Source organism: Sturnira hondurensis, unplaced genomic scaffold (assembly GCF_014824575.4).
Source record: "Sturnira hondurensis isolate 20B ecotype Veracruz unplaced genomic scaffold, ASM1482457v3 Scaffold0001304, whole genome shotgun sequence".
NCBI classification, from domain to species: domain Eukaryota; kingdom Metazoa; phylum Chordata; class Mammalia; order Chiroptera; family Phyllostomidae; genus Sturnira; species Sturnira hondurensis.
In genome coordinates, this window is record NW_028073935.1 from 9,193,551 (window position 1) to 9,337,729 (window position 144,179).

Genomic DNA, 144,179 nt, shown 5'->3' on the forward strand with positions numbered 1-144,179 from the left:
TAGCTTGTCCCTTTTTGTTGTATGATGAACTACTTGTTTATGTGTTCATCAGATAATGGAATTTTGGTTGTTTCAAGTTTGGCAGGTTATAAAAAAACTTATAAATATTTAAGTACAGGTCCTTCTATGGACAAATAGTTTCATTTATCTTCAATGCACTTTTTAGGACTGAAATTGCTCAGTTGTATGGCATAATAGGCAGAACAATGTCTCCTTAAAGATTTTAAATTAAATTTATTGGGGTGACAACAGGATCATACAGATTTCAAGTGTACATTTCTATGATACTACTAGATCTGTGTATTGCACTGTATTGCACTACAGTCAAATCATCTTCCATCACCATATAAGGCCTCCTCCACCTCCCCCTATCATCTTCCCTCTGGCAACCACATTGCTGTATCCACGAGTTTGTTTTATATCCCACATGAGGAAAATATTATGGTTCTTAGTTTCTTCTGGCTTATTCCACTTAGCATAATATTCACAAGATCCACCTATGTTGTCACAGATGGCAATATTTAGTTTTTTCTTGTGGCTGAATAGTAACCTATTGTATATATGTACCACATCTTCTTTATCTAATCCTTTATGCAGAACATTTCGATGATCTCCATGTCTTGGCCACTGAATAATGCTGCGATGAACACAAAGGTGCATATATATTTGAAAACACATGTTTTCAAGTTTTCAGGTAGATACCTGTTGGGAACCACCCTGCCTGGTTTCAGAAGCCATAATCCCCCATGGCTAAGGCAGAGTAAAGGACGTTGGGGCCATAAGCCAATAAGGAGACAAAGTTTATCTTCCTGGTAGGGGAGCTGCCTCTGCCCCCTTTTACTTCACCCTTCTTGGCCCCAGGTGGATGACTGGTTAGCCGATGACAGGTAAGATTCCTCAAGGGAGGGACAACCTAAGACAGGCACAGTGACAATGGGAACATCAAGGAAGGATTTGGGGGGCTATAGAAAAAGGGAGTTATGGACCGCCACCCCTTGCCTTTGACATAGGCTGAGTCCTCATTCTGTCAAAAGTCTCCTAATCTCTAGGCTGCCTTACTTCCCCTGCTTGACTTAAGCCTGGAACAATGCTGGAGGGTGGTACAGCCCTGGAATGGAACAGGTGGTTACCCGGGGTGATCAGGCCTAAGAAAGAATGCATAAAACCCTGTGAAACCTGCTTTGATAAGAATGTCTTCAATTTTCTGATAAGGGTTCAAGCACGAAATGAGTTTGTTTCCCAAAGTTTTATGGCCCTTTAACTAACTGACCCTGACTCAGAATAAGCCCTCATAGTTCTTCTAATGCTACCTATTGTTTGACCATTACTGCCTGACAATGATGAATGAGGCCCTTCCTTGAGGTAATGCTCCTAGAAAAGCAATAAAGCCTGTCCAGGCAGGAATCAGAGCGTTCTCTCACTCAGAGTGGCCATGCCATCCCCTTTTCTCCACAGGGCTTCTGCAGTCTGTGTGAATTTGTTCATCACATCCACAACACACAGACCCCACTGGGCGGAGTCCGCATCAGATACCCAGGAGAGGGATGACTGGGTCATACTGTAACTCTATTCTTAATTTTTTGAGGAACCATCAGACTATTTTCCATAGTGGCTGTACCAATCTACATTCCTACCAGCAGTGAATGAGGGTTCCCTTTTCTTCCCATCCTCTTCAACACTTATTACTTGTCTTGTTGATAACAGCTATTCTAACAGGTATAAGGTGGTATCACATTATAGTTTTGATTTGTATCTCCCTAATAAATAGCTAGTGAGGTTGAACATCTTATGTATCTGTTTGCCATTTATATATCTTCTTGAGAAAAAATGTCTGGTCAGGTTATCTGCCCATTTTTCAATTGGATTGTTTGGTGTGAAGTTTTATGAGTTCTTTATATAAATTTTGGATATTAAACATTTGTTGGAGCTGTTGTTTGTAAATGTTGTTTTTTTTTTTCCCCCTGTGAAGAAGCCTTTTAGTTTGAGATAGTCCCATTCATTTATTTTTGCCTTTACTCCCTTTGCCTTTGGGGTCAAATTCATAAAATGTTCTCCACAACCAAGGTCCATAACTTTAGTATGTTTCCTTCTATGTAATATAGTGTTTCAGATCTTATATTTAGGCCCTTGATTCACTTTGAATTAATTATTGTCCACAAGGACAAACTGTAATCTAGTTTCATTCTTTTGCATATGGTTTTCCAATTTTCCTAGCACCATTGAAGAGGCTTTCTTTTCTCCATTGGCTGTTTCCAGCTTTTTTGTCATAAATTATCTGCCCCTGTACATGTGGTTTCATTTCTGGGCTCCCAATTCTGTTCTATTGATCTGTGTGCCTGTTTTTTTCTGCCAGAATCAAGCTGTTTTGGTTATTGTAGCTCTATAGTATAATTTGAAGTCAGGTAGTGTTGATACCTCCAGTTTGGTTTTTTTTTTTCAGAATTGCTTTTGTGGCTCCATATAAATCTAATATTTTTTGTTCTATTCTTTAAAAAATAACATTGGAATTTTGATGGGGATTACATTAAATCTGTATATTGCTTTGGGTAATATGGCCATTTTAATTACGTTGATTTTTCTAATCCATGAACAGTCTTTCCATCTCATTGTATCTTTTTCATTCTCTTTTAATAAGGCTTTGTAGGTTTCATTATATAGATCTTTCACATCCTTTGTTAAGTTTTTTCCCAGATATTTTATTCTTGTGGTTGCAGTCACAAAAGGAATCTTTAAAATATCTTTTTCAGAAGTTTTATTGGTAGTATATAGAAAAGCAGTGAATTCTCGTACATTTATTTCATATCTTGCAACTTTACTGTATTTGTTTATTGTTTCCAAGGGTTTTTTTCATGGAGCATTTAAAGTTTTTTTTCTTTTAGTTTTTTAAAATTATTTTATTTATTGTTCCATTGTAGTTGTCCCACTTTCTCCCCATTATTCTCCCTTGTCATGACCACCCCCCCACTCCCACAGTCAATTCCTACCCTGTTGTCCATGTCCATAGGTCATTTATACCTGTTTCTTGCCTAGATCCTTCCTCTTCTTTCCCCGCTTACCCCCTTCCTCCTACCCTCTGGTCATTTTCTATGTACAGAATCATGTCCTCTGCAAAAGTAACACTTTTACTTCTTCCTTCCAAAATGATATGCCTTTTATTTCCTTCTCTTGCCTTTTTGCTCTGACTAGCACTTCCAGAACTATGTTGAGTAAGAGTGGTGAGAATGGACATCCTTGTCTTGTTCCTGATTTTAAAGGAGAATCTTTCAGTTTTTTGCCATGGAGCATATTGGCTAAGGGCTTGTCATATATGGCCTTTATTATGTTGAGGTACTTTTCTTCTACTCCTTTGTTTTAATCATAAATGGAGATTGTATCTTATTAAATGCTTTTTCTACATATACTGATAAAATCATGACTTTTATCCTTTGTTTTGTTAATGTGGTGCATTACACTGACTGACTTGCATATGTTAAACCATCATTGTGCCCCACTTGATGATGATATATTATTTTTTAAATATATTATTCTGTTCGATTTGCTAGTATTTTGTTTAGGATTTTTGCATCTGTATTCAACAGACTGGTATTTAATTTTCTTTTTTTGTGTGGGTTATCCTTGCCAGATTTTGGTACTAGGGTTATGTTGGCTTCAAAAATGTGGTAAGGAAGTATTGCCTCTTCTTCAATTCCTTGGAAGAATTGAAAGAATAGGTTTTAGACTTTAAAATGTTTAGTAGAATTCACTGGTAAAGCAGTCTGGTCCTGGACTTTTAATTCTGGGGAGGTTTTTAATGGTTGCTCCAATTTCCTCATTGCTGATCAGTCTATTTAGATTTTCCAGTTCTTCATGATTTAGTCTAGGAAGGTTATACACTTCTAGTAACTTTTCCATTTCTTCTAGGTTACTGAATTTGGTGGCATTATAGCCTTTCACAGTATGATCCTTTGTGTCTCTGTGATGTCTGTGGTAACTTCTCTTTTGTTTCTGATTTTGCATATATGGGTTTTTTCTTTTTTCCTTAGTCAATCTAGCCAGAGGGGTGCTAATTTTATTAATTTTTCAAAGAACCAGCTCTTTGTTGTATCAATTTTTATAGTCTCTTTGTTCCCTATTTCATTCAATTCTGTTCTAATTATTATTTCCTTTTCCTTGCTGACTTTGGGTTGCATTTGTTCATTTTCTAAGTATTTAAGATGTAATCTTAGGGTGTTTACTTGTGATTTCTCATTTTTTGAAATAGGCATGTAATGATATAAACTTCTTTTATTACTGCTTTCACTGCATCCCAGAAGTTTTGGTATGTCATTTTCATTTGTCTCTATATATGTTTTGATCTCACCTTTTATGTCTTCCTTGTCCCAATCATTTTTTAGTAGTATGTTGTTTTAACCACTACATATTTATGAGATCCTTTACTTACTTTTTGCAGGTGACTTCTAATTTCAAGGCATTTTGATAAGAGAATGTGCTTGGTAAAATTTCAATGTTTTTGAGTTTTTTGAGGCTAGTTTTGTGACCCAACATATGGCCTATCCTTGAGAATGCTTCATGTGCACTGGAGAATGTACAATATGATGTTGTGAGATGAAAGGCTCTGTATATGCTAATTACATCCATTTTGTCTAATGGGTCATTTAAGGCTGATACTTCTTTCTTGATTTTATTTAAATGATCTATTTGGATCTGTCGATTGAGTATTAAGAACCCCAGCTATGACCTTTTCTGTGTGTTTCTTCCTTTACTTCTGTTAGTAGTTGCTTTACATATTTCAGTACTCCATGATTGGATGCATATATATTAAGATGTATTATGTCTTCTTGATGTAGTGCCCCCTTTATCATAAAATTTCCACCATTTTTCTCTCCTGTTACCCTTGCTATCTTTACATACGTTTGGCAGATATAAGTATGGCTACACCTATTTTTCTGTGGGTGTTATTTGTTTGGAGAATTACTTTCCCCCCTTTCACTTTAAATCTACCATTGTCTTTGCAGCTTAGATGTCTCCTGAAGCCAGAATATTGTTGGGTTTGTTCTTGGACCCAATCTGTTCTCTGTACCTATTTATTGCTGAATTCAGTCCATTTACATTTAGGGTAACTATTGATGAGGATTGCCTATAGCCATTTTATCCATTATTTTCTGGTATCTCTGCCCCAGAAAACTGGTTATTTTCCTGTGTGTCTGTCTGTTGATTTTGTTTAGTAGTATTCCATATGTCTATCCTGTTTCCTCTTAAGTCATGTGTCCCAGATTTGGTTTTTTTGTGTGTGGTTACCTTTAAATTTATGAAAAAAAAAAAGTTGAATATAAACCATAGTTTGTTGATTTTGAGTGCATCTATTTCCATCCTCCTTTGCCAGTTCAAGCCTTTGCCCCCTCCCCTTTTATGTTTTTGTTGTCACAAATTATCTGTTTATGCTGTTTCTTTGGTGATCTCATTCATAATGTTGTGACCTTTTGTTGTTTCAGATTTTCTGGTGATAAATTCCCTCAGCTTCTGTATGTCTGGCAAGGTCTTTATTCCTCCTTCATATTTAAAGGATAACTTTGCTGGGCATATTATTCTTGGCTGGTAATTTCTTTCAGTATTTTGAGTATTTGGTTCCCCTCTCTTCTGGCTTGTAGAGTTTCTACTGAAAAGTCCAATGATAACCTGATGGAATTTACTTTGTAGGTCACTATCTTTTTTTTTCCTGGATGCTCTGAGAATTGGTCATTATTTTTGAGTTTTAACAAAATGTGCCTTGGAGAGGACCTCTTTTGATTAAGGTAACTAGGTATTGTTTCTTTCTTGGATTTGAGGATCTAGTTCTTTCCATTGGTTGGGGAGTTCTCATCTACTATTTGTTTGAATAGGCTGTTTCCTTTCCCTGTTCTTCTGGTATGCCTATTATTCTTATATTGCTCTTTCTGATGGAGTCAGACAGTTCTTGCAGAGCTCTTTCTTTTTTTTTTTTTTTTTTATGCTCAGGTATCTCTCTTCTTCCCTCTGCAACATTTCTAGATTCCTCTCTTCAATATCACTATTTTTTTCCTCCATCTGGCTGGCTGTTTGCTATGCTCAGTAGTTCATTCCTCGAACTAATAAATGAATTTGGCAAAACAGTGGGATACAAAGTCAATATCCAGAAAACAAAGGCATTTTTGCATACCAACAATGAAACAGCAGAAGCAGAAATCAAGAAGAAAATCCCATTCGATATAGCAAAAACAAAAATAAAATATCTGGGAATAAACCTAACCAAGGAGGTTAAAGACCTGTATGCAGAAAACTACACAACATTGAAGAAAGAAATCAAGGAAGACACAAAGAAATGGAAACATATACTGTGTTCATGGATTGGAAGAATTAACATCATTCCTGATCTTCTTTATTGAATACTTCATTTCTAGGATTTGTTTGGTTCTTTTTTAAAGTTTCAATCTATTTGGTATTTTGTTCATTATTTTTTCTCAGTGGATCAAATTGCCTGTTTGCATATTCTCCCATCTCACTGAGTATTTTCAGAACTGCAAACTTGAATGCTCTGTCACATATATCACCAATTTCCATGTGTTCCAGTTCACTTGCTGGAGATTTTTCATTTTCTTTCTGAGCTGCCTTGCTACCTTGGTTATTCATGGTATATGATGGGCTCCATCTCTGTCTAGGCAACTATGTATTAACTGTACTGAAGTAGATTTCTACAAAGAGGTCTTTTTACTATTTTCCAGTAGGTGGCACTGAATCAAGAGTTTTAAAAAGCTTCGTAAAATCCCAAAGCTGACCTACATGGCTGTCATTAGTATAACTGTGATGCTTAGGGGTGGAATTTATTTAACCCTCTCAGTAATGGCAACTTCAGGCCTCCACTGGTTCCACTGCCATGAATCCCAACAAGGTAACAGTCACAGAGGGATATAGTAATTCTGATATAATAGTTCTCGGGTTTGGAGACAATGTGCTCTGGAACCTGATAACAAGGACCACAGGGGGTGAGTTTTGGTAGTCTAAAAGGCATCAGGGCTCCATGGCTCCATTTCTTTGTTTGTAACAATGACCACCTGACAGACAACAGTCATTGCAGAACCCCTGCACTGTGTCCTTGCTCAGGCCTCTCACCTACAGTTCATACAGCTCACTCCTGCAGAAAGGTCCACCAAGACGCTGCTACTTCCTGGTGGCCAAAGGAGGCATCAACACAGCCAGCTTCCTCCCTTCTTCAAGCTGAATCCACTGCAAACTCTGGGCTGTGGGGCTATGTCAGTGACTCATCTGGACTCTCCTCCCTTCTTGCCTCTTGTTTGTTCCCCTTAGCCCACCTTTAGATGCTTCAATGCATGGATCTCTTTGGCATGCCTGTATGTTGAACAGGAACTCCTTTGTTTAGTTATAGCTGATACACTTGTTGAAATTTCGGGGGGAGAGACTAAGGGGATCTCTCATACCACCATTCCTCTAACGTCACTCCCCTAAAGATCTTAATCCCTGATCCCTCTAAATGTTAGGTTACATGGCAAAGGGGAATTAAAGTCACTATTCAGCAAATAAGGAGATTATTAAGGTGGGTCCAGTTAAGTGGAAGAATGAGGAAGAGGACAAGGTCAGACTGATTCAGTGTGAAAACTCAACTCACTGTTGGTAACTTTAAAAAAGGTTGGATCATGGGACAAGGAATGTAGATTGTTTCTAGTTTCCAGAAGCTAGAAAAGGCCAAGAAAGGGATTCTTGCCTAGAACATAGCCCTATCCACACCTTGATTGCAGCCCTATGAGACCCATGTCAACTTTCTGACCCCTAAAACTGTAAGAATAGTGTTGCTTTAATCCACTAAATTTGTGATAACCTGTTAGAGTAGCCGTAGAAAACTAACACATATGGTAAAGAGAGAAGAAATTGCCATAGTACTTGAATCATGTTGCATTCCTTCCAGCAATGTAGAATGTTCTTTCTAGTCATTCCATGTCCCTTTCTTCTCTAGGTCATCCTTGTCATGATTTATCATTCTTAATATTATATAATGTAAGAACTTCCAATATTTTTCTATTTCCTTAATTCCTCATTTATGCTATTTTTCTTTGGGTTTAGTTATTCCTCTTTAATTACTTTTTGAGATGAATGTATTGAATATTGGTTTTAAGCCTTTTTTTCCCTGCTAATACTAACCCTAAGGATGATAAATTTTGACTCTGGGACTTCTGCCAAGATGGAGGCATAGGTGGAAACACTCTGCCTTCTCCCACAACTAAGTTTGAAAACAACAAAGGTTTAGTAAACAAAGACGCAGCTAAAGAACAGAAAACTGAACTATTTGGAAATCCGACAACAATGAACTGTTCAACCACACCAGTAAGAGGGGTGGAGCCAGCAGCAGGGCAGGGTCAGGCAGGAAAGATCCTTCAACCCCAGGCGCCCAGGCAGCTGGGATAGCATTGGGAGGACCCAGTGAGGGCGCAGGGTGGCAGGCTGACCACAGTCGCACATTTGCACGTAGTGAGACAGACCATGTAAGCCCCAGTGGTGGGAAGCAGCAAAAGGGACCGCCATGCCCCCCTTTGACCCCATCCCCACGTACAGCATCACAACCCAGTGACTGAGTTGCCCTGCCCTGGTGAACACCTAGGGCTCTGCTCCTCATACGTAACAGGCACGAACAGTCCAAAACATGGCTCAAGAAGAACTCAAAGCCCCAGAGCCAATAACTCTAAGTGAAAAAGAAATAGTGAACCTCTCAGATGCACAGTTCGAAACACTGGTCATCAGGATGCTCACAGAACTGGTTGATTTCAGTCACAAATTAGAGGAACATATGAAGGCTAAGCTGATCGAAATGAAGGGAAATGCACAGGAAACAAGTAGTGATGGAAAGGAAACTGGGACTCAGATCAATGGAGTGGATCAGAAGGAAGAACGAAACATCCAACCAGAAAAGAATGAAGAAACAAGAACTTGAAAAAATGAGGAGAGGCTTAGAAACCTCCAGGACATCTTTAAACATTCCAACATCCAAATTATAGGGGTACCAGAAGGGGAAGAGGAACAGCCATGAGTGGAAAACTTAGTTGAACAAATAATTAAGGAGAACTTCCCCAGTCTGGAAAAGGAAATAGATTTCCAGGAAATCCAGGAGTCTCAGAGAGTCCCAAAGAAGTTGGACCCAAGAAGGAACACATCAGGGCACATCATAATTACATTAGCCAAGGTTAAAATGAAGGAGAGAATCCTAGAAGCAGCAAGAGATAAAGGGACAGTCACCTACAAAGGAGTATCCATCAGACTGTCAGCAGATTTCTCAAAAGAGACCTTCCAGGCAAGAAGGGGCTGGAAAGAAGTATTCCAAGTCATGAAATCCAAAGACCTACAGCCAAGATTGCTTTATCCAGCAAAACTTTCATTTAGAATGGAAGGACAGATAAAGTGCTTCTCAGATAAGGTCAAGTTCAAGGAGTTCATCATCACCAAGCCCTTATTATATGAAATGTTAAAGGGACTTATATAAGAAAAAGAAGATGAAAAATATTAACAGTGAAAGGACAGCAAACTCACAGTTATTAACAACCACGCCTAAAACAAAAGCAAACCAAGAGGACAGCTAGATCAGGAGTGGAACCATAGAAATGAAGAACACATGGAAGGTTAGCAGCAGGGGAGTGGGAGGAGGAGAAGGGGGGAGAAGGTACAGAAAATAGCATAGACAGTAGGTAGAAAATAGATGGGGGGAGGGTAAGAATAGTAGGGGAAATATAGAATCTAAAGAACTTGAGACACGTGGTTATAAACTAAGGAGGGGAGAATGGTGGGGGAGGGGGTGTGCAGGATGGAGGGGAATGAAGGGGAGGAATAGAACAACTGTAATGGTATAATGAATAAAATATATATATTAAAAAAAAGAAAATATAGCTACTCATTATCTTTTGGTTAAAATTTGTATGATGTTCATTTTCCTTTCCCCTTCTTCTGTCTATAAAGACATAAAGTTTTAGACCTCTCTCTGGTGAAGTACACATAGCTGTTTTTAAAAACTTTTATGTAAAAAAAAGTAGAGCATAGTACATGTAATTACTGATTTATTTGGATCTAAATCTACCATATTACTAAATGCTTTCTGGTGTTATACCTATTTTATTTCCTTTATTTTCTTATTTTGGATTATCCTTTGTTAGACTAGTTTTCTTTCTACTGCTTGAAAATACTTACTTTACCATATTTACACACTTTACCATACTTATATGCACTCTTTTAAGTCTCACGTTACCTGGTGAACTGGGAGTTTTATCCTCATCCTAGTTAACAGAAGAACCTAGACCATTTGATCTGCCCTACTCTCCCAAAAGGTCACTGTTGTGTTGTATTAAAACTAGTGTTCTTTGTATATTTCTAACCATGAGACATATTGTTTTACAGTCACTTGTCAGTTAGATTTAACCTTTTAATGGCAAATTCCATTACTATATATTCCTTTATGCATGGATATTTTTTTAGCCTCATCCGAGGACATGCTTATTGATTTTAGAGAATAGGGAAGGGTGGGAGTAGGGAGAGAAACATCAATCAGTTGCCTGTTGTTCATGCCCTGACTGGAGACCGAACCTGCAATGCATGCATGTGCCCTGGCCAAGAGTCAAACTCACGATCTTTCAATTTGCAGGTCAATGCTCCAAGCAACTGAGCCACACTGGCCAGGGCTGCAACAGTTTTTTTTTAAAAAAACTCAACTTACATTATTTTATTGTATACTCAGGGTTAAGAACTACTGGCCTGACTACAGTCTAATGTGTTGGACTGCCCCTGCCTCCTCTAAGTTTATCTTTCCCATGAACTCTGTAGAAATATTTGACCATGTGAGATCAATCTTTCCATGGCTCCTACTGCCTGTGGGATTGGGCTTATAAACTTTCTCGACCTGCCTCTAAAACCTCACCCCAACTCATGACCCACATCTCCCCTACACTCTCTATTCATATTTAGCTACTTTTCAGAGTATACAGATTTTATTCAAAAACATGTTGTTCCTTATACCTGAATTGCCTTTCTCTATTCCTGCATTTGAAAAAGTATTTCTAATGTTTTAAGACCCAGTCACTTCCCTGCATGCTTTGTTGTGCTCTGTGAATAGGGACAGGAGCACCTTTGAGAGTACTCTATGAATAAATCTGCTCTGTCTTGTTACTATTGTTGCTCCGAAAGGACATGGATAGCCTTCTAGCCCAAGAAGAACACAGGACCTAAATTAATTTCATCTTCAAGATGGGGATATTAATAATACCTGTAATGCTTTTTCCTTTGTGTCATTTTGAAACTGAAATTAATAGTCTATGTGAAAGAGCTTTAAAATTCAGGATAGTATGTATAAAGATTAATAGTTGGTAGTGAGAGGAAATTCTGTTTCACATGCCTTATCGGAAAAAATATAAAGAAAACATATCTAGCTTTATTTTGTTCCCAGGAAGTTTATTAATTTAAGCATTAGTGTATAACAACTCACTTTGTAAGGAGAATTTGAATATTACCATGCAATTGTCTATAATTGTTTTGTTTGCAGCACAACTCTTTTAAAATAAAATCATACCTGGAATCCCAAATAGATGAAATAAATGAAAGAATCACATTGTGGATGAAGCACACATGGTGAGTCTTTCTCAAAGCAGAGTCACTAATAAAGTGATTACCCTTTTGTTAAGTGCAGAGTTCTAGGCAGCTTTCTACAATCTTTTCAATTAGAAATTTGTATAACTTTGTCTGAATATGCCAACAACCAATCTGACATTAAAAGTAACTTTATTAAAGTTTAGAACAGCTGTACAAACTCTGTAGAGTTTGAAGCCTACAAATAACCACAACTGCCATCACACCACTGAGCTTCCTGGATGACTCTGCTTGCTAATGCCCAGTGCTGTGGCATTGGCTGGGCTCTGTTCAATAGGCTACCTGCCCTCAGGGCTCACCAGCTCTCCTGTCCCCACCTTCTAGAACCTGGGCATTACTGATCCTGAGAAGAAAGTGCATAGCTTTCTCTGTGATCCTTATAACTTATTTTACTACAGTTTAAAAAGGCTAAGAGGCATTTCTGTATTTCAAATGTAAAGATGGAAAGTAAAATATTTGTTGAGGTAAATTGTACTAGAAAACGAAAGGTTTTATTAGCAACTTATATAGCTTCATAAAAAACAAAACAAAATGCTGTTCAGAATCTAACATAAACTAAGTTAAACACTGAAAAACACTGGCAATGTACCTGTTTTAAAATAATTCAAACATAATTAAATGAACTAATTTTGATAAAATATTCCTTAAGATGATAGCTTGTAAATTGAAAAGTTAATGTAATTTAAAACATATTTTAGTAAACATGTAGGTATATTTTGTCAAGAGTAAATGTCAGCTTTACTTAGAATATTTAAGTACAAAAACAAAAAACTGTATACCTATGACTATTAAAAAAAGTTAATTGTTCTGAGAATACTACTAAGGCACTGAATTCAATTATCCTTTTTGATATGAATTATTTAAATTTTTATATCTTTGTATTCAGATGTTCATAGCTATTTTTAAGCAATATTTTTAGTAAGAGAATTCAATCTTATTATTTTTCCCCTGGAAGACAGAGTTCTCAGCAACAATATTTAACATATCCCAAAGAAAACAGTGGCGTAACACCCAGATTCAAAAGTACTTATCCCTAGAAAAAGGGTTTATTTACTTGGATGCTTTTACTTTCAAACATATTTTTTTCCCAACAAAAATACATCAATCACAAGAAGGCATACTGAACCACAGAAGACTATCATGTTATATAAAATTTGATATAAAATCTTAGGATCATGTTACCAACTAGATAATTATATCAAAAATTAAAAAGTTCCATAAAACTATCAAGAGGCTAGACTTGCAGGCACATAATACATTTTAAAACATATTCCCAAATTTTACCTTTAGTACGTATAAGAAAAAGGTTCATCTTGGAACATGAATGCAATCATGTTCCATAATAACAGCCATAATAATATGGATGAGTTCGGTATTTTCAATGGTACTGAAACTGTTCTGTGGTAGTATGCGCTGCAAAGTGACCAAAAGTCAGTAGCAGGGGCCTAGATTTATCACAAACCAGCAACTTAACAACTTGTAACAGTGAATATGTAAGTTCTATCATCCACTGTGGCTTATATATTGACCTTATACTTAAAAGTATTTTTCCAGAAATGGCAGTAACTCTGGCCACATGCCAGATAGAACAAATAAAATAAGCAAGAAAAATCACAGCATACTTCTAACATTTTAATAACTTTGCTTGTGATGACCTTCTGTGATCTGGAACATTTGTTTTACATAAAATTGGAGCTGGAAAGAAAAAAAAAATTATTGGAACAATATAAAACCATATAAGAAATAAAAATTACTAGAATCATTAGTTTTACAAAGCTTTTCCAGAAAGAACAAATATACATCCAATATGCTGTAGAATATCTAACTATGGAACTTTGGAAAGAGAGGGAACCACATCCCCCACCCCCCCCGACCACCAAACTCTATTTTCTTGAGGATTAATTCTGGGCTCTCAAAAAGTTATGGGCTTGGCCCTAATTTTGTCAGCAACAGCTCATACCAATGGTTCTCAAGTGGAGCAGGATGATAATTTCCACAAGGTAAGTGTAAATTGTCTTTCATATATAAAATAAATATGAGGGAATCCAATTTTATTAATACTGGATTAAGATAAAAGAAGGTAATAAGTCCCATAGCTTTGTAATACAAAGCATAATAAAAAGCAATAATAAATTACATTTATTGTTTTATCTTTTGAAATTCAGTATTTGAATAAACGTCATATTATTCTCTTGACAAATAATGGATGCCCCACTATGTACCAGGCACTGATCTGGGCTCTGGGGATGGATATATCCATGAACAAAACTCAGAATCCATGCCCTTGTGGAGCTTATATTAAAAGATCATTCATGAGAATTCCTCTATCTTCCATCAAGACTTGTAAAATCCACAGGTCAATGAAATACACCAAAACCCTGTGGATTTACTTCTTCATAGTTCAAAACTGGTAAGTTACCATGGACCAACTGAATGTTTTCCTAACTATTACGAAACTGAGTTACAACATTCTGAACATGCTGGGATTAAAGTACCACACTTTTGTCGTGTATAATGTGCTCTTCTGTATAATGCACGCCCACGTTTTTGGCCAAAACTTTCAGGAAAAAAATCTTTCGTTTTACATTTTAAATTAAATTATATATATATATATTTATTTATTTATTTATTTATATTTAGATACTGTTTTTTTATATTATAAAGGAATTTTAGCATTTTTTAATATATTATGGCACAAGAAATTTTATGTAACAAGTAATTACAAAACTAGAGTTACACTTATAAGGCATAAACATAAATAAAATAATTAAAAACATTTATCTAGATATGGAATTAGTACTACCCATGTAAAACGCACATCCTTATTTTTCCCTAAAAAATTTTGGCAAAAAAGTGCACATTATACATGGAAAAATATTATATTTTATACCATGTATAAAATATTATACATGGTAAGGTGGGTGATAAAACTAAACCAGAAGTATTACTCTATGAGGAACATAAGGAGGACTTGATGCTGCTAGAGCAGAGATAGTTGGAGTAAAGTGAGGCAAAAACCCACAAAGAAACATTCCCAACATGACAAGTCAATGATGAATTATGAGAATAGTCAGATAGACAAACTGATGAGGACATTTTAAGTGGGAGAAATAAAATAGACACAAAGTACAAAAGAGCAAAAAAACTTATTTTCTAAAACTTTGGTTAAGTTCGATTGTAACACATACCCCAAACCTATAAGCCTTGAGAATATCATCCAAATGCTACTCATGGCCGCCCCATTGTACTGGTACCCTCTCTACCTTCCTCTGCATCTTTACGTCCACCATTGGTTTCACAAGCTCTGACATCAAAGCACAGGAGTTCGAATCGATAGCCTGGTTCCCTTATTAAAATAAAAATTCTCACAAAATCATTATCAGTAGAATTTGTTAAAAAAAAGTGAACCTAACAATTAGCTTTTTTAAAATCAAGTATTATTTTACACCTATGATTCCACAAGAAAGGATACAGCTTCCAATTAGACATAAAATTCAATGTAACTAATGGTAGGTCAGTAGCTATCAGATGTGTATTAGAGCCATAGGTTTGGCTATGAAACAAGAGCAGCTGACTTTTTCCCCAGGTAACTGACCCTTTTCACATTGAGATATATTTTTATATAGTTCATTCATTTATTCATTTTGCCAAATATTTAATGAGCACCTAAGGTGTGCCAGGTGCTGTTCTAGATGCTAGGGAAGCAGCAGTGAACAAGAAGGACAAGGTCGCTGCTCTCAAGGAGCTGACATTTAACCACAGAAGGCAGGAAAGAAATAGGAAATAGACAGTGAGAAACACTATAAAGATCAAACAGGGCAACGAGACAGCAAGTGATAGGGACAAGGCTACCAGATACAGGTCATTGGAGATGGCTTACTTCTTACGGTCTTTGTCCTTCTTTAAGTTGCTGCCCATTGTCATAAAGGTCTGGTTCTGGTATATCTCAGAGGTAGCTTTCTTTTTAGAGAAAGCGATTATTTCTTCTTCCAAAAGTCTTCTCTTTTCCTCAAGCTTCATTCTCTCTTCTTGGTGGACTCTTGTGAGGTGATCAAATTTGGCCTGTAACTATGAAACAAAGGTGCAGTTTTCACTACTGACAGAGAAGGGCAGCAGAAGCACAGGAATGCTCTCCCACTCTGAAGCACACTGTTCAAGTGACATATACAATAACCTTATGCCATCTTCTTGAAGCTTCAGGGGAAAATTTACATACGAGACTGATTCAAAAACTTTAATTTTAAATTAGTTCCCATGCAAAAAAATGGATGAACAAAATATAACAACAACAAAAAACCCCACAGTCTCATGAACAAACCTGTTTTTAAAACACTCGACCTTTTATTGAAGTTTTTATTTTTTTGCTCTACAGTTTCTCCAGAAAATTTCTTCAAATAAAGTTTCTAAAATCCATGCTCAATAAAAATAAGGTACCCAAATTATAGAAGCAAATTATCAAAAAAGAAACCCTCATTTTCCAAATAAAGTTATCATTTGTAATAAAACAGTTATTGAAAATTATACTGAAAATATGTTTGGAAAGCAAAACTGTTCATTAAAATCAAGAACTTTAAAAATCTATTCTATTTTTTCATCTATTTTTTCAGTCATTGACCTTCTTGAAATTTAAACTAAATCAAAAAACCCTAAATTCAGAGTAAAAATACTCACTGTAGAATCTACCCCATAATGAAAAAAAATAGCCTGTGTCTAACAGAAATACAGTTAAAAAATAATAAATTTATGCAGAACACACTTAATGTAGCCATTACAATGAGTTTTTACAAAAGTTTATAACATTGTAACACAAGATTTCCATGCTTTAATTGTTGATCTGAAAAAAAATCTACGGAATTCAGTGGACTTAACTCCATATGAACTAGCTGTGTGCCATAAATAAACATCCTAAATAAAAATTAAAAAAGATACTTTTTTTCCTCTGATCTTCTAGCCTGGTTAAAGAAACTTTAAATTAGTATTTTTTAGTTCTAGGTAGCAACCTAACATTCATACAAAATTAAAACTTCGTTTCTAGAAAAGATGGCATATAACAATTGAGGAACTACTTCACTAAAAATCAGAGGCTGACAGTAGGACCTGAGACAGCTGAACTCCATCTTAATAAAAATTAAATGTTCCAAATATAGAACATGTGTCTGCAAGCCAGTAAATCCCTGATAGAAGTATTTAAATAGAGACTGAATAAGGTTGAAGCAGATTAAGTGAGGCCCTTCTACCTGAAGATTCTTTTCATCTTGAGGATGTCTGAAGTATCAGTTCCTTAGTACTTGCTTATTTATGGTTCCTGCTTAGCCCTGGCTGGGTAGCTCAGTTGGTTAGAGTGTCATCCTGATACGTCAGGGCACATACAAGAATCAACGGAGATGAATGCGTAAGTGGAACAATAAATTGATGCTGCTCTCCCTTTCTCTCTCTCACTAAAAATCAATTTAAAAAATTAAAGAAAAAAGGATTTAAATGGTCCCTGCTTCTATAAAAAAGATAGGTGCGTGTATTGTGTATGTATATTTACAGAATGGAACTCATCTAGTTGTCATTCAAATCAGTAGTATAAATAAAGTCTATGGCTCTCGGAATGTGTATGCAGTCTCTGTAAATCTGAGAGAGGAGTGGCATGAAGAGTGAAACAGAAATTGAGAATACAGGGGCACATTTATATTTATGTGAATAGATACATATATCCCTGATTACTTAAGTGCATACTTCATATGCATGCATAGATATCTTGAAAGGTTAGAGAGTACTTCATATTGCACTCATGAGGTTGATAAAAATTCCAGAAAAACTGTAACAAGAAAAAATGTTTTAAAAATGGAGAGCACCAAAGGTGTAAATGTGACTATTATTTATACTATGTGGAACTCACAGCTTTTGATATTATATACACGAAGCACTCACTCATGATTCCACTATTCACTGCAACAGGCATTTTTTTCTAACATATTTTCAAATACTAACCAAAAAAGTTTTTAAAAAGTACACTTTTTGTGTTATTGTACTCTTAAGACTATCATCAGTATGGTACATTGCTGTATCTTTTGTAAACGCTACTTGTAAGGCATTCTTTCAGTCAATGACCCTTTTAAAGGCATCCATTTTTTACAAATAAATGCTAGAGAAAACATCATTCCTCTCTTATTGAACTAGATTATCTTTACTGTGAGCTCTGTACCTCACTGTGGTCCCTTTTCACCTTGAATGTGTAGAAGGCTCACTGTGTTCCCTGAGAAGTTAGTTACCTTGCACCTTGGCTCTTGGCTGTATGTGTGGGCAAACCTTCCTGTCCTGTATTATAAGGCTTCTTTCTGTACTCTCATGTTCAGGGCGATAAGGCACTGCATTTTATATTGAAAATCATCTAGAATACTTTTGGAAACAGGAGAGGCATCAATTAAATGAAAAATCAATGACAAAGTAAACTTATAAAATGGGAAAGTAGTAACAATTTAATGATGGTTATATGCTTTATTTGAAGAATAAATTGTTACTTTTTTTTGTAGTGAGGGAAGGGCAATGCTCACCAGTACATTTAAAATAATGTAAAAAAGATATTAAAAGATAATATTCAAATAGTATTTTGAGATAACATTTGTTCTGTGTATCTCTCTATCTAATGTTCACATTTTTAACTATATAATAAATTTCAGTTTTATACAAAAAATAAATTTAAGAGTATTTGTTTTATAACAATATTGGCAAGGGTATTTTAAATATCAAGGTCCCCTTTTATAGAATTAAATAATGTTCTGGGTTACCAAAATTATCTTTTTATTAATGACTGCAAGTATTTTACCAACATAACTAGCTTTAAAATGTTAGCAGCAAATATTGGGAGACCAACTGTCCTGGTTTACCCTGAAGAGATCTGGTTTACACCTACCTAGTATTCCAGTGTAATTATTAATAAGCCCTCTTTCCCTCTAAAATCATTCTAATTAAGGCAATACATTATACTGTCTTCTTCAGTCCTTTAGTAGACGACCCTGGTCTCATGGAGTGGTGATTATTGACTAGGTGCCTTTCTTCAGCTGACTGACACTGACTCTAAAGTATCACCAATGGTGGCTTCACAGCATGAAAACTGGTCATTAGGTATTTTGTAACATCAATGAAACCAGCCAGTAATCTACCCCCCACTAAAGCTATATAATTAAAAGTTTAGAACTCTTTTGACAATGTTGGTTGTTGATAACTTAGTTTTAAATTAACTTGTTAGTTTAATATATACTCAATGCAAAATAGCACTTGAATCACAAAAACAAAACTCTACAAAGGACCTACTGACAAACAGTTTTTCTCCTTTTTTTTAATCATTTGGTCACCCTGACTTTTTAATTTCCTTTTAAATAATATACATTTAAGCAAAATATTATTATGTGAGATTTTAAAAATTAAAACTCATCTATTGATCACTTCTCTAACTTCTCTTTCATTAGAGAAACTAAGAATCATGATATATGAGAAACTCTTGAAAGAATTTTACACTTACTACCACTTCAAAGATAGAATATCAGCATCCTTATTTCTTACTCATCACAACTCCTTCCTCAATATTTGTATTTAAAAACAATTACAAACTAGAGACTAGTTTAAAAGAGACTAAAGAAACAGAATACCCAAATGCAATAAGAGACATGCGATTTAATTCGGGTTCAAAAACAAAAATAAAAAATTAACATACAAAAAGAAACAATAATAGACAGTCTTGAGACACCTGGGGAAATTTTAATACAGACTGGAAATTAGGTGAGATTATGGCATTCCTACTAATTTTCTAAAGCATGATATTGTTACTATGGTTATGAGGAAAGATACACCTAAGCTTCAGAGATGCACACGGATACCCCCAGAGATAAAGTGCCATGATGTCTGCAACCAGCTTTGGATGACCAAGGAAAACTACACATGTATGTACCCACACAGATACACACATACACACTAAAATAAAGATGACAAAATGTCCACTGCTAAATCTAGGTGTGGGAAAGGACACAGGGTTACTCTGTACTTTCGCTTTCCTATTATTTCAAATTTTTCAAAAGAAAAGACCAAAATTCAAATTATAAATAGGATATATTAGTAGAGTATTAATTTTACAAAACCATTTACTATTTAAATATCAAGTAGTGTAAGTATACTTGAAATAATAAGTTTATTGTTATTTGAAGTACAAGTTAATGTAAAATTAAATTACAAATGACTCTTCAGGAACTCTCGTGTTATAAAGCTTATTTGTATTAACATTTCTGTCTTCTCCTAGAAATCCTTTTTTTAAGCTCATCCTTTTTGAGCCTCACCTGAATGGCTTAAAAGTAGACATTGCAGTTAGGTCCATAGATTTAGAGAAAATAGCTTAACATAAATACAACTAAAATTGTTGCTTGAAGAATGAGAAGCAAACAAAACTGCAGGAATTCACTGCTGATGTCTACTTGTACCAAGGCTATATCCAAAGGTCATCTACACCATGAAACTTACTCAGAAAGCCTGAGTTCAAACTCAAAAAGTTTCTTAAATGGCCTTTATAATTATCTTTCTCACAGCAAATCTCAACAACTCTTAAAAACTCTCTTAAAAAAAAAAAAAGGCTTCATCAAGCCAGAGCTAAAACATTTCTGGCTCATGGTTAAGATATTTAAAACACTTCTCAGTAAACTGGTCTACTACAAGTCCTTGGTAACCCACTTGTAAAGGACAACCATTTGCTCATAAAGTCCAAAAATTTTATTTCATTGCAGTCTATGATTTTTTAAAAGACTATGTGTTAAAATAGCTAGTTTTTAAAAGACTAACAACTAGTCTCCAAATACATCTCAACTAAATTCTTGAGATAAATCCCGCAAATTAATAGGACACCTAAAAATGCAAATCCCATTAAACTAGTGTACTTGCCTCTCTTTCAGCTTCTTTTAGTATGGCTTCTTTCTCTTTCACTCGCTGCACAAAAATCTGCTTCATCTCTTCTTCCTTCCTGTGGAGTTCCCCATAAAACTCGTGTCTTTTGGCTTCGTAGGTCTCTTGAAGACTAAACAGTTTTTGTGGTATTCTCATGTTAAAAAGATGGTGTGACAAATTTGCAAATATTCAAATATCTCAGGTTAAGCTTCATAACTATACCATGTATCAACATCTTCTTATACCATGTATCAGCAACTGAAACACGAGATTTCCTATAGTGGGAATCACACAAAGCCACCAGTGCTACAGCTATCAGAGAGCACTAGAATTTTGAAAATTCTGCTTTGTCAAGTCCTTCACTGTAAATACTCTCATTTTATGTCAGAGGAAGTCCTCTTTAAATCTTTGTTAATTTGGTGTCATTGTGTCTGGAAACTGACCTCAAGGTTCTGAAGTCACATTTGACATTTCCCTTATCCTTGTACCTGATCACCAAGGTCTGTGAGTTCAGCCGGTGACCCTGACACATCATTTAAATCCAGCCTTAGGATGGCTACAGCAATCCTGTTACAGCCCAACTTGATGTTTGCGATTTTCTATCTCCACTACTGCAATAATCTCATAATTGATCTCTGGGCTTTTAGTTATTTCTTTCACTTTGTTCCTTGTCACTCCTAAAATTTTTCACCAAGACCACAGAGCTCACTATCTTTTTTCTCTGCATTAGAGTTATGTTATCTGCAGAACAAGGTTCCACATCTTTTAAAGAACACTGAAGAAACTTAACAATAAAGCCTAATTCCACCTTTCCACATTCATTTCTTACCAAACAAAAAAAAATCCAAACCACCTTAGGTCCCAGCCACAGCAACCTACTCATTCTTTCTAAAATGCCACTCACTTCATGCTTTATTGTGTTGCATCTCCTCTGCTTCCAATGTCATTGCCCTCTTCCGAGCCCACCCTGCATTCTACCCAGCTCTTCCTAAAGCCAAATTCAAATGCAATTTCCACTACAGAGTCTTTTCCAGCCTTTCCCACTAGAGCTAACTGTTCTTCCAAGCACTTGCACAGCACTTTGTTTACATCTCTCTCCTGACATTTATATCCCACCTGCCTCTCTTGTAATAGATCATAATCTTAGCAACCCACTTCTACAGCAGAGCTCTCCAGATATTTCCATTTCTTCATAAATATTCATTTAATGACATCCATTCATTCATTTCAAATGAATGTTCATTCATTTAATGACAGAAATTGTCAGGATGTAGTATAAAGCAGAATTTAACCAAGCAGAATAAAGGCTGTCCAATTTGAAATATGATAAATTAGGAAATTTTACTAGTTTTAAATATTATAACAGGAGAAATAAATCTTTTCAGTATAGAATTCTATAAGTTCAAGGAAAAATAGTGTTAAGAATAATGCTGCACAAGTCATCACAGCTACTATTGAGTGTAGTATACATAGCAGGTATTCAGAGGAGGAACGGATATTAAATACTGTCTTTAAGAACATGGATAGACCTAGATGGAACATTATGCTAAGTGAAATAAGCCAATCAGAGAAAGACAAGTACCATATGATTGCACTCATATGTGAAATCTAATGAACAAAACAAACTAGCAAACAAAATAGAAACAGACTCACAGATCCAGAGAACAGAATGACAGCTGTCAGAGGGGAGGGGGGTTGGGAGGCTGGGTGAAAAAGGTGAATGGATTAAGCAAATGAAAATAAAACTCACAGACACAGACAACAGTATGGTGATTACCAGAGGGAGAGAGAGGTGGGGGGAGATAGAAGAGGGCAACAGGAGATAAATGGTTATAGAAGATCTGACTTGGGATGGTGAACACAAAATACAAAATACAGATGACCTGGACCCCTGAAACCTACATAATTTTATTAACCAATGTCACCCCAATAAGTTCAGTAAGAAGTTAAAAAAGGGTAAAGCTTACAAATATATAAAATATTCTAGATAACCACATAAATGCTTCAAATCTCAAGAGGCCATTTTAGTCTTCACCAGGTTTCTTGTTTTTCAGTATTTGTTTTGGTCTTACTTTAAAGATGTCTCTAAAGTCTAAATCTATATGGCTACTTTCATCATTTTCAGAAACTTTACCACAACTGGCTGGTCCTACACAGGGTTGGTAGTCTTTAATGACAAACTTTGTTTAAACAACATCTTGAATTCATATCAAATGTAAGTTTTAAAAAGTTCTCATTAATGTATTTATATTAGCACTTGAGTTGCTTAGGAGCAAAATAAATCTATCCAGCAAAAAGACCTAACATTTATTGAATAGTTGCTACAAGCATGGCAATTTTCTGGACTCTTATACTACCTAATTCATGGCAACTAATGGCAACCATGAAGAACAAGTGTCAATACTCTTCTTTACAGTTAAGAAAACTAAAGCTCCGAGAGGTAATCTGTCCAAAGTAACACAGCTGGTAAGTTAAAAGGTGAGGTACAAACCAGATCAGACCAGCCCCAAAGCCATCTTCCTAACTACCATAAACAGACTACACTGAAGGGAAGCCTCAGCAAAAGATCAAAAGAATGACTACGCTGCACATTTCCCATCTCACCACAGTGGTTTCTAACTTGGACAATGTAAATTATAAATCTAACTGCAAGTACAGAAACCTATACTACATTTCAAAAGACGGTAAAGAAACCCTTAGATCTGAAAGGAAATGGTTTATACAGTGTTGTAAAACTAATCAACTATTGTTTACTATAATGGGTTTATTTATCAAACAAAAATGAAAAATAGTTTTTTGTTATACTATTCCCCTTTCTAGTATAAAAGTAGCTAGTTGTCATGAATGTTTAATGTATATAACATAGTAGTATAGTTGCAAATATCACCAATTAAAAGCAAATTTGAAAACCAAAAAGGAAGAAAAATAATTCTCAGATGCTCAAGTTAATCAAGAAAACCACTCCAGTCCTTTCACTTTGTTTCAAGTTATTTTAATAAACCTGATGGACTTTTTCCATTTCTCCTGTAGACTAAATGCTTAGAAATTAACTATGAATTTATTGAGAGTTCCAAAGACACAAATTTTTGTGACACAAACAGTTATGTTTCAGGGAACAAGGGCTTGACACTAGAAACCAACCTCAAGGAAAAAACTCAAAAACATTCAAACTCACGGAGACTGAATAGCATGCCATTAAACAATGCATGTGTCAATGATGAGATCAAGGAAGAAATCAAAAAGTTTCTGGAAACAAATGAAAATGAACACAAAATAGTCCAAAACTAATGGGACACAGAGAAGGCAGTCCTGAGAGGGAAGTTCATAACGATACAGGCCTACCTAAAAACACAGAAAAATTTCAAACAAACAACCCCACCCTACGTCTGTTAAGAACTGGAGGAACAACAAACAAAGCCCAGAGCAAGTAGAAGGTAAGAAATGACCAAGATCAGAGCAAAATTAAATGACATTGAGACTAAAAGCACAATTCTAAGGATCAATAAATCCAGGAGCTGATTCTCTGTAAAGATAAACAAAATCAACAAGCCTTTAAGCAGACTCATCAACAAAAAAAGAGACAGGACCCAAATAAATAAAATCAGAAATGAAAAAGAGATTACAGCTGATACTAGAGAAATACAAAGGACTGTAAGAAATTACTAGGAACAACTATATTCCAAGAAATTTGAAAACCAGGTTGAAATGGAAAAATTTCTAGAAAAATATAATCTTCCAAAACTGAATCAAGAAAAAGCAGAAAGCCCGAACAGACCTATAATAGCTGGTGACATCAAAGCAGTATCAAAAAAACTCCTGGCACATAAAAGCCTTAGATTAGATGGTTTCGCAGGAGAATTCTATAAAACATTTCAGGAAGAGGAGTGGGAGAAGATGGCAGAGGACTGAATGGAACTTACAGTAACATCCTCCTAGGGCCAATGTGGAATTAGAACTCAATTGTGGAAAAACCACCCGGAAAAAACAACTGAACAACAGCAAGAGAGAAGCTGTATAACCTCAGACAGACAGAAGGATGACCTTTGGCACAACCTGTTTGGCAAGGAGTATGGTGGAGATTTGAAAGGGCTGGCTGGGCACCCCCAGGTGGCGGCAGTGGAGGGATAACTGAGAGACCTATTGGATACCCCTAAGAAGAATGGAGTCTAAACTCTAAGCTAGGATTCCCAGCCCAGAGCACCAGAGCCCCAAAAGTATACCAATAACAATCCGCAGTGAAAAGCAGCAGGGTTGCTCTCTGTGAGAGACAGATGCTGGAGATGCAAGAGCGATTTAAAGGGCCAATGCAAATTTTATTTGCAGCCACTTACCCCGGATTCTGGCAAAGGTTGGGGTGGAATGGACTGGTGATGCCTGAGGAGAAACTAAGGACTGAGGCTTTGGGGAGAGAACTGAAGAGTGTAGACCCCTGGATCCCAATGCTGAGTCATCCCACAAACAGCAAGGAGCCCTTATCCTCAATCAGACAACTCCCCTCTGAGCAGCATAAGCCTGAGGGACAACAATAGACTGGACCCCAGGAGGGTCTCTGCCCTGGCCATGTGGTGCTTAAGCCTGACTGCCAAGTGCAGAGTGACTAGATTAACAACTGAAGGAGTCAGCCACATTAGATCCCCGGCAAGGAGGAGCATATTGGACTAAAGAGACTTGAAGAGAGACTGTGGACAGAGGTCTTGGGGACAGAACTGAGAGAGCAGCTGCTGGGTTCCTATTCCAGTGGTTCCAGCCACTGGGTCCCCACACAGCAACAACCATCCTACTCAGACAGACCACTCCCTTCTCAGCAGCAATAGCCTGAGGGGAACCAATGAATCCTTCCTCACCACACGAAGGATTCAGCCCCACCAAACAGTGCTTAAACCTGACTATAAAGTGCAGACTGACCAGATTAACAACTGAAGGAGACACACAGGGACAACAGATTCCTGGAAGTATCAAACAGGCTGCCTAAGGTCTGACTGGGACATCATCTGACATCACCAGAAGCGGATCCAGAAAGAAAAAAAACATGGTAAATACAAGAGGTTACCAAGACAAAAGACACTGTGGTCTTGTCCAAGATTTGTACTATTTTCTGTCCTGCATAGCTTTTTAACATTCATTTCTTGTCCAGCAAGTCTGTATATATAAAATCACTAGATTTTATACTAGATCGTATTTCAATTCACATATTTTGCCCCAACCTCTTCTTAGCCCATTTTATCTTCATCTTTCCTCACATTATTTTCATTTCGAATTTTGTTTTCTCTCTTGCTACATCATGTTTCCATTCTGCACTTTCTATTTCTCCTCCGTCAAGACACACAAACCCAATTTTCTTGTCAAGAGTCATTTCACATTCTTTTAACCTGCTCTTAAAATACCCACATTCTCTCTCCGCCTTTAACAATCCTTGCTAGTTGGTTGTGGGAAGGGTAATTGCTGTTGCATTGTTTTTCAATTTTATCTCAAGAGCTTCACTAATTTGCTGTTTCAAGTATCAAATTTTCTGGTCCCCTCTCCTACTCTTTTTCAGTCTCAAACATTAATTTTGTCATTTTAACCTTTTTTTTCTTTTTTGTCTTTCTTCTATTTCTCTTTCATCTTGCCCCTTTATTTTTCTTTATTCTCCCTTTTTTCCTTCATATCCCAATATTTAATTTTTCCCTCACTTAGTCTAGTTTTTGTCCCTCACTCTTAGTATTCCCTCTCCCCCATCATTAGAAAATTTGTCCCAATACTCTAAACATCTCTTAGACTTTTCTTTGTTTCTTTTTTCCCTCTTATTCCCATACCACCTATACCAATTTCAGCTTGTTGTTGTTGATAGCCCTCCAGTGGATCTTTCTTTCCAATTTGGCTCCTATTACTTTCATTAATTATTTAATATTTTTCCTTCCTTTTTCTCTTTCCCCCTTTTACTTTATGTTATTTTCATTTCTATTTAAACGTAACACTACACGCTTCCCTTCTTGTACTCGACGCCAGAATCTTCATTCCCTTTTTTTATTTATGATGTCAATTTAGCCTTCTCACCTTCTCCTGCTCCAACTCCAAACTCTTATTAGTGCTCCTCCCTCTACACTGTTAGAATCACTTTTCTTTTTTATTTAAAGATTCTATTTATTTATCTTTAGAGGGGAAGGGAAGGAGAGAGGGAGAGAAATGTCAATGTATGGTTGCCTCTCACACATCCCATGCTGGGAACTGGCCTGCAACCCAGGCATGTGCCCTGACTGGGAATCGAACCACGATCCTTTGGTTCACAGGCCTGCACTCAATCCACTGAGCTACACCAGCCAGAGCAAAATCATTTTTCTTTCAGCAGGTTATCTCATATCCACTCTCCTTTCTTATGAGTCTTAATCTCTTTATACTCTTGTTAATATTGGTTCATTTACTGCTGATACTGGGATTGTTGGGGGCAGTAATTTTTGTGTGTGGGAGTTTGTTTGCTGGGCTTTGTGGTTTTCTTCTGGTAGCACGAGACAACAGCACACAAGACTTGGTGGGTGGAGTGACCCTCAGTCAATCAGCTGGAGGTTAGAATCCACCAAAGGACGGCCCAACAACAAACAAAACCCAATTATATCCACAGAACCAGCATAAAAGGCATAAAGGGCATCCCAAGAGCATCAAGTTCAGGAGATCAAAAAGACTGCACCACTGAATCTCACAGGTCTCCTACCATAGACGTTCACATCACAAAGTCAGAAAGTCAAAACAGAAAAATTTAAGGAGCAGAGACAAACAAGAAGAGTCTTACAAATAAGGGGAAGACAAATAAGCAACCCCAATGAAAAGGAAAGGAGGAATCCTAAGAAAGAATGCTAAATGAATCAGAGGCAAGTCAACTATCAGATACTGACTTCAAAACAATGGTTATCAGGAAGCTCAAAGAGCTCAGTGCAAATCACCAGAAACTACAGGGAACCTATTAGGAACTCAATGCAAATAATATCAGCATAAAAAAGGATATAGAAACAATCAACAAGGGCCAAGAGGAAATGAAGAATACAATTCTTAACTGCAGAGCACAGTAAAAGGAATCAAAATCAGGCTGGATGAAGCAGAAGATTGAATCAGTGAAATGGATGACAGGTGAAAAAATTCTCACAAAGAGCAAGAAAAGGAAAAGAGACTCAAAAAGAATGAAGAGGGGTTAAGGGAAAGGCAGGGTAACATGAAACAGAAAAATAACTGTATAATAGGGATACCAGAAGGAGAAGAAGAGAAGCAAGGAATAGAAAAACTGTTTGGAAAAGTAATGATGGAAAACTTCCCTAATCTGATGAGAGAAAAAGCCATACAAGTCCAGGAAGCAGAGGTGGTCCCAATCAAGAGGAACCCAAAGAGGCCCACCTCAAGACACATCTTAAATAAAATGGTAAACTTCCAAGACAAAGAGAGAATCTTAAAGGTGGCAAGAGAGAAACAGGAAGTAACACACAAGGGAGCCCCAATAAGGCTAGCAGCTGACTTCTCAGCCAAAATATTATAAGCCAGAAGGGAATGGCAAGAAATATTCCAAGTAATGAAAAGCAAGGCCTGCAACCAAGACTCCTCTATCCAGCAAGGTGCTCAATTAAAATGGAAGGTGAAATAAGGAAATTCCCAGACCAAAGAGGGCTAAAAGAACACACCTCCACTAAACCACCATTGCAACATATTCTAAAGGACTGCTTTAGGAAGAGGAAGAAAAACAGTGAGAGGGAGAAACAAGGGTACAAAAGGAGGAAACTGGTGATGAATAAGAACCTATCAATACTAACCTTAAATGTAAATGGGTTAAAAGCTCCAACCTAAAGATATAGGGTAGCTGAATGGATAAGATAACATGACCCACACATATGCAGCCTACAAGAGACCCACCTCTGAAAAAGAGACCTACATAGACTCAAAGTGATGGATTGGAAAAAAAATATTCCAAACTAATGGACAGGAAAAAAAAGCCGGGGTAGCAATGCTTGTATATGACAAAATAGACTTGAAAACAAAGACCATAAAAAGAAACCCAGAATGACACTTCACAATACTCAAGTTAGGAATCCCGAAAGGAGACATAAAAATTATAAACATATAAGCAACCAACAAAGGAGCACCCAAATGTATAAGGAACTTCTTGGAGGACTTCAAGAAAGATATAGTAACACAATTATAGTAGGGGATTTTATCACCGCACTGTCAACAATGGATGGATCTTCCAAACAATATATCAACAAGGATTTTGTTGAACTGAATATATCAAAGATGCATTACATCAAATGGACTTAACTGATATATATATATATAGAACCTTTCATTGCAAATAAGCAAAATACAGATTCTTTTCAAATGCACATTATTTTCAAAGACACACCACATGATAGTACACAAAAAAGCCTTAACAAATTCAAGAATATTGAAAACGTTCAAGCATTTTCTCAGACCTGGGGCTAGACATACAAGGGCTAGAAACAAAAAAACAATCTCAAGGAAAAAATTCAAAAATATTAAAACTCATGGAGACTGAATAACATACTCTTAAACAATGAATGGGTTAATAATGAGATTAAGGAAGAAATGAAAAAGTTTCTGGAAACAAACAAAAATGAATACACAACAGTCCAAAACCTATGGAACACAACAAAGGCTGTCTTGAGAGGGAAGTTTATAGCAAGACCTACCTAAAAATGGATGGAAACACCTGAAATGAACCACCTAACCCTACATCTAGAAGAACTGGAGGAACAACAACAACAAGGGCAGCCCAGAGCAAGTAGAAGTAAGAAAATAATCACAAATCAGTGATTATTCACACCTCCCAATATTCACAAATCAGTAAATGTAATACATCACATAAACAAGAGCAAAGACAAAAACCACATGATCATATTAATAGATACGGAAAAAGCTTTTGATAAGGCACAACGCCTATTTATGATAAAGGCACTCAGAAAAGTGAGAATAGAGGGAGCATTCCTCAACATAATAAAGGCCATATATGAGAGACATACAGGCAACATCATATTCAATGGGCAAGAACTAAAATCTTTTCCACTAAGATCAGGAGCAAGACAAGATTGTCCACTTGCACCACTTCTATTCAATATATTATTGGAAGTTTTAGCCACAGCGATCAGACAAGAAAAGGAAATAAAAGGCATCCAAATCAGAAAGTAGGAAAGAAAACTGTGACTGTTTGCAGATGACATACATGACTGTATATGCAGAAAACCCTATAGACTCGGCCAAAAAACTATTCAACATAACAAATAAATTTGGCAGAACACTGGGATACAAAGTCAATATCCAGAAACAAAGGCATTTTTGTATACCAACAATGAAACAGCAGAAGCAGAAATCAAGAACAAAAATCCCATTCGATATAGCAAAAAAAAAAGAAAGAAAAGAAAAAACCCTGGCAATAAACCTAACCAAAGAGGTAAAAGATGTGTACTCAGAAAATGTTACAACGCTGAAGAAAGAAATCAAGGAAGACACAAATAAATGGAAACATATACCGCGTTCATGGATTGGAAGAATTAACATCATCAAAATGTCCATACTACCCAAAGCAATTTACAGATTCAATGCAATACCTATTAGAGTGCCAATGGCATATTTCACAGACATTGACCAAAGACTTCAAAAATTTACATGGAACCATGACGACTACGAATAGGCTGCTGCAATTATGAGAAAAAAGAGCAAAGTAGGAGGGATCACAATACCTCATACCAAACTGTATTACAAGGGCACTGTAATGAAAATAACCTGTTACTGGCATAAAAACAGGCATATGGACCAATGGAATAGAACAGAGAGCCCAGAAACAAACCCAAGTCTCTATGGTGAATTCATATTTGACAAAGTGGGCAGCAAAATAAAATGGAATAAAATAGCCTCTTCAACAAACGGTGTTGGGAGAACTGGACAGCTACATGCAAAAAAATGAAACTCGAGCACCAACTTACACAAAAATAAATTCAAGGTGGATAAAAGATTTAAATATAAGCAGTGACACCATTAAAGTTCTAGAGGAGAACTTGCAGGAAAGTCTAAGATATTTCATGCAGGAGTATTTTTACTGATATGCCCCCTAGAGCAAGGGACATGAAGGAAAGAATAAGCAAATGGGATCTCATCAAAATAAAAAGCTTCTGCATGGCTAAAGAAAACAGTATTAAAATATATGGAGAACTAACTGTATGGGAAAACATATTTACCAAGATACCTCAGACAAGGGTTTAATCACCAAAATATATAAAGAACTTATCACAACTGCACTTTAAGAAGACAAGCAACCCAATGAAAAGGTGGGCAAAGGACTTGAAGAGACACTTCTCCAACGAGGACATACAGACGATCCAGAGACACATGAAAAGATGCTCAATGTCACTAGCTATTAGAGAGATGCAAATTAAAACCACAATGATATACCACTTGACACCGGTCAAATGGCCATCATAAACAAAGCAATAAGCAACAAATGTTGGAGAAGTTGTGGAGAAGAGGGAACCCTAGTGCACTGTTGGTGGGATTGCAGACTGGTACAACCACTATGGAAAACAGTATGGAATTTTCTAAGAAAACTAAAAATGAATCTTCCTTGTGATGCAGCAATTCCACTGCTAGGATTATACCCTAAGAATCCAGAAACACCAATCCAAAAGAACCTATGCACCCCGATGTTCATAGCAGCATGACTGACAATTACCAAGTGCTGAAGCAACCTAGGTGCCCATCAGTAAGTGAATGGATCAAACGACTTTGGTACATTTATACAACGGAATTCTACACAGCAGAAAGAAAGAAGGCACTCCTACCTTTTGTGACAGCATGGATAGAACTGAAATGCATTATGCTAAGTGAAATAAGCCAGATGGTGAAAGACAAATACCACATGATCTCACTATTTACGGGAACCTAAACAACAAAACAAACAAGCAAAATATAACCAAAGACACTAAAATAGAGAACAGGCTGACAGCGGCCAGAGGGGAGAGGGGAGGGAATTTCAGGGGAAAAGGGGGAAGGATTTACAGGAACTAGTATAAAGGACACATGGACAACAACTAAGGGGTGTGTAAATGGGAGGGAGGTGGGGAGGGCTGGATGGGTGGGCTGGGATGGGAGTAAAAGACAGAAAACTGTACTTGGACAACAATTAAAATAAAATTAAAAGAAAAAAAAAGGAAGAAAAACAACATTCCTCAACAGGTGAGGAGGTATTAAGTACACATAATTCTTAATTTATTATGCTTCCAGAGCTAAAACACTAATTAAATCCACAGATTGAAAAAAAAATAAACCTCATTATTGAATCAGGTCATATGCAATAGCAGCATCAATTTAATGCTGTCCTCCTCCTTTTGTGTTTACTATGGTGCAAACACAAAGACAAAGGAAAATTACTGAATTGCAAATGATTAAATGTAAAGAAAACCTTTAGTTTCATAAGAGTTTAAAGTAGTTTAAGGATCTCATGCTTTTCTCCATGCAAAAACTGTTCTGTAATGCTATGTGAATGTGACTTAGTATATTAAAGTGTCATGCTTACGTGTCCTAATTAAAAAAAAAAAGAATGTAGCGGCATAAAAAATTACCAGGCAATTTTATAGCATTTAATGCTCATAAAAAGGTCATCAGGTTCCAAACTTCTTGTAACTATAATGTAATATTTAAGAAACAGTCTAATTTCTGACTCCCTATAAATATGTTCATTCTTCCTTTATAGTTTCCTAAATTTAAGTCATTCTAAAACATTCATCAGGATAAAATCGAACAGTTTTAAATTTATTTAATATGATTCACATTTCAACTTTCTTTTATGTTAATAAGTAAATATGCTTTTATCTTTTTCAGATAAATTTAAAAAAACAAATTAAAAGAGTTTACCTTTAGTCACCAGTAATCATTTTAGCATTTACTGAAATAGCAGCCTTTTTACATATGTTCTTCATTCTATATAACTCCTTGAGTCATGTGAGGACTTAGAGACCCTTAAAAACAAGAAGCCTTCAAGTGATCTGAGAAGCACAATAATCAATCAAATAGTTCTACATCATATTGGGAGACTTCTGAAAAACACATATATCATTCTGGATATATAAAAAGGTACAATATCCTCTAACTTCATCTTTGGTTCATTTGTCAGAGAAATCCCTTACCTGAGTGGCTTACTCTCTGAGCCCACATCAGTGAAGCCCATCTCCTCCAGTTTGCAGCGCCTGTATAATTCGTAGTGCCTCGAGTGGGTCTGTTCTCGCAGGTCCTCCATATTTGTGCAAATGAGCATTTCCCGGAGCTTTACAAAGTCACAGTGGTTTTCATTCTCCACTAGCCAGAAAAATAAAAAATAATAAATATTAAGAAACAAGTTTTTAATTCCTGACACAAAATTACTATTTGTTGAATGAATTAAGTGAAAATATTTGAAATAACAAACAATGAAATGATAAATTTGCTTAAGAGCTACAATTATTCTACATACATAACCAAGGAAGACTCTTGTATAATACACACTGAATTATAGGCAACAATAATTATCAGTCTGGAAGACTTGCTTTAAATTTAGTAGCAAATGGATAACAAAAAATTTGAAAGAAATGCACTGTATAATGTTACTATGTTCTCCAGTTATTTCACTAATACAGTGTTAGAAGTTTACAAACCATATTCAGGATACTTAATATAGTGCTGAAAATATATCTAACATTGTTCTACTTCAAAATAAAACTTCAAAGTAATAAATTCTGCATACTCAAGAATCCCATCTGTGTAGACTATAACTATCAAGTTATTTTTATACAATGCCACATTTACAATCCTGTGTTAGTTAGTGAATAAAATTACGTGGTCCTCCTACATGTACGGTGACTATAAGACTACAAATAAATATAATACTGTTTAAGCACAGTTATTTTTTAATATTTTATATATTAAAATGTTAAATTTTTAAATATTTTTCATGCATTATAAAATCTGTCAATTTAAAAAGCAGCATTGGGAAACCAGTATTATCAAGGGCAATCCATTCCCCATTCATTACCATCACAAGTAAATAAGATGGTTAATTGTACCAGAATTTCTTAGTATTTAGTTTATGTATCATGTTTAAACACTACTATTTACACTCAAATTTTATTCAAAGTGCCTGATCAGTCTGTTCCACCTTCTGAATGTCTTCGTACACCTGAGCAGGTAATGGGGAGGCTCTGCCTGGACTCTACAGACTAGATAAAATTGAACATGGTCCACTTTTCTGACAATGAATCATAATAAAATATAAGCATCACTTCAAAGAATGCATTGAGTGCAACTTTGAGCCTATTGGGTGACAAAAACAGTTCTTGTCATTGTTTATCTCATTTACCTTGTACAATACCCCAAGGGTACTGGCGAGCTTTGACCATTTTATTTCCAACTTTTACCTCATCCATACTTCCTACAACAGCAAATGGCAAGTGTCCCTAGAAAGAAACCACAATATAACAGAAAAAAATTAATTAAATAGCAAATTTATTAAAAATTTAATAATCTGCTCTGCCTGGAATTTTCAAACCTGACGGTGAATATGTGCCAATTCTGCTACAAAAGTCATTTTCAGACGCTATAAAGAAAAAATATTATTGAATATCCCCCCACATGAAAACTATTATGCTATAGAAATAAAACAGAAAACACATTCCAGACTTCCAAACATATCTACCCCAAAGATGGAGGCGTGGGTAGATATGCTGTGCCTCCCTGCAAAACCAAAAGAAGGACAAACAACAAACTTAAAAACAAAAAACAAGCAGAACTGCCAGAAAATCAAATTGTATGAAAGTCTGACAACCAAGTAGTTAAAAAAGAAACACTCATCCAGATTGGCAGGAAGGGCAGAGACAGGGAGCTGGGGCAGAGAGGACTTGCAGCAAGGCAGTGGCTATAGGACCCAGGTGGGAGAGTTGACAGCTGGTGGACGGGGCGGTCCCATATTTGTGTGCAGATAAACTGGGAGGAAAAACCAGGGAGCAAGACAGACCACCAAACTGAACCAAGAGTTCTAGAGCAGGGAAAGAAAGGCCCAAAATCTCTGACTGAAAAAAACCTGTGGGGGTTGCAGTTGTGGGAGAAACTCCCAACCTCACAAGAATTTGTTGAAGAGACCCATAGGGTCCTAGAATGTACACAAACCCACCCACCCAGGAATCAGCACCAGAAGGCCCATTTGCTTGTGGGGAGTAGAGGAAGTGACTGAAAGCGGACCAAGAGCCGAGCAAGTGCATTGTTCCCTCTAGGACACCACCCCCACATACAGCGCCACAAAGCAGTGATGTGCATTGACCTCCACTGGCAAATACTGAGGGCTCCACCTGTGACTACATAACAGATACGGGGAGACAAAAAAATATGGCTTAAATGAAAGAACAGATGAAAGCTCCAGAAAAAAATACAACTAAGCAATGAAGAGATACCCAACCTATCAGATGCAGAGTTCAAAACACTGGTAATAAGGATGCTCACAGAATTGTTTGTGTATGGTCTCAAAATAGAGGATAAAGTGAAGGCTATGAAAAGTGAAATAAAACAAAATATACAGGGAACTAACAATGACAGGGAGGAAACTGGGACTCAAATCAAAGATTTGGAACAGAAAGAAGAAATAAAGTCAACCGGAACAGAATGAAGAAACAAGAACTCAGAAAATTGAGGAGAGGCTTAGGAACCTCTGGGACAACTTCAAATGTTCCAACATCTGAACCATAGGGGTGCCAGAAGGAAAAGAACATTAGCAAAAAAATGAAAACTCATTTGAAAACATAATGAAGGAGAACTTCCCCAATCTGGCGAATAAAATAGACTTCCAGGAAGTCCAGGAAGCTCAGAGAATCCCAAAGAAGGTGGACCCAAAAAAGCACACACCAAAGCCCATCATCACTATTTTACCCAAGGTTAAAGATAAGGAGAGAATCTTAAAAGCAACAACAGAAGAGGACTTCCGCCAAGATGGAGGCATAGGTGGAAAAACTGTGCCTTCTCCCACAACCAAGTTTGACTACAACAAAAGTTTTGGAGAACTAGAACACACCCAGAGACCAGAAAACGGAATTATACGGAAGTCCGACAACTACGAACCGTTCAACGGGGACAGTAAGAGAGGTGGAACCAGCAACGGAGCTGGGTTGGGCAGGACAGATCCCCCGACCTAGGCGCTAGGCGCGCGGGCAGCCCAAAGCCAGTCAGGGTGCGAGGCAGACTGACCAAGGTCGCACATTTGCGCACAGTGAGACGGACCACGCAGGCCCCAGGGGACGAACCCAGTGGTGGAGGGCCGACAGCGGTGGCACACTCGAGTGCAGTGGAATGAAACGCGTGGGCCCGGTGACAGTGGTGGCTGTGGTGCCGGTGGGGGTCGCAGCAGCAGGCGGCGGAGGGAAGCCATTGTCCCTCTTTGACCCCGCCCCCACATACAACATCACAACCCAGCGACTTAGTTGCCCTGCTCCGGTGAAAAGCTAGGGCTCCGATCCTGCTACTTAACAAGCACGACCAGCCCAAAAGATGGCACAAGAGGAACTCAAAGTCCCAGAGCCAATAACCCTAAGCGACCGGGAAATTGCCAGCCTCTCAGAAGCCCAATTTAAGACACTATTTATCAGGATGCTCACAGAATTGGTAGACTACAGTCACAAGTTAGAGAAACATATGAAGGCTAAACTAATTGAAATGAAGGGAGATGTCCAGGAAACCAATAGCAATGGAAAGGAAACTGGGACTCAAATCAATGGAATGGACCAGAAGGAAGAACGAAACATCCGACCAGAAAGGAATGAAGAAATGAGAATTCAAAAAAATGAGGAGAGGCTTAGGAACCTCCAGGACATCTTTAAACGTTCCAACATCTGGATTATAGGGGTACCAGAAGGGGGAAAGAAACAGCCACGAGTGGAAAACTTATTTGAACAAATAATAAAGGAGAACTTCCCCAGTCTGGCAAAGGAAATAGACTTCCAGGAAATCCAGGAAGCTCAGAGAGTCCCAAAGAAGTTGGACCCAAGAAGGAACACACCAAGGCACATCATAATTACATTAGCCAAGACCAAAATGAAGGAGAGAATCCTAGAAGCAGCAAGGGATAAGGGGACAGTCACCTACAAAGGAGTACCCATCAGACTGTCAGCGGATTTCTCAAAAGAGACCTTCCAGGCAAGAAGGGGCTGGAAAGAAGTATTCCAAGTCATGAAATCCAAAGACCTACAGCCAAGATTGCTTTATCCAGCAAAACTTTCATTTAGAATGGAAGGACAGATAAAGTGCTTCTCAGATAAGGTCAAGTTCAAGGAGTTCATCATCACCAAGCCCTTATTATATGAAATGCTAAAGGGACTTATTTATAAAAAGAAGAAGATGAAAAATATTAACAGTGAAAGGACAGCAAACACACAGGTATTAACAACCACAAACACACAGGTATTAACAACCACACCTAAAACAAAAGCAAACCAAGAGGACAGCTAGATCAGGAGTGGAACCATAGAAATGAAGAACACATGGAGGGTTAGCAACAGGGGGGGGGTAGGAGGAGAAGGGGGGAGAAGGCACAGAAAATAGCATAGATGGTAGGTAGAAAATAGATAGGGGGAGGGCGAGAATAGCGGGGGAAATATAGAATCTAAAGAACTTGAGACACGTGGTTATAAACTAAGGGGGGGAGAATGGTGGGAGAGGGAGTGTGCGGGTGGAGGGGAATGAAGATGAAGGAGGGGAATAGAACAGCTGTAATGGTATAATCAATAAAATATATTAAAAAAAAAACACAACAGAAAAGGAGACAGTTACCTACAAAGGAGTTCCTATAAGACTATGAGCTGATTTCTGAAAAGAAACCTTACAGGCAAGAAGGGACTGCAAAGAAGTATTCAAAGTCATGAAAGTCAAAGATCTACATCCAAGATTACATTGCAGCTATCATTTAGAATGGAAGGGCAAATAAAGTGTTTCTCAGATAAGGTCAAGTTAAAGGAGTTCATTATCCCCAAGCCCTTATTAAATGAAATGTTAAAGGGACTTATCTAAAAAAAAGAAGATCAAATATATGAGCAGTAAAATGGCAACAAAGTCACAACAACAGAACCTAAAAAAAAAAAAAAAAAACTACTAAGCAAACAACTAGAACAGGAACAGATTCAGACCAATGGAGAGCACATGGAGGGTTATCAGTGGGATGTACAGTGGGGAGATGGGAGAAAAGTTACAGGAAATAAGTAGCATTAATGGTAGGTAGAAAATAGACAGGAGGAGGTTAACAGTATAGGAAACGTAGAAGCCAAAGACCTTATATATATGACCCATGGACATGAACTAAGGGGGGGGGGGGGGGGCGATGAAGGTAGGAGGGGGTGTGCAGTGCGGAGGGCAATAAAGGGGGGACATGGGACAACTGTAATAGCATAATCAATAAAATATATTTTTAAAAATTCCAGCTTAGGTAATACAGGTATTATTTCCCCCAATATTATCTCTGCCATAAAAGACAAAGATAATGGTGAGGAAATACAACACCCCTGCCCCCCACACACAGAGTCCAGAAAGTATGGAGCCATCTAATACGAAAAATGGAGATATTTATTGAAAAAGATAGAAGATACAAGAAACATCAGACAATGACACTTCAATCCCCTTCAGAACAGGCAACTAGGGACCTCACATAGTTCTCCAAATTCCCATCAGCTGCCCCACTGTATTTTCCTGAATTGCACCGATGGTCTCAAATTTCTTCCCTTTCAAAGGTGATTTTAGTTTTCAGAAAAGGTAGAAGCCACAGGCTGCCAAATCTGGGCTGTAGGGGTGCTGAGTCACCTGGGTGATTTCATGTTTTACTAAAACCACACAAGATGTGAGGAATGAGCGGGCTCATTGTTGTGATGAAGCTTCCAATCACCAGTTGCCAATAGCTGCATTCTGAATCATCTGAATAGTTTTCATGGAGGGATATTCAAGCTTAACACAAAAGCTGATGTAGATTCGTTGCTCTACTTGCTCAGTCATTTTAAATGCCAACAATTATACAGTACAGATGCTCACTCAATGACTGTCTACCTCCCCTACTGACTAGTACAGTGAAGTTGTCACTGTCCATGAAAGTGCACTCCAGTCCACTCTCTTGGGCTGCCAGGTTACACTAATGTCGCAGAAACTGTTCTGATTATATTAACAATGGTTGGACTTTTTCCAAACAAACTCATATAATATACATATTTTATGAGTTTATTACATAAACTCAAATATATATAATGCCTGCTTGAGTGTGGTTACTACAGTAATAATACAGGCGTAATTAATTTATATTTTTAATTTAAACATTTTACCTAGAGCCCTGGCTGGTGTAGCTCAGTGGATTGAGCACAGGCCTGTAAACCAGAGAATCACGGTTCGATTCCCAGTCAGGGCACATGCCTGGGTTGCAGGCTGGTTCCCTGCAGGCCAACTCCCAGCAGGGGACGCTCGAAAGGCAACCATACACTGATGTTTCTCTCCCTCTCCCCTTCCCCTCTGAAGGTAAATAAATAAATAAAATCTTTAAAAAAAAACAAAAACAAAAAAAAAACATTTTACCTAAAATGTTATAATGGTGTGCTTTAGTGTGATATTGTTATGTTACAGAATTACATGCTAAAGATTTCATAATTAAAAAGGGGGCATAGCCCTGGCTGGTGTTACTCAGTGAACTGAGTGCCAGCCCGCAAACCAAGGGGTCGCTCGCAGGTTTGATTCCCAGTCGAGGTACACACATGGGTGGCAGGCCAGGTCCCCAGCAGGGCCCACACAAGAGGCAGCCACACATTGATGTTTCCCTCCATCTCTCCCTTCCTTCTCTCTCTATAAAATCTTTAAAAGAACAAAAGGGAGGATGTTACTTGTGCCTGACCACAGTATGTATGTGTGTGTGTGTGTGTGTGTGTGTGTATAGATATATATACACACACACACACACAAATATAACACATATATGCAACTAGATTATGTATATATCTATACTTAGTTTGTACACAGACATGATATTAATATAAAATAAATTTAAGTCCCAAACTGATGCTAAATATAATAAATGTTACAGAAATTTAGAGACATGAAAGATCACTGTTTGCAGGAAGATACAACCCAGACTTAGGATGAATCAAGCAGAGAGGAAGAACTAGCTTAGGTAAGGAGAAAATTTTGAAAGAACATACCTCGATTCAGAGTCAATGAGAAAACTGTCTAAAGCTGAGGATTAATATAAGGGAAAAGTCTAATGTAAAAATATTAAGTATTGTGTTTAGTATTTAATAAGTGACATTATTAGTCTCTTAACTGTGCCTTTCTGAAACATTTTCCAGATGGACACAAAAACAAAATTAGCTGTAAAGACAATATGACACATAAGAATTAAGGTCACTTACATTTATAACTATAAAATTGCATTAATCAGATTTTTATATATCTAGTTTAAGTATCCTAAAATAAATGGGAGTATGAAAAGGAGAAATGGAATGAAGAGTTAATAAATGTCACCATGTTAAGCAGTACACAAAAGTTTCAGCCTCTGGCCCTGGCTTGTGTGCATTGACTGCCAAGCTGTGAGTCAAAAAGTCACTGGTTCAATTCCGGTCAGGGCACATGCCTGGGTTGTGGGGCTGGTCCCTGGTTGGGGACATGAGAGAGACAACATACTGATGTTTCTCTCATTCCTTGATGTTTCTCTCCCTCTCTTCTCCCTCTCTCTAAAAAATGAATAAAGTTTTTAAAATATTTATAAAAATGTGTATCTTTTCAACAAGCCTTCAGATAGGTATTATTATATTTTGTGGATGATTTTGTGGATGATTTAACAGGCTTAGGGGAGGGTAATAACTTTCACAAGAATATGGTTAAGTCTGTTTCTAAAACCCATGATCTTTCAAAATATCACAAGATATTTAACAAATTTGGTAGCCTGAAGAAATGAACACAAAGAACTTAGTCATCTTCAGTAGCAGTAAACTAAGTTTTATAAAAATTTAGTATGTACATGTGACACTGTAATGGAGAATGAATTTAAATAACAGATTAGAAAGATCTCCTTAAAGATTTTAAGATTCTATAGCATCTGAAGGAGGCCATAAAGTTTTCTCAAGCCTTCTCCTGTTCATAAAGAAAAGTATCTTTAAGGCAATGAAGTGTGGTTCCACAAAAGGAGTACTGCAGTATCACAATGTATCACTTATTTATGTTTGATTGTTTGTTTATTTAGAGATGGGAAGGAAGGGAGAAAGAGAGGGAGAAAAACATCAGTGTGAGAGAGAAACATCTATTGGTTGACTTCTGTACATGCCCTGATGGGGAAGGAACCACAACCTAGACATGTGCCTGGACCAAGAATTAAATCAGTGGCCTTTCAGTTTGCTGGACAATGCCCAAGCAACTCAGCCACACCTACATGAAAGTAGGGAGAAAAGAAAGTATATTCTCATTTTACTTTTTTTTAACTCGAGGAAACAGAACATTTCCTATACTGGACTTTTTTGAAAATTCACCTTGTTTAGAGTGTTTTTAGAAGGCCTAAGTGAAAATATATTAGTAGCAATGTTATCTACAAATTACTTATTTTCTACATGTAAAACAATTAATATTCAGTTAGGACTCACGTTCATTGAGGCATTGATTTTAGCAACAGTTTCATCATCTGTTGGGAACTGGTATATCTGGACGCCATTGCTGACCAGTTCACTCATGAGCTTGATCTTAAACTTCTGTAATTCAGTTTTAGAAATTGCATCTGATTTGGCAATCACTGGTATGATGTTCACCTATTAAGAATAAAGAAAAACAAAACCACATAATTGAAGATGTATTTTTTTTCATCCTGCAGTTTCTGCATTAGAAAACACTAAATCTCTGACAAATATCCTTAACCTAGATCATGAGATGGGCAAACTACAGTCTAGCTCATATAAGTAAATATTTATATAAATAAAGATTAATATAAATAAATAAAGATTTATTTATATAAATAGATTATTTGGGACACAGCTAGATCCATTCATCTAACATGTTGTCTATGGCCATTTTCATGATACAATAGCAGAGATGAGTAGTTACATCAGCGATCATGTGGCCTGAGAAGACTAGAGTTGTTTACGATTTGGCCCTTTAAAGAAAAACCTTGTCAACTCTTGCCCTAGATAATCATTAGTTGTCATTCTTACCATATACCCCACACAGTCACTCCTATAGATGCTGGCCCTGCATAATCATTCCTACAGATGCTGGCCTTACAATACGTGCTTTTAAAAAGTACAGCTTTTTAATTTCCAGCCAAGATGGAGATATAAATAGAATGCCTCACCTCCTCATACAACCAAAAGAATGAAAAACCAATTTAAAAACAAAAAACAACCAAAACTGACAGAAAATCAAACTGTATGGAAGTCCAACAACCAAACAGTTAAAGAAGAAATATTCATCCAGAGTGGCAGCAGGGGTGGAGACAGGAAGACCAAGCAAAGAGGACATGTGGCAAGGCAATGACTGGCAGACTGGGTGCTCCCACATTTGCGTGTGGATAATGGAGGAACAACCAGGGCATGAGATAGATAGTGCAACCCAGGGTCCCAGTGCAGGGAAAATAAAGCCACAGAACCTTTGGCTGTAAAAAGCTGTGGAGGTTGTTGTAGCAGAAGAAACGGTCAGTCTCTTGAAACCACAGTGAGAGCTGAGCAAGCGGCATTGTTCCCTCTTGGACCCCTCCTCCAAATACAGAACCACAACACAGCAAAGTGGGTTGTTCTGCCCTGATGAATTCTTAAGGCTCTACCCTTTAATGCTTAACCAGTGCTGAGACAAAAAAAAAAAAGGCCCAAATGAAAAAACAGATCAAAGTTCCAGAAAAAGAACTAAGCAGTGAGAAGATAGCCAACCTATCAGATGTAGAATTCAAAACATGGGTCATCACAATGCTCACAGAAATGGTTGAGTATGGCAGCAAAATAAAGAAAGAAGTGAAGGCTATGAAAAGTGAAATTAAAAAAATACAGAGAACCAGCAGTGAAGGAAAGGAAACCCAGACTCAAATCAACAATTTGGAGCAAAAGGAAGAAATAATGAACAGAATGAAGAAATATGAATTCAAAAATGAGGAGAATCTTAGGAACCTCTGGGACAACTTTAAATGTTCCAACATCTGAATCGTAGGGATGCCAGAAGGAAAATAGGAAGTGCAACAAAATGAAAACTTATTTGGAAAAATAATGAAAGAAAACTTCCCTAATTTAATGACTGAAATAGACATAGAAGTCCAGGAAGCTCAGAGTCCCAAAGAAGTTGGACCCAAGGAAGCACACACCAAGACAAATCATAATTAAATTGCCCAAGATTAAAGATAAGGAGTGAATCTTAAAAGCAGCAAGAGAAAAGAGAGTTACCTACAAAGGAGTTCCCATAAGACTATCCGATGACTCCTCAAATCTTGTAGGCAAGAAGGGGCTGGAAAGAAGTATTTCAAATCATGAAATCCAAAGACCTACATCCAAGATTATACTATCCAGCAAAGTTATCATTTAGAATGGAAGGGCAGATAAAATGATTCCCAGATAAGGTCAAGTTAAAGGAGTTCATCATCACCAAGCCCCTATTATATGAAATGTTAAAGGGACTTAATCTAAGAAAAAGATCAAAACTATGAAGAGTAAAATGATAACAAACTCACAACTATCAACAACTGAACCTAAAAAAACAGAAAAACTAAGCAAACAACTAGAACAGGAACAGAATCACAGAAATGGAGATCACATAGGAGTTTATCAGTGGGGAGGGGAAGTGTAGAATGGGGGTAAAGGTACAGGGAATAAGAAACATAAACGGCAGGTACAAAATGGACAGAGGGAGGTTAAGAACAGTACAGGAAAGGGAGAAGCCAAAGAACTTATATGTATGACCTATGGACATGAAGTAAGGTGGAGGAATGCTAAAGGGAATGGGGTAGAAGGTGGAGGTGGATAAAAGACAGAAAACAGAATGGGACAACTGTAATAGCATAATCAATAAAACATACTTAAAGATAAATTAAAAGTACACCTTTTATAATGTTAATCTTTCATCTGATTTTTGGTTTAGAAATCTCACATTTTCTTCTCTTAAGGTCTTGTAAAATCCTGTCATAGACAAATAAGTAAAATGTTGTTGAAAGTGCTTGCTTAAATTACTAACTTAATTTTTTAATAATTTAAGCACTAAGTAATTATGATGATTGATCCCTCACAAAACTATGAGACAGGTTATGTTTCCCCTTCTGCTTCATTTTAGCAGGTCCCCCTTTAACCAAAAAATCTACATTGTCAGTGACTCCTGCCTACATGTTAAAGAAAGGAAATTTTACGACCAATTTAAAGTGTTGTAACTCAAAAGAATAACATTCTCAATATTATTTAAAATACTATCACCATCCAGAGAGGAAAAGAATTAAAGTCATGAAGGCCAACTAACTTGAAAAGCTAATTCTCTAAGATTAATGTTCCCATAAAAGACTGATGCCTACACAAATCTAGGGGTTTGTAGGTTTTTGGTTTGGTTTATTTATTTATTCTGTTTTTGGAGAATATTTCAGGTTAACTAGTTCTATGTGTCAACAGAGTAAGATATGAATGCAACTTTCAGGGTAAAAGTGAAAAGTAAAAATCATAATTTCTATTCTTAAATTTCTTTCTCTTCTTCATCTTCACACTGATTCACTGGTGTATTTGGATTCTTAGTCTTAATATGCTCCAAAGGAAGTAAAGATTTTTATAACTACCCATGAAAAAAATGACACAAACTTTCCAAAAATTACGGGTATACAACTTTCATGTTAAATTTGTTAGAGTACAGTACATAAAAAGTTGATGCCAAGTTCAATATCATGTACTTGAATATTCAGTAAATTATGCCAAGTTAACAACTTATAATTGTGTCCACAACAAACAGCGGAAAGCAGGCAGTAGTGTAAGTGCCTAACATTAAACTTTCTGATTATAATAAAAGTGCCTGACATTAAGCTTTTTGACTGCCAAGGTACCCATTTTAAAGACATCAAGCTTGAATAAATGTATCGCCAGGTATATCTGCTTGTTTTGCCAAGCTACTAGCAAAACAACCAGATAAGGAACCAGGCTGCCCCACCCATGTAATTCCCCTTTTAGAAAGCCTGAGCCATCTAAAAAAAATTCATCTCCCTTCTTATGTTCTAATTGTCACTCTTCTGCTTTAAATTTGCCAACAAAGAGTAAATTAAGAACAAACTGACAGTAACCAGAGGGGAGGAGGGAGGGAATAATGGTGGGGGGAGGGTTTTTAGGAACATATATAAAGGACACAGGGGCAAAGCTTAAGAGCAGTAGGGAGGAAATGGAGATAACTGTACTTGAATAATAAAAAAAAAAAAGATTGGGGAAAAAAGAGTCAATCCATAAAACCCTAGACACCCCCTCCTTGAACACTAATAAACACTGAGCTCCAGGTTCATACTCCCTCCTTTCTCCTCCTATCCTCCCTGCAGGTCCTTGGGTGTACTGTGTACCCTCCAGGATCTACAAGTAACAAATCTTGTTCTTCAAAGTTTTCCGATAGTTTCTTGTTGAAGTGTATCCTGAGATCATAATAAGAACCACAAGGATTGTTGGTCCAGCCATGACATTCACCCTGGTGGTGGTGGCAGCAGGGAGGAGCGATATCTATGGGGTTCACAATATGAGTAAATACATTTGCAGGAATACCTCAGGTGTTCCTGGCCAAGAGCATCACTACCTATAGGCTGGAGGACACAACAGAACTCCTTAGTTTTATTTCAGACATGAGGAGACTGAGATTCAGAGGGCTAAAGAACTTGCCCAAGAACATATAGTTATAAAGTGACAGACTTAATATTTAAAACCTGCCTTTACTGACACCAAATGCTATGATATTTATACAAACTATATCATGTTGCTTCTGTCTTGCTAAGGCAAAGTTACACATTCTTATTTTTATGTTCCATTAATAAATATAAACTTCCATATAATCAGACCAAACATGGAAAATAACTGGCTAAATGGTTAGAAAATCTATCAAATGAACAGGCTATCATATAAGCTTCATCAGGTTACTGCTAAAGGAAGGGACTACAACTAGTAAAAGTAAATAAATCTATGTACCAAGACTTCACTAGTAGGCCTTCATGCTTTCCACAGTGATGTTTATATAAAAAGTGGTAATGGCCAGAATGCCCTTACTTTCTGAATATTATCTCATTAAATTATTAGCCAGGATAATGAAAGCTGAATTTCTCATACTCTCAGAGGTTACAGAAAAGCTCTGTATTTTTTTAGTATAAGAATGTGTCCTTTAGCCCTGGCTGGTGTAGCTCAGCGGATTGAGCACAGGCCTGCGAACTAGAGGACTGAGGGTTGATTCCCAGTCAGGGCACATGCCTGGGTTGCAGGCCAGTTCCCAGCAGGGGATGCAGGAGAGGCAACCATACATTGATATTTCTCTCCCTTTCTCCTTCCATTCCCCTCTAAAGATAAAACAAAATAAAATCTTAAAAAAAAAAAAGACAGTAGCCTTTAACCACCTTTTAGAGACAAAAATTCAAAGAGAGTTCATTTGTAGATAATATTTTTATAGCTCCCTGAATTTATATCTCTCTCCTTGGCTCAGAAATTTAAAAATAGGTTTTCTTGGTATGGTTCACATTAAAATATAGTTTGCAATAATGTGGTAAAACATTAGATATTAATCTTTGTCAACGAACTTCTCACTTAACAGTATCATAAAGTAAAATTAGTGTCAAATAAGTTCTACATTTAAAAAATGTAAATGGCCCTTTCACCATTTGAGGACACAGTGAGAAGTCTGCAATTAGGAAGAAGGCCCTCACACAACCAAGCTGGCACCGTGATCTCAAATTTCCAGTCTCCAAAACTAAATTCCACCAGGACTCTAGACTCTAGGATTTTTACTGTGTACAGAGTAACGGACAGTCCTAGTTGTACCCTGTCCATCTACATGCTGGCTATTATAAAACATCAGTGGTATAAAGATTCTAAAAAGAAGTTTCCAAGTGTTATTAACCAAGTGTGAAGAAAGGGATTTTCTGTTCTGCATGTGTGCACACCTGTTTTTCCACTCTCCCACTTTTTTTAACACAAGACCCTAGAAGTTATGTCATCAAAAGTAAACAATTTTAGCAAGAGCAAAATTAGTGTTTGTGGATGCATTTGCAAGTCAAGGAGAGAGGCCTCAGCAGAAACCAAACCTGCCGACACCTTGATTTTAGACTTCTAGGTTCCAGAACTGTGAGAAAATTAATGTTATTTAATCCTCTCTCTCAGTGTGTGTTATTTTGTTACAGCAGCTCTAGCAAACAAACTAATACCCTATGTGCCCCGGAAATTTCGCTCCTAGGTATATAGCCAAGAGAACTAAAAACATGTAATCATGCAGCATTATTTATGATAGCCAAAACCCCAAATGCCCATCAACTATTGAACAGATAAAATATGAAATATCCATAAAATGGAGTATTATTCAGTAATTAATTTAAAAGAATGTAGTACTGATAGATTTTTTTTAAGAATAGGTAAATGAATCCCCATATTCTGACAGGCAATTTAATCATTAAAAAAGAACTAAAATTTTATGTTAATGTTTTTTCTTTGCATCTCATCTTTTAAACTGAATTTCTCTGGAAAATAACCTAAGACTGAAACTTATCAAATGTTTTTAAAATGCAAAAAATAAAAGTTATACATATATTATCATAAAGATATTTTACTAATTCAAAGTCAATATTAAAGCAGGATAAGTTGATTCCTTTTCCAAACCCACCTTGCTGTCAAGGCTCTTCATGGTTAAGAGATCAAGTGTCTTCAGAGAGTGGCCTGTTGGTGAGATGAAGTAGAGGCATGCGTGGATACGAGAATCATGGTAGTTAAAGAGAGAACGCTTAATCTTCAGTTCTTCTTGGAGATAGGCCTCAAACTGAGCATCTATGTAGTCAACTATTGGTTGATAGCTAAAAAAATAATTATTTAAATATTGAATACAACATATTCATGCTACCTTAATAAGATATTTATGTAACTCTGAAGTTTGAGATCTATATTTTCATCACTAAATAACACAGTATCTATGCTGAACAGATAACTTTAAGTAATAAAACAAACTGTGCAAAATACGCATGTACAGAGGTAGTACTTTAAAACTATCGGGATAACCCGTGTTTTAAACTGTTTTATAGAAATGATATTGAATTTACATTGCTTCCTTTCTCACATTCATTCACATAACAGATCCCTTTCCAACAAGGCTCCCACATTTAACTGCATTTCTTATTTGATACTTTCATTTGATGTGTGCCTTTACTCCTTGAGATGTTAATGCTTTTTATGCTATACAAATCTAATGTGGGAAGCAAGAAGCTACGGAATTTGACTTAAATATCTTTTAAGTTATTGATACTCATGAATTTTCTCAGTTAAATAATATGCTATGTCCATAGTAATTTGCCTTAGGTTTCAGTTTCCAGGGCATAGCACCAAAGAGAGAATAGATCCTGGCCAGTTCTATGAGTTGAAGAGATATATATAGCAGTTCAGGGAGGCCAAAGCAACTCGAATTTGTAGACAAGAACACTGGAAAAAAGGAGCTGCACCAATAGAAAGCATTGGAGATCTAGAAAGGGGTCCCCTTTTGCCTTTGGTGAAGCACTGATGTGCACGTGCATATGCATGTGGGGAAAGTACCCAAGACTCTGGACTTTTCCCATATTCTAACCACAGTGTTGGTTTCAAAGCTATACATTTGTCAAAACTAACTGAATTATACACTTCAAAAAATTGGTGCATTTTTTATGTAAATTAGACATCAATAAAACATTTAAAAAGAATTAAAAAGGAAGACATATAAATGTCATTATTTGTTGATTATACTAGTACATGCATAGAAAATCTAAATAATATTAAAAATTAATTATTGAATTAATCAGAGAATTTATAGAAGTTACTACATTAAAATCAATATTTCTATAGAAAATGAAATACTTTTAAAAGATTCCATGTATGACAGCATCAAAAGTGCCAGATCTCAAAGTATAAATTTATAAAGCCATATAAGATTGCCATATAGAAAATTACTTTAAAAACTAGTATGACTTATAACAACATGTCACAGGTCTTTGCCTCTACCACTAATCTGCTTCTTCAATAAGTGCACACAAATCATTTCTTGAAATTTAATGCAGAACACACAAATACACTGAAAAGGCTGACATAAGTCACATAACTCTTTATGTAAAAACTCTATTATGCAAAATATTTTCTCTCTGAAGCAAACTTTAGAAAAGCAGAAAATTACCTCTAATAATGAAAATACATACTTTCTAAAAAAGGAATAGGAACAAAAGTTATTGCTTTACCCCAATCTGTTTCCCCTTTTCTTAGTTTAAATTTCACAGAATAATGACATAATATAAAAAAGAAACTTCATTATCAAAACTTTCCTGTAATGCATTATAATGTACCTAGTTAATTTGGTTAGAATTTCAAAAAAAAAAATCCATGGATTTGGCCATTAGATACTTGCCATTGTATGTCTTGTTTTTTTCCCTCATTGAATTTAGTCATGCCTGAAAATTAGTACAAATCCCTTAAAATACAATGAACTGCTATATCAGAAAATAATTAAAACTATTTTTGCTGAAATAGACATTTTAACGATGCATTTCAAATTATTCTAGGGAAATTAGGTAACTGAATATAAAAATGTCAATGTGTTAGAACAAAATATTGCTTAATGATTTAAAAAGTTAAAAGTCTGGGAGGAAAGGTATGGATTTCCACAGTAGAAAATCAAATCATAGCACATGGCAAGAGAATACCAGTGTCCTGAAGTAAAAAAAATTTGTTTTACTACAAGAAGAAAACGTACCTTTCTTGTTTGTTTATTTGGTCACCAAATCCCACTGTATTCACAATGGTCAATTTCAATCGAACATTACTTTCTTGGAGCTCATATGTCTGAGCTTTAAGTCTAACATGTGGGTAAAAATGTGAGGATTCATGGTCTTCAAAATTAGTATTAAACAATGTATCAATCAGCATTGATTTTCCAATTCCAGTCTCCCCTGAAAGAAACAAAGGAACATCTTCACAGATGCACAGGATGGATGAGGAAAAATAGAACTGTAAACTCTCAGAGTGGTTTCAAGGATCCCAAATATTTCTAGTATTTCAAAGGCTGAGTTGTCCATGGAAGAAATACACACTAAGGTCAGTCCACTAAGTCGTTAGCAGAGCATAAAATTTAGTAAGTATGCTAAGTTACTCAGAACTCTGAAGTACTGAAATGCTTAAAGAACAAACAAAAAGTTAAAGCAGTACAGGTGAAAAAACAAAACTCATAAAATATAAGTAACTAAACAAATTCTGTGATCATGATCTCTAATTTATAACATGAGCACCACACAGCTTACAAGAATGAAGTAAGCAAAAGGAACATGAAGGAATAACTTAGAGGAAGAATCTGGCACTGACCGACACAGAGAATATTGAAGCAGAAGCCTTGCTGAATGGATCTGTTGACCAGCTGATCAGGCAAACTCTCAAAACCAACGTGGCCACACATAGTCAAAGGACGAATATTTTCTCTTTTCTGCTAAAGGAAAAAAAAACAGCAACAACAAAAACAAAACCTTTATTAAGACAGGATATAAGGAAGTTTGAAAGAATAAATATATCAAAGAAACTTAAAATTTTATGATCATTTTTACCACCCCAAGATACAACTAAGTAAATTTGTGAGAAATGTGTCCGGACCCTCAAAACATGGATTTCTTCTCTTCATATAATGAGTTCAGCACCACTTATAACATTAAAATATTTGATTTTCAAAAGAATAAAATATCCAAGTAAACTGTGGCATTCATTTGTAAAACAAAATGTTTAAAGTCATTTTGTGGTACATTTTTAATAACATTTTAATTCAGGGTTGGTTTTTTTTTTTTGCCTTTGATCAGATTTTTATTCAAAATTAGCTGTCCACAGTGATTTGACCTTTATGGAATAAACAAATTTAAGTTTATGCTGCAGGTTTGTTTTCTTCTGTGGTAGTGCCATACAAATCATCTAACTTGCAGAAAGTACTTTTAATGCAAATGTAGTAACAGCCCACATGCCCATCAGGAGCAAGTTTCAAAGTGTTCAGTTTGTTTACATTATGCAGAGAAATACCAAGGATGTTTCTGAAGGCTTTGATGATACTGTTGTCCTCATTACATAAAGGGGGACCTCCCACCTATCCTCTGGTGGGTGAGCCCCTCGCATCATAGGCTTCCCCTGTTAGGTGAGTGTTCTGTATCAGTGTATCAGTTGGCATTGTTGTGACAGGCTGCATTACACTTCAGTGAATTTTTTAAAAGACTCTCTCAACACATTTGCCCATTTCATAATGGGTGATTTATGAGTGCACCAGTCCACACTGCAAGCTGAGTGTCCAGAAGTCAAAAAGAAGTTTTTGACCAAAGATGGTACAACCCCCATGCCCTACCCTATTTACTCTATCTTCATTCACCCCAAGATACTTTTTTTGTGTTTCCCCAGATGAAAAGAGTTCTCAAACAGAAATGGTTTGCCAATATGGAAGAGGAGAAACAAAAAATGGCAGAAACACTAAATGGCATCAAAATCACAAGTTCAAAAACTGTTCTAAGTAGTGGAAAAAACATCTCAATAGGTTTATTGCATCAAATAGAAAGTACTTTGAAGGTGACTGAAGTTTAAATAGTTTAAATTCTAATTTGGATAATGCAAAGTCCTCTGTGCTGGATACTACGATGTTTTCTCATTTTGCTCTTGCCATCTCTCATTTACTGAGAGGCAAGGACTTTTTTAATAACATTTCAGGCCTTAGGGTAAGTTTCTTAAGAAGCAAATCAGCCCCCTTAATCTTGTAGCCTTCAACTTTATCTTTAACCACAAAAGGAAGTTCAGGAACTTCCTCAATATGATGACCTTTAGATACAACCAGTGCAGCCAAGGCAGAACTTGATGGCACATCATGTTCACTCTGTGGAGCCAATGCCACCAGGTTTTGGTTGGTACAAACATGTGGATGATACATATTTCCAAAATCACCCTGATCAGACTGGTCAGTTTCATCACCTCAAACTCTGAGAATTGGAGTCATAGCTCTGGTAGTACCCCAAGACTGCTTTGATGGCCTGCCAATTCACTGACAGCATAGGGCTGTCTACTGGTTTTGCACAAGTTGGTGTGAACAAATTTCACAGTATCTGGTTGAATAGAAGCCTTAAACACAGTAGACAAAATGACATTTTTGCCAGATGATTCCCTTTTTTGGAATACTCTCATGTGTCAATGGATGAGCACTGGTTCTTATATGAACATATTATGTGAAAAAAGTACAATACAAAATTATAAGGTACAGTCCTAGCACCCAGTAATGGCAGAATAACAATGTCACCTAACCTTCCTATTAATAATAACTATAATCAATTTTTCAAATACTGGAGTATAACCAAAGGCTGGTGGACATTGAAGGGGAAACTCTTGAGACAAGAAGAATATATGGTGAGATATTAGTTTCTAGCTTTTCCCCTGAGGGTACTACCCAGTCATTGTTGAGCAAGGAAGATAGAGCTCAAAATGTAAGTGGCAGTCTTACTGGGTTGGTAAGTCAGTTGGAAAAAAGGCCATGTAAATCAGGTGAAAATTGAAGAAGAAAATTACAGAAAGGAGGGAATCCAAAACCTCTAAATAAACTTCCCTCGAATCCTTTGCTGACTGTTGAATTGCACATGTATCGGATGAACACAAAGAGCCTAGCAGGGTAAAAATAGGAACAGGACGAAGTTACACAGAGTGTTCAAGAGAGCCATCCTTGGAACCTTGAATTTTGAGTCTGTAAATTAAAGGTGCTTGGCAAACACTTTAAGCCTTCCCAATGAAAACCTACATGGGCTATATGTTAGGAATAAGAATCACATCCCATTTCTGAAGTGGTCAGAAATGCTCCCTAATATAGAAGGCACAACTGAAGTAGCTCTGCTCTAACAATGACTATAACAAAAGCTCAACATAATCAATGTGACCAGCCAATAACTTGCCTATTAGAACAAAGGTCAATACTCCAGAAGAAGAAAACAGAATCTAACACCTCCTCAATGTATCATTCATAGTATCTCCTATACAATCAAAAACTACCATATAGGAGGAAGCAGAAAAACTGAATTCATACTCAAGGAAAAAGAAGTCAACAGAAAGAGATCCACAAATGAACCAAAAGTTAAATTATCTCATAAGAACTTTAAAACAGCTACAGTAATCATAATAAGGAAGAAAAATACATACTCTTCTACAGGAAAGAGAGATGGATATAATAGGTGACATCAGAGGGAATCATGAGATATTAAAGAAAGCTCTCAACAACAAGAGGCAACAAATAGAATAGAAGATCAAACCATGGAACAGAGATTTGTTGCAAGTTATTATCCAAGCTAAAATTCTCTCACAGAAAAAAATAAAACTATAACAGAGACTCAAGAAACTACGGGACAATACCAAATAATCTACCTATAATTGAAACAGCAGGTGAAGAAAGAGGCAGGCAAGGGGATGGAAGAAGAAAATATCTGAGTAAGAGTGACCAAAGATTTTTCAATTTTCTAAACATGAATTCAGAGATCAAAGAATTTCAGCAAACTATAGTGGGAAAATCCAAAGGTACCCATAAGTAGGCATGTCAGAGCAAACTGTTTAAGAATAAAGATAAAGGAAAACCTTATAAGCAATCAGGTATGGGAGACAAACTATACACAAGTGAAACATAAAATGACCACAGGTTTCTCATAAGAAACAATGCTAACCAGGAAAACAACACAACAACATCAGTAAAATGCCCAAAGGAAAAAAAAAATGGCAATCAAGAATTCTATTATCAAGGGCAGGGCTGGGAATATAAGAAAGAAAACTGTACTTGAACAAGAGTTAAATAAAAAAAACATATATGCATACATAAAAAAAAGAATTCTATTATCAAGTGAAAAATATTCTTTACCAGTGAAGGCAAAATGAAGACATCCTTTGACAAAATCTGAGAAAAGTCATTGTAAGTAGATCTACACTATACGAGATGTTAAAAGTTCTTTGAGAGAAAGGAAATAACAAAAGATGGAAACTCAGATTGGCAGTTGACCCAGCAATTCCACAGCTGGGATTATACCCTAAGAACCCTAAAACACCAATGCAAAAGAACCTATGCACCCCAATGCTCGTAGCAGCACAATTTACAATAGCCAAGTACTTGAAGTGCCCATCAGTAAATGAGATAAAAAAAATGTGGTACATTTACACAATGGAATTCTATGCAGAAGAAAGGAGCTACCACCCTTCTCAATAGCATGGATGGAATTGGAGAGCATATCCTAAGTAAAGTGAGCCAGGCAGTAAAAGAAAAATACCATATGATCTCACCTGTAAGTGGAAGTTAATGAACAAAACAAACAAGCAAGCAAAATATAACCAGAAACACTGAAATAAAGAACAAACTGACAGTAACGGGGTGGGGAATAATAGGGGGAGGGCCATTAAGGAACATGTATAAAGGACACATGGACAAAACCAAAGAGGTTAGGTTCGAGGGTAGGAAGCAAGAATGGGTGGGGCGGGGAGATGTGGTGTGGTGGAAATGGAGGCAACTGTACTTGAACAACAAATTTCAAAAAAAAGAAACCTATGCAATATTATTAACCAATGTCACCCCAAAAAACTTAATAAAATTTTAGAAATAATAAAATGAGTAAATGTGAGAGCGCTCTTTCCTTGTTTAAATTTCTTGAAAATATAATTGAATGTTTAAAGCAACAACAAGTATTATAGGATTTATAATACATGGAGAACTAGAATGTATAATAACAGCACAAAGGATAGGAAGGGGAATGGAGATATACTGTTGCAATGTTTCTGTATTATTCATGAACTACTATAATATTGTTTGAAGGTGGTGTGTCAGTTGAATCCTGTATCAATTACTATTTAAAAATTTTGTTTTGAAAACCAGAAATATAGCTAATAAGCCAATAGGGAAGATAAAATGCAATAATAAAAACTCAATCTAAAAGAAGGTAGGAAAAGAAAAAAGAAAAAAACAGAGCAAAGAGCAAACTGATAGACTTAAATTCAGCAATATCTATAATTAAATTAAGGATAAATGATATACACTGGTGCTGTCCAATGGGACTTTCTACAATGATGGAAATTTTCTATATCTGAGCTGTGCAACAGATACTCACTAGTCACATGCAGATATTAAGCACTTGAAATATAACCAATGTAACTGAGGAATTTAATAAAATAAAATTTTATTTAATTTTTAACTAATTTAAATTTAAATGGCCACATGTGGCTAATGGCTACCATACCAGACAGTTCAGGGCAAACCATTTCAATTAAAAGAAGGAAACTGTCAAATTGGAAAAAATAACAAAATCCAACTATATACTGTCAAAATAGTTACTGACAAGCTGACCCTAAAATCTATATGGAGATGTAGAAGATTTAGAACAGTAAAACAATTCTGTAAAAGAACAAAATGGAAGGACAGTTTCTACTTACAGTTTCTACTCGAAGCTACAATCACAAAGTGTGGTACAGAAAGAGCTGAGCACTTCTAGAGAATCGGGTTTGAGGCAAGAAGGGGATTCAAGTGCTCCCTTGCTGTATGGATAAAAGGGAGCCACACGACAAGGACCTAAGAATGATGAGGGCCTGCGAGTACCTGGCCAGGAAGGAACTGAATTCTGTTCCTGAGTTTGGAAGGGGAGCCTCCAGGTAAGAGCCCAGCCAGCCAACATCCTGAGCGTGAGGCCTTGGGCAAAGAAGCCAGCTGTGCTGTGCCTGGCTTTCTGATCTATAGAAGTGAGAGCTAATAAACAGGTGCTGTTTTAAGCAGCTAAATTTGTGGCAATTTGTTATGGAGCAACAGAAAACCAGTACGCTGTATTTTCTTTTGTGGCCTTTAAATACTTTTTAGTCACATAAGCATATGATTTTATAATTAAAAAAGAGTAAGGAAACATTATTTTCCCCAGTCATGAAAGTATTCAAGATTAAAATAATACGCCCTGGCTGGTGTAGCTCAGTGGATTGAGCGTGGGCCTGCGAACCAAAGGATTGCAGTTCAATTCCCAGTCAGGGCACATGCCTGGGTTGCAGGCCAGTTCCCAGCAGGGGATGCACAAGAGGCAACCATACATTGATATTTCTCTCCCTCTCCCCTTCCCTTTCCCTCTAAAGATAAATAAAATTTTTAAAAAAGATTAAAATAATGCTTATTGTCTAATAAGCAAGTGCAAAAGTTGAACTAAACAACTGCAGAAATCCTTTTGGCTCTAAAGCTATATAATTTTTAAAGTATATTTTATTGATTATGCTATTATACTTTTCCTAATTTTCCCCCTCATCCCCCCTCTGCCCTACACACCCACAACTCTTCAGCATTCCTCCGCTTAGTTCATGTCCATGGGTTGTACATATAAGTTCTTTGATGTCTGTTTTCTATACCATTCTTAACCTTTCCCTATTATATTTATATTTATTACCTATACCTTCCCTCTACATTCTTCCTCTCCTCCTCCTCACTGAAAAACCTCCATGTGATGTCCATTTCTCTAATCTTGTTCCTATTCTAGTTGTTGCTTAGTTTTTGTTTTTGCTTTTTTAGGTTCAGTTGTTGATGGTTACGAGTTTGTTGCCATTTTACTGTTCATAATTTTTTATCTCCTCATATTCCTTTGATAAGTCCCTTTAATACTTCATGTAATAAGGGCTTGAGGATGATGGACTCCTTTAACTTGACCTTGTCTGGGAAGCACATTATCTGCCCTTCCATTCTAAATGATAGCTTTGTTGGAGAGAGTCATCTTGGATGTAGATCCTTGACTTTCATGACCTCGAGTACTTCTATCCAGCCCCTTCTGGCCTGCAAGGTCTCTTTTGAGAAATCAGCTGATAGTCTTATTGGAACTCCTTTGCAGATAACTCTCTCCTTTCATCTTGCTGCTTTAAGTTTCTCTCTTTATCTTTAATCTTGGGTACCTAAATGATGATGTGCCTTGGTATGTTCCTCTTTGGGTCCAATTTCTTTGGGACTCTTTGGGACTCTCTGGGCTTCCTGGACTTCCTGGAAGTTTATTTCTTTCACCAGATTTGGGAAGTTTTCCTTTATTACTTGTTCAAATAAGTTTTCAACTTCTTGCTTTTATTCTTTTCCTTCTGGCACCCCTATGATTCAAATGTTGGGACGTTTCAAGTTGTTCCAGAGTTTCCTAAGCCACTAATTTTTTTTGAATTCTTGTTTCTTTATTCTGTTTTGGTTGAATGTTTATTTCTTCCTTCAGTTCCAAATCATTGATTTCAGTTCTTCCCTTAACTGTTGGTTACTGTATATTTTGCTTTACTTCACTTTGGGTAGTTATGTTGTAAGGGGGCAGGACCTCAGGTATTGGCCAAAATGCGGCAACCCTCTTTGCTGCGTCGTGGCACTGTCTGTGGGGGAGGGGTCAGAGAGGGAACAATACGCTGGCTTGCTCTGCTGTAGCCCCACTTTCCAAAGAATTGTGTCACATGAGACTGGGAGTTCTTCCTGCCATGGCAACCCCCACAGTCATCTGCAGCTAGCTTTGAGTCTTTAGTTGCCTGTTCAGCCAGCCCTGCCTTACACACAGTCTGAAGCCTTGCTGTGTGACCTCTCTGCCCAGCTCTGCCTCTCCTACTAGTGTAGGCAAATGTTTCTTTAACTGCCTGGTTGCAGTACCATACAGTTTGATTTTCTAGCACTTCTGGGTTTTACTGTTTTTAGATTGGTTGCTTTCCTTCTTTTGGCTTCTTTTGGCTGAGGAAGAGAAGCGTTGCTTCCTATGCCGCCGTGTTGGCCGAAACTCTAAAGCTATATAATTTTAATGTCATGAAAACAAAAGAAACTTTTCAAAATTACAAGATTGGTTACCATTATTTATTTGAAGAGGGGTCAGAAAAAATGAGAAGTAAGCACTAAAAGATTACTAATAATTGTGATAGTAGTTTCATGAAAGTAACTTGTTAGAAGACAGATTATAAGTAATTCAAAAAGGCCCTGGCTGGTGTGGTATCATGGATTGAGTGCCAGCCTGCGAACCAAAAGGTTGCTGGTTCAATTCCCAGTCAGGGCACATGCCGGGGTTGTGGTCCAGCTCTCCAGTAGGGGGTGCATGAGAGGCAACTACACACTGATGTTTCTATCCCCTTCCTTTTCCTTTCTAAAAATAAATAAATAAAATCTTTTTTAAAAAGTAATTCAAAAAGACTTCAAGGGGATAAAATAAAAATGAAATATACTATTATTACCAATGAGAAAAAAATGAAAAGGATGGCATTGGTGGTCTAATTAGGATTTAGCGTGGGGACCTTAGCATGTGTGGGGGAAGAGAGAAAAATAGAGAAACTTAACTAAAAGAGAGACCATAAGAAAATTATTTAATCTTATTGAACCACCCATGTTTACATTCGTAACTTTCCTTTTTAAAAGAAAAAAAAACACCCCTCTTTCACCAAGTTAAATTTACTCTCTCTCTTTAAGTATAAATTACTAAAACACATCCCTCCTATCCAGGTGCATTTAGGACCCAGGAAACGTTAAGGTCTTATCTTGTACTCAAGAAGGCATCTAACAGGGCTTTTGAGCCAACTTCCTACACTCCAGAGAGTTAAAGGAGTTATCTACGTCAACCAAGTTCTGCACATATGCCCCTCAAAAGCAGTGCTAGTCTTCAGTCTGAATTTTAATTTCCTTAATGTTGAGTGAGATAGACAGTGGACACATGAAAATTATTCAATCCATCATTAATTTTTAACTTTAATCAACATAAAATTTAATTCACATTCAAGGTAAGTACAGACAAGAGTCTTTCCTCTCTCTAAATAGTTATCTTGAAAATAGGGGCATTTGGAGTACAACATACATCTATATACTCTCTTTTCATCATCACATACCTGGGAAGATATATAAGATTTTGTTGCCATGTGAGACTGAAAGAGCTGAAAAAATTTAAAAAAAATAGATATTGCTAAAAAAACTGCATCTAATTAATATATTTACAATGAAAAGGAATTCTAATATACTCATTATCACCAAATTTTCACTTGTAATCTACACAACTGACTCACATTTAAAACTTTCTCACTAGACAGCTATCTGCACAAATAATACTCATATATAATATTCAACATATAATATACATTAATACATTTAACCATATACACAAAAATTGTTTTAAAAATAGTAAATTCCTATTGACATACAGGAAGACAAAGAACATTTATTTGACTTTATGAGGTTAAAAAAGGAAAATAAGCTATTTCACTTAAAAAATACTCTAGGAGCTAAGAAGCACTCAAAATTCAGTGTATTGCAATATAGCATACCAGGGGAAATTTTCAGTATCGTTGAAAAAGTTAAGGATTTTAAAATGTGAACACAATCAGTTATCCAATTAAAATAGAAATGATTTTCATTCATAAAACTCCTATTATATTCCCTATTATTCACTATGCTAGCTCATTACATTTTCTTACTTAAACTTTACAACAAATCCAGCTATACATTTCCATGGCATGCATGAGAAAATTACGATTCAGAAAGGTTAAATAACTCATCCCAGTAAGTTGTGGATATATGTCTGATCTGACTGCAAAGCTCTTTCTTCTGCTGTCCCAAGTCATAAAGGACATACGTGTTCACTGTGCTTGCAACAACCAGGAACGGGGGAGGAGAAGTGTAAGAGAAACTGTGTGAATCTCCAATGCTGCCTCAGAAGGCACTATACTTCTGACTACAGCACAAGACACTGAGGAAATGTATACACTTTTAAAAAGTAGTATTAATGTGGATGTGCTCAGGAAACATGTAAACAGTGCCAATGTGAATACACTGCATAGTAAGTTCCCTCTGACCTTTGGCAGTTCTGCTCCCAAGAGGCCACCAGACTCATGTCCCCTTACAGGGACAGACCATACATGCAGAAACAAACACGAATATGCAGATCTCCTTCGTTTATGGGAATAGCCCATTGCTCTGTGATGTTTTTTGTTTGCTTGCTTGCTTGCTTTTGGGGTTTTTTGTTATGGTTTTTTTAAATATATATATATTTTATTGATTATACCATTACAGTTGTTCTATTCTCCCCCATCATTCCCCTCCACCCTGCACACCCCCTCCCCCACCATTCTCCCCCCCTTAGTTTATAACCACGTCTGAAGTTCTTTAGATTCTATATTTCTCCCACTATTCTTGCCCTCCCCCCTATTTTCTACCTACTGTCTATGCTATTTTCTGTACCTTCTCCCCCCTTCTCCTCCTCCCACTCCCCTGCTGCTAACCTTCCATGTGTTCTTCATTTCTATGGTTCCACTCCTGATCTAGCTGTCCTCTTGGTTTGCTTTTGTTTTAGATGTGGTTGTTAATAACTGTGAGTTTGCTGTCCTTTCACTGTTAATATTTTTCATCTTCTTCTTTTTATAAATAAGTCCCTTTAGCATTTCATATAATAAGAGCTTGGTGATGATGAACTCCTTGAACTTGACCTTATCTGAGAAGCACTTTATCTGTCCTTCCATTCTAAATGAAAGTTTTGCTGGATAAAGCAATCTTGGCTGTAGGTCTTTGGATTTCATGACTTGGAATACTTCTTTCTAGCCCCTTCTTGCCTGGAAGGTCTCTTTTGAGAAATCTGCTGACAGTCTGATGGGTACTCCTTTGTAGGTGACTGTCCCCTTATCCCTTGCTGCTTCTAGGATTCTCTCCTTCATTTTGGTCTTGGCTAATGTAATTATGATGTGCCTTGGTGTGTTCCTTCTTGGGTCCAACTTCTTTGGGACTCTCTGAGCTTCCTGGATTTCCTGGAAGTCTATTTCCTTTGCCAGACTGGGGAAGTTCTCCTTTATTATTTGTTCAAATAAGTTTTCCACTCGTGGCTGTTTCTTTCCCCCTTCTGGTACCCCTATAATTTGGATGTTGGAACGTTTAAAGATGTCCTGGAGGTTCCTAAGCCTCTCCTCATTTTTTTGAATTCTCATTTCTTCATTCTTTTCTGGTTGGATGTTTTGTTCTTTCTTCTGCTCCATTCCATTGATTTGATTCCCAGTTTCCTTTCCATCACTATTGGTTTCCTGTGCATCTCCCTTCATTTCAATTAGTTTAGCCTTCATATGTTCCTCTAATTTGTGACTATAATCAACCAGTTCTGTGAGCATCCTGATGACCAGTGTTTCGAACTGTGCATCTGAGAGGTTCGCTATTTCTTTTTCGCTTAGAGTTATTGGCTCTGGGGAGTTGAGTTCTTCTTGAGCCATGTTTTTGACTGTTCGTGCCTGTTACATATGAGGAGCAGAGCCCTAGGTGTTCACCAGGGCAGGGCAACTCAGTCACTGGGTTGTGACGCTATACGTGGGGGCGGGGTCAAAGAGGAGCCATGGTAGTCCCGTCTGCCGCCTCCCGCTGCTGCGGCTGCAGCTGCCACCATCACCGGAGCCCTCGCGTTTCATCCCACTGTACGCAAATGTGCCACCACCATCAGCCCTCCGCCACTGGGTTCGCCCACTGGGGCCTGCGTGGTCCGTCTCACTGTGCGCGAATGTGCGACCACGGTCAGTGTGTCCCGCACCCCGACTGGGTCCTTGCCTGGGTCAGGGGATCTTTCCTGCCCGACCCTGCTCCGATGCTGGCTCCGCCCCTCTTACCAGTCCCGGTTGAACAGTTCGTTGTTGTTGGACTTCCATATAATTCAATTTTCTGTTCTTTGGCTGTGTCTCTGTTCTCCAAACCTTTGTTGTATTCAAACTTGGTTGTGGGAGAAGGCACAGTGTTTCCACCTATGCCTCCATCTTGGCGGAAGTCCTCTTTTTTTTCTGCTTAATCTGTCCTTGAGACTGTTTCACCAGTACCCAGATGTACTTCACTGTCTATAGTATAGTGCTCTGTTCCAAATACGAAAGTATATATGGATGTCCCATCTTTATTTAAGCAGTCCCCTGGTCTTTGATTACAAAGACCTATGCTACAGTGATAAAAGGAAGAACCTTACTGCTGCAGTAAGGGAGATGTTTCTGCACCTCACTCCCCCATTCCACCCCCCCACCCCGCCCCTTCAGTATGAATGCAACCCCAAGCAGACACACAAGCACTTCATGACTGGATTTTACAGAATGCTAACAACCTTCCTCTGGTACATTTGGGTACTCTAGCCTTGTTAAGTAACCACTGCACATACAGTGTTTCCAAATCCTGAGTAGCTGACTGAACACACTGTTCCAACATGAAATGCTTTGTATCATTTGGAAGATGCCCCTATGCAAAAGGTATACACAATTTCAAAGGTAAGCAGTACATAATGATACAAAGTACATCAGACTGGCCTAAGGTTTTGTTTTCAACTGTACACATGTTTCCCTTTACTCCCTTTAGCCAGTGTCCAGCCATTATAATAAGTCCCTTCACTCTAGTCGCTGTGTGGCACACAAGCAGATCATATTACTCTCCTATTCCAGAACAGAAAGGTGAGAGTGACTATAACAGAGTAGTAGTTGTTACGGAGATTTGGAGAGGGAGGAGATAATTAAAGGCCAGAGCAGTTTCTAAGAAGAGAATGATATTGAGTCAGAAAGGTGATAAAGCATCAGATGAGGTCGCTCCTAAGGTAGAAAACACCCATGAGCATCAGAAGGGAGACAGTAGTTCATTTTTAGAGAAAGTAAATACTGGTTATAAGAATTTGGTAACAAAAAGAAATGTTCATTGGTCTCCTGCTACCAAGTTAGGAGGGAGGCTGTGAAACAGATCAGGGACACTACAGACTGGGATCTGACTGAGGAGCTTTGAAGTGTCTACCTAAAGGGTCTGGCATGTGTTAAAGGAAAAGAAGTGCCCTGAAAAGTATCTGTGTGGAGGCCCTGTGCAGAGCCTTGCCCTTATAAACATTCCATGCTCAGTTTTACTTTCTCATGTAACATGCTATTTGCTCACATCAGTGGTGAAAGTGACACACATCTAATTCACTGAAGGCTATATTATCTCCACTTATCAACTGTATAACTTTAACTAAAATTAAACTTTTAAAAATTACAGTAAGGAAGTAGTTGTCAGTTTTTAATATAGTGGATAACATATGACTAAATTTTTGTGAAATGCTGCTCAGTAAACAGTTTGATTTACTCAGTAAGTAAAATTTACTTAGAAAAAATAAAGATAGGTTTGGTAATCATTTGCCATTAACCTTTGACTAATAAAATTTGGATTACATTTCTGCCATTTATGTAAGTTCTTATCAAATATCTGCTTTTGTTTATTCATTTCCTGTGTTTCTGAATACGTGACAAAAAGCCTACTTAAAATCTCTGTGGATAAATGTTTTGATCAGGAAGTTAAGAATCAGTCATATAAAAGTATTATAAATAGTTGTTTTTAGTATTTTCCACTGGCATTAGTTGATTAATTAAATTTCCAAAACAAGTTTTAGGATGAAAACAATTTTTAATAAATTAACAGGACATACTGAATGTGAAATAGTAAGAGACAAGAGTTGACTTAGTCCCTCTAGTGGTAGACCCTGATTTTAAACAAACCTAGAAGTGGAATTCCAATCTGCTCTACCCCTGACTACCTACTTAATACGTGCAAATCACTATGCTGGATTCTGGGGTCTCAGGAGGAGTAAGAGATGACACTTGCCCTTAAAAACTTATCTCACAGAAACACAAACTCCTAACAAGCAATCATAATCTCATTCCGAGGCACAAAGAAGACTAACAAAATCACTACCTACACTTGACTACACAGTCACACAGCTTGCTTTTTTGTATTTTTATCTTAAATACATAAAAATGTACACTATACACATAGAAACACACATATACTTAAATCTAGTTACACTTACTACCTAAAGGAAAAAATATTTCCCTGGCAGGTGTAGCTCAGTGGATTGAGCGCGGGCCTGCGAACCAGACGATCGAGGTTCGATTCCCAGTCAGGGCACATGCCTGGGTTGCAGGCCAGTTCCCAGCAGGGGACACATGACAGGCAACCATACATTGATATTTCTCTCCCTCTATCCTTCCCTTCCCCTCTAAAGTTAAATAAATAAAATCTTTTAAAAAATAATAAAAAAATAAAAGGAAAAAATATTAAAAAGTGCTTTAACTCCTGGAAAAGTCTAATACAATATATATTTATTTCCTAAAGCTGTAGTATATAATGTATCATAGAAAAAAGTGCCATAACATTCTAGGGTAGCTGGAGGAAAATCAGGTTTTCTGCCTCCTTCAAAATTTCAGTTTGGGGAGTATGGGTAATACAACAGAGGTGGCACAGAATTTGTCCTGGGGTCCTTTGGGAGGTATGTATTAGATGACCTTTTTCCTTACCAGCCAATTAATAGGAAAACATTTGGTGATCCTTTCACAACAGGACCCTAGATAACTTTCCTTACCCTACTTGGAAGGAAACCTTCTCCAGAAACTGCCTTATAGGCTCAAGGTACAACAATGAACCTTGGAGGAACAGAATTCCAAGAATTCTAACTTGACTTTAAGGATAGCTTCATTTTAATTTCACTTTCACACAATTTTTATCTTTATAAAGTTAATCCAAGAAATAGGAGCAAATATGAGCCTATTTAATGGTTTTTGAGAGGGCAGCGTTTTTTGCCTTAAAACAACAATATGAAAGATTTCACAGGCTCATTCTTTAAAAATCATTTGATTAAATCTTCACTTTAAGGAAACTTTAAAATTAATAGTGCTCATCTAAAATTTTCCTAAACATAAGCAGTAATAGTAACTTCTTTAAATTATGTTGAGGATGATTCTACAAGTGGATGTTAACTGCAACCCAGAAAAAAAGAATCAATTAAAATCAGAAGACTTGGAAATATAAGGAAAAGCAACACACTGGCCTCAACACATTGGCTTTCTGTGTGCATGCCCTGCCGGGATCTTCCCCAGGACAGTCTCAGCCTAGAGCAATGTAGGATAGCCCAAGTCCCATTAATACATCAATTTTACCATCATCTCTACTAAATACAAAAGCTGAATGATAAACAAAAAGTCCAATATTCAGGGTCAAAATATCAAGACAAGGAAATTCTTGATAGTTGTTCATGTAAGAGTTTCCCGTTTCAAGCTTAACAAAACCTTACAGTATTACACTGCTGTTTAAAATACAAATGCAATCTTATTTTGAAATTACCTCCCACCCTGAATTACAACAGGAGTATTTCATGTTTATTATAGGAAAAAAATAATGTTTCTAATTGTGTTGTTTTAATACCACAATAAATATTGCCGCAGCCAAAGAGGTCCTCCACTCAGATCTACCTTTCAGCAAGAACTTGATCTTTGGCTGGGAGGAATGCAATTAGCTGATAGCCTTCAGCTGCAGAGCCTTTAGGGCCTGCAAGGTACACACTCTCCCAAGACCACCTTCTTCCCAGGTAGCTCCTAGTCAAAAACCCAGACTGATAAGGGTGTCAGGACCTGGCCCCTTCTGCCCTAAGGAGGCAAAACTAACAAGCAGTCAAAGCTCTCCACTGTGTTGGCCCAGACTTTTCCAGGTAAGCAAGAACTTGAAAGGCTTTCTCTGCCCAATTCTGCTTCCTAACATTTCCTTTCAAAGCAGGTCAAAATCTGCATCCTGGAGGCTCTTCCTCTTCAATCCTGCTTCCTCCCCCTTTCTCTCTCAGAAACATTACCTCTCCTCCCATCTTCCAACCTGAATCAGTCTCTATCTTACACTTCCAACTTTCTAGCATCTACTTCTCAGAGGATCCAAAGGAACACACCTGTATAAGCATCAGTTATTTTGTACTTCCTTATGTTAACTTCCTCATGATAAATTCTGAGAATGTAATACTGGTGAAAGATATAAACATATTGCCAAACTGCCCCTCACAAAGGCTGTTACATACCTGCTTACTTTTCCAAAATTAGTTATAAAAAAGTGTCTTTCATTATATAGTCATTAATACAGGGTATTAACAATTTTTAAGTGTTTGTCAATTTGATAGGCAAAAACTGACAAGTTAATTTGCCTTCTGGTATTTTGAAAATTTTATTCAGGTTACTGGCCTAAAAAGTATATATACATTTTCATAAATCACCAGCTCATGTTTTCCCCCCACTTGCCTATCAGGGTATTCCTTTTTAGTTTCTCTAAAAGTACTGTTGGATATAACTTTAAGTTTGTCATGGGTATTGCAAATCTTTTCTGTTTTGTCACTGATCTTTTCAATTTTCAGAGTCCAATCCATCAATCTTTTAATAAATGGTTTCTTTCTTAATATACAGAAAATCCTTCTACACACTGAGGTTTAAAAATGCATCTAAATCAGGGGCGTCAAACTCGTTTTCACCAGGGGCCACATCAGTCTCCCGGTTGCCTTCAAAGGGCCGAATGTAATTTCAACTCCTTAACAGTTAAGGAGTAGTTACATTTATACAGTCCTAAAATTATTTCAGCCCTTTGAAGGGTCAAAGAATGAGTCATGAAAATTACATGTACAGACAAGGTAGATTAAGGAGAAAGACAACAAAATTGCACCTGCCTGGTGTGGAAAGACTTCTTGGAACTAAATCTCAAGGTTTATTCAAATGAAAAGTAGATGGCTAGAATGCCTAGGAGAAAGACCATGTTCCATGCAGACTAGGTGATAAGAAAGCCAACTGTGCCCTGGCTGGTGTGACTCAGTGGTTGGAGCGTCCTCCCCAAACCAAAAGGTATCGGGTTTGATTTCAGGTCAGGGCACATACCTAGGTTACAGATTCACCCCAGCTTGGATGTGGGCGTGTACAGCCCCCTTAGTCCAGACACCAATAATCCCAGTCCCAGTGTGGCTCCCCAGTCTAGGTGCACTAGAGGCAACAGATCAACGCTTCTCTCCCAAAGATGTTTCTCTCTCCCCCTGCTTTCTCTCTCTCTCAGTCTAAAACAGCAAATGAAAATGTCCTTGCCTGAGGATTTTTTAAAGAGCCAATCATATTTGAGAAGTGGTTTATTTAACCCAGGAAAAGCAAATTGGACAGGAGCTGAAAAAGAAGAAGGCAAAAGAAACTCATTAAAAGGTTATAATATTGACAAGAAACATTTGGGGAAAAAATACTGAGAAACTAGTGTGAAGTCTATCAATACACACTACTTTTCATTTATTCTACAAATACATGCGGTATTTACTAAAAGGCCTTATATTTTCAGGACAGAATGACAGACCTCAGCCATTGAGGATCAAAGGTAATAAGTCAAAATTCCTGCAATTTAAATTTTAGTACAGATGGAAGACATAAATACAACTTATGGACAGGATGGAGCAGTAGTAGCTCAGGGTATAGTGAAACCTGCATGGTGAGAGAGAGCATTACCAACAAAAGACTTGAGCTGAGACTTGAAGGAGAAATAAGAGTTTCTAGTAAACAAGAAAAGAAAGTAAGGAAATCAATGTATGCAAAAAAAGTATACTTGGTAAGGCTGTAAAACTGCAGTGAGCTCATTATCATTTAAGCCTAAGAACAGCAGATGACATAAAGCTGGATTAGGCAACAAGGGGCTGGGCATGCACTCTGCCTTACAGTGAGGCCATTAGGTGCCTTTGAGTGTCTTAAAGTAACTTGACAGATGTTACAGACGTTAGATGTGAAGCAGGAAAAAAAAAAGAGAGATAAATCAGCACAGGTTTGATGCAATTTTGGAAATACTGAGTTTAAAGTTCCTATGAGCACCTTGAATCTCTCAAGGATTTTCTACCTAATCACCTGAACCTTTTGTCAAGTGTATGATTAATCTGGGTAATTTTTACATGATTATCAAACACAAATGTAGTGGTAATTTCCATTACTGTTGAAGTTTCCACCAATTCCATAGACTTGAATTCTTCCACATTGATAAGAGAACTAAAAATTGAGCCCAACTTGCGAAGCCTGTCAGGCTGTTTTTAGACTAAACATAGTTAATACTATAATACTGGCAATAGGCTGTAGTATAAAAGGTATCATTCTACTTTCAAAAGTGAGAATATACAATATGTCAGATAAATTTTCATTTTCATTTTATGTGCGATAAATTTTCAAAGGAAGAAAAAGTTGCATATACTAAGAGTCAATATGAAATATTGGCTATGGAGAATATGACTACTAAAACTATAAACAATAACTATGAAAATAAAGAGAACTGATATGCTGTGATATTAAGTGGCAAAAGAAGCATATAAGACTTTTGACTCCATGGTTACAGTAAAAATGACTTATGCACATGAGGGAGCATATACAAAATCTGATTCTGGGGGAGGGAGTAGAATGTTGCCTTTTCTTCTTGATATATGTTAATATTATATCACTTATGGGACTTTAACAAAGAGTAAATTAGAAAAAGAATATATCTCCTTCAAATATCTATACAAATGCATTTATTCAAAAGATGTGTATTGAATACTTATTATGTTTCAGGAAACTTTCCTGGGCACTGGGAACATATTTAACAAAATAGAACTTAACAAAATAGAAAAGCATTATGCCATTATGGAGCTTCCCCTCTGGTTAGGGAAAGAGAAGCAAAAAATCAAAGAGAAGCATATGTTATGATATGATAATAGGGAATAATAAGTGCAATTTTAAAAAAGAAGGAAGGAAAGGATAGAAAATATGGAAATGGCATGAGTGAGGGGTGCTTTTCCTCCTGCCATTTTGAACAGGGTGATTAGGGAAGTCTAACTGAAAAGACCTGAGGGGTTAAAGGTACAAAGCTGGTGAAAAGGATGTCGGGAGGAAAAGCATTCCAGGCAGAAAGAACTAAGAATGGCAGAGATCCTGAGGCAGATGTGTGCTATTATTGTATGTGAAGAATAGCAAGGACACCTAGCAGCTGGAGCAGAGAGAGGGAGAGGCAAGAGTGGCCAAAGAGAAACACAGTGCCAGAGAAATTTTTCAGGAGTTTCGGCCAAGGTGGAGGCAATAGGTAAAAGGATTTGCTTTCTTGCACAACCAAAAGAAGGTTTAACAACCAATGTAAAAACAATAAACAACCAGAACTGCCAGAAAATCAAACTGCATGGAACTCCAACAACTCAGTAGTTAAAAGAAACATCCATCTAGACTGATAAGAGGGGCAGAGACAGGAGACAGGCAGCCGAACAAAGAGGACGCGTGGCAATACAGATGAACACGTAGGCAAGGCAGGGCTGGGTGAGCAGGAAACTGAAGACTCAAAACCTCTAGCTATAAAATACTGAAGGGGTTGCCACAGCAGAGAAACTCCCAGTCCCACAGGAGAGTTCATTGGAAAGTGGGGCTAGGGCAGAGCAAGCCAGAGGCATCGTTCCCTCTCTGACCCCTTCCCTACAGACAGTGCCACAATGCAGAAATGTGGGCTGATCTGCCCTGGCAAATACCTAAGGCTCCGCCCCTTACTACATTACAGACCCACTGAGACCAAAAAAAAAAAAAAAAAAAATATGGACCAAATGAAAGAACAGATCACAGCTCCAGAAAAAAATACAACTGAGCAATCAAGAGTAAGCCAACATATCAGATGCACAGTTCAAAACACTGGTAATCAGGATGCTCACAGAATTGCTTGAATATGGTCGCAAAATAGAGGAAAAAAAGAAAGCTATGAAAAGTGAAATAAAGGAAAATGCACAGGGAACCAACAGTGAAGGGAAGTAACAGCCTCCGCCGTGCCCCATTTCTTCTCCGACCCAGCTACTGGTCTCTGACCCTCCTACCAGTTTGGAAGAATGTTTCTTAACTCCTTGGTTGTTGGACTTCCATACAGTTTGATTTTCTGGCAGTTCTAGTTATTTTTTGTTTTTAAATTTATTGTTGTCCTTCTTTTGGTTGTGTGAGTAGGCAAAGTATATCTACCTACACCTCCATCTTCACTGGAAGTTAGCACATTCTCTTTTTTTAAAAATGGTACCAGAACAACTGGACTCCCATGTACAAAAAAAAAAAGAAAGAAAAAAAGAAACTCGACTTATACCTTCATACCTTGTACCATATACAAAAATTATCTGAAAATGAATAATAGCCTTAAACTTCTAGAAGAAAAGTTACAAAAAATCTTTTTAGCCTTAGGCAAAGATTTCTTAGCTATAACACCAAAAGCCTGACTCATAAATAAAAAATGATAAATTGAACTAAAACTAAAAAAAACTTCTGTTCTTCAAAGAAAACTGTCAGGGGAAAAAAAAACATGACTCATTCTTGGATAAAACTCCTGTAAATCATTTATCTAATAAAGGACTTAAATGACTATGATATATACATATATTTGTATAACTCAACAGTAATTAGACAATAACTCAATTTTAAGAACTGAGAGAATTGGGATAAGAATCTGAACAGAAACTTCACAAGGATACAGGGATGGCAAATAGGCACATGAAAAGATGCTCAATAATATTAATCATTAGAGAAATAAAATTAAATTATGATATATCACTAAATATATATCAGAATTACTTTTTAAAAAAACTGACAATAGTGGCAAGTATGAAGACAACAGGAACTCTCAGTCATTACTGCTGGAAATGTGAATTGGTACAACAACATGTACAAAAGAATTTGGCATTTTCTTAAGTTAAACATATTCAGCAATCCTACTCCTAGATATCAACCTAAGTGAAATGAAAACATATTCACTTAAAAACCTGTATGTGAATCTATACAGTGACTTCATTCAAAACTCTTAAAAACAGCAGGCAGCCCAAATGTTGTTCAACTGGAGAAAGGATGTACAAAATAAATTGTGTCACATTCATACAATGGAATATTAGTCAACAATGAAAAGAAACATGCAGCAACATGGATGAATCTCAAAAGCATCACACTTAGCTCAGGAAACCAGCTCAAAGGCTGTAATAATTCCATACATATGAAATTCTGGTAAAGGCAAAACAATAGGAACCCAAAACTGATCAGTAATTGTCATGGATTAGGAGGAAGACTACAAAGAAGGTTGGGGAAGAGGGGTGATGGAACTGTTCTACATGTTTGCAATTGTGGCCATACAACCATACACACTTACCAAACTCATGAAACTTTATACTAAAAAAGAGTACATTTTACCCTGGCTGACTTGGCTCAGTGGATTGAGTGCTGGCCTGTGAACTAAAAGGTTGCTGGTTCAACCCTGTCAGGGCACATGTCTGGGTTGTGGGCCAGGTCCCCAGTTGGGGGCACATGGGAGGCAACTAATCGATATACCTATTGCACATCGACGTTTTTCTCCCTCTCTTTCACCCTCCCTTCCCTTCTCTCTAAAAACAAAATCTTTAAAAAAAAAGAGTAAATTTCAGTTTACATAAATACCTCATTATACCTCAATGAAAAAGTTAATTCATAAAGATATAACACAATTTTCAAACTAAAAGTAATTTTCAAACTAAAGTAAACTAAAAGTAATTTTCAAACTAAAATTTTCATAATAATGAAAATAATTAGCTACTACTGTAGCTAACAAAAACTTGGGCTATCTGAGGATAAACAAAATGATTAAGACAATTTTTTATAAACAGGAATAAAAAAGGAAATGTACAACAAAGTTTGCAAATGAAAAATGACTTTAAAATATTTTCTCCAATTGTTCAAATTACAATTCAGTATTGGGTTCTTTTGGCCGTCAGTGTTATGTGGAAACTGTAAATTATTATTCTTTTCTATACAACAGATTCTCTGTCAATATATGACCAGCAGCCTATCATCTCCTAAAAGAGACAGCCCCTAGAATTATCTCAATGACCTATGTCACAATAGAGAAGAGAACATGACACTGTTACTGGTAGACAGTCTGTCACTGGGTGTCATGGCATCTCCCCAAGTAGTGTTCCTTACAGGTTGGATGGTGGCAAGGGGAGCTTCTTAGACTGAGCATGCAAAAGCAAGATAACTGGGGAGAGGAAAAAGCCCTCCCTACCATTCCTATACCAGATTGGAGGTAGGACCAGGGGAAGGCAGGCACAGGCTCCTTAGATGGCACAGAAGGTGCTAAACTAAAGAGGCCTGTCAGTCTAGGCTAGAAAAAGAATTGATCAGTTGGAAGGAAGACCCACCCAAAGCATGTGAAAGTTTGGGAAGTTGATTGGTCATTTTTAAAAAAATTTTATTTATTTATCTTTACAGGAGAAGGGAAGGAGAAAGGGAGAAAAACATCAATGTATGGTTGCCTCTCCTGCATCCCCTGCTGGGAACTGGCCTGCAACCCAGGCATGTGCCCTGACTGGGAATCGAACCTCAATCTGGATCTTCTGGTTCACAGGCCTGCACTCAATCCACTGAGCTACAACAACCAGGGCTGATTGGTCATTTTGAGAATCCTCTGGGTCAGTCCCATACCCAGGCTAAGATAATCCCAAGGGAACAGAGAAATATGCTTTCGCTCTATCTTGCTCGCAGGCTCACCACCTCAAGACCTGCATTCTCAGGAAGCCCCTCTGTCTGTCTTTCTTTCTCTATCCCACCTGAGGGGTAGTGAGCTTGCTCATTGTCTTGCTTAGGATCATGTCACCTTGCAGTCCTAGCAGCTGCATGGCTCATAGCTTTGCGGGCTCTACTCAACAATCTCCCAGGAAGGAACCTGAAACAGACAGCAGTGGGAACAAGTTACACTACCTGGATGGAGACTGTGACTACTTAGCAACTGCCTGTAGACTTCGAAGAACTGTGCTTCAGAATGGAGCAGGAACTCAACACTGGCTTTTGTCTTGGTTCTGCTAAGGAGATGGTCTTTGAAATGAGTTCCACTATTCTCCCAGGTTGGGCAGCACCTGAATAAACCACCTTCTTTTTGCATCAGCACCTGCTTCACAAATTTGGCTTTTGAGGTGGCAGGTAACCAAACCTCTATTTTCACCAATATAAATGTATGGTTTAAGAAGCCTGTTAGAATTAATTGTTTATAGGTGGGAATAGATGCAAACTGTTGATGCACTAAGTAACTGCCAAAGCCATGAATGAGGGCCTGGGGGAAGGAGGTACAATGATAACATAAACAAAAGACAGGGTGTTCAACAAAGTTTGAAAAAGATAATCCTCATTCTCCCCAAAATGGAAATAGTACTCAGCTCATGGGTTTGGGAGGATATATGTAATAATGCAACCACCACAATCCTTGCCATAATAAATTCACTTTTACATTTGGTAGTATTCAATTACGAATCCACATATAACATATCTTGAATACTTAAATATTTGCAAAGATCTTTAGAGGTTACTAGACCACTAAAAAAGTAAAACTATGCCCCCCCAAAATAAAAATGCCTAAAGTTCCCTTTAGTTTTAAAAATATATAAGAAAATTTTAAAGTTCTTTTTTCATGATTGGTAAATACAATTGAAAGGCATTTCATGTTATTTTAAGATTGAGTGTATAGAGTTTACAATTGCTAAAAAGAAATGAAATAGGTGTACTGTAGTTTCCCCTTGTTCATGGTTTTGCTCCATAGTTTCAGTTCCCATGATCAACCAGTTTGAAAATATTAAATGGAAAATTTCAGAAAAATTCTTAAGTTTTTACGGCAGACTGTTTTGAGTAACATTATGAAATCTCACACCATCCTGTTCAGGATGCGAATCATGCCCTTGTCCAGTGTATCCACACTATGTACAAGCTACTCATTTATTATTCACTTAGTAACGTCTCAATTGTAAGATCAACAGTACCGCAGTGCTTGTGTTCAGTAATCCTTATTTTACACTGTAATAGTCCCAAAGCTTGAGTAGTGATGCTGGAAATTTGGATATGCTAAAAAGAAGCTGTAAAATGCTTCCTTTTAAAGTGGAGATGGTGTGGGGACAAGAAAAAAACATAACACATATAGGGTTTGGTAACTACCCATAGTTTCGGTAATCTAATTGGGATCTTGGAATGCACACTGGCAAAATGGGGGAATTATTGTGACTACAACAAAACATATGTAGGACTTGTATGATAAATAATGTTGATAAAAGAAATCAAAGAAAACATGAAGATATTGAGAGCAATAATTTGTCCATAAGTTGGAAGACTCAATGTAGGTATCAATTCTTTGTAAATTGACATAGAGATTTAAAATAATTCCTATAAAAATCCCAGCAAAATTATTTGATAAGACTAACTAAAATTTATAAATTTTGAAAAGAAAGTGAGAAGAATCAGTCTACTGTATTTCACGACTAGTTATTTAGTGACAGGAATCAAGGCTGTTCTAATAGAAAACCCAGAAACAGATCCACAAAAATATGTTCAACTGATTTTTGACAAAAGTGCAAAAGCAATTCAAAAGAGGACTGACAAATGGTGCTGTAGCATCACTAGGCCAAAAAAAAAAAAAAAAAAGACCCTTGACCTAAATTTCATAGCTTATCTAAAAATTAACTCAAAATGGATCAAAATATAGACTGTAGCCCTGGCTGGTGTGGCTAAGTGAACCAAAAGGTCACTGGTTTGATTCCAGTAGGGCACATGCCTGGGTTGCGGGCTCGGTCTTTAGTCTGGGTGGGGGCGGGGGGTAGGGGTGAGAGTCAACTGGTAGATGTACCTCTTGCACACTGATGTTTTTCTTACTTTCTCTCCGCCTCCCTTCCCTGTCTCTAAAAGTAAATAAATACATAAAATCTTTTAAAAAAACCACAGAGACTGGAAAACTTTTAGAAGAAAAACACAAGAGAATACTTTTGGGATCTATGGTTAGGCAAAGATTTTTTTACACTTAACAACAAAATACGATACATGGGAGGAAAAAATTGAAAATTTTTTTTATAAAATTAAAAACTTTTGCTCTGCAAAAGATTCTATTAAGAAGATGAGCCCTGACTGGTGTAGCTCAGTGGATTGAGCGTGGGCCTGCAAACCAAAGGATCACAGTTCAATCCCCAGTCAGGGCACATGCCTGGGTTGCAGGCCAGTTCCCAGCAGGGGACACACGAAAGGCAACCATACATTGATATTTCTCTCCCTCTCGCCTTCCCTTACCCTCTAAAGATAAATAAATAAAAATCTTTAAAAAAAAGAAGATGAAAAAACAAAAAAGAAAACATTTGCGAATCGCCTACCAAGGAAGGACTAGTATTTAGAATATATTTTTAAAAATAAAACCAACAATTTAAAAAAACCATTTGGAAAACAGGCAAAGACATTTCCTTGAAGAGCACATCCAGGTGGCAAATAAACTCATGAAAATATGTTTAACTAGCTATTAACTAGCTATCATTAGCTATTACAGAAACACAACCTAAACCACAATAAATCACTACATACCTATCAAAATGTAGTGATTTAAAATAAAAAATAGGAACTCCAAATGCTGGTGAGGATGTGGAGAACCTGATCTCTCATACATTGCTGGTGGGAATGGAAAATGTGCAAAATGCTGGGAAACAGTTTAGCAGTTTCTTAAAAATCTTCATCCAGCTACTACGTGACTGAGCAACTATACTGCTGGGAATTTATCCCAGAGAACTGAAGACTTATATTTTCGTTATGTTATATTATATTATAGACACTGTGCATGTGTCTACATCAGTTTCATTAGAATAGCCCAACAACCTAGATGCCCTTCAAACAAAGTGTGGTATATCCATACCATGGACAACTACTTAGCAATTAAAAGGAACAAACTAATGATTTCATGCAAAAACCTGGATGAAGCTCCAGAGAATACTGCTGAGAGAAAAAAATCCAATCCCCAAATGTTAAGTACTGTGTGATTCTGTTATATAACAGTCATGAAATGACAAAAGTACATAAATGAAGAACAAGTGGTTAGTGGTTAGTGGAGGTTAAGGAGAAAGAGAGATGGAAATGAAGTGGGAATGGGTATAAAAAGGATCCTTATGGCGATAGAAAGTTCTCTATCTTCACAATATCAATGTCAATGTCCTAGATGTGGTACTATATTGTACTGTTTATTTATATATATATATATTTTATTGATTATACCATTACAGTTGTTCTATTCCCCCCCTTCATTCCCCTCCACCCTGCACACCCCCTCCCTGACCATTCTCCCCCCTTAGTTTATAACCACGTGTCTCAAGTTCTTTAGATTCTATATTTCCCCTACTATTCTTGCCCTCCCCCTATCTATTTTCTACCTACTGTCTATGCTATTTTCTGTACCTTCTCCCTCCTTCTCTTCCTCCCACTCCCCTGTTGCTAACCCTCCATGTGTTCTTCATTTCTATGGTTCCGCTCCTGATCTAGCTGTCCTCTTGGTTTGCTTTTGTTTTAGGTGTGGTTGTTATTGTACTATGGTTTTGCAAATGCTATTATTGAAGAAAACTGAATAAAGGGTGCAGGGATCCTTACTGCATGTGAATCTACCATGATCTCAACATGAAAAGTTTAATTAGAAAATAAAGGTAGCCTTATTACTGTATTGAAAAATAAGTGCAGCAATTGACAAGAAATTCAACACCAATTAAATGAAGTGCTCCCTTCAGCCCAAGTTTAATTCTGAAGATAACTATTGTTATGGTAGGTAGTTACTGAGTTCTTAATAAAGGAAGGAAGCAAAGGAAATCAGACATTAGTAACCATAATCAACCAGGGAGTATAAGCCTGTTTGCTTCACCAGGAACCTACAGCATTTACAGACTCATTCACACACTCCAGGAAATTGTTACCAAGATGGAGCTGACAGAAAATCAACCCAACAGGAGCACTGCTATAATTGACTGGGGGTGGGAGTGTATCAGGGCAAGATAAGCACCTTGGCAACAGAGAAGATACTTGACCATAGAGTCCTGTCAATCTAACCTGGAAAAGGAATCAATTGGCTAGGGGCTGGGACCACTGGAAGTCCAGGAAAGCTTAGGAAATTGATTGGTTAGTTTTAAAAAGTGCCTGGTCAGTTCCAAGCCTGAGATAATATAACCCAGCTTAATAAGGACACATTCTGTCTCTCTCACCAGGGAACATACACCAGCCCCATGAGTTTGCACATGTGAGTCCAGTAGCTGCTCAGGCAAGCAGCCTTGAGGCCTCCAAATGCAAACTCCATGAAAGAGTCTAGGTGTCACAGGTGGGCACAAGTAACCAGGTTCTTGGTGATTGAAACAAAGAATTGAACCGAACACCCAGAGTTTATAGCAGAGAACATGGGAGCAAGCCAACTCCAGGCAGAGATTGACCTCCCAAGATAGAGGGACTCTATTCTTACAGAACAAATCCCTCCTGGCTAGTTTTGGCAGACTTTTACTGCGCATGTGCAAGTACTTGTATTACTTCAAAGCTACTGCACATGTGGTCTCCCATGATTTCCCCTGATTAGCCACCAGGGAAGGGGGTCCCACAATGTTACCAAATGGAGCCCCCTTCTCCTGGGGTCCCCCTGTACTAGGTTCACCTTGCCCATAGCCAGAGAATTATACCTCTCCACGTTAGAGATTGGTGACTAGGCAAGGAATTATTTCTTCAAGTTATACAGACTTAAGAGTAATGACTTAATGTCTTCATCAAAATCCCAAAGTTCGTTAAAACACCCACAAACACCCATACAGTCCTTCCTTCCCCTCTTTGCCTGGACTGGGATACTGTTGGGAACCACTCTGCATGGTTTCAGTAGTTGTAACTCCTATGGCTAAGGATGAGTGAGCAACCTCCAGAATGCAAGCCACAAGGAGACAAAGCTTGTCTCTGGTGGCAAATGCTGCTTTTGCTTCCTCCCCTGCCCCCAATGCATTGTCTGTTAGTCAGAGACAGGTAGGACCCCTCTCTCAGAGGAAGGGCAACCTAAGCCAGACACAATTACTTGGGAGGCCATCATGGAAGGACTGCGGGGGTGGAGGGTGGGGCTTCAACGAAGAGGGAGTGATGGACCCTGACCCCCCTGGGCTATTTTGACATAGCCCGAGTCCCCATGTCCTCTGGGAGAAGTGCTTCCTGGCTCTAATCCACTTAATCCTGAAAACCTGGGATGGGGGAGGTGGTACAGCCCCTTGCCTGGCTAGTGCAGGACCCAGGGTAATCCAGCATAAGAAAGACTTCCTCAAAGTCCTGTGAAGTCTGCTTTGCTAAGAGTGCTTTCATTCATATGTTAAGGGTCCGAGCAGGAAATGAGGATGTCTCCCAAAGTTTCTGCAACCCCCTTTCCTGACAGACACTGCCTCAGACCAAGCCCTCAGATTTCTTTGAAATGTTATCTACTGTTTGATCCTTGACACCTGTATTCCTGTGTATTACAACCCAATAAAAGCTACTGAGGAAGGGGCTCCTGGCTTTTCCCCTCTGAGAGATTGGCCACTTTCATCTGTGGTGGACAGGGGGGACTTGCTGGCAAAGTCGCTCCCACAGGGTACCATATCTCAGGAAAAGAAACAGAAGTTCCCATGGCTCAGGCAGTCCCCAGTTTTTCCCAGTAGTTAGTGGTCAGCTGGCAGGCCTCCCTCGGTTCCCAGCACCATCAGCTGTGTCGTTGGGATCTCCAGTTCTTATTCCAAAACCACATGGCACTTTTTCATGGCCCACCAGCAAAAGTCCTTTCACCCCTATCCTTCCTACAGTGTCTCTCCTGCATTCTTCCAAACTGCTAAGAGAGAGCTCTGCATCACTGCTACACCTTGTTTCCCAGCTTCCTAAGCTGAGAGGCAAAGGGAGACCCAAAGTTGCGTGATTCTCCCCTGCCAAAGCTATGTGGTGACTCTTGTCATGGCTGCTGTGCCTGGGTTTAAATCCCAGCGCTAATATTTCTCTGCAGCCCCATTTTCAACTCCTCCCACAATCAGCTACACTTGCCAGCACTCCTGTATTTTCCAGCTTTTCTGGGCTGCCATAATAAGTCTGGGCAGGCATGGTCCCGTGGTGTGGAGCCAATCATCTCCAAGCTCTCACGCAGGCTTGTAACCAGGGAGAGTTGCCTCCCAGTTACATCTTGGCTGGAAGTCACTCCCTTCTCCCTGGCTCAAAGCATGGCCACAGCTATTTAACATATCTATGAAATTAGTTAAAGGTTACAGATATGTTAAATGACTATTCTAGAGGTTATCTGCAAAACTGTCCCTATGTAAAACAACTCAAAGGCCCTGATTCATGTATCCCAACCCCCAGCTCAGACCTGTGGGGGTGAAGACATCCCACATTTTTAATATCTCCTGGACACCCTGAGCTCTGGATCCCATTACAAACCCTTCTTTTGGGGACCGCATGGCTACACCCTGTTACATAGGTACAGCAGTGCAGCCCTGAATAGCACTAAACTACCTAGACAGGGACTAAGATCGCTTAGCAGCTGCCTGTGCGCTCCGAAGGAATAAGCTGTAATACGAAACAGAAACTCTGGGCACTGGCTTTTGTTTTTGGTCTTGCTGAAGACACAGTTGGACTTTTCCCATGGCGGGACTGATGAAGATGGCAAACAGGGGACCTATTTTATTTTTTAAATTCTCACTAGAGGTTCATTGCTTTTTACAGAAATAGGAAGGAAGGGAGAGAGGGAAACATGCATGCAAGAGAAAAACATCAATCGGTTGCCTCCCAAACCCACTCAGATGGGGACTGTATGCACCCAGACCAGGATTGCACTCACAACCACGACATGTGCTCCAACTGGAAAGGAACCTTCAATCTTTCGGTTGGGGGAGATGCTCCAACCAACTGAGCCACATGGGTCAGGGCCAGGGGCAGTCTTCTATTTCCACCCAAAAAAATATTGCCACACCACAATCTCCAACGCATGGGTCTATGAAATGCTTTCCTCCAAGCCCTCTCAGGCTACAATCAGAAATCTGTTCCTACAGCAGAAAGTCAGGAGATTGCTTAGACAAGTTCTCAAACTTTTTGGTCTCAGGTTCCCAAAGAGGTTTTGTTTGCATGGATTACAATCACTGATATTTATAGTATAAGAAATTAAAATAAAAATTTAAAAGACAAGTATTCTCAGAGACACATTCCATAGGCCCTGCGGTGAAGCCCGTCAATCACTCCACATCCTGTAGCCCCTGAAAAATTCAACGTATACTCAAAAGAAAATGAATGTAAAAAAGGCAAATAACAGAATTGTGACATTTTCAGAAACGCTGGCTTACTATCAAACGATATATAAAACTGACTTGAAAGGTATCAACCACCGAACAAATCAGTCGCACGTGTTATTTTAATGCACGAGGATGCAAAGGTAAAAAAAGTGGGGGGAACCTAGGAGAAGAAGGAGGAGGCTCAAATCTTAACTGGAGGATATCTTGGACTAGAGCACAATTGAGTTAAACCAAACAGTGAACGAACCGGTGGCAGCTCAGCGAGTACAGTCAGGGAAAGATACACAACTGTAAAAGACCACTAGTTTCTTTAATTGGCTCTGTGCATCCAAAACCGTTATAAAAACGATGGACCCACGATCACAGTTTCAGATGTAACTTTTGCCCAAGATGGGAAGCCACGCAAGCCGCTTCCCGCCCGGCGCTACGAGGTGCCCGGCACCCTGAGCGCCAGGTGCGGGCTGCCCGCCAAAGCCATACGGACAGGAGAGAGTCCCTGTACCCCTTTGTCGTACCGGCCGGCCGCGAAGCCGAAAAGACCGTGGAAGGCAGGTCCCCACCAACGCCGCCGCCGCCGGGGCCGCACGCAGTCGGGACCAGCTGCCCGCCCGAGCTCCAGCGGGAGGAAGTTACGTTGGGACCCCGGGAACGGCAAGGTGGAGATCCTGGGAGTCAGGCCCTGGGAAAGGGTCCCCGGAACTCACCAGGTGCCGCGCCTCCTCAGACATCATGATTCCGGGCCGTAGCTGAGGGAAGCAGGCTGAGGGCCAGCAGAACAGTGGTCTCAGCCAAGCCCAGACCAGCGCGTCCCAACGCAAGGAGCCAGGGGACCAGGGAGGGCAGAACGCACCGGGCGCACATGGCGCGGGCCGTAGGCGGTGCAACGAGAAGGGCGGGCCTCCACCCTGCGGTGAAGGGGAGGGGCCAAGCTGGGGGCGGTCGCGTGCACGGCTGTTACAAGAGCATCCTTTATGTTTCTCGGGACAAGCAAGGGAAAGGTGACTGGAGGACACTGGGAACTTGCGGTAGACGACGCGTGGAAATGAAGCCCGGAACCCTTCAACCAGAGGCCGAGAGAGCAGCCAGTACGGCCGGCAAGAGAGCCGGAAATGGGCGGTGCCTGTGGGCCTGTCTTGGCGGGAGGCTGGCTGGAGCTGAGATTGCGGTCATCCCGGGACCGGAAAGGAGTGGGGCGGGGCCGGCGAAGGCGTGTTTGCGCTGGGTGCGGCGGGGTGAGTTGTAGCCGGTCTCTCCCGCGGCAGACTAGACATCTGCAGCCTGAGGAACCCTCACCTGCGAACCGGCAGCGATGGGGCCAGGTTGAACCGCCCGCCTGCCAGCTACTAAGCGAGCCGCGAGACCACGGATGGAGGGCGCAGCAGAACTCGGCCCCAATGCGGTGCTGCTCTTCCTCGAGGAGCGCGGGGGCCGAGTCCGGCGCTCCGAGCTGTTGCAGCACTTCGCGGGCGCCCTGAGCAACAAGCCGGAGCAGCGCGCCCGCTTCAAGGAGTTAGTCAACGCGGTGGCTACCGTGATCACCGACCCGGCCGACAACTCTAAGTATGTGCACCTCAAGAGGAGGTTCTACGGAGGCCCACCGTCGCCCAAGGCCATGCCCTCCCGGGACCTGCCCCACATCTCGGTGACAGCAGAGGCCGAGCCCCCCGGCGGCGCCCCCGAGAGGCCGTTCGGCGGAGCAAAGGGCCAAGAGCGTAGCCCGTGCCTCCAGGCGGCGGCGCCGGAGGCGCTCTGGAAGCCGCAGTTCGAGCCCGGCGGACGGGAGCCTTCCGCTGCCAGTCTTGGGCCGACCAGCTTGGCAGACGACGGCAGAAGCGGCGGAGCCCGCAGGAGAAACTCGCGGCGCGACGCGCAGCCTCCGGCCGGAGGACCGGCCCCCGCGACCGGTGAGAACCTGGAACCCAAGTCCCACGGCCGCGAGGAGGCGGAAGGGGAAAGCCCTCACGGGGGGACCACCACTCCGAGGTCTCCTCGCCAAAACCTCCGGGATCTTGTAATTGGCAGCTCCCCGCAGCTAAAGAGGAGCATCTATACTGGAGGCAGCAGCCCCGGGGGCTTCTCTGGGTTAGGACGCGGGAAAGGCGGGGCTGACTCGGACAACGCATCTGTTGCTTCGTCCTCCGCAGAGGAGGAGAGCAGCAGCGGAGGATCCGTGACGCTGGACCCTTTGGAACACGCCTGGATGCTCTCAGCCTCGGACGGCATGTGGGACAGCCTAGAAACGTTGCTCACTTGCGAGCCCGGCCTGCTGGCTAAGCGGGACTTCATCACCGGCTTCACCTGCTTGCACTGGGCCGCCAAGCACGGTCGGCAGGAGCTCCTAGCCATGCTGGTCAACTTCGCCAACAAACACCAGCTGCCAGTAAATATCAACGCTAGGACAAGTGGAGGCTACACAGCCCTTCACTTGGCAGCCATGCATGGGCACGTGGAGGTGGTGAAGTTGCTGGTGGGGGCCTATGACGCAGATGTAGACGTCAGAGACTACAGTGGGAAAAAGGCCTCGCAGTACCTGAGTCAGAGCGTCGCTGAAGAAATAAAAAACCTGGTAGGATCCGTGGATGAGGAAGACGGGGAGAGTGCAGCGGGCAGCGGGGGAGGGCGCTGGAGGTTTTCAAAGGTTCTCCCTTCGCACCTTATCACCTACAAATTCTCGCATGTCTTGGAGGATGGTGGGGATCACCACCACCACCACCATCACCTGGCTGAGGGATGGACTGGAAGCAAAGTAAAGGACCCAGGTCGCAAAGCTTCAGGCAGCTGTAGTGGGCGAGTAAAACCCAGACTCAACAAAATCCACTTCCGAACCCAGATCATACACACCACACCCTCTTTCAGAGGCCCCGAGCAGCCCCTGGAGGAAGGGGAGCAGGAAGAAGAGGATCGGTCTCTTAAAGTCCACTTATCCTCATTCAAATTGAGACCGAAGTCCAATGTATTCGGGTAAAAATATTTTTAATAAAATTCTAAGTTTAATTTGCGAAATAGAATACTGGGTGTAAGCAAGTAAGTGGCACTAGAAAAAACATAGGGTAAATTATGCATTCTTACTTGGTGGATTGGAATGGATCAGGGACATTTCCCTCTAGTATTCTGGGTGAAGTGGTTTTTCCAAGTGATTCATCAAACCTTTTTCTTATGCCAGCCCTCTACCCTGGTGTCCTTGTTTGTGAGGACGAGAAATGGATCTAAAATTGGGGGTACAGAATTGACGACTGGGGCTTTCTTTGATTTAACCATTATTGGATGCCATGCAAAGTAAAGAATATTGCGCTTTTATGTATATGTTTTTGAAAGTACTTAATATTCCAAAAACAACAAGAAATGCAAATTGTAGTGAAACTTAGTGTTTGTTAAGTGAGAACAAAACTACATACTCCCTGTCATTTTTACTAATTGCATTTGGTTTTTAAGATACTACAGAGGGTCAGGTAAGAGTTGAAATGCAAAAATACTAATTAGAGAATAATGTGAATAAAAATGGGAACTCTCTTGGTAACCTATTTGTATTATAAGCAGTGTCCAACTATTTCTTAGAAAGTAATTTCAGGTTTGATCACTGAACTGAAAAAACTAGACAACATTCACTTCTGAGTTAATCTTAACCTAAATATCTTATGTTAATATCCTCTTAAATATCTCATACCACTGCATTTAGTATTAAGATACATTATTATTAATAACTCTACAAATTTTCATTTAAAGAAAACATGTTTAATAATCTATGGTATTTTTTTAGTAAAATACTGCTTTGGTTCTGATTCTTATTATCTTGTTTTGCTATTCTAAAAATTTTAATTTGCTGAAGTTTTTATTCTAGAATTATGTAACCATTAGTTCTATTTGACATGACCCTACTTGTTGGTGCTTAGAGTTGAACTGAGTATAGAAACTGTTCTGGTTTAGATGATTAACAAAAATTGGCATGAATGTTAGTGAACCTGTGCTTCTGCGAAGTAATCATTAAATCAACGTAGTGACTCACTTGAGGCATTTTGTTTTACTAATAAAACTCTCATAGTCTCTATGATTTGTAGCAGTATTTTGCAAATATTTAAAATACTAAATTCCTTCAATTTTTTCATTGTTTCCTGGAATCTTACAAATCAGAGGTGTCAAACTCATTTTCACTGGGGGTCACATCAGCCTTGCAGTTGCCTTCAAAGGGCCAAATGTAATTTCAACTCCTTAACAGTTAAGGAGTAGTCAAAATTATACAGTCCTAAAATTATTTCTGCCGTTTGAAGGCAACCGTGAGGCTGATGTGGCCCCCGGTGAAAATGAGTTTGACATCCCTGTTATAGATGTACAGTAAAGTTATTGAAAAGCTGGATAGTAAATCTACCGAGTTAAAATAGCACTTTATAAAAGATAAGAGAGATAGTACTATTTCTGCATTTAAATACTGCTGGCTGTTGAATTAAATGACAAATACTGTTCATTAAAATTAGAGATTTACATGTGGTTCTTACTTACATTCCATTCAAATGTATTAGTGTGAATGTTTTATAATTATTGTAAAATTTAAGTCAACGGCATATTAAATCTTTTTGTAACAACAAGATTCAAAACTTTTGTGGGAGACTAATTTCAACAATTCCTTCTCCCTCTGTCTTTTTGATTTTACAAATAATGAAACAAGTACCTGCAGGCTTTAGAGGTTAAGGGCTAAGTTAGATTTGGGAGTGAATGAACTAATGTGTGACTTGCACACAACTGCAATCTTTATAGATGTCTTAGATTTTTAATTTCCTAAGTCATAGAAATTTGTAACAAGATTGTCATACCTCTCTAGATTGAATTTGTTTAAACATTAATGAAAAAATTTTACATAAAACATACAAACTATTAGCCATTTATGTGCCTTTATTTTTGTTTTAAGATTATGGAAATGGGCCATGTATATTTGAGAAGCACTTTGCAAATTAGATTGGAAAACAATCTAATTTTGTGTAAATTAAAAATAGGTTCCTTGAAGGTGAAAGCAAACTTTTGCTCTGAATTGTATCTAGTGCAGAATAAGCTATAATTTCACACTGAGGAATCTTACCTTTCATTGACGTGTAAAGCTAAAGTGAACTATAAAGAGTAGACACTTCTTAACCATCTAAACATTCTTTTAAAGTCAGTATTAATCTCTTAAATTGTATGTTAATTAATTGCATAAAATCTCTTGATTTGCTACATCTTTAGAGATTCAGCCAATACTTCATTTAACTTGCTGTTCACACTAAAGCTTTTAATTTACCTGATAAAATTTAAACTTTCAAAAATCATTCTTAAGGGAAACACTTGTAGAATTCCTTGTCATGATGCACTTATATAGCATTTTCTTAACTTAATGCTACATTCCTCTTATTTTTCAATTTCTAAATTGGGATTATAAAGAGCAAATGATTTGTGTAATTTGATATTTGTAGACTTGTATTTACCATTAATGGAAATTGTGTCAGTTATTTAGGTGTTTGCTGGTATGAAACTATGGTTGGAAATTCAGAATGTCCATGTGTTTCTATAGGTACATTTGAAACTGATGAATGTATGTCATGATTTTCTTCATGTTTATGGTATATGAAATGCAGCTATCTTATATAACTTGAAAATCTGGTACTATTTTATTCATGTCTGAAATCCTAGAGTCCAGGATGCCTTGTCTCTTATTTTTTAAATAAGGAAAAGTTTGGGAGTTTAGAATGTAAAGTTTGTAAGTTTGTTTTGTCAAAATAAATTGTTCACACGCACGAGATTTTTTTTCTCTGAGTTGTCTAAATCTCTCTAGTCCTTCATCGTGTTTTATGGTTCACACAATACTTTTTGAAGTTTCAGTTTATTTGATCTCTCTCCTATCCCTTAAAGTTACTTGCTGTATATTCCTAATTTACAGATAAGGAAATGAAAGTTGATGGTTGTTCAGGGTCATGAAATGGCAGTTAGTAAGATCCTAAAATTGAGTGTATTTTCACATTATCTTTTATATACTTCCAGTGGCCAAATTTTGACAGAACTACTGTAGTTAGGTACTAGTGATGGACGAATCAACTTATCAAGAAGGTAGTGCCTCCACCACTACCTTAAAAAAAAAAAATATATATATATATATATATATGGCTCTTGCACACACCATCTACCTATCATGAATCGTCCCTACTCAGACTGAATCTTCAGAAAGGTTTGGGGAATGCCTTTTTAAATTTTCTTTAGTATCCATCAAGCATTGGCTGTTAATGAACTCATTTCCTCATCAAGGCTACCTTTAATCTTTATTTTAACAAAATTGTACTTCTATCAAATGGCAGAGAGGTGGGACTTGATGTAAAGTTCCTCCATTGTTTTTTCTTGGGAAAATCCTGTTATCACTGCTGGGTTATTTTGTTACTGCTGTTGATTTCTGGCAATTTATAAAACACTTTTCACTAAAAGATAAGTCTAGTTTCTGTTTCTAAAATGAGTTTTTCCTTAGAACTGCATATCTTGAAAGGATTCATTGAGCAGTCCATTTGAAGATATCTTTGTAATTTTTCCTAGTAAAGTATTTTTTATTTTGCTAAATAAATGTCATTCTTTAGAGCTTCTTATAAGTTAATCTTAAACTTTGCAAACCATGCTCCTTCAATGATGAGTCAGATTTTTATGAAATAGTATTAGAGAACTGGAAGATGACACTTGTGAATTTGTTTTTCAAGATACAGCAGTAGACTTGTTTCACTATCCAGTTTTTCTTTTGAAGAACATCACTCTCATGTCACCATACTCTTTTCCCCTTAATCTTCTCTTTTATATGACAGTTTTATCTCAAGAAATGATTTCCTCCTTTGGTTAATAAATTGTCTATGTTTCTACATTTATTGATGAATGTGTGACAAGTGCTGCTACCCTTGCAAAATGCCTGGCTTATTGAAGGTATTCAATAAGTGTTTTTTTCTTTACATGGAAAACAGTAAAGAAACAGTCTAATGTTTTGCATCATATGGATAATTTCAACAATGTGTACTCATGCCAAGTGAATTGAGTTAGTCTTCATACAGTGTGGTTCCTAACTGCCAAACAGCCACTTTATTTTTTATTTTTTTCCATTGGTCTAAATATCTCTATGGAAAGGTTGAAGGAATTTTACAGATAGGTTTCAAATTCATCAGTTTCACATTGAAATTGTGTCTGGTGTCATGGTGATAGAAAATACACCCTAAATGAATGCATTGTATCTATGTATTCTTTTTTTAATTATATTCTTGTTGATCAACTACAGTTGTCTGCATTTTCCCCCACCATTCCCCACCACCCCAGCCAAACAATATATGTATTCTGATGGTCACAATTCATAATATTTTGATTAGTAAAAATGACAATTTTAAAATAAATAAATAATGTAACAATCACCTATATCTACTTTTCTTACAAAATGTTAAACAGAATGGTGAGATGAAGATCTTTTTCCATTCCTTGACATTTTTGTAGTTTAGATTTTTGACTTCATTTAAATGTTCATTTTTAGGTGGTTTTAGATTTACAGAAGGGTTACAAAAAATACTTAGAATCCCTATGTACCACTCATCTAAATATCCTAATATTAACCACTTACATCAACATAGTATCATTATCTAATTTTTTTACTATTTTTTCATTTTTTTAAATATTTTATTTATTTATCATTAGAGGGGAAGGGAAGGAGAGAGGGAGAGAAATATCAATGTATGGTTGCCTCTCTGAGTCCTCTGCTGGGAACTGGCCTGCAACCCAGGCATGTGCCCTGACTGGGAATCGAACCGCGATCGTGTGGTTCGCAGGCCCAAGCTCAATCCACTGAGCTACACCAGCCAGGGCTTATTTTTTCATTTTTTAATTTTTATTGTTTGAGTATAGTTGTCTCCATTTTCCCACCACCACCCACCCCTGCCTCCTACCCTAACCCTATCCTGTTTTGGCTTTGTCTATGGGTCCTTTATACATGTTCCTTGATAGTGCTTCTTCTTTCCCCATTATCCTTCTTTCCCCTTCCCTCTGGTTACTGTCAGTTTGTTCTTTATTTCAATGCCTCCTGTTATATTTTGCTTGCTTATTTGTTTTGTTCATTAAGTTCCACTTATAGGTGAGATCGTATGATATTTGTCTTTCACTGCCTGGCTTATTTCACTTACCATGATGTTCTCCAGATCCATCCATGCTGTCACGAAGAGTAAGACCTCCTTTTTTCTGCTGTGTAGTATTCCATTGTGTAAATGTACCATAGTTTTTTGATCCACTCATTTACTGATGGGCACTTAGATTGTTTCCAACACTTGACTATTGTAAATTGTGCTGCTATGAACATGGGGGGGGGACGGTGAATAGATTGTTTTGAATTGGTATTTCAGGATTCTTGGGGTATAAGCCCAGAGGTGGAATTGCAGGGTCAAAAAGAAGTCCATTTTCAGTTTTCTGAGGAAATTCCATACTGTTTTCCACAGTGGCTGCACCAGTCTGCATTATCAGCGGTGCACTAGGGTTCCCTTTTTCTCTGCATCCTTGCCAGCACTTGTTTGTTGATTTGTTTATGATGTCCATTCTGACTGGTGTGAAATGGTATCTTAGTGTGTTTTTAATTTGTATTTCTCTGATAGCTAGTGATGCTGAGCATTCTTTCATATGTCTGTGGACCCTCCCTCTTTGTGTCCTCCTTGAAGAAGTGTCTTTTCAGGTCCTTTGCTGGAGGTAAAATCAGCTCTATTGGTATTTACTTTGTGAGCAATGTAAGACATTTTCAAGAGTACACTTGACATAAAACACTTTTACCTTACCGGTTGACTCAAGTACATAAAACCTGGGAGAATCTTTTAACTATATTATAGTTTTCAATTTCCAAAGTAAGATTATAAAGAGCAAATAACTTGTTATTTTTGGAGTTGTATTTATCATTAATTGAAATTATGTCAGTTATTTAGATGACTGTTGATTTGAAACCCTGGTTAGAAAACTGAAGTTCTCTGCCTTTAAATATTCTTTATTTATCTTTAGAGAGGAAGGGAAGGAGAGAAGGAGAGAAATATCAACATATGGTTGCCTCTCATGAGGCCCCTGAGGGGAACTAGCCTGCAACCCAGGCATGTGCCCTGACTGGGAATTGAACCGCAATTGTGTGGTTCGCAGGCCCGAGCTCAATCCACTGAGCTACACCAGCCAGGGCTAAATATTCTAATACAATATTATCAGTATACAAATGACTATTTATTTTGTGAAACTCCACAAGGCAAAGTGAGATAAAGTTTATTTTAGCTTAGAGATGCTTCTAATTGTCATTTTAAACATGCTATGAATTATCTTATGAGGTAGAACACTCAGCCTTTGGAAATAATTGGTCAGAGATAACTATAACATGAGTTAAAAAGTTAACTTGAAAAGTTAAAATAGATTATTGAGAAGAGGCAAAAATGTCTTGGTAAGGTGTCATCTTGTTACTTGGCCAACACCCCAAAAAGGGTCCTTCAAAATTTACTTTCACTTGACTGCAGCCTTCTTTCTTATAGACACAAACTTAATTTTTCAAGGCCTTTCTTGATAAATGGCTTAGCCATTCCTACCCATAGATACATCTGAACAATAAATTAATTAAAACAAATGTTTGTTTGAAATCTTTCCCTGGTGAACAAATGTCATTTGTAATGTCATCAACCAGGCAACTGGTATACAATACAGAATTTTGTTTGATGGAATCAATGTTAACATTAATATGGGTAAAGCTAATATTTGGCACACTATCTCCTAAAACGGGGCTGGGCCACTTGCAGCCTAGGATGGTGGTGACTGTGGCCCAGCACAAAATTATAAATTTACTTAAAACATTATGAGTTTTCTTTTTTCCCTGATTACATGTTGCTATGTATTTAATGTGTGGCCCAAGACATCTCTTCTCCCAGTGTGGCCCAAAATACACCAAAAGTTTGGATACCCCTGTAAGGACTTGCTAAAGCCAATCCCTTTGAAAATTCTATACCATTTATGGTTTTTCTCCATAATTTCATTTAATTACATGTTTCCTATGATATAAGAACTGGGGATGAATTTTTTAAATGTGAACTAACAACCAAAAGAACAAGAAGAAAAAAGCCAAGCACAAAATTATATTCCTGTTGGTACCCGAATAGACGTATGATTAAAAATGCCAAGCAATGGAATAAGAACTTTATCTCCTGTATTTTTTTTATGTCCCTACCATATTGTTGTGAAGAAGTAAAACCTGCTGACAATTGCCCATACTTCCCAGAAATTCTTTATATTTGACAGTATTTACAAAAATCATTTTTTATTCCTGATAATATAAATGTTACTAAGCCTACCCATTCAGCATTATGTATTTTTCTCTTAGAATAACCTTAAGTGATCAAATGAACATCTCAAGCAAAATCCAGGGAAGAAGTACTCTAGGAAGCCACATTTAAGGGAGAAAATCTAATCAAAACCCCCAATGTTTTTTTTTGTTAAGATAAAAATGGAAATTGACATGCAGGTTAAGACTGAGATGTGACAGTATAGCCAATGATGATAATATCAAGTTTTGCAAAGGGTATATATAGATCTATGAAAATCTCTTATTAATCACAGGTGGAAGTATAAATAGGTATAAGTACTTTGGAAAACAGTTTGAAAAATGTAAGACAAACATTTGTATTATCTACATCCTAGCAATTTTGCCCAAGAGAAATTCCTTCAAGTGTCAAAGAAATCTTGTAGTCACTCACCAAGAGGAAAATACATTTAAAAAAGTGGTACACTCACCTTCTGAACTGTTACAAAGCAATCAAAAGAAATCCCCAGAAATCATATTGTGAAAAATACCCTTTTTAATGAAGTTAAAGACAGGTGATATGAAAAATATGTTAATTTTTAAATTGCCTGTAAGAGGAGATAAAACTAAATAAAAAAGAAAGAAAGGAGATGGTAACTAGAATTAGGGATGGTGGTCATCCTGGAGTGGGTGGGGCAGGTTAGAAGATGGGAGGAGGGAGGGAGTACAAGAAATATATGCCCACATTTTCTCCAAAAACCAAACCTCAGTTAAAAAAATAAAATTATAGAGTGGTCTTTCCAAAAGGGAACCCTGTAAGAGAAATGACTCATTCCTTCTCTACTAGCCACATCGCTCAAGAAGATAAACCTGACTCTACTTGTCCCCTAAGGAAAGATCATAAATAAAAATTCTTCCACTGTTTCACCTCACAAGCGTTGAATCTTGTCTCCATTGTAGCCACACACACTTGAGGTATTGTGAGTTGGAGGTCTGGGGAGGGTGGGAAGAGAACACATAGATGGTGCCTGGCAAAGATGGAGTCCTGCATAACCCACTCTGCTGCTGTTAAGTATAAGTACAGGCCTGGAGAGCACTCAGTCCTTGACCCTAGCAGGCAGGATAGCCATGCCTCATCTAGAAGCCAGGATTCAGACCAGAAGCAGGGACAAAATGGTGTCAAAGTGCTGAGAGGTATGAGGAGGGGCAGACCAGTGTTTTCCAGAAGGCGGAACTGGATCCATTCTTACCAAAGGTTTAGCCAAAAATGTCCTGACTTGAAGTTAACAAGAGAAGTAGGATCTTTTAATAAAAGTTTTGGTTTTTGTTTTATCTTTTTAAACACAACTTTATGCTGTCCTGACCAGAGAACCCAGAAATGCTCTCTTGTATACTCTTTTTGGGTATCTACGAAACTTTGAGTTTAATAGTCTACAAATGTATAATTGAGCACCCTTGAAATTTGTCCAGAATTTCCTGATATGATAAATATGATCATCAAGTTTTGTTTAGCCTGTTTGGGCCCTGACCACTATGACTCAGTTGGTTGGACATTGTCCCATAAAGCAAAAGTCCACTGGTTTGATTCCTGGTCAGAGCACGAGCCTGGGCTCTGAGTTTGGTCCTTTGACGGGGTGTGTGTGAGAGGCAACCAATCGATGCTTCTCTCTTATATCATTGTTTCTCTCCCTCTCCTTCCCTTCTCCTCTCTAAAAATAAATAAAATCCTTTAAAAAATTACAGTCCATCTGGGCTGACATAACAGAATGCCATAAACTGGGTGACTTATAATCATACAGTTAATAGAGGCTGGGAAGTCCAAGATCAAAAACCTGGCAGAATCAATGTCTGATGAAAGCTTGCTTCCCACTTCATAGGCATTTGTCCATTTGCTGTGTCCTCCCCTGGCAGAAGGAGCAAGGGAGCTCTCTGGGGTCTCTTTTATAAAGACACTAATCCCATTCATGAGGGCTCTCTCCACCCTTGTAATCTAAGCAACTCCAAAGGCCCTACCTCCTAACACCATCACATTGGGGATTAGGTTTCAACGTATGAATTTGGGGGTGACACATTGAGTCCATAACAAGTGTCAAGAGGCAATTATTTGGTTGTCAGCAGTTCTGTGCTAAGGCTGCATGATGAATTCTCTCTAAGGAGATTCTAAACCTCACTGATGGTTTTCTTGGCTGGTTGAAAACAGTTACTACTTCCAAGAAGCTTACTATGTATACCAGTCAAGGTTTAAAGCACTTTGTAAAAGGAAAGCTGTTTAATTCTCCCAACTCCCCTCCCTGTTTAATTCTGGTATCTCCACTTTATTGGTGGGGAAATGAAATGTAGAAACTGGTTATTTGACCAAATTCGCAAAGCTCATTGACAGGGCCTGACCTTGAACCCAGGGCCTAGCAGCTTGGCCCTAAGGTTTGTGGTAAACACTAGCCTATACCACTTCTCTGGGACCATAGGTAGGGTCAACTGACAGTAAGCTTACAAGACTACCACCTAGTTTTGTAGGAATGGTGTAGAACATTCATAGTCTTTGTGTAAGAAACCAAACAAAAAAGGCAAACAAGCACTAACAGTTGAGACAGATGTGTAAAAGGATGCAACCCGGGGCGGGGGGGAGGCAAAGAAGGATTTGTAATGAGGTCCAGAACTCAGAGTGTCCAGGAAATATTAAAAATATGAAATGTCCTCACACCCACAAGTCTGAACTGGGGGATGGGACACATGGAGCAGGGCCTTTGAGAGTTGTTCTGCATAGCAACAGTTTTGCAGATAACCTTCAGAATGGTTATTTAACATATCTAACTTTTGACCAGTTTCATGGATATGTCAAATAACTATGGGCATGCTTTGAGCCAGGGAGAAGGGAGTGACTTTCCCCCAAGATGTAACTGGGAGGCAACCCCCCATCCCCCCATTACAGAGCCTACATGAGAGCTTGCAGATGAATGGCTCCCCACAGGGCCATGCCTGCCTGGACTTTCTGGGCTGCACTTCTGGATGCAGCCCAGAAAAGCTGGAAGAAAACGGGTATGCTGGGAGGTGTAAATGATTGTAGGAGGAGTCAGAAATGGGGCTGCAGAAGAAGATTGGCACTGGGATTCACACCCAGGCACAGCAGCCATGACAAGAAGAACCATGCAGCTTTGGGTCTCCCTTTGCCACACAGTGTAGGAAGCTGGAAAGCAAGGTGTAGCAATGATTCAGAGCTCTCTCTTAGCAGTTTGGAAGAATGCAGGATAGATGCTGCAGGAAGGAAAGGGGTGGAAGGACTCTTGCTGGTGGGCCATGAGAAGGTGCCCTGTGGTTTTAGATTAAAAACTGGAAATCCCAGCAACACAGCTGATGGTGCTGGGAACCAAGGAAGGCCTGCCAGCTGAGCACGGATTACTGGGAAGAACCGGAGACTGCCTGAGCCATGGACCTCTACTACTTTTCCTGAGATATGGTACCCCAGACCAGGCAAAGAGGGGATGGAAGGACTGTGTGTGTTTGTGGGTGTATTAAGGGACTTTGGGATTTTAATGAAAACATTAAGTCATTACTCTGTCTGTATAACCTTTGAATAAATAATTCCTTTCCTATTCACCAATCTCTGACATTGAAAGCTATCATTTCCTGATGGCAGCAAGGTGAACCTAGTACAGGGGGACCCCCAGGAGAAGAAGGGTCAATTAGGTAACACTATGGGACCCCCGTCCCTGGAGGCCAATCAGGAAAATCATGGGAGACCACATGTGCAGTAGCTTTAAAGTAATACAACTACTTGTACATGGGCAGTAAAAGCCCGCCAAAACTAGCCAGGAAGGATCCGCCCTATAAGAATAGAGTCCCTCCAGCCTGTGAGGTCAGTCTCTGCTTGGAGTTGGCCTGCTCCCATGTTCTCTGCTATAAACTCTGGGTGTTCAGTTCAATTCTTTGTCCCAATTACCAAGAATCTGGTTACCTGTGCCCACCTGTGACAGTTGCAGTCAAAACATGTTCAAAGGAGGCCATGGGAGCATGGGTGGTGGTCTGAGAATGAGACAAAAATAAATGCCACAGTACAGCCCATCATACAAAACTGTTTTGAGGTAACCTCCACTCTAGGGATGCTCCAGAGAGGGTTAGTGGTAGATAAGCCTATGAGAGCACGTAGGGACCATCTCTCATCTTTTTCTGGTTTGGGGATTAGGATGGTGCTGGCCTCACCCATCAAACTTGTCTTAAGAATTTGAGAGTCCCCTCTTCTTGGATTTTTTAAGGTAGTCTGAGGAGTATAATAGGGGTTAGCCCTTTCAGAAATGTTTTATGAAATTCTGGTCCAAGGCTTTTGTGTGTTCAGAGTTTTTTTTATTGCTGCTTCAATGTCACCAGCTGTTATTGGTCCGTTCAGGCTTTCTGCTTCTTCTTGATTCATTTTGGAAGATTGTATTTTTCTAGAAATTTTTCCATTTCATGTTGGTTTTCACATTTCTTGGCATATAGTTGTTCCTAGTAATTTCTTACAGTCCTTTGTATATCTGTGGTATCAGTTGTAATCTCTCCTGTTTCTGACTATTTATTCGGTTCCTCTCTTTTTCTTGATGAGTATGCTTAAAGGCTTGTCAATTTTGTTTATCTTTTCAAAGAAACAGCTGCTGGATTTATTGATCCTTTGAATTGTTCTTTTGGTCTCTGTAATTATGTTCTTATCTTGGTTATTTCCTCCCTTCTACTTGTTCTGGGCTTTGTTTGAAGTTCATCCAGTTCTTGTAGATATAGGGTTAGGTTCTTTATTTTAGACTGGGAATTTTCATTCTTTTTCTGCCTTCTATTCTTTTCCAAGTGAGTGCATTAAGTATAGTGGAGGATTCACACAAATGCTTATGAATTTTATGATTCCTTTTGTTTTCAAGACCTGAATTTTTTTAAGTATTTAATCATTCCTTATGCTAGTTCTGAACATTAAGCATGTATTACAGGTTTTCTTTTCTTTTAAGAAAAAAACATAAGCCAGTGCAGAGGTGGTTACTCACTAATAGCCACAGCAATTCTTTACAACCAGAGTATGTCACCACAGCCTTCAACTCCAGGCTGCTGGCTTTCTGGTGCTCTTATAAATCATAGTCACATTCAGCTCTTTTTGATGGGAAGCTCAGATTCCTGAGTTCTGCTTTCATCCTGTCCGATTTCTGCTTACTGAATACTCATTCCAAATACTCAGACCTGTAGAATGAAGCATCTGTTAATCTATACCAGGCCCAGCAGTAGCAGGAAGGACTGGGTCAAATGGCTTACTGCCCATCCATATCCACTGGGCTCCTACTTCCAAATCAACTCTGACAATCTTCTGACACTTAGAGGCTGTTACTTTTATGTGGGGATTACCAAAGTCTAGAAATTGAGGGAAATCTTCCAGAATTACTTTAAAAAATAAATCAAGGGAGAAGAGAAATATTCAGGATACCTAAGAAATGCAACTGCAAATAATGGCTTTCAATAATGGGTTGCCTGTGTGTATATCCAAAAGAATTGAAAGTAAGAACTTAAACAGATATTTGTACACCAATGTTTTTAGCAGTATTATTTACAATCATTAAAAGCCTGTAAGAACCCAAATGACACTGATAGATGAATGGATAAGGAAGATGTGGTATATTTATACAATGGAATATTATTCATCCCCAAAATTAATGAAATCCTGATTTACACCACAACATGACTTAATCTTCAAGACATTATGCTAAGTGAAATAAGCCAAACCCAAAAGGACAAATACTATATGACTCTATTAACATGAGATATTTAGAAAAGTCAAATTCAGAGACAGAAAGTAGATGTTAGATGTCAGGGGATTGTTGGGTAGGGAATAGGGAGTTAGAGTTAGTTTTTATTGAATATAGAGTTTCAGTTTTGCAAGATGAAAACATTCTGGAGATGATGGTAGTGATTGTTGCCTAACGATGGAATATAGTTAATGCCACTTAACTTCTCACCTAAAAATGATTGAAACAGTAAATTTTATGTTATGTTCATTGACCACATTTTTAAAAAAGCATATTGATTGGGGGGAAAGAAGGACAATAACCTAGTCAATCATGTAAGGCAAAGATAGGCTTTCCATTTCTCAAAAAATCTTTATTTTCCTTTGACTATTTAACATGTATTTTTAAAAAGAAGTTTGAGTTTATAAAAGAACTGAGTAACGGCCACTTTAGTGAGTGGTTCTGGGTATTTCAGCCAGATGGTGTGTTCTGCATGCTGAACATTTGAGGCAGGAAGACATGTTAATGCTATAAGCACAAAGCAAAAGTCCTTTGCATGTATACAAAATGACAGTTTACTTAGAATCCAGGGAGAAATCTATTAATGGCTACTAAGGTCACGAGACAAAAATCTTTCAACACTAAGTACAAAGTATTCAGAAGACTGTCACCCAGTAACCTTTCTCTCTCCTTGGCAAATTACCTCAGCGTAGCTTTTCTTTTTCTTGACTTTGTTTTTAGATCATCATCTTTTTTCTTTCAAAGCTCTACTTCTAATATCCAAGTGATTACTGCCACTTAACTAAACTATACTTATTAACCACTGACTATGGACCATGGTGGTCAATCATCTGTGTGTACCAAAAAAATACAAGACAAGGCTTTTGGTTAGGGACTTATAACCTATACAGGAAGGAAAGTCACATGCACACTGAAAGGTAACTAGCAATATCAGTGTTGAAGGCAGGATACACATACTAATGTGTAATTGATGTTCAGAGATGAGAGGGAGTGATATCATAGAAAGGGAAGCATTAAAGGATCCAAATTTAAGAATCATACCTTGACAGTGATAACAGAAAGACTGGTTCCAGCAACAGAACAATGTAATGCATGTACTCAAAGTCTGGAATTTGCATTTCATATTGGGAGACAAAGAATAATCTACTTGGGCTAGAACAAATAGTGTTTACTGCTTAAAAGGAAGTAGAAGGTAAGGAAGGAAATAGTAATTTATTTCAAAGGACAAAATAAATTATCCTGTAGAAAATGGTTTTTAGTTGTTTTTGATGTTGTTAACTTTTCATTTTGGAAAATATAAAAAATATGGAAAAATGTATATGAACACCAATGTGCTTACAAAGCAAGTTTCAAAGTTATCAACATTCGGTCAAATCTTTAATCTATTTTCTTACCCACTTTCCTCCATGACATGTTATTTTGAAGCAAATCCCAGACATCATCAAAAGGGGAGTTCACAAGCATTGTTGAAATGCTTAAAACGGATGCTAGTGATTTTGTAATGCAAATTTTGAAATTTAAACGCCAGCTTTTTACAAGTAGTAAAAATAAAGAGCACTCACTGTATGCTGCCAAGTTCCATGTCATCAACGTGTGTGTGCGATGAGGTATTTGGTTGTATTTAAGTTGGAAATGCAGAAAGAGGTCATTACTAGGTAGTGTTTCTAGTCCTCTGTAAAACATATAAAATTCTAAATTCTTAATGACACTCGAGATTAAAAAAAGTTTGTCTCTGTAAAAAGTGTGTGCACATGTGCACACACACATGAGCACACACACAATCACAATATCATGATCACACCTAAAATATTGGCAATAAATCCTTATTATTATCAACTATTCAGAACATTCAAATTTCCTCAATTTTCTTATATTTCTTAATAGTTTGTTTTTCAAAATTAGAATTCAAATTAGGTTCATGCATTTCAATTGGTTAATATATCTCTTCAATTGCTTTTAAGAGTAATAGGTACCCTCTACCACCGCTGCTTACACCATGTAATGAAAAACTGAGTTCCATCTCCTTTTGTATAGGCAAAGATTCCAGTTATAAAATAAGGAAGTCATAGGGATGTAATGTACAACATGGTGACTAAATAAAACAATATCATATTGTATATTTGAAAATTACTAAGTAAAATTTAAAAGTCCTTACAAGAAAAAAAAATTTGTTACTATCTGTGCTGATGGATGCTAATACTAACTAGACTAATTGTGGTGATAATTTCACAATGTATACAAATATTGAATTATTATGTTGTATGCCTGAAATTAAATGTTATGTGTCAATTATACCTAAATAAAACATTATTAAGCTTTAATACATTTTATTAAATCCTAGTCTAATTTAACAATATCTTCATATATGTTATCCTACAGTGAACATGTCAGTGTTTTTTTTTAAGATTTTGTTTATTTTTAGATAGAGGGAAAGGGACAGAGGAAGAGGGGGAGAGGAACATTGATGTATATCAGAAATATTAATTTGTTGCCTCTCACATGCCCCCAAATGAGGACCTGGCCCACAACTCAGGCATGTGCCCTGATGGGAATTGAACCAGGGACCTTCACCTTGCAAGATGGCACCCAACTCACTGTGCCACATCGGCCAGCGCTGTGGTGAACATGTTTTAAAAAAATGAAAGCAAGTCAAACATCTAAGTCATTATTCTCTGCAGATTAAGCAATAACTACTATACAGAATATTGCAGGTGATGAGCTTACTTGTTCAGAGTTTTCAAATAAGCCATGTTTATCAAACTATATCTTCTAATATTTGATACAGTAAAATTAATTATTATATTTTATGTAATATTTTGATTGCAGGTACCTTATTGAGATAACGTTGTGACAATTTCACTGACTTTCCAGATTATCACAATATATTCAAAAACACTCAAAAAAGTGGAATAAAAAATAACAACTTATTATAGGAAAATTAAGTAAGGATAAAAAGGGTAAAGTGAAATATCACTGGGGTGAAAAATAAAAGTCTAGACATTGTTTAGAAGAAATAGATTAACTATGAATTTCACAAATCAAAAGTTTATAAATTCAGTACAAAACAAACCATTTTGAATGTAAAAGCCAATTTGAAATGAAAAGGTCTATAAACTGTTAACTTTTGGCCTTAAACAGTACCAACTGTAGCACAAGTTTTATATGGCTCTGATTTTATAGTTTTCTTACTACATCATCAAAGTCAGAAATCTGTTCCTTCAGCTTGCTCCATTGCTTGAGATTTAAAGAAATACCTTTCTTTCTGGTTTCCTTTCACTCTACAGATCCATCCAATATTCCCTAATATCAATGAGGAATTTTTCTTTAGATCCCTGAACACTGATGTACCTCATTTTCCCAAACTGAAACAGGCTATCATCTGTACTGCTGCTGCTCTGCTTAGAAGATGCTAGGGCTCTTGATGTTTCTCAAGTCTTTTGCTTCTCTACAGGCTTTTCTGGAGTAACTTTCTTTTTCCTCTTTAACATTTTTGTCAACTTCACTGTCAAAATCAGTGCCAGAAGCGTGTGAAGAAATGTTTCTTTGATAGAAGCATTTTTCCATTCCTGTTCCCTAACAGCTCTGTGCTTGCTTGCTCACAGTGGTGAGCTTACTGGGCAGTGGCCTAGTAAAATGTTTGTTATAAGTAATTTTCTAAAAAGACCAAACTAGTCCCTGGCTGGTGTGGCTCAGTTGGTTGGGGCATCATCTGGTAGATGGAGAGATCATGGGGTTCTATTCCCTTTCAGGGCACATACCCAGGTCATGGGTTTGATCCCCAGTTGGAGGGTAAGTGCAAACGAGAAGGTAAGAGACAGATGTTTCTCTCTTACATCAATGTTTCTTTCTCTCTCTCTCCCCCTTCCTCTGTCTCTGAAAAGTAAAGGGGAAAAAATGCCTTTGGATGATGATAAAAATGAAAAATCAAACTAGAGCCTACGAATGGAATTCCAACCTATTGTGTTGGATTCTTATAACAAGTCTATGAGACATTAGGTGTTGTATCTTTTGACCCCTTTACCTATTTTGCCCAAATCCTACCCCTCAAATCTGGCAACCACCATTCTGTGTTCTATATGTCTGAGCTTGATTTTTCTTTGTTTTTAAAAAAATATTTATTTTTAACTGAATTTATGGGGGTGACATTGGTTAATAAAATTATATAGGTTTCAAGTATACAGTTCTACTACACATTTGTATATTGTTTTGTGTGTTCACCACCCAAAGTCAAGTATCTTTCTGTAACCATTTATACCCTTTTACTCTTCTTCCTCTCCACACCCCCCTTTCCCTCTTGTAATCACTATGCTGTTGTCTGTGACAATGGGTTTTTCTCCCCCACTTAATTCCTTTACTGTTTTTACCAAGCCCCCAAACCCATCCCTTCTGACAGCTGTCAGTCTGTTTCTATTTGTTTCTTAGTTTATTTTGTTTATTAGATTCCACATATAAGTAAAATCATACAGTACTTATCTTTCTCTCACTGACTTATTTCACTTAGCATAATGCTCTCCAGGTCTATCCATGGTGTGGCACAAGGTAAGTGAATGGTTTTCTTAGGCTTCGCCAAGAAAGAAATGCCAATCAACCACAAAGTTAGGCAGTCTAGAGCTTTACTAGGATTTGTGCACCTGGGTGAGTTTCCCCGGTTCACAGAGTGGGGCCAGAGAACTAGCACCCCAGCAGGGAATATGGCAGGGGTTTATTTTGGTTGGCTCTCTTCATGGGAGCTGGGGATTGGTCCCCTTTGAACAAAGCAGCAATATATCATTGGTGGCTTTCCTCGGGCTCAGGTTGCTATATGGATATCTGTTTTGGCAAAGCCCGCCCTTTCGGCTCTCTGGTTTGATGTCAGCCGTCTTTTCTGGGTTGTAGTTCAGCTGCCATTTTTTCCTACCCCGCCCATCCTGACATTCTGACCTCTTTGATAGGATGAGGGGCATCAAGGTCGATCAGGCTACTTCCTGCTGTCAGGAGGTCATAGAGGGGAGGGGCTAGAGGTCAGCCTTTTCTGGTTCGTCAGGGAGGGGCGAGTAGGTTTTCTAACAGCGGGAGGATAAGGAAGGAGGAAGGGAGGAGGAAGGGGTCTGGTTTTGCGTGATCTGAAGAGTGGCACCTAATAATTGGAGAACATGTTGTCCTACAAGCGGAATAGGGCAGGAGGGTATGACAAGGAATGAATGGGAAAAGGGCAAGCCGTCCAGACTGCAGCTAAGCAGGGGAGTTCGCCACAGGCGAGATGGGGTCCCATCAACTCCCATGACCAAGATCTGGGAAGGAGTAAGAGGTCCTGAAAAAGATGGTAAAACAGAGTAGGGAGCCCCTGTGTCCACTAGGACCCCATGTCCACTAGGAAACAGATGGACTTACCGCTACCTGCAGTGTTACCCTGGGTTCAGCGAGAGTGGGGCCTTCGAGTCCCGGCTGCTTCCATTGCCTAGAAGTCTGAGAAGTTCCGGTGTGGCCAGGGAAGAGTCAACACCTTGATAAGCTGGTCCCCCACGTGGAGGTGCTGGGGACAAGCCTCTAAGGGTACAGGCATCCCTCCAGCGGCCAAGCTGTTGGCAATCCCTCCAGTGGCCTTGCTCTCAGCAAGGCTTTGCTGGTAGCCGAGGTTGAGGACACCGGCAGGCCCAGTGCCCTTCTTTGTCACGCTTGAAACAGGCCCCCGGTGGGGTGTTCTTTGGCTCAGACTTAGGCTTCGCCCCTGTGGAAGTGTTTGCTGCCCGCCGCAGGGCCGCTAGCATGGCCTGGGTTTGCAGGGCTGCCTTTTGCTGTAGGTGGGCCTGGAGGGCAGCCTCAGCCTCTGATTCTTGGTTATTGAAAACCTTAAATACCATATTTACCAGATCTCAGATGGGGGTTTGGGGGCCATCCTCGGCCTTTTTCAGTTTCCTTCTAATATCTGGGACCGACTGAGAGATAACGTGAGTAGCTAGGACAGCGGCCCCAGCGTTAGAAGCTGGGTCGAGGCAGATATGGAGCACCATTGCCTTGTATAATCTGTTGAGAAACAGCTCTGGATTTTTCTGGGGCCTTGGGTGACCTCTCTGAGCTTATCGTAATTGACTGCTTTCTGGGCAGATTGATGCATATCTGCTACCAGGCACTCGACCATTTGGTCACGGTGCCTCCAACCAGCCTATCCTACCTGGTAGTCCCAGTCTGGTTCCGCCTCTGGCATGGCTTCAGCCCCTACTGGTATGAGGGGATTGGTGGCCTAGGTTTGGTCTGCATGAACCCTAGCTGCAGTCCAGATGCGGTCGCGCTCATCCAGGGTCACAGTGGAAGTCAAAATGATGTGCAAGTCATGCCATGTGAGGTCATAAGCCTGGACTAGGTACTGGAATTCCCTGATAAAATTGGTAGGGTTAGTAGAGAACGAGCCTAGGCGTTTTTCAATTGAAGAGAGGTCAGTTAGTGAAAAAGGGACATGGACCCGAATGACACCTTCTGCTCCTGCCACTTCTCAGAGGGGGAAAATGCAGGAGTCTAGGGGCTCTAGATTCAGGCAGGAGCAAGTATGTGAGCTAACCCGGGGGAGAAAGGTCTTCAGAGGGAGGGGGAGAATCTGGCTGGGAGGGGAGGGCTAGGGCTGGAGTAGCCATTGAGCTGATAAGGAGGGAGAGAAGGAGGGGAAGCAAGATCTTCAGGGAAATCAGAAAAGGAGGAGGGAGGTTCTGGGGGCAGTAGGCTTAGGAGGCCAGACGGGTTCAGACATTCCCTTGGTCGAGAAGAGCTTGGGATGTGGAGCATTGGCACACAGATCCTGGCGGGAGCGCAAGGCCCAAAAGCCTTGAATGTAGAGGACCTCAGATCATTTACCAGTCCGTCTGCAAAAATTATCTAGGTCTGTAAGGGTAACGAAATCCAAAGTGCCTTTGGGAGGCCAGGTTTCACGATTATCAAGCTGATATAATGGCCAGGCTGTAGTTGGTAGAAAAATCAGCCATTTTCGCTTGAGGCCAGGGTCAATTGCTGGCAAATTTCTCAGAAGGCACCCTAGGGGTGACTTAGGATCTGGTTTGGACTCCTGCCCCCTCATTCCTGGTCCCATGAGGATCAGCAAATGGGAATCAACCCAATCTGCTGATCCGATCTGGTAAAAATGGGGGTCTGGGTCCAGGGACATCTCCCCTGCTGCCCAGAACCTCTCAGCTGGGGAGAGCAGCCTCTCCTAGAAGGGTCACCCTGACTCAGCACTGCAGTTTTGGTGTGAGAGCAGTCTCTCCCAGCAGACGGGGGCCCAGAATCAGCATTTGGGGACCAGAAACTTAAGGGCAATGGCACTTACCCTGGTTCTTTGTCTGGACTGGTGGGGTGGTCGCAAGGTCTCCTTGGGGAGTAGGGAGAGGAGCAGTCTTCAGCAGACAACAACTCCTCCCGGGTTGCAGCACCAAATGAAAGGTTTTCTTAGGCTCTGCCGAGGAAGAAATGCCAATCAGCCACAAAGTTAGGCAGTCTAGAGCTTTATTGAGGTTTGCACACCTGGGTGAGGTTCCCCGGTAAACAGAGTAGGGCCAGAGAAGTTGTGCCCAAGCAAGGAATGTGGTGGGATTTTATTTTGGTAGGCTCTCTTCATGGGAGCTGGGGATTGGTCCCCTTTGAACAAAGCAGCAATATGTCATTGGTGGTTCTCCTCAGGCTCAGGTTGATATTCGGATATCTGTTTTGGCAAAGCCCACCCTTTCGGCTCTCTGGTTTGATGTCAGCTGTCTTTTCCGGGTTGTAGTTCAGCAGCCTTTTGTCCTACCCTGCCCATCCTGACAGTAAGATTTCCTTCTTTCTTATGCCTGAGTAGTATGATTCCGTTGTGCAAATGTACCAGAGCTTTTTATCCACTCATCATCTGCTGGTGGACACAGGGGCTGCTTCAAAATCTTGGCTATTGGAAATAATGCTGCAATGAATATACAGGTGCATACATTCTCTCAAATTAGGGCTTTGGGTTTCTTCAGTTATGTTCTCAGAAGAGGAATCAATGGGTCATAAGACAGTTTTATTTTTAATTCTTAAAACATATTTATTTCTTTATTTACTTTTAGAGAGAGAGGAGGAGAAGGGAAGAAAAGAAACGAAGAGAAGAGAAGAGAAGAGAAGAGAAGAGAAGAGAAGAAAAGAAAAGAAAAGAAAAGAAAAGAAAAGAAAAGAAAAGAAAAGAAAAGAAAAGAAAAGAAACATTGATGTGAGAAACTCTCCTACGTGTCCTGACTGGGGACCAAACCTAAAACCCAGGTATGTGCCCAAACTGGGAATCAAGCTGATGACCTTTTGCTTTGTGAGGACAATTCACAACCCACTGAGCCACACCAGTCAGAGCTCATTTTTAATTTTTTGAAGAAACTCACTGCTGTTTTCCACAGAGACTGCACCAATCTGCACTCCCACCAACAGTGCACGAGACTTCCCTTTTCTTTATACTCTTGTAAACACTTGTTGTTTGTTAATTTATTGATGATAGACATTCTGAAAGGTGGGATATCTCATTGCACTTTTAATTTGCGTCTCTCTGATGATTAGTGATGTTCAGCATGTTTTCTTATGTCCACTAGCAATCTGTATGTCATCTTTGGAGAGATGTCTATTTAAGTCCTTTACCCATTTTTTTTAATTTGGATCATTCATTTGTTTGGTGTTGAGTTGTTTGAGTTATTTATAAATTTTGGATACTAACCTCTGATGTGGACACCAGCCCACAGTGTCTGCATCATTATGGATGAAATAAGACATTCACATGGACTACTGAGTTTGGTGGAGAAAAAGGGACAGCATGGCTTTTCTCTCAAGGGGAGCAAAAGCTGCAGCCCTTGCTGTTACCAGCCTCTATTGGGTTTCTCGGCACATTACATGATGGTCCTTGTTTACTATGCACAGGTTGCTTTAGGTGGTTACCTTTTACGGAAAACGAAGGAGCCAATGCCGATAATCACATCTCAGAAGAGGGATATTTGCAAATGAAAGGGCAAAAGTGGTTAAACCGGTTACACTGGACCTTGGAAGGTTTAGCATGGATCTTAGGAAGTTATTTTGCAGTAAATGTTTGCCTCTAGGGACTGGGCCCACTCCACACAGAATGGTCTCCTACAAACCTCATATCAGATGTATCACTGGCAAATATGGTCTATTCATTCACTGGGTTGTCTTTTCATTTTGTTGGAAATTTCCTTTTGCTGTGGGAAAACTTTTTATTTTGATGTACTCCCATTTGTTTATTTTTGTTATTGATTCCATAGTTTCCCTTGCCTGAAGAGACGTATCAGAAAAAAATATTGCTATGAGAAATGTTTGCAATTATACTGCCTATAGTTTCTTCTAGGATATTTTATTGTCCTTGACTGTTACCTTTAAGTTTTTAGTTCATTTTGAGTTTATTCTTTTGTATGTTGTAAAAAGGTAGTCCAGTTTCTTTTCTTTTTTTTTTTTTTTGCATGAATCTATCCAATTTTCTCAACACCTTTTATTGAATGGACTATTTTTACCTTATTGTATGTTATTGGTTCCTTTGTCAAATATTATATGACCATAAAGTGTGGCTTTGATCATGGTCTATGAACTTTTTAATGTATTGCTGGATCTAGTTTGCTAATATTTTGCTAATAATTTTAGCATCTATGTTGATCAAGGATATTGGCCTATAATTTTTTCCTTGTCATGTTTTTTATCTGGTTTTGGAATTAGGATAATGTGGACCATATGAAAATAAGATTAAGAGTCTTCTCTTCTCTTGAACTTTTTAGAATAATTGGAGAAGAATATGTGTTACCTTTTCTTTGAATGTTTGGTAAAATCCACGTGTGACCATACAGTCTAGGAATTTTGTATGTTGAGAGTTGCTTTTTTTAAAAGATTTTATTTATTTATTTATTTAAGTATAATGTATTTTATTGATTATGCTATTACAGTTGTCCCATTTTTCCCCCTTTATTCCCCTCCACCCTGCACACCCCCTTCCACCCACATTACCCCCCTTTAGTTCATGTACATAGGTCATACATATAAGTTCTTTGGCTTCTACATTTCCTATACCATTCTTAACACCCCCATCTGTTTTCTACCTATCATTTATGCTACTAATTCTCTGTACCTTTTCCCCTTCACCCCACTCCCACTCCCCTGCTAATAACCCTCCTTGTGATCTCCATTTCTGTGATTCTGTTCCTCTTATACTTATATGCTTAGTTTGTTTTTGTTTTAGGTTCAGTTGTTAATAACTGTGAGTTTGCTGTCATTTTACTGTTCATATGTTTGATCTTTTTTTTAGATAAGTCCCTTTAACATTTTGTATAATAAGGGCTTGGTGATGATGAACTCCTTTAACTTGACCTTATCTGAGAAGCATTTTATCTGCCCTTCCATTCTAATGATAGCTTTGCTGGATAGAGTAATACTGGATGCAGGTCTTTGCCTTTCATGACTTTGAATACTTCTTTCCAGCCCCTTCTTACTGGCAAGGTTTCTTTTGAAAAACCAGCTGACAGTCTGATGGAAACTCCTCTGTAAGTAACTGTCATCTTTTCTCTTGCTGCTTCTAAGATTCTCTCCTTATTTTTCATCTTGGCTGATGTAATTATGATGTGCCTTGGTGTGTTCCTATTTTCATCCAACTTCTTTGGAACTCTCTGAGCTTCCTGGACTTCCCAGAAGTCTATTTCCTTTGCCAGATTGGGGGAGTTCTCCATTATTTTTTCAAATAAGTGTTCAATGGATGCTGGAATGTCCAGTTGTCCCAGAGGTTCCTAAGCCTCTCCTCGTGTTTTTGAATTCTTGCTTCTTCATTCTGTTCTGGATGAATGTTTATTTCTTCCTTCTGGTCCAAACCGTTTATTTGCGTCTCTGTTTGAACCAACAGGAACTGTTGGTTCCCTGTACATTTTCCTTTATTTCACTTAGCATAGCCTTCACTTTTCCCCCTATTTTGTGATCCTACTCAACCAATTCTGTGAGCATCCTGATTACAGGTAGTTTGGACTTTGCATTTGATAGGTTGGCTATCTCTTCATTGCTTAGTTGTATTTTTTCCAGACTTTGATCTGTCCTTTCATTTGTGCCAGAACAAATGAAAGAACAGATCTCCACATGCCAGTTAGGTAGTAAGAGGCAGAGCCTTAGGTGTTTACCAAGGCAGGGCAACCCATGTGGCTGCCTTGTGGCTGCCGTATGTAGGGTAGGGGTCTGAAAGGGAACAATGCTGCTTGCTCCACTCTCTGCCAGTTTTCAGTTACTTCCCCTGCTACCCACAAGCAAATTGTGCCCTTCTGGTGCTGTATCCTGGGTGGGTGGGTTTGTATACCTTCTAGGACCCTATAGGTCTCTCCAATGAATTCTGTGAAGTTGGGAGTTTCTCTCACTGCTGCCTCAACCCCCACAGTTATTTTCAGTCAGAAGCTTTGAAGCTTTATTTCTCAGAGCTGTAGCCCTGGGTTGTGCAGTCTATCTCACTCCCTAGTTGCTTCTCCCAGCTTATCTTCATGCAAATGTGAGACCACCAGTCCACCAGCTGTTGCCTCACTGGGTCCACCAGCCACTGCCTTGCCCACCCTGGCCCTCCAGCTGCTGCCTTGCTGCGAGTCCTCTCTGCCCAGCTGCCCATCTCCACCCCTTCTACCAATCTGGATGAATGTTTCTTCTTTAATTCCTTGGTTTTCAGACTTCCATACAGTTTGATTTTCTGTCAGTTCTAGTCTTCTTTTTGTTTTTAAGTTGTTGTCCTTCTTTTGGTTGTGTGAGGAGGCACAGTGTGTCTGCCTATGCCTTCATCTTGGCCAGAAGTCTGTTACGTTGGGAGTTTGTTGTTACTGCTTTAAATTTAATTGTTGTGATCAGTATACTCAGATTTTCTGATTCCTCTCTCTTCAATTTTGGGAAATTGAAAAATAAATCAAAATTGAAATAATAAATTGAAAAAATAAACAAACTTGATTATATCAAACAAAAAAGCTCTTGCACAGTAAAGGAAATAATCAACCAAATGGAAAGACAATGCACTGAATGGAAGGACGTATTTGCCATGATACATGTGATATGAAGTCAATATCCAAAAGTTATAAAGAACTCGGACAACTCAACACCAAACAAACAAACATGGGCAAAGTCCTTAAATAGACACTTCTCCAAAGGTGACATACAGATGGGCAATAGACATATGAAAAAATGCTTAATATCGCTAATCATCAGAGAAATGCAAATTAAAAATATTATGTATATCAACTCACACCTGCCAGAATGGCTATCATAAATAAATGAATAAACAACAAGTGTTTGCAAGAATACAAGGGAATCATCGTGCAGTGTAGGTGGAAATACAGATTGGTGTAGTCACTGTGGAAAACATTTTGGAGTTTCTTCAAAAAATTAAAAATGAAACTGCCCTATGACCCAATTATTCTACTCTGAGAACATATCTAAAGAATCAAGAAATCCTATTTCAAAGAATATGCACTCCTATGTTCATTGTGGTGCTATTTACAATAACCAAAATTTGGAAGCAGCCCAAGTGTCCATCAGTAGATAATGAGCAGATAAAAAAGCTGTGTCACATTTGCACAATGGAATACTCAGCTGTAATTTTTAAAAGGGCATCTTACCTTTTATGACAGCATGGGTGGACCTAGAGAGTATTATGCTATGTGAAATAAAAACCAGTCAGAGAAAGACAAATATCATAGGATTTTATGTGTATGTGGAATCTAATGAACACAATGAACTAAGAAACAAAATAGAAACAGACTCGTAGATACAGAGAAGAGACTAGTAACCATCAGAGTGGAAGGGATTTGGGAGGCTTGTTGTAAATGGTGAGGGGATTAAGAAAAGAAGCAGATACAAGAAACAGTATGGTTTTATTTTATTTTTTAATATATTTTATTGGTTATGCCAATACAGTTGTCCCATTTCCCCCTTCATTCCCCTCCACCCTGCACACCCCCTCCCCAACATCCCCCCCTTTAGTTCATGTCCATGTGTCACAAGTTCTTTAGCTTCTACATTTCCCACACTACTCTTGCCCTCCCCCTGTCTTTTCTCCTCACCGTCTATGATACTTATTCTTTGTATCTTCCCCCCACTTCTCCTCCTCCCACTCCCCTGTTGCTAAACCTCCATGTGATCTCCATTTCTGTGGCTTCACTCCTGATCTAGCTGTCCACTTAGTTTGCTTTTGTTTTAGGTGTCGTTATTAATAACTGTGAGTTTGCTGTCTATTCACTGTTCCTATTTTTTATCTTCTTTTTCTTAGATAAATCCCTTTAACATTTCATATAATAAGGGCTTGGTGATTATGAACTCCTTGAACCTCAAGGAGAAGCTTGATGATAAGCTTCTCAGAAGCTTATCTGAGAAGCACTTTATCTGCCCTTCCATTCTAAATGAAAGCTTTGCTGGATAGAGCAATCTTGGATGTAGGTCCCTGCCTTTCATGACTTGGAATACTTCTTTTCAGCCCCTTCATGCCTGTAAGGTTTCTTTTGAGAAATCAGCAGAGTCTGGTGGGAACTCCTTTGTTGTTATGGACCGATCTGCCTGGTTTCAGGAATTGTAACTCTACCCCCCATAACTAAGGATGAGTGAGTGACCTCCAGAATTCGAGCCACAAGAGACAAAGCTTGTCTTTGGTAGCAAATGCTGCCTCAGTTTCCTCTCCCTGCCCCCAAAGCATGGTCTATGTTGTTGAAGGGTAAGTCTCTTCTCAGCAAGGGGAAACCTAAGCCAAACATTATCACTTGGGAGGCCATCATGGAAGGACTCGGGGGGCTGTAACAAAGAGTGAGCAATAGAACCATGCCCCCTGGCTATGTGACATAGCCTTAGTCCCCAATTCCTCTGGGAGGAGTGCTTCCTGGCTCTAATCCACTTAAGCCTGAATACCTGATGGGGAGAGGTGCAACTCCTTGCCTTCCTAGAGCATGTCCGGTGGGAGTAGGAATCTGGCATCACAAAGAATTCTTGAAAACCTGTGAAATCTGTTCTGTTAAGAGTGCTTTCATTCATGTTAAAGGTTCGAGCAGGAAACCCTAAAAGTTTCTGCTAAACTTCCTTCCTGACAGACAATGACTCAGACTAAGCCCTCAGATTTCTTTGAAATGTTATCTACTGTTTGATCCTTGCTGCCCTGTATTCCTGTGTATTACAACCCAATAAAAGCCCTTGGAGGAAGGGGCTTAATGCCTTTTCCTCCTGAGAAACTGGCTACTGCTCACAGCCCTTCCCCTTTGAGGGATTGGCCACCTCTCCTCCCCAAGCAGATCATGTCTTGTCTTGTTTACTTTCATCCATGGCAGACAAGGGAACTTGTGGGAAAAGGTGCCCCCACACTTTGTAGGTGACTGTCCCCTTATCTCTTGCTGCTTCTAAGATTCTCTCCTTCATTTTAATCTTGGCTAATGTAATTATGATGTGCCTTGGTGTGTTCCTCCTTGGGTCCAACTTCTTGGGGACTCTCTGAGTTTCCTGGACTTCCTGGAACTCTATTGCCTTTGCCAGATTGGGGAAATTCTCCTTTATTATTCATTCAGATAAGTTTCCCACTTGTTGCTCTTCCTCTTCCTCTTCTGCTACCCCTATAATTCAGATGTTGGAACATTTAAAGATGTCCTGGAGGTTCCTGAGCCTCTCCCCATGTTTCTGAATTCTTGTTTCTTCATCCTTTTCTATTTGGTTGTTTCTTTCTTCCTTCGGGTCCACCCCATTGATTTGAGGGCCAGTTTTCTTCCCATCACTATTGGTTCTCTGTGCATTTTCCTTCATTTCACTTAGTGTAGCCTTCATTTTTTTATCTAATTTGTGACCAAATTCTACCAATTCTGTGAGCATCTTGATCACCAGTATTTTGAACTGTGCATCTGATAGGTTGGCTTTCTCTTGGTCACTTGGAAGTATTGGCTCTGGGGTTTTGATCTGTTCTTCTGTTTGAGCCATAATATTTTGGTCTGTTTGCACCTGTTATGTATGAGGGGCGGAATCTTAGGTGTTCACAAGGGCTGAGCAACTCAGTTGCTGGGTTGTGACACTGTATGTGGGGGCAGGGTCATAGAGGAAGTAATGGCACTAGTTCTGCTCTCTCTCAGATTTTGGTCTCCTCTGCCACTTCCCAGAAGCAAATTGGGCCCTTCTGGTGCTGCTTCTTGGGTAGGTGGGGTTGTGTACATTCTAGAACCCTGTGGGTCTCTTCAATGAACTCTCCTGTGAGGCTGGAAGCCTCTCCTGGAACCTCAACCCCTGAAAGTTTTTTCAATCAGTGCTTTTAGGCTTTATTTCCTGTCCCTGGGGCCCTGGATTGCACGGTGTGTCTCACTGCCCATTTTGGCCTGGTTTATCTGTGCTTGAATGTGTGTCAGTGGTCAGCCATCTGCCTTGCATGCCTAACTGGGTTTTTTCATTTCCTCCCCACTCTCAGGTTCGCTAACCACCACTTTTTTCTGCCAGGACCCCTCTCCACTGGCCGCCGAATCCACCCCTCTTAATGGTCTGGATAAATGGTTCATTGTTGTCAGACTTCAGTACAGTTCAATTTTCTGTGTGCTCTGGCTGTGTTTTTGTTTCTAAATTTTGTTGTCCTTAAATTTGGTTGTGCAAGAAGGTACAGTGTTTCCACCTATGCCTCCATCTTGGCTAGAAGTCCTAGAAAACAGTATGGTTTTAGAAAACCTGTGATACAGTGAGGTTGAAATAAGTGAACCGTGATATAGTGAGTAACGACTGTATACTTTCACTGGTGAGTGCCCATATAGAATTTTATATGTTGTTAAAATTACATAGGTTTAAGAGTGTAGAAAGTGTTTAAGAGCATATGAAGCATTTATAAGAGTGTGGGAAAGGTTTATAGGAGTGTGGGAGGGGTTTATAAAGCCTTAAAATATATATAAATAATAAAATAAATATAATGCCGCCACTTCACGGATTTTCACTTATCACAGGGGTCTCTGGAACATAACTCCTGCGATAGGTGAGATATCACTGTATACATGTATTTAGGTGGTTCAATGTAGGGTACATAAATGTTTACAAAGCTTAGGGCTTTTTGTTATATTGATCCCCTTTTTACCATTACCTTATTTACCTTATATTATAGCCTTTGTTTTAGTCTATTTTGTGAGGATCCAACATGGTGGAAGAGTAAGAAGAAGCTACATTAATGCCCTCAGAGGACCAATCTAGAATCACAACTAAATTGTAGAGAAATAATCCAGAATAAGCAACTGAGCACTAGCTGGAGAGAAGCCTTATAACCAAGAACTGACAGAAGAAACCACCTCACCACAATAAGACTGCTAGGGAGTGTGCAAGAGGTACAAAAAGGCTGGCTGGTCTCCCATAGTGGCACCTAAAATTTCAGAGGGATATTTTAGCAGTTAGGGGGTTCTCCCTGAGAACTGTGGTTTCTAACCCAAAGCTGGGCTCCCCAGCCTACAGCACTGGAGCCAGAAAGGAACCCAGATAATATCCAACTGTGAAAAGCTGCACAGTTTCTGCCTGCCAGGGAGATATGGCTAAAGACTCAGAGAGTCTCTTAAAGGGTCAATGCATAAAATTTCATTTGCAGCCACTTACCCATAACTCCAGCAGAGGGAGGGCAGAGTGGACTAGAGATGCTTGAGGTAAGTCTGGGGTTGATGGCTCTGGGGAGAAAACTGAAGGAACAGCCACCAGGATCCCTGTGCTGGGTCATTCCCCACATGGCAGAAGCCATTTTTCTCAGGCAGAGCACTCATCTCCAAGTGGCATCAATCTGAGGGGAACCAATAGCACTGCTCACAGGAATTACTCTGCCCCATACTGTGGTGCTTAATCCAGGGTACTGATTATGGTACAGGCTACCTCAATGATTAGTTTAACAATTAAGGCTGAAAATACAAAGAATCTGCTAAAATGGGAAGACAAAGTCAACAGCATGAAAAAAGAACTAGTTCAGAAATAAGACTAATTCAGAATAAAAAATTCAATACATAAAATAAATAATATGCTGGAAATACTAAACAGTAGATTAGATGAAGAAGAGGACTGAATCACTGACTTGGAAGACAAGGTAGAAAAAAAAACAATTAAGCAGAGAAGCAAAAAGAAAAAATTATTTTAAAAACCAAGGATATCTTAAGAAACATCTTGGACAATATGAACTGTAACAACAACCTGATTCTGAAAATATCTTAGGAGAAGAGAGAAATCAAGGGATTGAGAATGTATGTGAGGAAATAATGACCAAAAATGTCCTTAATCTGGTGAAAGGAAAAGGCACACAAGTCCAGAAAGCTCAGAGAGTCCAAAATAAGTTGACCTAAAGAACACTACACTGGGACACATAATTTAAATGATGAGTCTTAAAGACAAGGAACTAATTCTAGAAGCTGAAAGAGAAAGGCAGGTAGTTACATACAAGGGAGCACCAATTAGACTATTGTCTGATTTCTCAAAAGAAACATTTCAGACCAGAAAGGAGTGGCATGAAATATTCAAGGTGATGAAAAGCAAGGACCTACAACCAAGGCTAATTTACCTAGCAAGGCTATTATTTAAAATCAACAGAGAAATAGGAGTTTCCTAACAAGAAAAAGCTAAAGGAGTTTGTTAACACCAAACCATTACTACAACAAATGTTAAAGGGTTTGCCAGAAGATGAAGATGAGGACGAAGATGAAGAAGAAGGAGAAGGAGAAGGAAAAGGAGAAGAAGAAGAAGAAGAAGAAGAAGAAGAAGAAGAAGAAGAAGAAGAAGAAGAAGAAGAGGAGGAGGAGGAGGAGGAGGAGGAGGAGGAGGAGGAGGAGGAGGAGGAGGAAGAAGACAGAGGAGGAGAAAAGGAGGAAAATTTGGGCTGGCTTTAGCTCAGCAGGTACTTCAATTCAAGCTTCACTCAATAATCGCTCTTGCATGTGAGGGTGGGTCAAGACCTGTGTGTGCTCACCAGCCCTTTAAAAAAAAAAGAGGAAAATAGTCTAACAATAAAATGGCACTAAATATGTGATCAATAATCACTTTAAATATAAATAGCTTAAACACTACAATCAAAAGATATGGATAGGAAAACAAGACCCATATATATGGTGCCTCCAAGAAACCCATCTCAGATTGAGATATACACACAGACTAAAAGTGAAGGGGTGGAAAATGATATTTCATGCACTGAAAAGGAGAAAAAAGCTGAGGTAGCAGTACTTATATCCAACAAAATAGACTTTAAAACCAATGCCATAGTAAGAGAAAGATGTCCTTTACATAATGATAAAAGGGGCAAACCAACAAGAGGCTATAACCCTGGTAAATAGTTATGCACCCAACATAGGAGCACCTAAATATGTGCCAATCTTGATGGACATAAAGGGAGAGATTGACATAAATACAGTCTTAGCTGGGGATTTTAACACCCCATTGACTTCAATGGATAGATCTTCCAGACAGAAAATCAAGGAGACAGTGGCCTTAAACAACACACTAGATCAAAAGGGTTTAACTGATATTTTCAGACCATTTCACCCCAAAGCAACAGAATATACATACTTTTCAAGTGTACATGGATCATTTTCTAGGAGAGACCACATATTAGGAAACAAAACAAGTCTCAAAAAATTTAAGAAGATTGAAAGCATATCAGCCATCTTCTCTGACCACAATGCTATAAAATCAGATTTCAATCCCAAGAAGAATACTGAAAAACACACAATGACATGGAAGCTAAATAACATGTTATTTAACAATGAATGATCAAAAATGAGATCAAGGTTGAAAAAGATAGATACCTTGAAGGAAATGAAACTGAGGAAACAATCCAAAATCTGTGTGACACTGGGAAAGTAGTGGGAAATTCAGAAGGATATTCATAGATTGTAGGCATACCTCAAAAAAAAAAAAAAAGAAATTGCTCAAATAAACAAACTAACTTCACACTTGAGTGAACCTGAAAAAAAAAAAAACAAATGCCAAAGTAAGTAGAAGAAGGGAAATAATAAAGATCATATCAGAAATAAACAAAATAGGGTCTAAAAAATGATACAACAGGTCAAGGAATCCAAGAGCTGGTTCTTTGAAAAGATAAACAAGACTGACAAATCTTTAAGCAGACTCATCAAGAAAAAAAGAGAGAGGATCCAAATAAAATCAGAAATAAAAGAGAGAAATAACAACTGACACCAAAGAAATACAAAGGATTGTAAGAAAATGTTATGAACAACAATTTGCCAACAAACTGGACAACCTGGATGAAATGGATAAATTCCCAGAGACATACAATTTTCCAAAACTAAAGCAGGAAGAATCAGAGAATCTGAATAGAAAGATTACATTAGTGAAGTTGAAGCAGTAATTAAAAAAAAAAAAAAAACTCTCAACAACAAAAGCCCTGGACCAGGTGGCTTCTCAGGTGAATTTTACCAAACATTCTGAGAAGAACTAACACCTCTCATACTCAAATTATTTCATGAAATTCAAGAGGAAGGTCCACTCCCAAACTCATTTTATGAGGAGAGAATTATCCTAATTCCAAAACCAGATAAATATACGACAAAGAAAGAAAAAATAGGCCAATATCCTTGATGAACATAGACACTAAAATTCTCAACAAAATACTCACAAACTGAATACAGCAATGCATCAAAGATGGTATACCATGATTAAGAGGAGTTTATTCCAGGGATGCAAGGTTGATACAATATTCACAAATCAATAAAGGTGATTCATGACATAACCAAAATGAAGGATAAAAACCACATGATCATATCAATAGATAAAGAGAAAGCATTGGTAAAATCTAGCACTCATTTATGATAAAAACTCTCACACAGTGCAATTAGAGGAAACATACCTAACCATAATAAAGGCCATATATGACAAACCTATGGCCAGAATCATACTCAACAGGTAGAAACTATAAATGTTCCCCCTTAAGATTGGGAAAAAGCTAGGGGTGTTCACTTTCACCTCTCTTATTCAACATATTGTAAGTCCTAGCCTCAGCAATCAGACAAAAAGAAGAAATAAAAGACATCCAAATTGGAAAGGAAGAAGTAAAACTGTCTTTAGTTGCAGATGACATGGTATTGTACATAGAAAACCCCAAAGCTTCCACCAAGAAATTTCTAGAACTGATACATGAATTAAGCAAAGTAGCAGTATACAATATTAATATCCACAAATCAGTTGAACTTTTATATGCCAATAATGAACTCACAGAAAGAAATTTTTAAAAATCCTATTCATAATTGTTACAAAAAGAATTCAATACCTAGGAATAAACCTAACCAAGGAGGTAAAAGTCCTGTATTCAGAAAATTATAAGACACTCAAGAAAAAAACAGAAGATACAAATAAGTGGAAGCACATACCATGTTCATGGATAGGAAGAATTAACGTCATTAAAATGTTCACACTGTCCAAAGCAATCTATAGATTCAATGCTATTCTTATCAAAATTTCAGTGATGTATGCAAAAGGCCATGCATAGCACCAGTGATCCTGAGAAAGAACAAAGTTGGAGGATTCACTCTACCTAATATCAAACTATACTATAAGGCCATAGTAATCAAAACAACATGGTACTAGCATAAAAACAGACACATAGACCAATGTAACAAAATAGAGAGCCCAAAATAAATCTACATCTTTATAGTCAATATTTGACATAGGAAGCAAGCATATATAATGGGTCAAATTTAGTCTATTCAATAAATGGTGTTAGAAAAACTGGATAGATATGTGCAGAAAAGTGAAACTAGACCACATTCTTACACCACACAGAATAATAAATTCACAATGGATCAACAACTTAAATGTTAGACCCATAACTATAAAAATCCTAGAAGAAAACATAGGCAGCAAAATCCTGCTATTGCCCATAGCAATATTTTATCAGATATATCTCCCCAGGCAAAGGAAATAATGAAAAAAATAAACTTGAACTTTGACAAACTACACAGTTTTTGCACATCAAAAGAAATCACTAATAAAATAAAAAGACAACCCACAGAATGGGACAACATATTTGCCGATACATCTGGTAAGGGGTTAATATCCAAAGTTTATAACGAACTTTCAAAACTCAACACCAAAAAAATAAACAACCCAATTAAAAATGGGCAAAGAACCTAACAGACATTTCTCCAAAGAGGACATACAAGTGGCCAAGATATATGAAATGATGCTCAACATCACTAATCATCAGAAAAAAACAAAATGAAACCACAATGAAATACCATCCCACACTTGTTGGAATGGCTATCATCAGTGAAATGACAACCATAAGTTCTGGCAAGGATGTGGAGAGAAGGGAACAATTTTGCATGGTTGGTGGAAATGCAAATTGGTACAACCACTGTGGAAAACAATATGGAGATACCTCAAAAAATTAAAAATAAATCTGTCTTTTGACCCAGTGATCCCACTTCTGGAAGTATATCCAAAGGAACCCAAAACATTAATTCAAAAGAACATAGGCGCCCCTATGTTCATTGCNTAAGACCTATCTGGAAATACAACTAAATAGTGGAGAAACCTACCCAGTACAAACAGTGCAAATTGGTACAACCACTGTGGAAAACAATATGGAGATACCTCAAAAAATTAAAAATAAATCTGTCTTTTGACCCAGTGATCCCACTTCTGGAAGTATATCCAAAGGAACCCAAAACATTAATTCAAAAGAACATAGGCGCCCCTATGTTCATTGCAGCATTATTTACAGTTGCCAAGATATGGAAGCAATCGAAGCGTCCATCAGTAGATGAGTGGATAAAACAGCCATGGGACATTTACATATGGAATACTCGGCAATAAAAAGAAGACAATTTTACCCTCTGTAATAGTATGGATGGACCTGAAGAACATTATGCTAAGTGAAATAAACCAGTCAGAGAAAGAAAAATACCATATGATCTCATCCATATGTGGCATCTATAACGGAAAATGGGGACAGTTTCATAGATGGGGAACAGGATGACAGCTAGTGGGTGGGGGAGGGGAAGGAGTAGAAGGATTGAGCTAAAAGGTAAAATGACTCAGGGACCTGGGCAACAAAGTGGTCATTGCTGGAGGGAGCTTGTGTACAAGGGGACTAAATGATAATGGAAAAATACAATATAGATTAAAATGTAAAAAAAAAAAATTACATGAAATACCTGGCATGGGCCAATCCACAGAGACAGAAAGCAGGTTAATATTTTCCAGGATGGGGGAAGGGAAGATAGGGCAGTGACTGTTTAATGAGAACAACATTCTTTTTAGGATGATGATAAAATTGGGGACTAGATAAAGGTGATGGGTGCTCAAGATGGTCAATACACTAAAAGCCACTGAGTTGTATACTTTAAAATGTTTACTTTTGTGTGATGTGATTTTTTAACATAATAATAAAAATTGAAAATTAGGATTAAAAATAAATTTTTTTTTGAAGAGGGGAAGATGGCGGTGGAGTAGGACAAAGGATTTCGCTTCCCTTCACGCGCTGGAGAAAAACCAGGCTGCTCTGCAGAGGAGCACTGCGAACACCCAACAGGGACCCAGCATATGGGACAGCAGGACCCCAGAGAGTATAGCGGACACTGAATGACCAGAGGTTGAGGAGAGAAGACGGACCTCAGATCAGCAAGGTACGAGGAAACAGCACAGAGGCTGCAGGCCCTTTGCCGGCGGCGCCAGGGCCCTGGCAGGGCCACCCTGATCTCTGAGAGCCGAGGGAGGGCAACAACAACAACCCCATGAGAGAACTAGTCACCGGCATCCTCTCTAACCAGCAGGGCGCAGATTGGAAAACACCAGGAGAGATCGGTTTGCCTGTAGTGGCAGAGAGAGGAGTGGGCATTGGGAAGCAAACCGGAGAACTCTGATAACCCGTGGAGTCAGGCTGAGTTTGCCAGTTTGGGGAACTGGGGGGCCCCGGCATTCCCAGTAGCCTGAGCCGGCGCTCCCACAGTCTCCGGGGAGATTTGGGATACGGTCAGTGCCCCTGGAAGAGAACCAGTCACCAGCTCACTCCCTACCTAGCCAGGCGCAGGCTGAGAAGCACCGGAAGGCAGGCTGTGGTTGCCAGCTTGGAAGAATTGTGAGTTGCCCAGTGTGTGCAGCCACAGCACTGGGAAAGGTCCAAGCCTAAGCCTGCGAGACCAGGAAAGCCTGGCTGGGAGTGTGTGCCCTCACGCCAGGCCAGAGTTGGGAAGCCTGGGGAAAAACCTGCTCTCAGCGGGGCACGGAAGAGCCGCGCCATTCCGGATCTTGGGAGGGCACTGGCGAGACCAGCTAAGTTCACCGAGAGGAGAGAAAGGCCACACTAATAGACCCTCAGGCTGCTGCAGCTAGGGAGAGCAGAAGAAAAGGTTTGACCAGCTGGAAGCCAAAAAGAGGAGTAGGTGGAAGTGGAGAACACCAAGATACCTGCAGGAGACTGCACCACTGAATCTCACAGGCATCTTACCACAGAAGTTCTCACCATAAACCCAGGAACCCAGAAGAGACCACTTTAAGAAGCTGAAGCCAACAAGAAGAGCAACACAAACCATGGGAAGACAAAGAAACAACCCCCAAATGAAAGAAAAGGAGGAAGTGTCAGAAAGGACGTTAGATGAAATAGAGGCAAGCCAACTATCAGATATTGACTTCAAAGCACTGGTTATAAGGAAATTCAAAGAGCTTACAACGAGCTACCAGAAACTACAGGGGAGCTACAGTGAGCTCTCTGCAAACTACACCAACATGAAAAAGGAAATGGAAACCGTTAGTAAAGGCCAAGAGGAAATGAAGAATACAATTTCTGAACTGAAGAACACAGTAGAAGGTATGAAGAATAGAATCGATATGGTGGAAGATCGCATAAGTGAGACAGAAGACAGGATAGAAGGAATCTCCCAGACAGACCAAATAATGGAAAAGAGAATCAGAAAAAATGAGGAGAATTTAAGAAAAATGCAAGACAACATGAAACGTAATAATATCCGAATAATAGGAATACCAGAAGGAAAGGAAGAAGAACAAGGGATAGAAAACCTCCTTGAAAGAGTAATTACAGAAAATTTTCCTAAGTTGAGGAGAGAGAAAGTCGCACGGATTCAGGAATCGCAGAGAGTCCCAAACAGGTGGAACCCAAAGAGGCCTACTGCAAGACACATCATCATTAAAATGGCAAACCTCCAAGACAAAGAGAAAATCCTAAAGGCAGCAAGGGAGAAAAAGGAAATATGTACAAGGGGGTCCCAATAAGGTTGGCTACTGACTTCTCAATGGAAACATTCCAAGCAAGAAGAGAATGGCAGGAAATATTCCAAGTAATGAGAAACAGACGCCTACAACCAAGGCTATTGTACCTAGCAAGGCTCTCAATCAAGATAGAAGGCCAAATAAAGAGCTTCCAAGACAAAAGAAGTCTAAAAGAATACGCCTCCACCAAACCAGCTCTACAAGAATTACTAAAAGGACTGCTTTAGGAAAGGAAGGAAAAGAGAGAGATAGAGAGGAACACAGGTACAAAAATGGCAATGAATAAGTACCTTTCAATAATAACCTTAAAAGTAAATAGATTAAATGCACCAATTAAAAGACATAGAATAGCTGAATGGATGAGAAAGCACGACCCACACATATGCTGCCTACAAGAGACCCACCTCAGGTCAAAGGACCACCACAGACTAAAAGTGAAAGGATGGAATGAAATTTTCCAAGCAAATAGACAAGAAAAAAAAGCCGGGGTAGCAATTCTCATATCAGACAAAACAGACTTCAAAAGAAGGGCCATAAAGAGAGACCCAGAAGGTCACTTCATAATACTCAAAGGGAGAATGCACCAAGAAGACATTAACATCGTAAATATATATGCACCCAACATAGGAGCACCCAAATATATAAAGAAAATTCTGGAGGACTTCAAGAAAGAAATTGACAGCAACACAATTATAGTAGGAGATTTTAACACCCCACTGTCTAAATTGGACAAATCTTCCAAACAAAATATCAACAAAGATATTGCAGCATTAAATGATACTCTAGATGAAATGGACCTAATTGATATATATAGAGCCCTTCATCCTAAAGAAGCTAAATACATATTCTTTTCAAATGCACATGGAACATTTTCAAAGATAGATCACATGATAGGACACAAATCGAGACTGAACAAATTTAGGAAAATAGAAATCATACCAAGCATTTTCTCTGATCACAAGGGACTGAAATTGGAAACTGACCCCAATGAAAAAAACCCAAAACACCCAAAATAATGGACACTGAATGGTAGGCTATTAAACAATGAATGGGTCAAGATTGAAATTAGGGAAGAAATCAGAAAGCTTCTGGAAACAAATGAAAATGAACTCACAACAACCCAAAACTTATGAGACACAGTGAAGGCAGTCCTGATAGGGAAGTTCATAGCAATACAGGCTTGCCTAAAGAAGATAGAAACATTTCAAACAAACAACCTAACCCGACACCTCCAAGAACTCGAGGAACAACAACAAAGACAGCCGAGAGCAAGTAGAAGGAAGGAAATAACCAAGATCAGAGCAGAATTAAATGACATAGAAACTAAAAGAACAATTCTAAGGATCAATGAATCCAGGAGTTGGTTTTTTGAAAAGCTAAACAAAATAGACAAACCTTTAAGTAGGCTCATCAAGAAAAGAAGAGAGAAGACCCAAATAAACACAATCAGAAATGAAAGAGGAGAGATTACAACTGATACTGCAGAAATAGAAAGGATTGTAAGAAATTACTATGTGGAACTGTATGCCAAGAAATTTGAAAACCTAGGTGAAATGGACAAATTTCTAGAAAAATATAATCTTCCAAAACTCAATGAAAAAGAAGCAGAAAACCTGAACAAGCCAATAACAGCAAATGAAATTGAAGCAGTAATCAAAAAACTCCCATCACACAAAAGCCCTGGACCAGATGGTTTCACAGGAGAATTCTACAAAGCTTTTAAGGAAGAACTAACCCTTATTCTTCACAGACGATTCCAAAAAATCCAAAAGGAGGGAAAACTCGCCAACTCTTTTTATGAAGCCAGCATCACCCTAATTCCAAAGCCAAATAGAGACACAACAAAGAAAGAAAATTACAGGCCAATATCGCTGATGAACATAGATGATAAAATCCTCAATAAAATATTGGCAAATTGCATCCAACAATACATCAAAAAGATCATACATCAGGACCCAGTGGGATTCATCCCAGGGATGCAAGGATGGTTCAATATACGCAAATCAATACATTTAATACACCAAATAAACAAAAACAAAGACAAAAATCATATGATCATATCAATAGATGCGGAAAAAGCTTTTGATAAGGTTCAACACCCATTTATGATAAAGGTACTCAGAAAAATGGGAATAGAGGGAGCATTCCTCAACATAATAAAGGCCATATATGAAAGACCTACAGCCAACATCATACTCAATGGGCAAAAACTAAAAGCTTTTCCACTAAGATCAGGAACAAGACAAGGTTGCCCACTTTCAACACTTCTATTCAATATAGTACTGGAAGTTCTAGCCACAGCGATCAGGCAAGAAAAGGAAGTAAAAGGCATCCAAATTGGAAAGGAGGAAACAAAACTGGCAATGTTTGCAGATGACATGATAGTGTACATGGAAAATCCTATAGCCTCTACCAAAAAACTGCTCGAACTAATAAATTAATTTGGCAAACAGCGGGATACAAGTCAATATCCAGAAATCAAAGGCATTTTTGTATATTAAAAATGAAACAGCAGAAGCAGAAATCAAGAAAAAAATCCCATTCGATATAGCAAAAACAAAAATAAAATATCTGGGAATAAACCTAACTAAGGAGGTAAAAGACCTGTATGCACAAAACTACACAACACTGAAGAAAGAAATCAAGGAAGACACAAATAAATGGAAACATATACCATGTTCATGGATTGGAAGAATTAACATCATCAAAATGTCCATACTACCCCCTAGCTGGTGTAGCTCAGTGGGTTGAGCGCGGGCCTGCGAACCCGATGATCGCGGTTCGATTCCCAGTCAGGGCACATGCCTGGGTTGCAGGCCAGTTCCCGGCAGGGGCCAGTTCCCAGTAGGGGATGCACGAGAAGCAACCATACATTGATGTTTCTCTTCCTCTCTCCTTCCCTTCCCCTGTAAAGATGAATAAATAAAATATTTAAAAAAAAATGTCCATACTACCGAAAGCAATTTACAGATTCAATGCAATACCTATTAAAGTGCCAATGGCGTATTTCACAGACATAGAACAAACACTTCAAAAATTTATATGGAACCATAAGAGACCCCGAATAGCAGCTGCAAGTTTGAGAAAGAAGAACAAAGTAGGAGGGATCACAATACCTGATATCAAACTGTAATACAAGGCCACTGTAATCAAAACAGCCTGGTACTGGCACAAAAACAGGCACATAGACCAATGGAATAGAACAGAGAGCCCAGAAATAAACCCAAATCTCTACAGTCAATTAATATTCGACAAAGGGGGAAATAACATAAAATGGAGTAAAGACAGTCTGTTCAACAAATGGTGTTGGGAGAACTGGACAGCTACATGCAAAAAAATAAAACTTGAGCACCAACTTACACCATACACCAAAATTAATTCAGATGGATAAAAGACTTAAATGTAAGCCATGAAACCATTAAAGCCCTAGAGGAGAGCATTGGCAAGAAAATCTCAGGTATTCCACGCAGCAATATTTTTACTGACACGTCCCCTAGAGCAAGGGATATAAAGGAAAGAATAAACAAATGGGATCTCATCAAAATCAAAAGCTTCTTCGTGGCTAAGGAAAACAGTATCAAGATAAAAAGAGAAGCAACTGTTTGGGAAAACATATTTGCCAATGATACCTCAGACAAAGGTTTAATCTCCAAAATATACGAAGAACTCACTGAACTCCACTCAAAGAAGACAAGCAATGCGATTGAAAAATGGGCAGAGGACTTGAACAGACATTTCTCCAAGGAGGACATATAGAGGATACAGAGACACATGAAAAGATGCTCAATATCACTAGCTATCGGAGAGATGCAAATGAAAACCACAATGAGATACCACTTAACACCAGTCAGAATGGCTATCATAAACAAAGAAACAAACAACAAGTAGTGGAGAGGTTGTGGGGAAAGGGGACCCTAGTTCACTGTTGGTGGGATTGCAGACTGGTACAACCACTATGGAAAGCAGTATGGAATTTTCTCAGAAAACTAAAAATGGATGTGCCTTTTGACCCAGCAATTCCACTCTTAGGAGTATATCCTAAGAACCCTGAAACACCAATCCAAAAGAACCTATGCACCCCCATGTTCATAGCAGCACAATTCACGATAGCCAAGGGTTGGAAGCAACCTAGATGCCCATCGGTAAATGACTGGATCACAAAACTATGGTACATTTACACAATGGAATTCTATGCCGCAGAAAGGAAGAAGAAACTACCACCCTTTGCAACATCATGGATGGAACTGGAAAGCATTATGCTGAGCGAAATAAGCCAGGCCGTGAAAGACAAATATCATATGATCTCACCGTTAACAGGATTCTAAACAAACCAAACAAGCAAGCAAAATACGACCAATGACACTCAAATATGGAACAGGCTGACAGGGTCCAGAGGGGAGAGGGAAAAGAATCATAGGGGAAAAGGGAATGGACTCACATGAACAAGTATAAAGGACACATGGACAATAACTAAGGGTGGGGGGTGGAAACGGGAGGGAGGCGGGGAGTATGGGGCGGGGGGCGGGCAGGGTTGGGAATATAAGACAGAAACCTGTACGTGAACAAGAATTAAATAAAAATTATATTAAAAAAATAAATAAATTTTGTTTTATAAGATATAAGTATTACTATCTCAGGTATTTTTCATTTCAATTTGCAAGAAGTCTTTTTTCATCTTGTTACTTTTAGTCTATATGTATCTTTTGTTCTGAGGTAGGTCTTTTGTAGACAGCACATATATGAGTCTTGTTTTCATATCTGTTCAGCTACTCTATGTATTTTGATTGGCACATTTAAGCCACTTACATTTAAAGTGATTTTTTTAAATTTAATTCTTGTTCAAGTACAGTTTTCTGTCTTATGTTGCTAGCCCTGCCGGCTGCCCTGCCCAGTGCTCCCCACCTCCCCTCCCATTTCTTCTCCCCTCCCTTAGTTCTTGTCTATGTGTCCTTTATACTTGTTCATGTGATTCCATCCCCTTTCCCCCTATGATTCTCTCCCCTCTCCTCTCTGGAACCTGTCAGCCTGTTCCATATTTGAGTGTTATTGGTCATATTTTGCTTGCTTGTTTGTTTTGTTGTTTAGATTCCTGTTAAAGGGAGATATGGTATTTGTCTTTCACTGCCTGGCTTATTTCACTCAACGTAATGCTCTCCAGTTCCATCCATGATGTTGCAAAAGGTAGGAGCTCCTTCTTCTTTTCTGCAGCATAGAATTCCATTGTGTAAATGTACCATAGTTTTGTGATCCAGTCATTTATCGATGGGCATCTAGGTTGCTTCCAACCCTTGGCTATCGTGAATTGTGCTGCTATTGGGGTGCATAGGTTCTTTTGGATTGGTGTTTCAGGGTTCTTAGGATATACTCCTAAGAGTGGAATTGCTGGGTCAAAAGGCACATCCATTTTTAGTTTTCTGAGAAAATTCCATACTGCTTTCCATAGTGGTTGTACCAGTCTGCAATCCCACCAACAGTGAACTAGGGTCCCCCTTTCCCCACAACCTCTCCAGCACTTGTTGTTTGTTTCTTTGTTTATGATGGCGATTCTGACTGGTATAAAGTGGTATCTCATTGTGGTTTTAATTTGCATCTCTCTGATAGCTAGCGATATCGAGCATCTTTTCATGTGTCTCTGGATCCTCTGCATGTCCTCCTTGGAGAAATGTCTGTTCAAGTCCTTTGCCCATTTTTTAATTGGGTTGCTCATCTTCTTTTGGTAGAGTCAAGTGAGTTCTTCGTATATTTTGGAGATTAAACCTTTGTCTGAGGTATCATTAGCAAACATGTTTTCCCCAACAGCTGCTTCTCTTTTAATTATGACACTGTTTTCCTTAGCCACGCAGAAGCTTCTAATTTTGATCAGATCTCATTTGTTTATTCTTTCCTTTATGTCCCTTGTACTAGGGGACATATCAGTAAAAATATTGCTGCGTGGAATACCTGAGATTTTCTTGCCAGTGTTCTCCTCTAGGGCTTTAATGGTTACCCGGCTTATATTTAAGTCTTTTATCCACCTTGAATTAATTTTGGTGTATGGTGTAAGTTCGTGCTCAAGTTTCATTTTTTTGTATGTACCTGTTCAGTTCTCCCAACACCATTTGTTGAGGAGGCGATCTTTACTCCATTTTATGTTACCACCCCCTTTGTTGAATATTGACTGTAGAGAGTTGGGTTTATTCCTGGGCTCTCTGTTCTATTCCATTGGTCTATGTGCCTGTTTTTGTGCCAGTACCAGGCTGTTTTGATTACAGTGGCCCTGTAATACAGTTTGATACCAGGTATTGTGATCCCTCCTGCTTTGTTCTTCTTTCTCAAAATTGTGGCTGCTATTCGGGGTCTTTTATGGTTCCATATGAATTTTTGAAGTGTTTGTTCTATGTTTGTGAAATATGCCATTGGTATTGCATTGAATAGGTCATACCTTTAATAGGTATTGCAGCGAATCTGTAAGTTGCTTTGGGTAGTATGGACATTTTGATGATGTTAATTCTTCCAGCCCATGAACATCGTATATGTTTCCATTTGTTTGTGTCTTCCTTGATTTCTTTCTTCAGTGTTGTGTAGTTTTGTGCATACAGGTCTTTTACCTCCTTGGTTAGGTTTATTCCCAGATATTTTATTTTTGTTTTTGCTATATCGAATGGGATTTTTTTCTTGATTTCTGCTTCTGCTGTTTCATTTTTAATATACAAAAATGCCTTTGATTTCTGGATATTGACTTGTATCCCGCTGTTTTGCCTAATTCATTTATTAGTTCGAGCAGTTTTTTGGTAGAGGCTATAGGATTTTCCATGTACACTATCATGTCATCTGCAAACATTGCCAGTTTTGTGTCCTCCTTTCCGATTTGGAAGCCTTTTATTTCCTTTTCTTGTCTTCTCACTGTGGCTAGAACTTCCAATACTGTATTGAATAGAAGTGGTGAAAGGGGACTACCTTGTCTTGTTCCTCATCTTAGTGGGAAAGCTTTTAGTTTTTGCCCATTGAGTGTGATGTTGGCTGTAGGTTTTTCATGTATGGCCTTTATTATGTTGAGGAATGCTCCCTCCTTTCCCACTTTGCTGAGTGTTTTTATCATAAATGGGTGTTGTACCTTATCAAAAGCTTTTTCTGCATCTATTGATATGATCATGTGGTTTTTGTCTTTGGTTTTGTTTATGTGATATATTACATTTACTGATTTATGAGTATTGAACCTCCCTGCATCGCTGGGATGAATTCCACTTGGTCGTGGTGTATGATGTTTGTGATGTATTGTTGGATGCAATTTGGCAATATTTTATTGAGGATTTTAGCATCTATGTTCATCAGCCTTATTGGCCTGAAGTTTTCTTTCTTTGTTGTGTCTCTATTTGGCTTTGGAATTAGGGTGATGCTGGCTTCATAAAAAGAGTTGGCGAGTTTTCCCTCCTTTTGAATTTTTTGGAATACTCTATGAAGAATCGGGGTTAGTTCTTCCTTAAAAGCTTTGTAGAATTCTCCTGTGAAACCATCTGGTCCAGGGCTTTTGTGTGATGGGAGTTTTTTGATTACTGCTTCAATTTCATTTGCTGTTATTGGCTTGTTCAGGTTTTCTGCTTCTTTTTCATTGAGTTTTGGAAGATTATATATTTTCTAGAAATTTGTCCATTTCACCCATGTTTTCAAAATTTCTTGGCATACAGATCTGCATAGTAATTTCTTATAATCCCTCCTATTTCTGTGGTGTCAGTTGCAATCTCTCCTCTTTCATTTCTGATTGAGTTTATTTGGGTCCTCTCTCTCCTTTTCTTGATGAGACTACTTAAAAGCTTGTCTATTTTGTTTAGCTTTTCAAGAAACCAACTCCTAGATTCATTGATCCTTAGAATTGTGCATTTACTCTGTCATTTAATTCTGCTCTAATCTTGGTTATTTCCTTCCTTCCACTTGCTCTGGGTTGTGTTTGCTGTTGTTCCTTGAGTTCTTGGAGGCGTCGGGTTAGGTTGTTTGTTTGAAATGTTTCTATCTTCTTTAGGCAAGCCTGTATTGCTATGAACTTCCCTCACAGGACTGCCTTCACTGTGTCCCATAAGTTTTGGGTTGTTGTGAGTTCATTTTCATTTGTTTCCAGAAGCTTTTAGATTTCTTCCCTCATTTCTATCGTGACCTATTCATTGTTTAATAGCATACCATTCAGTCTCCATGATTTTTGGTGTTTTGGGTTTTTTCCTGTGGGTTTAGTTTCCAATTCCAGTCCCTTGTGATTAGAGAAAATGCTTAGTTTGATTTCTATTCTCCTGAATTTGTTGAGCCTAGTTTTGTGTTTTATCATGTGGTCTATCTTTGAAAATGTTCCATGCACATTTGAAAAGAATGTGTATTTAGCTTCTTTGGGATGAAGGTCTCTCTATATATCAGTTAGGCCCATTTCATCTGGAGTATTTTTTAATACTGCTATATCTTTTTTTAGTATTTTGTTTGGAAGATCTGTCCATTTTTGACAGTGGGGTGTTAAAATTCCCTAGTATAATTGTGTTGCTATCAATATCTTTCTTGAGGCCCTCTAGGAATTTTTTAATCCATTTGAGTGCTCCTATATTGGGTGCATATATATTTACGATGTTATTGTGTTCTTGGTGCATTCTCCCCTTGAGTATTATGAAGTGACCTCTCAGTTTCTCTTTATGGCCCTTTCTTTGAAGTCTATTTTGTCTGATATAAGAATTGCTATCCCGGCTCTTTTTTTCTTGTCCATTTACTTGGAAAATTTGTTTCCAGCCTTTTACTTTTATTGTGTGATGGTCTTTTGTCCTGAGGTGGGTCTCCTGTAGGCAGCATTTGTGTGAGTCATGCTTTCCTATCCATTCAGCTGTTCTATGTTTTTTTAATTGGTGCATTTAATCCATTTACTTTTAAGGTTATTATTGAAAGGTACTTATTCATTGCCATTTTGTACCTGTGTTCCTCTCAGTCTCTCTCTTTTCCTCCCTTTCCTTAAAGCAGCCCTTTTAGTAATTCTTGTAGAACTGGTTTGGTGAAGGCATATTCTTTTAGACTTCTTTTGTCTTGGAAGCTCTTTATTTGGCCTTCTATCTTGATTGAGATCCTTGCTGGGTAAAGTATCCTTGGTTGCAGGTCTCTGTTTCTCATGACTTGGAATATTTCTTGACATTCTCTTCTTGCTTGGATTGTTTCCAGTGAGAAGTCAGTAGCCAATCTTATCAGGGCTCCCATGTATGTTACTTTCTTTTTCTCCCTTGCTGCCTTTAGGATTCTCTCTTTGTCTTGAGGTTTTGCCATTTTAGCGATGATGTTTCTTGCAGTAGGCCTCTTTGGGTTCCACCTGCTTGGGACTCTCTGCGATTCCTGGATCTGTGTGACTTTCTCTCTCCTCAACTTAGGAAAATTTTGTTATTACTCTTTCAAATAGGTTTTCTATCCCTTGTTCTTCTTCTTCTCCTTCTGGTATTCCTATTCTTTGAATATTATTACGTTTCATATTTTCTTGCATTTCTCTTAATCCCTCCTCATTCTTTCTGAGTTTCTTTTCCTGTACTTGCTCCATCTGGGAGATTCTTTCTACTCTGTCCTCTAGCTCACTGATGCGGTCTTCCACCTCATGGATCCTACTTTTCCATACCTTCTACTGTGTTCTTCAGTTCCAAAATTGTATTCTTCATTTCCTCTTGTCCTTTCCTGATGGTTTCTATTTCCTTTTTCAAGTTCATACAGTTTGCGGAGAGTTCATTGTAACTCCCCTGTAGTTTCTGGTAGCTTGTTGTAAGCTCTTTGAATTTCCAGATAACCAGTTCTTTGAATTCAGTATCTGATAGTTGACTTTCCTCTATTTCATCTAACATTCTTTCTGAGACTTCCTCCTTTTCTTTCATTTGGGGATTGTTACTTTGTCTTCCTATTTTTTGTGATACTCTTCTTGTTGGCCTCAGCTTCTTAAATTGATCTGTTCTGGTTCCCTGGGTTTATGGTGTGAACTTCTGTGGTAGGATGCCTGTGAAATTCAGTGGTGCATTCTCCTGCAAGTATCTTGGCATTCTCCATTTCCACCTACTCCTCTTATTGGTTTCCAGCTGGTCAAACCTTTTCTTCTGGTCTCACTAGCTGGAGCAGCCTGAGGGGCTATTAGTGTTGCCTTCTTCGCTTCTTGGTGAACTCGACCAGTCTCACCAGTTCCCTCCCAAGGTCCAGACTGGTGACACTCTCCAGTGCCCCACAGAGAGCAGATTTTTTCCCCCAGGATTCACATTCCTGGCCTGGCGTGAGGGCATGCGCGCTCCCAGCCAGGCTTTCCTGGTCTTGCTGGCTTGGGTGAGGACCTTTCCCAGTGCTATGGCAGAACTCTCAGGGTAACACTCAATTCTCCCAAGCCAGCAACCACAGCCTGACTCCCAGCGTTTTTCAGTCTGCGCCCAGCTGGGTAGGGAGGGAGCTGGTTACTGGCTCTCTTCCAGGGGCCTTGCTGGCAGCCCAAGGCTCCCAGAGTCTGTGGCAGACCCAGCTCAGGCCCCGTGCTACAGGGAACACATGGCGACTCTCAGTTCTCCCAAGCGGGCAATGGCAGCCTGACTCCATGGATTATCAGAGCTCTCTGGTTTGCTTCCTAATGCCCACTCCTCTCTCTGCCACTACAAGCAAACCGATCTCTCCTGGTGTTTTTCAGTCTGTGAGCTGCTGGGTAGGGAGGGTGATGATGTCTGGCTCTCTCCCTGGGTCCTTGCTGCCTGCCCTCGGCTCCCAGAGAGCAAAGCAGACAGGCCGGGGCCCTGGCACGGCCCAGGGGAGGGCCTTCAGCCTCTGTGCTGTTCTCTTGTACCTTGTTGACCTGTCGTCGTCTCCTCTCCTCAACTTCTGGTCATTCAGTGTCCACTACACTTTCTGGAGTCCTACCTTTCTATATGCTTGGTCCCTGTTGGCTATCCACTGCCTAAAGTGATTATTGATAGGCCTGTCCATGGGGCTTATTTGGTTGGAGCATCATACATACACCAAAAGGTTGTAGGTTCAATTCCTGGTCAGGACATATACTTTGGTTGTGGGTTCAGTCTCTGGTTAGAGCATGTACAGGAGGCAACTGATTGATGTTTCTCTCTCAGATTGATGTTTCTCTCTCTTTTTTTCTCTCTCCTTCCATCTTTAAAAAAATCCATAAACAACCTCAGTGATGATTAGAAAATAACAGTAAAGTGATTATGGATAGGTGCAAATTATTGTCATTTTATTCTTTATAACTGTATTCCTCTGTTGATTTTTTTCCCCTAATTCTTAAAGAGCGCCATTTAATATCTCTTGTAATACTGGTTTGGTACTTATGAACTCCTTTAGTTTTTCCTTGTTTGGGAAGCTCTTTATTTCCCCTGGAATTTTAAATGGTAGCCTTGCTGGGTAAAGTAGGTTCTAGCTTTTCACCTCTTTGAATATTTTATGTCAATCTTTCCTGGCCTGAAATGATTCTTTTGGGAAATCAGCTGACAGTCCTATGGGAGCTCTTTTGTAGATAATTGTCTTTCTCTTGTTACTTTTAGGGTCCTCTTTTTGTCTTTACTCTTTTCCATTTCAAGTATGATATGTCTTTGTGTGAGCTTTTTGGGGTTCATCTAGTTTGGCACTCTCTGCACTTTCTGGACTTGTATGTCCTTTTTCTTCACAAGGTTAGGGAAGTTTTCTTTCAGCTATTATTTATTTACATATTTTCTTGATCACTTGTTTTGCCTCTTCTTTCTTCTGGTACCCCCTATGAGGTAGATGTCATTGTGCTTCAATAGTACTTTAAGCTATGTCCCTCATTTTTAATTCTTTTTCTTTTCTACTCTGATTTGGTGTTTTCTGCTAGTTTGTCTTCCAGAGCACTGATTTGATCCTCTGCCTCATCCAATCTACTGTTTATTCTTCTAGTGCATTATTTATTTCACATATTGTATTATTCATTTGTGACTGGTTCTTTTTCATGGTTTCTATTTTTTTTACTCTTGCTATGTCTTTGTTGGATTCTTACCGTTACTTGAGCATCCTTATAACCATTTTTAAAAACTGCATCTGATAAATTGTTTACCTCTATATTATTTAGATATTTTTCTGGAAAATTTTCCTGGTCTTTTATTTGGGTCTTGTTTGTCTCCACATTTTGATTTCCTCTTTGTTTTTGTTTCTATGTATTAAGTAGGTCTGCTGTGCTTTCATAGTTCTGGTAGGGTGATCTTATGTAGTAAGTGTTCTGTGGGATCTAGTGGCACAGTCTCCTTCATAACTTGAGCTGAGTATACCAGATATGTCCCTCCTGTGGGTTATGTTAGCCTTCCTGTTGTAATTGAGTCTTGATTGACTGGCCCATTCGTTCATGGGATTTAACCTAAGGTTGACTGACAGTGAGGATTGACCCTAACCACAGTCTGTGGTGCTGCTGTGCAGGTGCTGACCACCCTATGAGGATTTGCCTCAGCAGGGCTTTGTGCCTGCCAAGATCTCCCTCTGGATATGCCACTTTTGAAGTCAATTAAGTCCTTTTCTGATGTTGTCTAAAGCTGGACACTGAATGTGTTGGTTCTGGGAATTCTTGGGAGGGATTCTGGTGCAGTCAATTTCAGACACTGCCTGTGACTGGCCCTGGGCAATCTGTTGGGAGCTATGAAGAAATACACAGTTTATATTTGCCTCTGATTGCTTCTGGCTGTGCATGGGAAGGGCCTAGTTGCACACCAAGGCTGGCTTTTGCCAGTGCTGAGCCAGGGGGCAGGTCAGAAAAAGTCCCAAGGCACCCTGAGATCTTCTGCCTGCCTCCATCTGCTAGCTCCCTATTAGTCTCAGTCACCAAAAGAGACTTTGATAGTACTTGAGTTGCAGGAAGAAAGTTCTCAGTAAGCCACCAGGGAGCAGTGAGTGGTGTTTACCAGTTTGATACAGGTTCACACTTGCTGTCAGTGCTGAGTCTGAGGCAACTGATGAAAGTACTAGGGTATATGAAGTCTAGTTGCCACCCACCATGTGCCTGCATACTCTTATGGTGAGGTGGGGTCTCAGAGAGTTGTCGTGGTGGGGCCAGCAGAGTTTATCAGTCCCAAACAGACCAAGATTCAGTGGTGTGAACGAAGGGCTTTGCATCGATCTGACATTCAAGAGATAAAAGGACCCTATTCTAGAGCATCACAACTCAGTCTTTCCCATATTCTGTCAGGATCCTAACTTCAGCAGGATGGGTCCCTGGGAGTCAGGATGATGGGGCTAGTAAATCTCATGTGCAGGGGGAGGTACCAATCTCATGGATGAAGATGGGAGGAGTGACCCTTGTTCTAGGGCCACACAACTCAGTCTGTCTTGAAATCTGCCCACACCTCCTTCCCAAGGAGGGCCCACAAAGAGTCCAGATGGTGGAGTCACTGGGAGTCTGGAGGGTGGGGTAACAGATCTCAGGTTCACAGGAAAATGAGGGACATGGCCTCCACCCCACAGCCACACAACTCAGTCTTTGACACCCCCCTGAGTCTACCCAGATTTTTACTCTCTGGCCCCAACAATGGACTCTTCTGCAGGGTGAGAGCTTCACAGGGGAGGATAACAAGGAGACCAGAAGGTGAGGCTGTTGCTTCCCCTGAGGTTGATGCTGTAAGGAGGAGAGTGCTCCACCCTAGAGAGATGGTGTCTGTAATGTGGGAGAAGAACTCAACACAGGGATCCTGGTGGCTGACCCTTCAGCTCTTTTCCTAGAACCACAAACCTGACCCCTCAAATGACCCTGGTTTGTTTTGCCCTCCATATGCCAGAGCCCAAGGTGAGTTGCTGCAGAAAGAGATTCCGTGCATTGGCCTTTGAATAGGGTGCCTCTGGCAGACCTTTGTCTATCCTTGGGGGACAGAATCATTACTGATTTTCACAACCAGATGTCATAACAGTGCATCTTTCTAGCTCTGGAACTCTGGGCTGGGAAGCTGGGCATGAGGTTGAGATTCCAACACTCCTCAGGGCAAACCTTTGCAGCTGAGATACCCCTGTGGAATCCCAGCCCACTTTGTGTCTCTGCCCTTCCTACCAGTCTTGATGTATCTTCTTCTAGAAATCCTTGATTATGACATTTCTGTTCAGTTTGTCTTGTGTTAGTTATTCAGGTTGATTGTTCTCTGTTTTAGTAGTAATTCCATTTTTGTCCTGGTGAAGCTGAGTACAGCTGCCATCTACTCTACCGCCATCTTGGATCCTTTGTTGTTGTTATTTAGATTACACATGTTAGTGGGATCATATGGTTTTCTCTGTCCAACTTATTTTACTTAGCATAATGTCCTGAAAGCCTATCAATGTTGTTGCAAATGGCAAGATTTCATTCCTTTCAATGTCTGAATAATATTTCATTTTGCTTATAACTTTTTTCATGTTTTTATTAAAATGTAGTTGGCACAAGTTTTAGTGTAATATGTCAATGTGATAAATACACTAAATCTAGTAACCATCTGTTACTGTGCCAGTTTTCACACTATTATTAACTATACTATCATTCATCTTTTTCACCCATCCCTATACTCCATCCTATCTTGGAACCATTAATTTTTTTTCTATGAGTCTTTTATTTTTTTATTTTAGACAGAGGGAAAGGAAGAAAAAAAACATCAATGTGTGGTTGCCTCTGGCAAGACCCCTCCTGGGACATGACCTGGCCCATAACCCAGGAATGTGCCCTGACTGGGAATCAAACTGGTGACTCTTCAGTTCATAGGCCAGCACTCAATGCACTGAGCCACACCTGCCTGAGCTGTTTTTGTTTTGCTTTGTTTAGTTGTTCTGATTTTTAAAATTTCATATGTTAGTGAAATCATGTGGTATTTGTCTCTCTGTGTCTGACTTATTTTACTTACCATAATACCCTCTACGTCCATCTATGTTGTCACAAGTGGTAAGATTTCATTCTTTTTATTGCTGAGTAAATTGTATTGTGCATGTGTATGTGTGTGTTTGTATCACCTCTTCTTTACCTATTCATCTGTTGATGGACACCACATTTGCTTACATATCTTGGCTGTTGTAAATGCTGCAATGAACATAGGGATGCATGCCCTTTTTCTTGAATTAGTGTTTTGGATTTCTCTGACAAATACCCAGAGAGAGAATTGCTGGTTAATCTTATAGTTCTCTTTTTAATTTGAGGAAACTCCATACTGTTTTCCATAGTGAGTGCACCAATTTATATCACAGCCAACAGTGCATAAGCATTCCCTTTTCTCCACATCCTCACCAACACTTTATATTTCTTATCTTTTTTATTATAACCATTCTAACAAGTGTGAGGTGATATCTCACTGTGGTTTTGATATGCAATATCCTGATGATTAGTGATGCTGAATACTTTTTCATGCACCTGTTTGCCATTTGTATTCCTTTGGAACAATGTCTACTCAGATTCTCTGTTCATTTTAAAATTATATTGTTTGCTTTTCTGCTATTGAATTGCATGAATTCTTTATATATTTTACATATTAATTTCTTGTCAGATATATAATTTGCACATTTTTATTCAATACATTGCCTTTTCATTTTGTTGATGGTCTTTACTGTGCAGCAGTTTCTTAGTTTGATATAGCTCTATTAATTTACTTTTGCCTTTGTTGCCTTTGCTTTTGGAGTCAGATTCTAAAAATCATAGCCACAACTGTTGTCAGGGAGCTTTCTCCTGTGATTTCTTCTAGGAGATTTTGGTTTCAGGCCTTATATCCAAGTTTTACTCTATTTTTGAGTTAGTTTTTGTGTATGGTGTAAAATAATAATCTAATTTCATTCTTGTGTGTGTTGCTGCTCAGTTTTTCTGATGTCATTTACTAAAGAGGCTGTCCTTTCACCATCGTATACTCTTTGTTGTAAATTAATTGACCTTATATATGTAGATTTATTTCTGGACTCTCTATTCTGTTTCATCAATCAAAGTGCCTGTTTTTATGCCAATACTATGTTTTTTTATTACTATAGCTTTGTAATATAGTTTGAAAGCAGGAAGTGTGTTGGCTACAGCTTTATGCCCCTTAAGATTGCTTTGTCTTCTGGGTCTTTTGTGGTTCCATAGAAATTTTAGAATTATTTATTTTATTTTTGTGAAAAATGCTGTTGGAATTTTGATAGATTACTTTGATTCAGTAAATTGCCATGGGTACATTTTAACATAGCAATTTACAACATTTTTAACAACATTTGTTCTTCTAATCCATGAGTGCTGAATGTCTGTTTGTTTATTTATGTCTTCTTCAATTAATTTCAGTAGTGTCTTATAGTCTTCAGTGCGCTGGTATTTTAGCGCCTTGGTTAAGTTTATTCATAGGTATCTTATTCTTTTTATTGAATTACAAATGAGATTGTTTTCTTAATTTCTCTTTCTGATAGTTTATTATTAGTGTATAGAAATGAAACCGATTTTTATATTAATTTTGTATTCTACAACTTTATTGAATTCATTTATTTGTCCTAACAATTTTTTCATTGAGTTGTGTCATTCACAAAGCAACACTTTTACTTCTTCCTTTCCAATTTGAATGCTTTTTGTTTATTTATTTATTTGCTAGTTCCTTTAGCTGGGACTTCCAATACTATGTTGAATAAAATTGGTGAGACTAGTCATTCCTCTCTTGTTCCTGATCTTAGAAGAAAAACTCTTAGCTTTTCATTATTGGGAATGATGTTATCTGTGGGCTTGTCATACATATTCTGTATTATGTTAAGCTATATTTTCTCTATAAGCACTTTTTTAGAGTTTTGAGTTATTAATGGATGTTTAATTTTGTCAAAAACATTTTTATACATCTATTGCATGACATAATTTTGAATCTTTAATTTTGTTAACGCAGTGTATCACATTTATTTTTTAAATTGTTTTATTGTTCAATTATAGCTGTCTGTATTTTCTCCCCACCCCTCCCTCCATTGCTTCCACCCTCCCTCTTGGTTTTGTCCATGTGTCCTTCATAGTAGTTCCTGAAAAACCACCTCCCCACTGTCAACTCCCCTCCCTCTGACTATTGTTAGATTGTTCTTAATTTCAGTGACTCTGGTTGTATTTTGTTTGCTTTTTTCTTTTATTGATTTTGTTCCAGTTAAAGGTGAGATCATAAGGTATTTGTCCCTCACCACCTGGCTTATTTCACTTAGCATAATGCTTTCCAGTTCCATCCATGCCATTTCAGAGTAGTAGCTCCTTCTTTCTCTCTGCTGCGTAGAATTCCATTGTGTAAATGTACCATAGTTTTTTGATGCACTCATTTGCTGACGAGCACTTAGGTTGCTTCCAGTACTTTGCTATTGTAAATTGTGCTGCTATGAACACAGGGGTGCATAGGTTCTTTGGGACTGGTGTTTCAGGGCTCTTAGGGTATAATCCCAGAAGCGCAATTGCTGTGTCAAAAGGCAGTTCCATTTTTAGTTTTCTGAGGAAATTCCATACTTTTTCTACAGTGGCTGAACCAGTCTGCATTCCCACCAACAGTGTACTAGGGTTCCCCTTTTTCCACATCCTCTCTAGCACTTGTTCTTTGTTGCTTTGTTTCTGTTGACCATTCTGACTGGTGTGAAGTGATATCTCCTTGTGGTTTTAATTTGCATCTCTCTGATGGCTAGTGGTGCTGAGCATATAGGCCTTCTGTATGTCATCCTTGGAAAAGTGTCTGTTCAAGTTTTTTGCCCATTTTTAATTTTTTTAATCTTCCTGGAGTGAACTTGTGTGAATTCTATATATGTTTTGGAGATCAAGGCCTTGACCAAGGTGTCATTGGCAAATATGTTTTCCCATATGGTTGACTCTCTTTTCATTTTAATGCTGTTTTCTTTAGCCATACAGAAGCTTGTTAATTTGATGAGATTCCATTTGTTTATTCTTTCCTTTATGTCCCTTGCTTTAGGGGACATATCCATGAAGAGGTTACTGTGTGGAATGTCTGATATTTTTCTGTAAATGTTTTCCTGTAGGACTTTTTTTTATTGTTCAAGTACAGTTTTCTGTCTTTTACTCCCATCTCAGCCCACCCCTCACAGTGCTCCCCACATCTCTCCCATTCTCCCCTCCACCTTAGTTTTTGTCCATGTGTCCTTTATACTTGTTCCTGTGAATCCTTCCCCTTTTCCCCTGAAATTCTCTCCCCTCTCCTCTCTGGTCACTGTAAGCCTTTTCTCTATTTCAGTGTCTTTGGTTATATTGTGCTCACCTGTTTGTTTTGTTGTTTATGTTCCTGTTAATGGTGAGATCATATGGTATTTGTCTTTCACCACCTGGCTTATTTCACTCAACATAATGCCTTCAGTTCCATCTATGCTGTTGCAAAGGGTAGGAGCTCCTTCTTTCTTTCTGCTGCATAGAATTCCATTGTGTAAATGTACCATAGTTGTTTGATCCATTCATTTACTGATGGGCACCTAGGTTGCTTCTAACTCGTAGCTATTGTAAATTGTGCTGTTATGAACATTGGTGTGTATAGGTTCTTTTGAATTGTGTTTCAGGGTTCTTAGGATATACTCCTAACAGTGGAATTGGTGGGTCAAAAGGCATACTCATTTTTAGTTTTCTTAGAAAATTCAATACTGTTAGAGTTGTTAGAGTTCCATAATAGTTGTCCCAGTCTGCAATCCCACCAACAGTGAACTAGGGTCCCCTTTTTTCCACAACCTCTCCAACACTTGTTGTTTGTTGCACTGTTTACAATGGCCATTCTGACCGGTGTCAAGTGGTATCTCATTATGATTTTAACTTGCATCTCTCTGATAGCTAGTGATATTGAGCATCTTTTCATGTGTCTCCGGATTCTGGGTATGTCCTCTGTAGAGAAGTGTCTGTTCAAGTCCTTTGCCCATTTTTTAATTTGGTTGCTTGTCTTCTTAGAGTGGAGTCATGTAAATTCTTTGTATATTTTGGAGATTAAACCTTTTTCTGAGGTATCATTGGCAAATATGTTTCCCCAAACAGTTGGTTCTCTTTTTATCTTAATACTGTTTTCTTTAGCCAAGCTTTTTATTTTGGTGAGATCCCATTTGTTTATTCTTTTCTGTATGTCCCTTGCTCTAGGGGATGTATCAGTAAAAATGTTGCATGAAATATCTGAGATTTTCCTGTAAATGTTCTCCTCTGGGGTTTTAATGGTGTCATGGCTTATATTTAAGTCTTTTATACAACCTGAATTTATTTTTGTGTATGGTGTCAGTTGGTGCTCAAGTTTCATTTTTTTTGGCGTAGCTGTCCAGTTCTCCAAGCGCCATTTGTTGAAGAGGCTATTTTTACTCCATTTTATGTTACTGCCCCCTTTGTCAAATAGTAATTGACAATAGAGACTTGGGTTTATTTCTGTGCTCTCTGTTCTGTTCCATTGGTCTATATGTCTCTTTTTATGCCAGTACCAACCTGTTTTGATTACAGTGAACTTGTAATACACTTTGATATCAGGTATTGTGATCTTTCCTGTTTTATTCTTCTTTCTCAAAATTGCAGCAGCTTGTTTATGGTTCCATATACATTTCTGAAATGTTTGTTTTATATCTATGAAATATGCCATGGGTACTTTAATAAAGATTGCATTGAATCCATAAATCACTTTTGGTAGTATGGACATTTTGATGATGTTAATATTTCCAATCCATGAGCATGGTACATGCTTCCATTTATTTGTGTCTTCCTGAATTTGTTTCTTCAGTGTTGTACAGTTTTCTCAGTACAGGTCTTTTACATCCTTGGTTAGGTTTATTGCTAGGTACTTTATTTTTTTCTTTTTGTTGCTTTATCAAATGGGATTTTTCCCAATTTCTGTTTCTGATGTTTCGTTGTTGTTGTACAAAAAAATGGCATTGGTTTCTGAGTATTGACTTTGTATCCAGCTGTTCTGCCTAATTCATTTATTAGCCCAAGTTGTTTTTTGTTGAAGTCTATAGGATTTTCTATGTATACTATCATGTCATCTGCAACAGTGATGGTTTTGCTTTCTCCTTTCCAGTTTGAATGTCTTTTATTTCTTTTGCTTGTCTGATTGCTGTGGCTAGGATTTCCAGTACTATGTTGAATAGGACTGGTGAAAGTGAGAATCTTTGTGGTGTTCCTGATCTTAGTGAGAAAAATATAAGTTTGTACATTGGATATTATGTTGGCTGTAGGTCTCTTGTATATGGCCTGTTGAAGAATGCTCACTCATTCCCATTTGTTGAGTGTTTTTATTGTAAATGGGTGCTGTACCTTATCAAACAGTTTTCCTACATCTACTGATATGATCATGTGATTTTTGTCTTGTATTTTGTTTTGTGGTGTATTATGTTTATTGATTTGTTAGTATTGTACCATCCTTTCATTCCTGGGATGAATCCCACTTGGTCATGGTGTATGATCTTTTGAAAGTAGTGCTGGATGCAGTTTGCCAATACTGTGTTGAGAATTTTAGCATCTATGTTCATCAGCGATATTGGCCTGAAGTTTTCTTTCTTTGTTCAGTCTTTATCTGCTTTTGGGATTAGGATGATGTTGGCTTCATAAAAAGAGTTTGGGAATTTTCTATTTTTTTGAACTTTTTGAAATAATCTGTGGAGGATGGGGGTTAGCTCTCTCTTAAATGCTTTGTAAAATTCTCCTCTGAAACCACTTGGTCCAGGGCTTTTGTGTGTCAGCAGATTTTTTTTATTACTGCTTCAGCCTTATTTTCTGCTACTCGTCTGTTCAGGCTTTCTGCTTCTCCTTTATTGAGTTTTGGAAGACTATATTTTTCGAGAAGTTTGCCCATTTCATCTATGTTTCCTAATTTCTTGGCATATATTTCTTCATAGTAATTTCTTACAACCCTTTGTATTTCTGTGGTGTCAGTTGTAATCTCTCCTCTTTCATTTCTGATTGTGTTTATTTGGGTCTTCTCTCTTTTTTTTCTTGAGGAGCACTGCTTAAATGTTTGTCAATTTTGTGTATCTTTTCAAAGAACCAGCTCATGGATTCATTGATCCTTAGAATTGTGCTTTTAGTCTCTATGTCATTTCATTCTGTTCTGATTGTGGTTATTTCCTTCCTTCTACTTTCTCTGGGCTGTCTTTGTTGTTGTTCCTCAAAGTCTTATAGGTGTAGGATTGGGTTGTTTGTTTGAAATGTTTCTATCTTTTTTTGGCAGGGGTGTATCACTATGAAGTTTCCTCTCAGGACTGCCTTTGCTGTGTCCCATAAGTTTCGGAAGGTTGTAAGTTCATTTTTGTTTGTTTCCAAAAACTTTTTGGCTTCTTCCCTAATCTCATTCTTGGCCCATTTGTTGTTTAACAGCATGCTGTTCAATCTCCACTATTTTGAGTGTTTGGGGGTTATTTCCTTGAGGCTGGTTTCTAGTTTCAGTCTCTCATGGTCAGAGAAAATGCTTGATATGATTTCAATTTTCTTAAATTTGTTGAGGCTTGTTTTGTGTCTTATCATGTGGTCTATCTTTGACAGTATTCCTTGTGCATTTGAAAATAATGTGTATTTTGATTCTTTGGGATGAAGGGCTCTCTATATATATCAATTAAGTTCATTTCACCTTGGGAATTGTTCAATGCCACAATATCTTTGTGGATATTTTGTTTGGAACATCTATCTATTTTTGACAGTGGGGTGTTAAAATCTCATACTATAATTGTGTTGCTGTCAATATCTTTCTTGAAGTGCTCTAAGATTTTCTTTATGTATTTGGGTGTATATATATTTATAATGTTTTTGTCTTCTTGATGGATTCTTCCCTTGAATATTATGAAGTGATCTTCTCTCTTTATGGTTCTTTTTTTGAAGTCTATTTTGTCTGATATGAGTGTTGCCACCCCGGATTTTTTTTCCTGTCCATTTCCTTGGAATATTTGTTTCTAGCCCTTCACTTTCAGTATGTGTAAGTCTTTTTTTCTCAGGTGGGTTTCCTGTAAGCAGCATATGTGTGGGTCATGTTTTCTTATTCTGCCATTCTGTGTCTTTTCATTGGGTCATTTATTTGATTTACATTTGAGGTTATTATTGATAGGTACTTATTCGTTGCCACTTTTTCATACCCGAGTTCCTCTTTCTTTCACCATTTTTCTTCCTGTTCTTAAAGCAAACTTTTTAGCATATCTTGCAAAGCTGGTTTGTGGAAAGTATATTTTTCAAAGCTTCTTTGGTCTGGGAATCTCTTATTTCACCTTCCATTTTAATTGAGAGACTTGCTGGATAAAATCGTCTTGGTTGCAGGCTCTGGTTTTCATTACTTTGAATATTTCTTGCCATTCCCTCCTGGAATAGAGCATTTTCATTGAGAAGCCAGCTGCTAGTTTTACCTGGGCTCCCTTGTATGTTACATTCTGTTTTTCCCTTGCTTACTTTAAGATTCTTTATCTTGGAATTTTGGCATTTTAATTATAATGTGTCTTGAAGTGGGCCTCTTTGGGCTCCTCTTGATTGGAACTCTGTGTTTCCTGGATTTGTGTGACTTTCTCTCATCAAATTTTTGATGGGAAGTTTTTTAAACCACTTTTTAAAACCACTTTTCTATCTCTTGCTCTTCTTCTCATTCTGGTGTCCTTATTATATGGATATTATTATGATTCATATTGTTCTGCATTTCCCTTAACCCCTATTCATTTTTTTGGATCCTGTTTTCCTTGTCTCACTCATTCTGGGTGTTTTTTTTTTTTTCTACCTTGTCTCCCAGCTCTCTGATTTGATTCTCTGCTTCATGTAGCCTGGTTTTGATTTTTTCTACTGTGTTCTTCAATTCAGAAATTGTATTATTCATTTCCTTTTGGCCCTTATTGATAGCTTTTATTTAATTTTCCATGTTAATACAGTATGCAGCGAGTTCATTGTAGTTTCCCTGTAGTTTCTGTGAGCTCATTGAGCTTCCTGATAATCATCTAGAGCAACAAGTAGTCTGTGAATTGGCAAAACGGGCACCCAGCTGTTTCTGACCTGTTGCTTTGAACTGCATATGTGATTGTTGAGTTGCCTGTATTTCATTTAGCATTATTTCTGAGGCTTCCTTTTTTTCTTTCATCTGGGGATTGTTTCTTTGTCTTCCCATTGTTTGTGAGACTCTTCTTGTTAGCCTCAGCTTCTTAAACCCTGGCTCCCTGGGTTTATGGTGTGAACTCTTGTGGTAGAATACCTATGAGATTCAGTGGTACAGTCTCCTTGATCTCCCAAGCTCACTGGTCTTGGGCTGTCATTTAAGTTGGCTCTGTGCTTGTCTTTGGGCTTTGATTGTTGTTGAGTCTTTTTTTGGTGGGTCCTTCCCACCAGCTGGTTAACTGAGGGTCACTCTGTCCACCACCTCTTGTATTTTGTTGTGCTGGTGTGGGCAGGTTGTGTTGAAGCTGGTTCTTCCATGTGTACAAGGTTTTGAGGATTCTCTCTTGCTCTTGTTCAGATGTTTGTTCTGGATAATTTCTCCACTATTTAGTTGTATTTTCAGATAGGTCCTGGATTGAGGTTAGTGTGGCTTCCACTCCCTCCTTCATGTTCTTCTGTTGTTATCTCTTGGTGGTTCCTCTGTTGGTGGGTTTCAAACTCTTCTAGCATATATTTTGATGTTCACAGCTTCCATTTAATCTTTTTTTGTGATCACTTGGTGGGAAAAGGCAAAATATTTTAAAACAGCAAGAGTAGTATTCTATGATATTTACCATACTAGCCCATAGAGAATAGATAGGAGATCCTATGGATATGTATAGTGTTAACAGTGATATTTCACCCAACTAGCCACTTTTTAGAAAGGGTGTATAGAAGGTAGGACTCTTGTTGGGGTTGGGAAGGATTGTGAGTTGGATCTAGAGAGCAGTGGGGTTGTGGGAGATCAGATTCTGTGGTAAGGTGAGAGTGAAGGATTGAAAATAGGTGTAGTATATGAGAGAATAGGGTAAACTACAACAGTAATAAAGTTCAGGAAACTGTGAAGTGGGCTAAGATCTGGGAGGGATGCTGTGTAGTATTTACAATTGTATGGAACAGCTTTTATTTATAACAATAATGGAGCAACAATCATATGACAGAATCTATGTGATCTGGATAACCAGATAGGATTTATAGGACCTTGAGTAGTGTGCTAATGGTACATGAGTGAAATAAAAGACAGTAAATTAACAAAACACTATGAAAGAGAAAACAAGGGAAGCCAGTCAAACAATACAATTTAGCCCTGGCTGGTGTAGCTCAGTGGATTGAGCACGGGCCTGTGAACCAGAGGATCGTGGCTCGATTCCCAGTCAGGGCACATGCCTGGGTTGCAGGCCAGTTCCCGGCAGGGGACACACCAGAGGCAACCGTACATTGATATTTCTCTCCCTCTCTCCTTTCCTTCCCCTCCAAAGATAAATAAATAAAATCTTTTTAAAAAACAGTGCAATTTAACCAGCCAAGTGAAGAAGACTAAACAGAAAGAAGAGGAATACAAAAATACTAATAAAACAAAAGATGTAAGAATAATGAAAAATAACAATACAAATGTGCAATAACTTGCAA

At 38.5% G+C, this 144,179-nt stretch overlaps 2 protein-coding genes and 2 pseudogenes across 6 annotated transcripts; 1 reads left to right on the forward strand and 3 right to left on the reverse strand.

Moving 5' to 3' along the window:
• Positions 1-10,689: 10,689 nt before the first annotated feature.
• On the reverse strand, positions 10,690-80,630 carry SEPTIN10 (septin 10). Of its 5 annotated transcripts, XM_037070737.1 has the most exons (10): positions 80,290-80,487; positions 50,079-50,199; positions 49,474-49,669; positions 47,374-47,560; positions 41,181-41,342; positions 33,902-33,998; positions 32,697-32,865; positions 20,542-20,674; positions 15,509-15,696; positions 10,690-13,323 (listed from the first exon to the last, which is right to left on the reverse strand). In XM_037070737.1, exons 1-10 carry the CDS (start codon positions 80,314-80,316, stop codon positions 13,308-13,310), a joined length of 1,296 nt encoding a protein of 431 aa, XP_036926632.1. In that variant the 5' UTR covers positions 80,317-80,487; the 3' UTR covers positions 10,690-13,307. The 5 variants fall into 5 exon arrangements, 4 of the variants coding, with proteins under 4 accessions (XP_036926632.1, XP_036926640.1, XP_036926647.1 ...); XR_005070104.1 differs by lacking the exon at positions 20,542-20,674; XM_037070745.1 differs by lacking the exon at positions 50,079-50,199.
• LOC119004081 (60S ribosomal protein L4-like) lies at positions 50,616-51,914 on the reverse strand (annotated as a pseudogene).
• A 44-nt stretch (positions 80,631-80,674) lies between the features above and the next one.
• On the forward strand, positions 80,675-83,587 carry SOWAHC (sosondowah ankyrin repeat domain family member C). The gene has a single exon (XM_037070726.1). The coding sequence runs from the start codon at positions 80,952-80,954 to the stop codon at positions 82,548-82,550; it is 1,599 nt and encodes a 532-aa protein (XP_036926621.1). The 5' UTR covers positions 80,675-80,951; the 3' UTR covers positions 82,551-83,587.
• Positions 83,588-98,771: 15,184 nt separating this feature from the next.
• On the reverse strand, positions 98,772-99,178 carry LOC119004239 (activated RNA polymerase II transcriptional coactivator p15-like; annotated as a pseudogene).
• Positions 99,179-144,179: the final 45,001 nt, after the last annotated feature.

Coding starts and splice junctions, on each gene's coding strand:
- SEPTIN10 (XM_037070737.1), bottom strand. CDS start 80,316: ATGATGTCTGAGGAGGCGCGGCACCTG. Junction 50,200..80,289: donor CTGAGGAGGCGCGGCACCTG/GTGAGTTCCGGG, acceptor TTTTTCCTTTAG/CAGAAAAGAGAAAATATTCG. Junction 15,697..20,541: donor TAAAAGAAGCTGAAAGAGAG/GCAAGTACACTA, acceptor TTTGTTTCATAG/TTACAGGCCAAATTTGATCA.
- SOWAHC (XM_037070726.1), top strand. CDS start 80,952: ATGGAGGGCGCAGCAGAACTCGGCCCCAATGCGGTGCTGCTCTTCCTC.